General features: G+C 44.8%; 2 protein-coding genes and 1 pseudogene across 4 annotated transcripts in view; 1 reads left to right on the forward strand and 2 right to left on the reverse strand.

Moving 5' to 3' along the window:
* Positions 1 to 651: 651 nt before the first annotated feature.
* On the reverse strand, positions 652 to 73,372 carry RCSD1 (RCSD domain containing 1). Its single transcript, XM_055587177.1, has 7 exons — positions 73,167 to 73,372; positions 21,465 to 21,566; positions 20,268 to 20,357; positions 15,780 to 15,851; positions 10,993 to 11,196; positions 7,739 to 8,377; positions 652 to 2,524 (listed from the first exon to the last, which is right to left on the reverse strand). The coding sequence occupies exons 1-7, from the start codon at positions 73,170 to 73,172 to the stop codon at positions 2,492 to 2,494; spliced, it is 1,146 nt and encodes a 381-aa protein (XP_055443152.1). The 5' UTR covers positions 73,173 to 73,372; the 3' UTR covers positions 652 to 2,491.
* On the reverse strand, positions 46,086 to 62,885 carry LOC129656546 (NADH dehydrogenase [ubiquinone] flavoprotein 3, mitochondrial-like; annotated as a pseudogene).
* Positions 73,373 to 140,433: 67,061 nt separating the features above from the next.
* CREG1 (cellular repressor of E1A stimulated genes 1) overlaps positions 140,434 to 144,179 on the forward strand; it is an 11,350-nt gene continuing 7,604 nt past the window's right edge. Inside the window, exons 1-2 of one of the 3 annotated variants that reach the window (XM_055587180.1) lie at positions 140,434 to 140,869; positions 143,908 to 144,027. In XM_055587180.1, the coding sequence (XP_055443155.1) occupies positions 140,513 to 140,869; positions 143,908 to 144,027 (477 nt within the window). In that variant the 5' untranslated portion in view covers positions 140,434 to 140,512. The remainder of the gene's footprint in view (positions 140,870 to 143,907; positions 144,028 to 144,179) is intronic. The other 2 variants (XM_055587179.1, XM_055587178.1) reach the window with 2 other exon arrangements.

Raw genomic sequence — 144,179 nt, forward strand, 5'->3', positions numbered from 1 at the left:
CGGAGCCTGAATGAAAGAAAGTCTTCCTGGCCTGGTGATGACTGTTCCACCTAAAACACAAATGGATTTCTTTAATCCCCAGTGTGAAGTCCTAGTCTCAACTATAGTGATACATCGCTGAACCACAGTGTTTCGAGAAGAGAGCATTGAACACCCAGGCTGCAGCCCCAACAAGGAACAGGGTCCTGCGTTCACTTCATGAATTCCCCACCAGGAGTCGCCAATAACAATGCCTGGGAATAGGGTCTCTATGTTCTCACTGCTGCTGCTGCTGCTGCTACGTCGCTTTAGTCGTGTCCGACTCTGTGCAATCCCATAGACGGCAGCCCACCAGGCTTCCCGTCCCTGCTATGTTCTCACAAAACAGATCAAATATATGATTAACAGGGAACTGGTGAGACTTTTGATACCATCACACATGCTCCTTCAGTATCACATTCTTGTCATTTTTATTGCTCCTTCATCTGCTACTATAAGGTATGTAAGATAGAGTTTTATTTCTACATTCACATCCCACCTATTCCATTCCTTTTTCTAGTAAGGAAGAACGGCATATTTCCCCCTTTCACCACACACACCCACAGCCAAGCTCACATTCTCAAAACTCTTGCCTAGATATGTGCATGCATATATAAACAACCCAAAGACATATATAAATAAATCCATGTATTGTTTAGGGGGTATACATCTCTGTGAAGAGATTAGATAGGTAGATAGACAGAGAGTATATAGATCTCAAAATAACTGACACACATATCTCCCAAACTCTGCTAAAATACAAAACTTATTATAGTATCAGTCTTCACTAGATTACAAGATTTAGAAGCTACATTCAATTTAAAAATAGTTTTTGAAAAAATGTATATATCAAATATTAATACTATTCTGGAGTTAGAAAAACTGTAATGAGGTGATAAAAACTGAGGTACCAGTGGTGAGATAGGCCTTTTAGTCTGGAAAACTACTTTTTGAAGTCAGAGTAGATAAGAGTATGGTCTAAGAGACCTCCAGAAAAACGACTGCTCCAACTACCAAATCTGCATGTTGAGATACTGAAATAAATCTGAATAAGGAGCAACTCTAAAGATTAAAATTTATTTGGATGAGCATCTTTCAGCAGGAGTGTGTGAAGGGGGGAGAGAGTATGTTAAGAAAGGGGTAGTCAGGCCCCCTGTTCCTAGCGAAGCTTCCTGCACTCTCTCAACAGAACGTTTAAGCAAGAGCTATTCAAGGAGAACAGGCCAACGACCCACTCCATCCCTCCTGAGTAGGGGAGGAGACCCTGGGTTTCCATTCAAGTCAGGGAAGGATGTCCTTATTATGTAGGTTGTATATCATGATGCCCAGTGCACTTCCCAGGAGATATCTGATTCATGCTCGGGGCTCCCCTTCTGGAAGCACAAACTTTATCTTCCCAGGATAAACCAGAGGGCAGGCACTGCTCAGGTATCACTGCTCTGCTTTCAGGAAGAGGAAATGAAGTGCAGACCTTTGAAACCTCTTGACATTCTGCCTCCCCAAAGGACTTGCTGCCTGCCTCTGCCTCCCTGTCCCCTGACAGAAGGAGATGAGCTGAAAATTCCTAACTAGAGAATTACCAGATGGGAAAGCTCCTGGTAAATTACCAGATGGGATAGCTCCAGATGGGGAGCTTCCCTGGTGGCTCAGACAGTAAAATCATCTGCTTGCAATGCTGGAGACCTGGTTTCAATATCTGAGTCCCTGGAGAAGGAAAATCCTGGAAAATTCCATGGATGGAGGAACCTCACAGGCTACAGTCCATGGGGTCACAAAGAGTCTGACACGACTAAGTGACTTTGCTTTCACTTTCAAAGCTCCTGTTGCTGGAACAGACACATATTTTTAAATGTTTCAATAATTATCTCTTCTAGTCCAGTGTTTTCAAAATTGGTTGACCAGTCAAATTTGGACCAAGCTGAAAGGTTGTTTCAGGGTCTCCATACAATTTCAGGTCTTCTGTAACTTACAGGATGTATATTTCCAGTGATACTACTTTGATTCTAGCCACCTGAAATGAGTTTTTACTTACATTTGAGAACTGTGAAAACTTAGGAATAATAAAAAGGCTATCACTTTATATAAACACAATCTGATTAGCTAAATGCCAGTCCAGTTCTGAGGTCAGCTGTAGGGATAAGTGGGTGTGGATCTGGGCCCCACAGGTTGACCAGTATCCCTGGGGAGTTGCCAACACAGCAAATTGTTTTAAATAAGTTTTCTTAAAAAAAAAAGAAAAAAAAAGGTCCATCAAGTGACACAAACTCAAGCTGATCAAAGTCTTCTGCCCTCAGATCCACTCTCCGTCTGCAACAGTGTGGAGGTTGGGAAATGGCACCCTGTGTCTTCAGGCTGACTTCAGACTCTCAGCCCATCGTGTCCTGCAATGGCTTCCTTTGCTGCTACTATAATCCTTGCTGCTACTTTCAAAGACATGGCTCCAGCAGCTTCATCACTAGAAGCAATGTGCTCTTCACATTTTAGTGTCCTGGACAGGAGTGTTATCCTGAGAGCAAAAGAGGAAGGAATAAATTAGGAGGAGGGTAGGGAAATCTGGACACTCAGCTTGTCTTCCTGGGGATGCTAAGTCAGGTAACCACAGTAATAGTGATAAATATACTGTCAACACATTTATTCCTCACAAAAGCAATATGAGTTTGGCACTTCTATTTACTCTGTTTTATAGGTGGGTTAATTAAGGCACAGGGAGGTCAAGTGACTTCCCCTAGGTTATGCAGCTAGCAAGTGGGGGAGTCAGGATTTAAACCCCGGGATCGGAGCTTGGGCTCTCAACAAGGACACTGCCTTTTCCATGAGCCTCCCATGTCCTCGCTGCCCTAGCTTCTCCCCTCATCACTCATTCCCTTTAATTTCATCATTCTGAAACACTGCTGAAGAATCAAAGAGAAAGAAGAAAAGTTCCTCATGAGCAGGAATGTATATGGGTAAAAAGGAGTTTCAGGTTCAGTTGAAAGTAACTGAAGAAACAAAGTAAGCAGCAGTCTGGTTTGGGGAGTGTGGAATGAGGGGCTGCTGGGCCTGTGGGGTGCGGCTGGGACCATGTGAGAGCCTGGCTGGTGCTAAGCAGTCAGGAGAGGCCAGGAGGTGATGGGGAGGACCAGGTGCAGGAGTCATGACACTGCCCAGAGGCCAAGAAAGGGCCAGGGCAGCCCAGCCAGACAGAGGTCAAAGGATGGATGTGGTTTCTAGGGTGGGTTGCCAGCATCGGCTATTTCAAAGATGTGAGGATGACAAGAGCAGAGAGATGTCAGGTCTTTGGTGGATGAGAGGGCATGACTGAGCTTCAAAGTCATTGGTAAGTGTGAGGGTCAGAGAGCAGAGTTGAGAGATTTATCTTTAGGATTAGAGATAAATTTTTGTAGGCAGAAAGGGGCGAGCTAGTGAGGTGTTAGAAATACAGACGGGTAACCGAACAGGAAAATCTTGGTCTAACCCCCTCACTTAAAAGGCACACGTATGCTCTACAAATATCTTGTAGAAAAGTCCAGAAAACGATTGATACAGCAAACAAGGGGGGTAATCTTATCAAGGATAAAGGGCCTCTCCTCGGATTCACAGGGAAAAGAGACTCTTTGAGGATGTGAAGCAGGTGACAAACAGGCCGGTCTTCCTTTTGGGTAAACAGGAGATGAGGTCATTTGCGAAGCAGGAGAGGAAGAGGCAGGCAGTGAGCTGGGGGAACAGGGATGAAAATAGGATGACAGAGAAGCAGTGAAAGGGTGTCCCTGCAGAGGATGGACATGGGTCAGCCAGGTTGGTAAGAGTTTATAACAGATGCAGGCAGCATGGTTTTGTGCATCCCACCACTGACATTCAGGAGGTGGGTGTCAGAATGACTGGACTTTGGGCATTAATACAGAAAACCAGAGCAGGTCCATGGTGAAACTAAGATTACGGTGCAGAAGGACAACAAAAACATGTAGAAGGACAGCTCATAAGTGACTGTCTCCAAGGGACAGGAATCGTCCAAAGTCACAGAGCTCAAGTTGACACAAAGGATATCAGCCCTACTCATCAGAATAAACTGCTTCACAAAAGAACCTCTGTATAAATCCAGATAATTTATTTAATCTGGGAGGGGCACTGCTTCTAATTCTCTTTTGGTCTTCTCAATCCTGGCCAAGGTTAGAACCAAAATGCCTCAGGCAATGGTGCCAAAGGATTTCCTGGTGAGGACAACTATGACGTAGGCCCCTTGGGTCACAGGCTTCCCCAGGGTACCATACCTGTCCCAGGTCTTTCCTGGATCAGGCAGAAGCAGCAAGCACTAAAGAAATGCTTTTCTAGTACCTCCCACCCCACCCCCCGCCGACCTCCACATCTAACCCCCATCTTCTTTGATTGGTAGAAATATATTGATCAGATCAACTACATAAGAATATACTCAATGTCAAAGACTGTCAAGAGGAAGGGATAAGTGTATGCAGGAATTAAAAAAAATATATCTTGTCCAAAATAACTGCAACTCAGCCCATCAAACCCAAATAGGACTGAAAATATGAACACTGAGTGATTTATGGTGATTATGCCTACTAAAAGAGAAGGCACAAAGGGAAAGATGAGGGCAGAGATTCAAAATTCATTCTCACAGATCACAAAAATTTACTGTATAGCACAAGGAACTATATTTGATATCTTGTAATAACCTATAATAGAGAAGAATGAAAAAAAGAACACACATGTATACACATATATATGTATAATCAAATACTTTGCTGCACACCTGAAACTAGCACAATGTAGTAAATCCATTAAAAAAAATCCATTCTCCATACTCCCATGTTGCTAGAATCTTTACAATGAGAATTTATTCTGTGTACTATGTAATAAAAATTAGACAGCTTATCCAGTCATTTTAGATACAGGTCAGTTGGAAAATGATTCTAACATTTATTAATTTAGTTCATTAATTTATTAATTGACATTAATAAAATAGGCAAAGTAGGAGAAAGTCTTTGCTATGTCTTCCAGCTTCTATTTTAAAATTACACTAGGAATCTGTAGACCATACCTTTTGTTTACCTTACCAAATTTTGCCAATTCTTAAAGAAGAGTAGATAAACTGAAAAGTCCCAGTGAATAGCATATTATTATTGGTTTGATTCAAGGGAAAAAGGGGAAGTTTGGAGGTACAGTTTCTGGGAAAGACATTATTTTCAACTGAGTCTTTTTGCTGTTCACTTGGCACCTCACACACATACCCATATTTATCCCTGTATATTAAAGAATTTAACATACTAAATCCTCAAGAATTTTTTCAAGAAGTTATCATTCTTCAATTAAAATCTCCTTGGGAGTGGATGTGTGTGTGTTGCCAACACACACACACACACACACACACACACACACACACTATAACTAGTACAGTGTTCTGCATATAGTGAGGATATGACACATGCAATTAAATGAGAAATGAGACGCTGTTACGCTCTTGTAAAGAGGCAGCACCTCACATTTAAGTAATAAAAAAATGAAAATAGTGTCTTGAAAATCAAAATATCCAAAATTTTAAAGTATTACTATTGAAGAAAGAACATTCAAAAGTTACATTAGGACGTGAACACTAACAATTTGGAGTATAAAAACACAACCACAAAGAAGCGGGACTGGAAGGGTGTACACACGCCAGGCCTATGTAATCTGGGCACAGTCCTAAATGACAGCTCTCATATGGCATTTGAGAGCTACAGGCTCTCAGTCTGTTCAACCAATTTTGTGCTTATAAAATTACTTCACCTAGTTGCTTCAAGGATCTAGATATTAACCACTGAAAAAACCAAACCAAATCAAAAACACTGGCAGGGTTGGGGTACAGCGAGGGTGAGAGTCAGGGAAAGCTTGGCAGGGGCCCCCATGCAGAGAAGGGCCTCACAGAGGGTTTGGAATCTGTGTTTTGAGCGCCTTGGAAGCCATGGAACAAGGGGGAGCAGAGGTGAGTGAGTTGTCTTCCTCCAAAGATATGTCCAGTCCTAACCCCCAGTACGTGTGCATGTGACCTTATTTGGAAAGGGGATCTTTGTAGACGTACTTAAAGATCTCAAGATGAGATCACTTAGGGTGGGCCCACATCCAATGACCGGGGTCCTTATAAGAGAGAGGAGAGGGAGTTTTGAGGCACACAGAGACAGACCATGTGAAGACAGAGTCAGAGGTTGGGGTGATAAGTCTACAAACCTGGGAATGCCAAGAATTGCTGACAACCATCAGAAGCTGGAAAAGGCAAGACAGGATTCTCAGGGTTGCCAGCAGTCAGCAGAAGTTAGGAGAAAGGCATGGAGCAGAATCATCCTCCAAGCCTCCATAAGGAAGCAACCCAACCAATACCCTGCATTTGGAGTTCTGGCCTCCAGAACTGTGGGACACATTTGCATTGTTTTTAAGCTGCGAATTTGTGGTAATTTGTTATGACAGCCCTAAAGACATGAGTAATTTTAATTACTAAAATCTAGAGTAAACACACAAGCACACCTCTTTGGTTGCTGTACAGAGAATGGACTAGGTAGGCGGAAAAAAAGGAAGCAGGAAGTCAGATAAGAGGTTAATGCAGTCGGACGCTGATGGTGGCTTGAGTGAATGAATGAACTAATACAAAGGGAAGGGGGAAACACTGGAGGGTGACTTTGTTGATGAGATTGTCAGGGGTGGTGGTAGGGGATGCGACACAGAACTTTTCTTGTGGAAGGCTGGTCTTGCTCCTGAGGCATAGGTAGGTGAGGTCAAGGTACGCTTCCTGGGAGTGGTGGAAGGAGCCAGGTGAATAAATGCAGGCCCAGCAGGAAGGAAGGGACTGAGGCACTCCCCCTACCCATGTGCAGTAGGAATCTAACCCCTGTGCATGAATAGGTGTAACATAAAGTGTAGTAAAGCCACTCAGTCGTGTCTGACTCTTGGTGACCCCATGGCCTGTAGCCTACCAGGCTCCTCCGTCCATGGGATTTTCCAGGCAAGACTACTGGAGTGGGTTGCCATTTCCTTCTCCAGGGGATCTTCCCCACCCAGGGATTGAACCCAGGTCTCCTGCATTATAGGCAGACACTTTTACTGTCTGAGCCATCAGGGAAGTCACACAGATGGAACATAAAGCCTCCTCTATTCATTTTGTGTGCTTTCTTTTTTAAAAATTATTTCATTTTATTTTTAATTGGAGTATAGCTTATATTAAAAATTTTTATTCTATTTTTTTATTGTAGTCACAAAACCTCCTTTAAAGGCCTAAATCAAAAGCTACCCTCACCCTGAACTCCACTGGCACTCTCCACATACAAATTGTTTTCCCCAACTTGTGCTCCAGGCTTCCTTAGGAGAAGCCCTGCCTTCTTGACTGCACCCTAAGGAATTGCTGGTCTCAGGTGCTAGACTGTGAGTTTGCTATGGAAGGAGTACCTCCTTTGCTCTTGAAATCCACCACAGCAGTGAGCCCAGGCCCAGACACTACATCAGGAGGCCTTGATGTGTGGGTCTCAGTCATACCTAGAAAGATGCCAGGACTGCGAGGCAGTAAGAGACAGAGCATAAGACACACTTTCCTTTCTGTTGCTCCCCATCAGTGACAGCCTGTCTCAATCCAGCACCTGTGCTACTGCACACCTGGCTGGCTGGTGACAGATGTAAGTGGTAGGGCATGGGGAAAAGGGTGAGCTGGCCCTGCCCTGTCCTGGGGGCTGGGAGTGGGGTGGGAGGGACAAGCCGGGCTGCCCACCTCTGTCCTGGGGACCTCGCTGCTGGTGTCCGGCTGGGCGTGGGCTCCAGAGTCGGGGCTGCAGCCTGGCTTGAGGCTGGCCTCTTCATCTTGCTTTCCCTCGCTGGTCCCCTGCTCTGGGCTGTGGCCGCCCACCCCTCCTCCAGGAGGGGGTTGAGGGGGCTCCTCCTCCACGGCTCCCTCCTCCAGCTCCTTTGTGTCTTGGCTGCTTTGTCCGGGCTCCTCCTCTTCACTGGCCACCCTCTCCTTCACCTCTGTAGGCTCTTCCGCCTGCTCTCCAGCCGGTCTCTCCTCTTTGGGGCTCCCACACCCATCCTCCGCCTCTGAGCTGGAGGCTTGGGCTGGATGCTGCCCAGCCTCCTCCTCAGAGCCCCCCACAATCTTCTCCGGCTCCTGGGCTTCCCCCATGGCCCTGCTCTTCTCCTCCAGCTTCTCTGTCCTGCTGGATGTCCTCCTCAGAGGAGGGGATCCTGGGGCTTTGCTCTTGGCTGGGAACACCTCGTCCCCACTCTCCTCCTTGGCACCATTCTCCTGGGAAGGCTCCACGGCCCTGAACTCTCCCAGTTCCCCACAGTCTGACTGGGACCTTCGGAATCTCCGGGAGGGAGGGCGCCTTTTTATGGAGCCCCTTGTCCGCACCTGGAAGAAAGTGTTAAGGAGTGTACATCTGTGAAAACGGCCAAGGCGAGGACGCATGTTCTTTCAATGCCAGTTTCACAAGCCCCACCTGAGGATCATTTGATTTTCCATGAGGATGTAGCACTGTTTGCTATTTATTAGAGGTAGAGCCCTATGGGGTTATGGTATTATATGGTAACCTGCAGAATTTTTCAGAGAAGGCAATGGCACCCCACTCCAGTACTCTTGCCTGGAAAATCCCATGGATGGAGGAGCCTGGTAGGCTGTAGTCCATGGGGTCGCTAAGAGTCGGACACAACTGAGTGACTTCCCTTTCACTTTTCACTTTCATGCATTGGAGAAGGAAATGGCAACCCACTCCAGTGTTCTTGCCTGGAGAATCCCAGGGACGGTGGAGCCTGACGGGCTGCCGTCTATGGGGTCGCACAGAGTCAGACACGACTGAAGCGACTTAGCAGCAGCAGCAGCAGAATTTTTTATGTGTGGATGAAGATAAAAATGCTTTCTGTCCAATAAGAAAAGATACCCTAAGATTTTATTGGTCTGTAAAACATCAATCAGTTTGGTGTCTAACTTAGCAATTTTATTCTCACATTTGTTCTATTTAATTGCCTATAAATAACCAGTTCTTTGAATGAGCTTTACCACCTTATAGATTTCCTCATAAATTAACAAGTTGAACAAAATCTCTATTTCATATTAGTCATGTTTTAACATTTTGAGGACGCTACTTTGACAAAGGTGAGTGGAAAGTGTGTGAAACTCAGAACTAGGCCTCACCTTCGTCCACTGGACTTCATCAGAAGTTCAGTGGGCATGTTTATATCAGATGCCCTACTTTATTCACATGATCTGTCCTTTAAAAATTAATGTGCAAAGTAGGGACTTCTCTGATAACCCAGCAGTTAAGAGTGCCCCCTGCCAGTGATCCCTGGCTGGGAAACTAAGATGCCACACGCCACGTAACATTTTGCGTTTGTCAATCCTCGTTTCGTCTCAGTGGTTTAGAATGCTATGCTATGCTACGCTAAGTCACTTCAGTCGTGTCCGACTCTGTGTGACCCCATAGATGGCAGCCCACCAGCCTCCCCCGCCCCTGGGATTCTCCAGGCAAGAACACTGGAGTGGGTTGCCATTTCCTTCTCCAGTGCATGAAAGTGAAAAGTGAAAGTGAAGTTGCTCAGTCGTGTCCGACTCTTAGCGACCCCATGGACTGCAGCCCACCAGGCTCCTCCGTCCATGGGATTTTCCAGGCAAGAGTACTGGAGTGGGGTGCCATTGCCTTCTCCGGGTTTAGAATGAGTGCTTGGTTTTAAAAGAGCTTCCCAGAAACTTTGCTGAGACCACAGAGAGGCTAGCCTGCATGCCATCAAGGCCTCAGTCCTCACGGCCTGCAGGGTTCAGAAATAATCCCATCTGCTCCCTTACTGCTGTCACAAGACCCAATATTAGGGCTCTCCCCGGGGTTCCTCTCTGCCCCCAGGGGTCTCTCCATTGTTCTGGGCTGAAGGATCCCTATTCTGCCCCCAGCCAGCAGGCTCAAGCCCACCCCATCACCTCTTTGTTTCCTTGGGCTCTACCTGTTTCTGCATATTTGATCTCTTTTTCTTAGATGGATTCTCTGGAAGGGTCCAGAAGATCCTGCTCTCTCCATCCATAATTCTAAAGTCACATACATTTATTAATACCATTTCCTGGCATTGGAGCCCTTTAACTCTTAGCCTCTCCCTGGCTCTGGCCCAAATTTGCTGGGTGTATTGTTGGAGTGTATTGGATTGTATGCACCTCTGATTCCCTGATTCTTACCTCCTTCCAGTAGGGCAGGGATCTGATGAAACTACACAGAGTACCAGGTAGCATCCACAGAAACAAGCCTTGTTACACATCCTTTTGCAAAGGAAACAGTTTGGATGTGTGCTGGGGTGTGCGAGCAGGCTAAGTCGTTTCAGTTTTGTCTGACTCTTGTGACCCTATAGACAGTAGCCCTCCAGGCTCCTCTGCCTATGGATTCTCCAGGCAAGAATACTAGAGTGGGTTGCCATGTTCTCTTCCAGGGGATCTTCCTGACCTAGGGATCGATTCTGCATCTCTTACGTCTCCTGCATTGGCAAGCAGGTTCTTTACCACTAGCGCCACCTGGGAAGCCCTTTAACTAGGGCAAGATGCAGCAAAAATTATTTGAGCCTCTTCTGGGTCACTTGGGAGTATTCAAATCAAGTCAGGACAGGTCAATCTAGTGACCCTGTCCTCCTTTTTGCTGAGTCACTGCTTTTGACATATGTCTCAGCTGGGGTCAGTTGTGAATTCCCCCCTCTCTCTCCACAAAGGATGGCGAACTCACTCCCTCCCCATGCCTGCCTTTCAGGTGAGGGGAGCAAGTTGCAGGGAGAGGGGATGAGAGAGACAGGCTAGGTAGAGGGTGATCTTAGTTCAGGGATCACTTGCCAGAAAGAGGAGACATATCCTTTGTTAAAAAGCACTCTGACCACAGCTAAGGTGTGTCCTCCTTTTTCCAGGACAACAGCAGGGTAGAGATAATTCAGGATTGCCCAGCACCCACGTTTCCACAGACATTATAAAAAAAGACATTACAATACTTAGGACCCAGACAGTACCTTATTGTAACAGGGCAGATGACTGCCTTCAGGAGGCTGGTCAAAGCTGACGGGCACCTCCTCTGGTTCGCTGGGCCGAGATCGCACTCCAGGGCTGCTGGGGGTAGAAGGCGGGCTGTGAAATGGTGACACCATGGCCTTGAATCCAGGACTCTTGGGAGAGGCCCCAGGAAGCAGGGCTGCTGGATCAAAGACTAAATTGGCCTGTTGGGAAAGATGAGGAATTTCAGGTAAGGATAGAGAGAAGATGAAAGTTCTACTCTAGCATGTTGATTTCCTGGCCTTAGAACTGACTGAGACTAGGTACCATGAGGCTTTTCTTACTTCCTAACCAATTATCCATTGTCACAGCAAGTCCTGCTCCTGGAAGACCTGCTTACTCTCTCTACCTTTTGCTACCTGGCTTACTCCAGCCTGCGTTCCAGAATGCCCAGGAAGTACTGATTTGATCTAAGAAAAATGCATGGAACAGTCCCAATTTATAGACAAAGAGGCCAAAATAGCAACTGCCAGGACTTGCAGGCACCAGGATCTCACACTAAGTCAGCACCTTCACCATCCTTCTCATCAGAGTCAGGAGCAGTTACCACTTACAGGATGCCTCCTCTTTGCTGGGCATGTGCAGTTTCCCCCTCTACCCTACACATTCAGTTTTGTTCCCAAGGCACAAATTAGCAAAGTGTTTAAGGAATCTGCTCTGGGATTCAAGCCCGGTCTCTTAGTCCGGGCTCAGCCTCCAAGTAAGTACAGGGTCTTCCTCAGAAGACAACCAGAATGATGGACGGAGCAGGCCACCAAGCCCCTCCAGGGGGAGCTGGCAGTGCAGATGCAAGTGTGTGCCCCAACCTGGGCATCACAGTGCAGTTGAAACCAGACTAAAGTGAACCCTGAGGGCAAGCAAAGAGGAGGGGTTACCTAAAGGTAACCAGGGCCTAAGGGAGTCATGAGGTTGGTTCGGGGAGGAGGCAGGTGGTCCTAGATCTATCCAACTGCCTCAGAGAAAGTGCAGGAGGGATTGAATGTGAGTGCCCTGAGTCCTCTAGGATCATCTAGGGGAATGGCTCCTCCAGCTCTACCCTCTACGTTTCCAAATCATTGCCCAGCTGCATCGGCCAGAGCGGAAAAGCCTGCAGCGAGGTCTGCTGGGAAGGGACCAGGCTTGAGGGCAGACGATGCTCTCCACGCAGACACATCTGACTCCAGATATCTACTCTTTCACTTGATAGCTGTGTGACCTACAGGGAGTTCAGTAGCCTTTCCGTATCTTGGATTCTTTATTTGCTCAATTGACTGAGCCTGACCTTCAGAGTCTCTTATGCTCTGGTCCCATTACTCTCTCCTGTCATTATCTGACCCACACCTTCTTCCTCCAGACTTTCCTTGGTGTTACCCTCCTGTCAGCCAAGGCTCTGTCATCCTGAAGAGCTCCTACAAGGTACTTTAGGACTTGCAAAGTATAGAACATTATACATGTTTAAGATGACGTTAGTACTTCTATTGTGATTTTAAGGAAGAATTTATAACATAGACAAGATTGTGTCATGGTAAAATTAAAAATATAAAAGTTAAATAGCAACACTGTGAGCCCATGCCACGTCTAAGAGCAGCATATGGCAGGTACCAAGGGACAGGTTTGGACCCCACAGGCTGAGGGAGCTGATGTACTGGGATGGCTCGGAGGGCTTCCTGGCAGTGGGGAGGTTAACTGGGCGTTAAAAGAGGTCTTCTTCCCCTTTCAATGTCAAGCTGGGAAATTCTCTCTGTAAGACTGCTCACAGGCTTCGCTGGTGGCTCAGTGGTAAAGAATCCACCTGCCAATGCAGGAGACACAGGTACGACCCCTGGTCCAGGAAGATCCCCTGTGCCCGGGAGTAACTAAGTCCAGGCACCACAACTATTGAGCATGTGCTCTAGAGCTGGGCAAGTGCAACTACTGAGCACAACTAGCGGATCCCTCAAGCCCTAGAGCCTGTGCTCCACAGCAAGAGCAGCCACCTTGAAGACCCAGCACAGCCAAAAATAAATAAGTAAAATTATGTATTAAAAAATACTGTTCACAAATAAAGTGGGTCTTCTAGTCAGTGGAAAACTTCTTTTAAAAAAATATTTTATTTTTATTTATTTGGCTTCACTGGTTCTCAGTTGCAGCATGCAGAATCTTTCATTGTAGCTTGCCAGATCTAGTTCTCTGACCAGGGATGCCCTGCATTGGGAGTGCAGAGTCTTAGCCACTGGATCGCCAGGCAAGTCTCTTGAACTTTGAATTACAAACTTCTCCAATGAAGAAACATCATAGTTTCTATCTCATCCAATAGAATATTTAGAAGAAAAATTGAGCTGATGATGCATTTCTTAGTTCTTTTCCTACATAGCTCCAACAAAGTAAGGTTGCTAAGGGATTCGGCCAAATTATATACTGTTACTGACACTCTTCATAAGATTAAACCATTGGAGATCAAAACCTCATATTCAGGTTTCCATGTTTCCCTAGGACACTTGTTAATGACCAGAAAAGGGGAATAAGACCAAAATGTCAAGGTACATAGTCTTTGTGATAATTTCTAGCGGTTGACTGAGGGCTGTGGTGGGCTGCTGGGAGGCGGAAGTAGGTGTCCTGCATTACACCCTCGACATCAAGGAGGGGGTGTCTGAGTTCAGGGGTCCCTTGTGAGAGATCCCTGTGAGGTACATGGGAGCCCTGCAGCCTTCTATAGTGATGAGCAGCCCACCTCTTTCCTGCAACTGAGATGGAATCAGGGCTTTTCATGATGAGTTAAACTTCAGAAAGACTCCTTCTGATCCTTCACCAGGTAGGCTGATGACCCCAAACCAGAGGTGCTTTCCTTAACCCCAAATCAGGCTGGGGGCCAAATCTCTGGGCTCTCCCGTAGCTGGGAACTACAGAGGCTGTGACTACTTGTCCTGACACATCCCTAAGAATGGCTCCACAACAAGGTTGATGAACCAATTTCATTAGTTGGACCCAGACAGGAGAATCCAGTGCAGGAGAGCCTTGCTGAGACTGCAGTGAAAGCCTGAGCATCTTCTACAGGCCTGACCCAGACATATTATGCTTGCTCCTCCTCTGCATTTCAGTTCACACTGTTCCCACACCAGGAGAACCTCCCTCCCTCCTTTCCAGCCACCCTTCTTAAGGACCAACTCAGGGAATAGGTGTTTCATAAAGCATCCGTCAATTATTCCTGACCACTCGACTTTCTTCTTGCTCTATAATTCTAGAGCAGTGGATCTCACCTAAGGTTGGGGGCGGGGGGATGATTTTGCTCCCATGAGACTTTTGGCAATATCTGCGGGCATTGTTTCTTTGTCAGTTTATTGAGTGCTGCTGGCATCCAGTGAATAAGGACTGCTGCTAAACATCTTGCAGTGTACAAGGCAGCCCCCTGAACAAAATTATCCAGCCCAAATCATGCTGAGGTTAAAAAGTCCTGGTCTAGGGACTTCTTTGGTTGGCCAGTGGTTAAGAATCTGCCTTCCAAAGCCGGGAATGTGGGTTTGATCCCTAGTCAGGGAACTAAGATCCCACATGCCTCGGAGCAATTATGTCTATGAGCTGCAACTAGAGCAAGCCCATGCTGCAACGAAGACCCAGTGCAGCCAAGTAATAATAATAAATTTAAAAAAGAAAAATCATACCAACTGTAAAAAAAAAAAAAAAGTCCTGGTCTAAAGCAGTAGGAGTCGGATAGTTACCCACAATTTAGATCTCTGGTATTTACTCTCCCATATGTCTTTTATTGTATCATATGTGAAAATCTGGGCTCCCCTATTGGCTCAGATGGTAAAGAATCTGCCTGCAATGCAGGAGACCCAGATTTGATCCTTGGGTGGGAAAGATTCCCTGTAGAAGGAAATAGCAACCCACTCCAATATTCTCGCTTGGGAAATCCCAAGGACAGAGGAGCCTGATAGGCTAAAGTCCATGGAGCTGTAGAGAATCAGACACGACTGAGTGACTAACACTAACCCTTGAAAATCTTGTCTCCACAAGATTGTGACATCAAGTGCAGTTATATGCCTCATCCACACTCCTAGGAAAGCCAGCGGGCACGGCGGTGAGGGCATGCCAGGTAACTGGCGATGAGGAAGGACAGGACGCTTTCCAAACAATGAACTTGGCCATACTGGTGTGATATCTAGCAACTGAATTTCAGCCCTGGATAAGGTTGAAGTGGTCTGTGACTGCATTCACACCTTGGAAAGGACTTGGTTACTCCTGGAGTGTTTCTTGCACTATATTGTCCTTTTCCCATAAGATATCCCATTCTCTTCAACTTCTGCTAGGTGTTGACATGAGTTCACATTTGATAGGGTCCTCATTTTAGTGTATTGCCTTTAAGTAGAGCTTCCCATCGGAGAAGACAATGGCAACCCACTCCAGTACTCTTGCCTGGAAAATCCCATGGATGGAGGGGCCTGGTAGGCTGCAGTTGATGGGGTTGCTAGGAGTCGGACACAACTGAGCGACTTCACTTTCACTTTCACGCGTTGGAGAAGGAAATGGCAACCCACTCCAGTGTTTGTGCCTGGAGAATCCCAGGGACGGGGGAGCCTGGTGGGCTGCCGTCTTTGGGGTGGCACAGAGTCAGACACGACTGAAGCGACTTAGCAGCAGCAGCAGAGCTTCGCATCCTTCACGGCACTTTAATCACTAATTGGTTATCAAAGGTCAACTATCCAGGTGACATATGGAACTCCCTTTAGGAATCCCAAAGACATGCAAATGTTGGATAAGAGGTAGTGATAGGTAACCATTCTGGACTTACCTGAAGTTTCTCAATCAGAGGTGAGCTCTTCACTTTGACTTTAGGAGGGTGGTTTGCACTGGGCAGTGACTTCTATAAAAGCAAATGGACCAAAACAACCAAATGAGTAAGGTGAAGGGAAGTGGGGTTCTGGTTAGAGCCCAGAAGCCACAATTGGAATGAGAACAAAAAGTTGGTTTCATCACTTCACTGCTTAGCTGCAGGAACTCACTTACCTCCTCGGGTACTAGGCACAGCAGGTGCCCCCTCCCCTCTCCCTCTTCTTGCCACTAACAAGACTACCTGAATCTATGCGCTGGAGCAAGCAGGACATCCAAACACAGGAGGCCTCCTGTCCCAGGAAGGATGCCTTCATGGTCATTATGAGGGAGCAGACTATGTCTGAGGGGGATAAGATCTTCAGCCCATGACCTTAACAATGTGGGAAAACAATTGGAGGGGATTTCAAACAGAAAGGGCAAGCGACCATCCATTCTGTCTGTCACAAACATCACAAGAAACCAGAGCTGGAGTGAAACCCGACAGAGGTATTATTGAAATTGTTTCCTTGAGCCAATGATATTTTGGGAAACCTCACCAATAGTGTTGTTTATAAACTATCATTTTCCAAAACATTGAATTTTCATTTTGACTCAGCAGACGTGTATTGAGTACCCCCTACATTCTAGACATTGTGTTGGTTATATAAAAAAATGAACAGGATTTTGTGAAAGTGAAAGTGTTAGTTGCTCAGTCATGTCCAACTTTTTGTGACCCTATGTACTGTATGTGGCCCACCAGGCTTCTCTGTCCAAGGGATTCTCCAGGCAAGAATACTGGAGCGGGTTGCCGTTCCCTTCTCCAGGGGATCTTCCCATCCCAGGGATTGAACCTGGGTCTCTTGCATTGCAGGAAGATTCTTTACCGTTGGAGTGTACCTGCCCTCTAAAAGCGGTCAATGTCTGAGACATACATACACACACACACACACACACACACATATACACACATATGAATATATTTTCATGCATTGAAGAAGGAAATGGCAACCCACTCTGGTGTTCTTGCCTTGAGAATCCCAGGGACGGGGGAGCCTGGTGGGCTGCCGTCTATGGGGTCGCACAGAGTTGGACACGACTGAAGTGACTTAGCAGCAGCAGCATGCTATTAGTTAGAGATATTTTTGTGATGAATATAGGTCAGGTTTCTTGTCTGTTATTGGATTTTACATTATCTAAAAGGACTGACTCCTTGTTTTGTGTAAAGTCCTTACAGCTTGATTCTACTTCCACAGGTATATTGATCTTTAACGTGCAGGAATGATGACAGTGATGATGATGATGATGGTGATGAAGAAAAAGAAATTGATGACTTCCATATTGTTGGACAGAGACCAGAGCAGAAAAAAAAAAAACAAAAAAACAGGATTTTCCTACATTTGGGGACATTGCTTCTTGCACCTATATTCTAATTTACTTGAATTATAAGAAGAATATACTGATTTCTTATAAACCTGAGATATTTATTGAGGGAGATGATTTTAGTGATGGAAAGAGAGAGACTCACTCAACAGAACTCTCTGTGACGTTTTTAGGGCCCAGCACTGGGGGGATGGTGCTGGAGTGGATCAGTCACTTGCTGGGACTCAGGAGGCCCCCTCCCAGCCCTTTCTGATGCTGGCTTTTTTCTGGGAGGGGAGCTGCACTGCAGGCAGGACCTTAGTTCCCTAACCAGGGACTGAACCCATGACCCCTGCACTGGGAGCTTGGAGTCTTAACCACTGGACCGCCCAAAAAGTCTCCAACTGGCTTTGACAGGAGCTAGATGGATGCCCTGGCCTCAGCCTTCCCAGCCAAGACCCAAGCAGGCAAGTGGGTTGGAATAAGCGATTCTAAGGCCTCCTGCAGCTCTCAGGTGCCTCTGGCTCCATGAGTTTGCATCATCAGACATACTTCCAGAGTGGTCAGTCTTTCAAGGAGCCTTGTGGCCACTGTGAGAACAGATTTGGTTGTTCTTAATTTCTGGGCTTTACAGTGAAAATTCACATGAGCCAGTGTTTTTGAAGATGCCGTTCTAGAAACTGCAGCAACGATTGTGCTGACAAAACTCACTTTATGTAATAACTCCTCTCTTCCATAACTGATCATTATCTTCTGAAGAAGTGAAATTCAATAAACACCGCCCCTTCCCCGTAGGACAGTGCTGGGAACCCAGCTCATGCCCTACAAAATCCTTATTGATTTGAATTGACCTACTAAACAGGAAGAACCCAGAAGAGCCACCAATGCAGTTCCTAGGAACGGCAGCAAGTGGCAGCATTTCCTTTACTGTTTAACTAGCAGCTCCAGACAAGTAGCTGCCTCTCGCACAGTTGGAGGGATCAAGTCAACCTGACATCTCTCTATGTGTACGTGTGTCCATATAGGGCATTCTAACAATGACCAGAATAATGACCAGGTTTTTCAGTCCTTCTCTGGGCAGGTGAGGCAGGGGCTACATTAAAACACAGTATTGGGTGGGTCCTCCAGAGAGGGGTAACTCCAATACACCCTGGGGGCAGGGGCTGGCCTCACCATCTCAGGCTCCCGTAGGCATAGGGAGGGGGCAGGAATGAAGAAGAGATAGCAAGACCCCTTCAGCACTGTGCACTGGAAACTGGGAGGTAGCCTGACTGGGGCCTTCCCTGCAGGCCCCCAAGGCTCCCAGCATTAGGGCTTCTGCAGGCTGTACCATGGGAGTATGGAAGGATGATGGACAACAGCCTCCATCTAACCCAGCCAAACAAAGCTGGCTGCTTGTTTTATTTTTGTGTGAATTTCAAGGTGACAAAGAATCTTTGATATCTGGAAGCAATGTCCTTCACATATGCAAGCAGCCTGTCACCCCAGGACTTTCCTTCTAAGATCCAACCTCCCATTCATTCAGCCCTTGGCTGAACAGACCATAACTGCTGGTGGTGGCCCATGGAATGAAACATGCAAACTTATTTCTCCCAGAGCCACTGAACTAACCTGGCTCACTCCACTTTTATCCAGGGAATAAACATCCTCCTCCAGCCCCCATGACTGGTTAGTGCTCTTGTCCCATTTTACAAAATAGGAAGCAGGCTCAGTGCAGTGCAGTGACTTCTCCAAGGCCAAGTCCAGTCAGGGGGCAGCCTCACAGGAGGCTCCTAGTGGCCACAGCCTTGGCCTGTTGCCTAACACAGGCTCCAAGCTCAGAGGGCGGTCACAGGGGAAGATGACCCTCAGCAAAGAGAAGTTGTTGATATGTATTTGGTCAGAATGTTGGCCGAGGAACCCACAAAGTCACAGAATCATAATGTGGGCATGTGAGGAGACCCCCAAAAAACTTAGTGTTTTTCAACTGTGCCTCTTGGGGATTCTCATCCCAGAAGATCTCTGTTCATTGTGTGTATGGGGGGAGGGGGGGAGGGGTGGGGGGAGGGTAGTATTTCCAGAGCACATGGGGCTCTAGACACCACCCCCTTCTCCATTCCACTTGACAGGGAGCAGCTCTTTCTGATTTATCTGATGGGCTTCTGCTTATATGCCTTGGCTTGACAAAAAGGTTTGAACATCATTGATATACTTCAGATGTTTCACTTTATAGGTGAGAAAAATGCAGACAAGGAGAGGCTCGCCCAAGTCCATGTGGCTACCGTGTTCATCTGTCATCAAGATGCTCACCCCCAAAAAAGACAGTGGGGAAAGAGGTGTCACAGTGGATATGGGGACTGGACTATCTTTGGGTGGCTTGCTCTCTTTGGGGATTGGCCTCCCAGGCTGGAGGATAGAACATGCAAATCTGTTTCTGGTGGGGCTGCAACCACAGTGAAGGTTCATGGGCTCCTGGGAGGGTGTGGACAAGTTACTCTCACAGTTACAATGAGATAAATAAGGGTAGGTGAAAATGCAGGCTGGGAATCCACTGCTGGCTACGGTCTATGATACCAGAGCCTGTATTATGTTGGTAACATTGGCTATTTATAGCTGAGGGCAATGAGGCCTCCTGGGGGCTCTGGTTTTCTTCCAGTGATCCAGAATAATAGCCATCCTGTACAAGATACCACAGAAACACTCAATTATCTCATTGCAGTTCTACCTCATGTGAGTGCAGACTCTCTTTCCAGAAGCCTTGGGCACATGGAAGATCATATAAGTCAGACCTGAGAATCAAACATGACTTTCATGAGTCCTAAATCTGATGTGATGTGGTAATACTCTATGGCCCATTCTCTTGGCTGAAATGCTCAGGCTTGAAAAAGAGTGCTACTCTCCTTGAAAAATCATAAGGGAGGCTCAATAACAGGGAATAGGAAGGGGCTTCATTTTCACAGTAAAGGAACAGGAAACATCAAGAAAAGAAGGTTCATTCCTGAATCTGAAAGGAGAAATTCCCTGCACAGCCTTTAAAGTCTAAAAATGTGAACTGAGTGCTTCTTTCCGTAAGAAGGAGAAAGCAAATCATAACCAGCATCTTTGGAGCCCCAGGGGCAGCAGCACTTACCTCCTCACCATTCTGGCCCAGCTCTACCTTGGAGGGGAACAGAGGGAGGGAGCAGGGCGGTTTCCTTCTGGCTGGTTTACTGGCTGGTGTCTAGAGGGAAGGGCGACAGACAGACACACAGAGAAAGAGAGAGAGCTAATCAGGCAACAGGGAGGAAGAGAAAGGAGTGGACACTGGCTTTAGGAATGTTCAGGAATGTCTGGTGGAGAAGAGAATGGAGGGAGGGTTGCACGTCTTTGCCAGTTAACTATCAAGTCACTCCAGTGAACTGTCTACCCATTCTGACTTTTAGCTCTACCCAGTGATCTCCTGCTGGCATCCTCTTTCACTTGAGATTCATCAGCCTGAAGCAACATTTCAAAATAACACTGGCATCCAGCTTCTGAGTACTGCCAGAGCCTTAGATCAGTACTCTCTCCTTCACCCTTTATAACAGGCCTACAGTGTCTAGAAATTATGGACGGGTTTTTCAGATGGGAAAATAAAACCACAAAACAACGCATCTAAAAAAGCATTCTCATTCTCCCCAAGGGGCCATGATAAACCTCCCCCAACACTGGGGTGCCCTTCCCACATTCCACTTCTAAGGAGCTTCTCAGACTGTAGGACTAGAGAAAATCTGGCCCAGATTTCTTCAACACTACAAAGCCCCCCTTTGACATTGTCCTCTCCACTAGGATTCTAGAATCCTCTGCTAACCAGATCCCTTCCCTTTCTGATCACTGCTTCCTATCCGAATGCACTTCCCTGTAAGTCCTTGCTTCCCAGTTCTCTGTTGGAATCTACCCTTGCTCTGAATTCCTAGCCTCAGGGGAGGAGCCTGGTGTGAGGACTTCTTTATTCTGCGCCAGCACAGGCCTGGCACAGCTGTGCAAGATCTAAATCTCCATCAGTGGGTGATGGAGCTGGACGAGCCCTGGGCTCCAGAGCCCTATCTCGGACAGCAGGCCTTTCAACGCTCAGCCGCATGTCTGCTCCCTCCTGGCCAAAGTATAAGCCTCACTCTGGTGAGGAAAGACCCTGCCCAGGCCCAGCGGCATGGCAACATTCCTCGCATTCAGAGAGACCCCTCTCTGACTTCGCTTCCTAATTTGGTAATCACTAAACCTCCTCCCTCCCTCTGCTCTGGGCCTGACCCAGACTTCCCCTTCCTCCAGCCCCCTCCCAGGAGAGGGGCTTTGATGCTGCCTGACTCACCTCCTTTGCAGCGGCTGCCTGCTCCCTGAACCGCCCAGCCAACTGGGCCACCGAGGGGGGTGCAGAGTCGTCCACAATGGCGTTGGTCTGTGCCGGCCTTTCCTGGCAAACCAAGGGGAAGCCAAAGTTAACCACCAAATACACACCTGGCACTCTGAGCATCAGCACAGGGGCCACGCGAGGTGCCTGCTATGTGACAGTGAGGTCTTCTCCCAGCGTTTTGCAATTGGCTTCTGCATCAGAGACTTTAAAAACTCATTCATCAACTGCATTTTGTATGAATACTTACAATGTCCTCGGCCCCGGGGTGTGGCTCTATCGATCTGGAAAGGAATTAAAGTTGCCCTGGGGGGTGGGCCGTGGAGGGCCCAGGGATCTGGGAAGCAGGACAAGGCTGGGGTCCTCATTCTACAAAACCTGGCCTGCAGAGGGCTGTATCAGAGACACTGTCTCCCCTTAGTCAAAGGGAGCTTCGAAAACTGGAGGCTGGCAAAATGCACTGGAGAGAGTCCAGTGCATGATCGTATCTAGTAGGATGAGCAAATGCCCTGGATTGAACTTAAAATTTTTTTTTTTTAATTTGTGGCTGTGGGGGGGTCTTCGTTGCTCCATGAAGGATTTCTCTAGTTGCAGAGAGTGGAGGCCATTTTTAATTGTGGAGAGCAGGGGCTCCTCACTGTGGTGGCTTCTCTTGTGAAGCATGGGCTCTAGGGTGTGCAGACTCAGTAGTTGGGGTACAAGGGCTTAGTTGCCTTGAGTTATGTGAGATCTTCCTGTACCAGGGACCAAACCCATGTCCCCTGCATTGGCGGGCGGATTCTTAACCAATGGGCCACCAGGGAAGTCCTGGACTGAACTTTTGACAAGTATTTTTGCATCTTATTTCCCCTACTTGATTGAGTGCTTTGGTCATAGGCATGCTCAGAAAATATTTGTTGAACTAATAAACAACATGAGAGTCAAGTAGCATGGCAGATGAGAACCAGACTATCTGGATGTGACCACTGAGTTGCTCCATCTCCTTAGCTCAGTGACCTTGGGCAAATGACTTTCTCCTTCTGCACCTAGGTAGGGATAAGAGTAGCACAGTGTTCACTTGGTGGTTCTGCAAATCAAATGATTTACTATGTATCTAAAGTGTGGGGACAAGGCCTAGGACACAAGAGCTTCAGAAGCGTTGTTACTGCTACTTCTAAGAACCCTTGGCGATGGCCTCAGCGAACCACGGTCACTGTTCACTCTCACGTGCCATTTGCCACCAAGGCTCATTCAGTGAGTCAGCAAGCCCTGGAAACAGACACATCACTTCTGCTTTATTACATGCGGCCTACAAAATCACCTGACTTTCATAATTTTTTTAAAATGTCCACTCTTGGAGACATTCAGCTTTGATTTTTGGTGACCATGATGATGGCATTTTGCACACAGGCTGCAAACCTCTCCACTCCACCTGCTCATGTCTAGCTTGAAACTGAGAGAATCTGGGTAGCAGTTGCCCAACAAAGACATCTCTGTCTTTCCATGGAGCCCATGGCCTACAAGCATGCTCCAGCTGCAAACCTGCATCCCTCCACACACACATCCATGCATATATGCACACACACATACTCTCACATACATGTCCTACACCCTCCTTTTTGTGCTGAAAGTGTCCCTGAGCTTTCTTATTTGAGTGCTCCCTCTGAAGGAAATATCACTGGTCATACCATGACGTTGTCCCATTGGAGCAGGAGGGGCAACCACCTGCCCCACACTGACCTCAGGTGAAGTTGAGTAAGAGTGGGCAGAACTTTGAGAAGAGGGATTTGCTTAGAGAGAGGAAAGAACTGCTGGACACGGAGCTTCTGATCTGTGAACAGACTGTTCTAGAGGAAAAGGCAGGTCCCTGCTATAAGTCAAGTTTATCCCCATTTCAGCCTAAATATCAAATACTGACTTCAAAAAAAGATGTTAAAGGATTCGCCTGTCTTCAAGATGCCAGAATTCCCCACAGCGCTGGAGAAGGGGGCGGGGAGCCTCAGTGCCGGCCCTGACGTGTGCCCCACACTGGCCATGCCAGGCCTGGTCAGAGGTGAACATCATGTCCCTCTGGAACAATGGAGAGGCTCCAGGGACAGAGCAATTTATTAACTGAGCTGCTCCTGGCATACATGCTGGGCCGGCCCGTCTGTCTCAGCCTCTGTCCGGTGCTATTTAGTGCTCCGTCCTGCTGACAGCGCACTTTACCTCAGCCGCGAAGGCGCCAATCACCGGCGGAGCAGGAAGAAACATTCCAGATAAAAATAGAGCTGAAGGGGAATCAGAAACTCCGCCCTAACTTCCCTTCTTGAAACCAGGCTTGGCAAGGGGTGAGAGAACTACAAGCCTTCTGGAAGGACTTAGGACTTAAAAGCTAGGTTGAAGGAAAGATTGTGATACGTCTGAATTTGCTTTCCTGGAGCCCAGTGAATGGGTTTTCTTTAGAATGTCTATGGACTCCAGAGCTTGTTGAAGCCCGGCAAACCCACTCACCACCAGCACCTCTCCAGATGCTGCTTCTCATTCTGTGTTGTGGAAGAGTGATTGATTTTGCCTTCTCTCAGTTGGGCAGAAGTTCAGAGAGGGCAAGTAACTTAGCCAGAGTCACACAGGAGAGGCCAGACAGAATAATCTGAGAAACACTTGCCTCCAATGCCTAATAATCCAACAATGAACATCAGTTAAATAGCCTAATTTGTGAAGGTGCTTTGAAAACTGTAAAGTGATATATAAATAGTAAATCTATTATAAGCCACTGGGTTACACGGGTACGAAGGAGCAAGCATGGCTTTGGGGATGGTTGGGCACTGTGGTTTAGCCTGTTTGAGGCTTTGCCTGGATTTCTGCCTTGCACTTCTGGCAGCTACCACTACTGACCTCTTCCAGTAGTTCAACATCACACCATCTTGGCCCCAGGCAGGTGAGCAACATTTTTTCCCTCTCTCTCTCATCTCTCTCAGCCCTGAGGCTGGGGAGGTCATGCTCCTACCTTGATTGTTCTTAGATCTGAGTAGGACTTTAGTGTCTCTGCCTCGTCCCAAACTTTCCTGGGACCCCCCCCACCCCCACACCCTAAGCAGCATTCTTTCTCTGTTCCAAAGTTATCCATTAAGTATTGAACACAGAGTCAGGAACACAGAAAGTCGTCCTCAAAGGGTGCCTTCTTCCCCACCTCCCATCCAACCCAGCTTGTGGTGTTAGGGTCTGGGCCCCTGCTCCCAGAGTCACTGACACCCTCAACTCCACCTGCACCCACCTCCAGCTCTTGGTCATGGTTTGACCTCTGTGAATCCTTTCTTCTTGGGACCAATCTCCATGTCTTAAATCTATTATTCTGAGCCCACTCCCACATGTGACCTGCTTTAGTTGACACTCATGCTTACAGATTGCAGCCCCCAACCCACCTTGCTGGGCCCAGAGCCTGCTGACCAAGCCCTTACTGGCACTGTTTCAGCCTGGCTCTGCCAGCAAGCTTGGAAACCACTCCTATGGTTCCCTCAACTTTGCCGAGGCCAGAAGAAAATCACCTCTGGAGTTTACTTTCTGTTTCTATGGGACTTTCTTCAGAGAACTGAGGAGCCCGTGTGTCTGGACAGCATGGAACTTCCCTCTCACTTTTGCCGTGATGAGTAAATACAATCTGGATGCTGCCAACCATTCGCATAGTGGAAGCTTTGTGTACAGGCCCAAGTCAGACTCTGCCCTGGCTGTGTCCATTTCCCCACCCTCCTCCTCAGCCCGGGTCTAAGTTTCTACCTGTCTGTGGTCCACGGTTTAGCGTCACAAGGCACCAGGGGAGGCCTCATCTACAGCTTGGGGGAGAATCAGTGAGGGGCATCTGCTTGGGGCCTGAGGAACCCCTGCTTTTAGCTAACAGGAAGGTTGTCTTGCTCACCAGAAACAGGACAGACAAGCCACAGCCTCAAAACATAAGGTGTGCTCGCTTCTTTGCTCTTTTAGAACTGCAGTGGATCTTAAGGTCACACCGGCTTCCAACTTAGACCTTCATTTTAAAAGGATCAACAGACAGTCTCTTTGGGAATGCCGCAGTGATTCCTTCGTCTTTTTGTATGCTTACCTTACCTGAACTCTTCAATTCACCACCATGTTTAACTGTTGCCATTCGGGAATGATGGAAAGGACAATGGACTAGGAACCAGGCTGGCCAGTTTGACGCACCTACCTTAGAGCGGGTGCTATGTGGGAGGCACTGTTCTTATAGCACTTGATACATTTTTCTCTCATTCTCACAACACCTCTTCTAGAACAGAAAGTGGCCCAGAATTGCTAACTCATTCCTCAAGTTAGTAAGTGCCGCATTATCTGGATTCCAAAGATCTCCTTCCACACAGACACGCTTTGTTAACTCTAGCCCTTCTCTTCAAGAGCTGTCTCATCAGCAAACACCTCTGTCCCGAGCCCTGCGCTCAAGCAGTGAACAAGACAGAATTCCTGCCCTTAAGGAGCGGCTACGCCAGCGAGGGGCACAAACAGCAAACACAGAGCAGAGAAACAAGTAAGAGAACTTCAGTGCCATGAAGAAGAGAAGATAGGATGCTTTATCCATGGGGCTGTGAGCAGCCAGCTGTGAGGAGGAGTCATCTGAATTTCCGGCTGGGAAAAAGGTGGAAAGAAAACTGTTCTGAGCAGAAAGCACAGAGAGGAACAAAGGGTGAGGGACAGAAGAGAGAAGTGTGGCAGGGACCTATCGCATCCAAAATATGAGGAGACATAAAGGATGAGAGGCAGTCTGGGCCCCACTGCATGAGGCCTTGAGGATCATAGCAAGCAGTTTGTATCAGTATTTGATTCTGAGTGAATGGAACACCATTTGGAGGGTTTTGAGGAGAGATGTGACCTGAATTACATATCAAAAGGCTGCCTGTAGAGAATGGATGACAGTGGAAGCAGAAGAGAATGGATGACAGTGGAAGCAGAAGAGAATGGATGACAGTGGAAGCAGAGGGGCCAGGAGGAAGGTTCTGGCAGTGGTACAGCTGAGCAGTGATGGTGGAACGGACCAGGATTGTAGCAGCAGATGGTAAAAGGGGTGGATCTGAAGGTAAGACAGCTGGGAATTATTGATGCACTGGGTGTGGAAAGTAAGAGAAAAAGGGCAATCAAGGAGGACTCTCAGGTGTTTGATTTGGACAACAGAATGCACAGAATAAGATGCACAGAGAAAGATGTGGGTAAGGAAAGGTAGGGGGCAGTAGTTCTTTCTTGGTCATGAACGTTTGAAATGTCTATTAGATATCCACGTGGATATGCAGGGTGGGAATTACATATACACCCAAGTCTTAAATTCAGAGGAGGTTTCCAGGCTGGAAACAAAACTTTGAGAGTCAGTAGATAGTGATAGTATCTGAAGTCACCGAACTAAATACAATCAGAAGATATAGAGAAGAGGTCTAAATATAGAGAAGAGTCCCTGGAGAAGAGGTCCAGAGACTGAACTCCTTATTAGCACTGAGCTGCCTTTCATTCACAAAGGCGATGGGACTGCTCTTCTTATTCCAGGAGGAGCCTTGCAGACATTTTGGTGCAGACTGCAGACAGGCTGGGTTGAGGCCAGATTTCTCTGGCTTAGGTGGCTTAGGATCAGAAACCCTGAAATGCCATTGGAAGAGAAAGTCTTGTGTCCTGCATTCAATTCATGCAGCTGGGTCAAATATTCAGCACTTCTTGGGCATCTGTAGACACTGCATTGGAATAACAGTGACTGGGGAAGTGGGGGTTGGAGGGGTGGAGAGCAGGTGAAGAAGAACAACAACTAAACAAGCCAGAAGAAGAGAAACAGGTACACATGAATGCTGATCCGCTATTTCACATTAAGGCCAAAAATATTCCAAATATTCCCTACCTCCCCACTTGTCAGCTTTAAGAATTTGAAAATGGTCCTTAGCCTTTGAAGTTCTATCCCAGGGAAAACCCAGGCAGGATGCCCGGCTCACACAAAGGATCCACAGGCCATTCCCCGGGGAGTGCGTCACTCCATGGGACCTCCAGGGCTTTCCCCTGCCTCCCAGGATGCGGTGCTACAGCCTGGGGGCCTGGACAGGGTTAAGCAACTCTGAGTCAGTGGACATCAGCCTGACTGCTTCAGTAGCCTTAGAAGCAGGGTAGCTCACAGTCCCCGGGGCCTGGCCAGCCACCCGGGTAGGGTCAGTGGGCTTGGTGGTGGTGGCACAGGCAGGGTTAGCCCAGGCGCATTCCCAAGTAACAGCAAGGACAACAAACAATGGGAGGCAGCCGTTCATCCTGAATGTCATGATGGTCTAGGACCTTATCAGTGCAATCTGGGAGATAATGTATGTGGAATTTCTCTGTGAAACCTGTCAATTGTTGTGTAAGCATAAGGATAAAAATGCATTTTGAGTCTTGTGGGGTTGGGGATGTGCACAGATGATATGACAGGAGCAGAAAGAACAGCTAATTCAGAGGTAAATCAAGTCTTGTCTCTGACACATATTGGGGGTGGATCTTTCCGAGCCTCAGGATCCTTGTTGGTAAGTGAGATTATTAACATCCATTGGCCTTTCCTCCAACCCAAATTGCCATTAGTTGGCCATTGCGTGTGCATGCATGCTAAGCTGCTTCAGTCGTGTCCGATTCTTTGCAACTGTATGAACTGTAGCCTGCTGGCTCCTCTGTCTGTGGAGATTCTCCAGGTAAGAATACTGGAGTGGGTTGCCATGTTCTCCTCCAGGGGATCTTCCTGACCTAGGGATCGAACCCTCATCTCTTACATCTCCTGAATTGGCAGGCAGGTTCTTTACCACTAGCGCCACCTGGGAAGCCCAGCTGGTTTTGCTCCAAACCAAACTGCAACATGTGCCTGATGTCTGGAGCCTGCACCACCCTCCTCCCACTAACAGCAGGAGGTAGCCAATAGCCTCAGAGTCCCTGCAAGACTCGCAATCAGCCCTGTATGCAAGAGGCAGAGTGTACAGATCACAGGTTATGGTGCTGTATGTGGAGCAGTGCAGCATACAGCTCAGGCTTCCATCCAGATTGCCTGGGTTCAAATCCAGGCTCTGCATATATGGCCTTGAACAAGTTACCTAACTTCTTTGTGCCTCAGGTTCCATCTGTAAAATGGGGAGACTACACCGAGGGAAGTCCAGGGTTGTCATCTAGTCTACCCTTGCCCTTCCATTCTCTCTGGGGCACAGGTCTCCCAGAGGGAACCCCAGCCAGCTAAGATATGCTCCTTGCTGCTTTCTGCCATTCTTAGTTCATAAATGGGCAGTCATGAGTCGGTCATTGGTGGTCTACACTTAACAGATACTTAACAAGACAGACGGTTAACAGACATTCCTTTCCTGAGTTTTCAAACCATCCCTGAGAAACTGATGTGCATACTAACTAGCAATTAAGAAAAAATAAAGCTGACTGTAATTTTATGGCCTTTAGGGTCATGACCTAGGTCATGTCCCCTCTTCCTTCTCTCCGTCTTCTTCTGATTATGATTATTGCTATTATTTTATATGCTCTCCTACGACCTTAGGCAGGGAGCTCTCAGAGGCTTGCCAGTAAGGACACGCTAGGTCCTGAGTGTGGTTTTGGAGCTGCCCTTGCTCAAGACACATGAGCTAGTGAAACCTCAGCTTCCTCATCTGTACAGTGGGAAGAGCACCTGTCTTGACTTCCTCTGGGGATAGTTGTGAGGCTCCCGGGATGCCGTGAATGACAGCGCACTGGAGGAGAGATACACAGAGATGCACAGGATGGATACGGTGCACACCCAGAGTTTATGGCCTACTAAGGGACAGGGGTGATTAAGCAAGCATTTGAACTATGATCAGGTCAGGGACTTCCCTGCTGATCCAGTGGCTAAGATTGCACTTCCAATGCAGAGGGCCCGAGTTCAATCCCTGGTCAGGGAACTAGATCCCACATGCTGCAACAAAGAGTTCACATACCATGACTAAGACCTGGTGCAATTAATCAATAAATGATTTTTTTTTTTAAGTATGATGGATCAGCCAGTGCAGAAGGCAGAATAGCCCCCAAAGATGTCTACATCCTAATCGTGGAACCTGTGGTGATGTTAGGTTGCATGGCAAAGGGTGCAGGTGGAATTAAAGTTGTTAGTCAGTTGACCTTAGAGTGGGGCACTCCCCTGGATTATCTAAGTGGGTCCAGTGCAATTCAAAGTGTTCTTAAAAGTAGGAGAGGAGGGCAGAGGAGTCAGCGTCAGAGTGATGGGATATGAGAAAGACTTGACCTACTATTGCTGGCTTTGATGATGGCCGAAGAGGCCACATGCCGGAATGCAGATAGCCTCTAGAAGCCGGGAAAGGCAAGTCTCCAGAAGAAAGGCAGCCCAGCCAACATCTTGATTCTAGTCCCAATGAGATCTGTTTTGAACTTCTGACCTCCAGAACTATAAGGTAATAAATTTATATTGTTTTGGCTGCAAAGTTTGTGGTCATTCATTGCATCAGCATACGAAAGTAAATCAGGCAGAAGTACTTGCTGACCCACTGTGGGCTCTGAGGTCTGGGGACACGGTGCTGAAGAGGAGAGTCCTGAGTCCGTACTCTTGCTGGAGTTCACATTCCAGGGGAGACAGGCAGTGACCCAGTAAGCGAGTGCATGTTGGTGCCCTGAGCGGTCGGTCACAGGAGGCCTCCCCAAGGAGGAGCAGACGGAGGTGACATTGAGTTCAGGATGTTGTGACTGGAGAAGGACAGGGTGAAAAGCATAACAGGGGCACCCAGTCTGGCTAGAGGTATCCAGGAGGGCTTCTAGAAGGAAGCTCCGACCTGGACAAGCTTGAAGGGTGGGCAGAGTTAGTCACTCTTCTGCTGAGGGAGCCACATGCGAAGGATGCAAGGCTGGGGCTCCTCACTGAACTACCAGAAGTCCCTAAGCCTGGTTCACGGCATGTGGCCTGAGGGGAAGATGAGGCTGCAGAGGAGACAGAGGCCAGAGCGGACCCTGTTCTCAGGGCCATGCTAAGTCATTGGAAGGTTTTTAGAAAAAGAGTAAAACAGAGGGTCCACTAAAACAAATGGACTTATTTCGATGGTCCCTTTGGCTGCAGCGTGAGAAATGGATGGGCCATTGCCATTGTCATGAAAGGTACGTTTATTTATTTGACTGCGCTGGGTCTTAGTTGTGGCACATAGGATCGATCTTTGTTGCAGCATTCAGGATCTTAATTGCAGCATCTGGGATCTAGTTCCCTGACCAAGGAGTGAACCCAGGGCCCCTGCTTTGGGAGACTAGAGTCTTAACCACTGGACCACCAGGGAAGTCCAGCCAAAAAGGTTTTGATGAATAGGAATCTCTGGTCACTGATTTACAATTGCTAGCTGTGTTGTATCATTATGATCACTTCTTGCAAATCTGCAAATCTTCAGCAGAAGTTCTACTGAAAGCGGCAGCTTGTTGTATTTCTGGGTGCTTTTTAAAGGCAGTAGAGTGAGAATCAAGCATCTATGGCCCATAGCTGGTAAAGAAATGCCTTCAAGAGGCAGAGTTTATTGATTCAAACACTAGTAGATAATGAGCCCTACACATGCCAGGGATTCACAGAGTGTTTAGGTCTCCTAGCCTTATAGGAAAATGGAGAGCAAGGATTTAGTAGAGGCAGAAAACTGGGACCAAGATCAGATAAGTTCATCTAGGAATTAATAACTCTCTCAAGGATGACTTAGACATAGGGTTGGAGTCAACACTGTAGATCTCAAGAGTATAAGACCAGACAAAATGTGCCCTGAACTAGGGGAGGGTCCATGGAGATGGAGAACATTAACAGGAACTTAAAAGCAACTTAGGAAAAAGGACTGTCTGGAACTAGTGACTGACCAGGTAGGTGCAGAGAGGAGTCAAGATGCTGCCCAGGCTTCTGGCTCTGTCTGCTGAGTGGACAGGGGTGCCATCCACAGAGATGGTGAGCCCCAGTGAGAGCAGAGCTAGGAGGAAAGAGGCAAGAGGTGGCTAGAGAAGGAAAAGGTGCCAGAAGGGGAGAGTGATCATAGCAGAGGGTCCAGGATCGATCCTTGAAAGCTTGGAATTTTTGGAGTCAGATGAACCTGGGTTTGAAACTTGGCTCCTGTTACAAAGTGATGGCTGAGCTCGAAGACAGGCTGGGTGAGTGGAGGCTAGAAAGGAGATGGAGAGGGTCCTGGGATGAAGAGGAGGAAGCAATAACTTCGCGGTTCAGGCAGGGTGCCTGCACCACCAAAGTTGTCTTCTCCTTCCAACTGTGGGTGTGCAGAGGGGAAAATCAAATTCAACCTTGTGAGCCTGGTAGCCTCAGAGCAGTTGGCTTTTGTTTTTGTTTTTTCTTTTTAGGGGAAAGGGGAAGAGTGTGAAAGAAATGCTCACATAGCTAGCTTAGGGGATTCAGGGGATTCACAGCCTAGGCCAACAAATAAATCTACAATCCATCTGCTCTTCAAAGAGAATTCAGAGACTCCTGTCACATGGTCTCCATGCTGGTTAGTCCCCTAAGAAGCCTGATTTCGATGAGAGTCCTTCTGACTCCTGGGGTTTGCTGCAGACACCTGGAGGCCTCCTAATAATACCCTTCACGGGGGACCATTTTTGCTTCCCAAGCGGGAGTGACGTGTGAGTGAATCCTGAGGCCTGGGACATTTGTCCTTCATGTCCCAACAGAAAGCCCAAGCATTCCTTCTAAGATTAGAACAAGTTGCTCAAGGACAAGGGCCTGCCTCCCAGTTAGCTGTAGCCTCTCCTATTACAGCGGCTCCTCTTCCTTCCCGCCCCTTCTCCCTTGCAGTCTGGAGCTGGACTCTTAGCAGGATGTCTCTTGGGATGCTCTGTGGGTTGGGTCACACTGGGCAGGGTGTAGTGCTGGGTTCTAGGCTTCTTTTTGTTTGACCACATCTTGGATTCATTTATTCATTCATTTTTCCTGTACTCCAGGACCTGTGCCAGGATATACCAATGAAAAAGATGATGCAGGTCTTTTCATAATGGAAATTGCAGTCTAATGAGGGCAACCATTCAGCAACCATCATTATTTTTACTCCAGTTTATTGTTTCTTAGGGTGTACTCTTGCCTGGAAAATCCCATAGATGGAGGAGCCTGGTAGGCTGCAGTCCATGGGATGGTGAAGAGTCAGACACGACTGAGCGACTTCACTTTCACTTTTTACTTTCATGCATTAGAGAAGGAAATGGCAACCCACTCCAGTGTTCTTGCCTGGAGAATCCCAGGGACGGGGGAGCCTGGTGGGCTGCCGTCTGTGGGGTTGCACAGAGTCGGACACGACTGAAGCGACTTAGCAGCAAACACTGCAGAGGGAAAGGACTAGAAAAGCAAGTGATAAGGGGATCTGACCCAAAGATGTGATGTTTAAACAGAGGTCTAAAAGATAAGAAGTGATCCAAGCAGTGTGTGTGTGTAATAAGGAAAGGAGGGGTATAGCCAAGGGCATTCCAAGGAGAGTTTACCCAAAGGCCTGGAAATGAGAAGAGCAGGATGTGTTTGAGGAAATAAAAGAAGGCCAATGTCTAGAACTCAGTTCAGTTCAGTCGTTCAGTCGTGTCCGACTCTGTGCGACCCCATGGACTGCATGCAGCATGCCAGGCTTCCCTGTCCATCACCAACTCCTGGAGCTTAGTCCAACTCATGTTCATCGAGTTGGTGATGCCATCCAACCATTTCATCCTCTGTCGTCTGCTTCTCCTCTTGCCTTCAATTTTTCCCAGCATCAGGGTCTTTTCCAGTGAGTCAATTCTTTGCATCAGGTGGCCAAACTATTGAAGTTTCAGCTTCAGCATCAGTCCTTCCAATGAATGTTCAGGACTGATTTCCTTTAGAATGGACTGGCTGGATCTCCTTGCAGTCCAAGGGACTCTCAAGAGTCTTCTCCAATACCACAGTTCAAAAGCATCAATTCTTCGGTGCTCAGCTTTCTTTATAGTCCAACTCTCATATCCATACATGACTACTGGAAAAACCATAGCTTTGACAAAACGGACCTTTGTCAGCAAAGTAGAATGTCTCTGCTTTTTAATATGCTGTCTAGTTTGGTCATAACTTTTCTTCCAAGGAGCAAGCATCTTTTAATTTCATGGCTGCAGTAATCATCTGCAGTGATTTTGGAGCCCCCCAAATTAAAGTCTCTCACTGTTTCCACTCTTTTTCCATCTATTTGCCATGAAGTGATGGGGCCTGATGCCATGATCTTAGTTTTTGAATGTTGATTTTTAAGCCAGCTTTTTCACTCTCCTCTTTCACTTTCATCAAGAGGCTCTTTAGTTCTTCTTCACTTTCTGCCATAAGTGTGGTGTCATCTGCATATCTGAGGTTATTGGTATTTCTCCCAGCAATCTTGATTCCAGCTTATGCTTCATCCATCCTGGCATTTCACGAGGTGTACTCTGCATATAAGTTAAATAAGCAGGGTGACAATATACAGCCTTGACGTACTCTTTTCCTATCTGGAATCAGTCTGTTGTTCCATGCTGTTATAACTGTTGCTTCTTGACCTGCATACAGATTTCTCAGGAGGCAGGTGAGGTGGTCTGGTATTCCCATTTCTTTAAGAATTTTCCAGTTTATTGTGATCCACACAGTACATCAAAAGGCTTATCAAATACCCACGGTTTTGCAAGCTTGTTTCTTTCTGCCTTAAGCACAGAAACCCTGTGTTATTCATGTCCCCACCCCCTAGCCCATTACCATATTCAGTGCTCAATAAATAATGTCAAATGAATGAATGAATGATGCATCAGTAAACCAACACCAATGGGCTGACGCTGTGAGGGCTTGATAAACATAGAACAGGGCTTCAGGGTAAAAATGGAAACAATGTGTCAGCCAGGGTTGGCTCTGGGCATACCAGGCTTGAATATTTTCATTAAGGTTCACTGAACTGAGCCAAGGTCACTGGAATAGCATAACTAGAGGGCAAAGAATGAGACCTTCCCTGATGAATCCAGTACTTAAAAACCTGAGCCTCCAGTTTCTACTTGGAGCTAAGGAATGCATTATAATTTCATCCCATCCCTGGGTATATCTGTCTTCTTTCAGACACATTTCATCAAGGAGCCACTGAGGCAGGGAAGGCATGGGTCTCCTATTAGTGTAGAATGGTACCTGCCCTGGCTGAGAAATCCACATCTCTGCTCTGATGTGGATTTCACATAGCTGTGAAATTTCACATTTCTGTAGCTGTCCTCAGACACGAAGGCTGTCCTCCCCAACCTTGCTGCCCAGGGATGGTCCAGGCAGGAATCCATAATCTTTGGTATATTAAAGAGGCCCCATGCAAAGCACAAGAAAGGTTCTACCTGCCTTAGAAACTGACTCATTGGGATGAGGCCAAAGGGTCTTGAAGCAGAGAGAAGAAAAGAAAACCACCAGGCCGAGTTAAGTTGCTCTACTTGAAAAGTCTATTCGGTTTTATAGGGCAAAACAGCTGACCGGGAAAGGCCCGGGTGGGGTGTTGACATTCAGCTTGCAGATGGCCTGATCCCTCTCTTCCACCTGCTCTTCCCTCTGCCTGCTCCCTTTGGGCCTGGGACTGATTCACATTTGGGAGTGTCCCCTCCAGTCACTGACTGAGGGTCAAGGGTCAAGAGTCCCACAGGAGTCCAGACCTGCTAGGCTGCCCAGGCCCGCTCTGTCCAGCATCCTCTCCATCCCGAGTGATTCTGTTTACACCTGCTGCCACTAATCAAATGGCTCTCTTAGAAAGCCATTTCTAAAGAAGTTTGAATTAGTTTCGTTTTGAATTAGTAATAGTAGTCTTTTGTATTGTATTTTCTTAACAATAATAAAGCGGATAACTTATTGAAAGCTTATTGTGCTGAACATGAAAAGATGTTCACTAATTATTCGGAGAAGGCAATTGCATCCCACTCCAGTACTCTTGCCTGGAAATTAGAGAAATGCAAATCAAAACTATAATGAGACATCACCTCACACCAGTCAAAATGGCTCTCATCAAAACATCCATGAACAATAAATGCTGGAGAGGGTGTAGAGAGAAGGGAACCTCCTTACCTGCTGGTGGTAATGTCAATTGGTACAACCACTATGGAGAACAGTACAGAAATTCTTTGAAAAACTAAAAATAGAGCTACCATATGACCCTGCAATCCCACTCCTGGGTATATAACCAAAGGAAAACATGGTTCAAAAGGATACATACAGCCTAATATTCACTGCAGCACTGTTTCAAAAAGCCAAGACAGGAAGCAACCTAAATGTCCATCAAAAGAGGAACTAATAAAGATGTGGTGTGTGTGTACATATATATATATATATATATATATATATACACACACACACACACAATGGAATTTAACTGAGTCATCAAAAAGAATGAAATAATGTTATTTGCAGCAACATGGTTGGACCTAGAAATTAGCATACTGAAAGAAGTCAGACAGAGAAGCAGAAACATCATGTGATATCCCTTACATGAGGAATCTAAAAAGACATGATACAAATGAACTTATTTACAGAACAGAAACTGACTCACAGACTTAGAGAATGAACTTATGGTTGTTGGGGGAAGAGATAGTTAGAGAGTTTGGGATGGACAGATACATACTGCTTTATTTATTTTTAACTTTTTATTTTCTATTGGGAAATGGACAGAGGAGCCTGGCGGGCTACAGTCCATGGAGTCGCAAAGAGTCGGTCACAACTGAGTAACTAAACAACAACAACATATACGATTAACAAACAATGTTGTGATAGTTTCAGGTGGACAGTGAAGGGACCTAGCCATGCAGATATATGCATCCATTCTCCTCCAAACTCCCCTCCCAGCAAGGCTGCCACATAACATTGAGCAAAGTTCCCTGTGCTATACAGTAGGTACTGGTTGGTTATCCAGGATGACTCCATATACATAACACTCTTCAAAAGGCAAAGCTATAATGACAGAAAGCAACTCATTGATCACCTGAGACCAAAGATAGGGGCAGGCGGTTGACTATAAAGGGTACAAGGGAACTTTTGAAATGAAAGAAACAATCTATATTTTGATTGTGATCTGTAAATACTCATCAAATTGTCCTTTTAAAATAGGTGAATTTTATTGTGTGTAAATTTTATCTCATAAATGTGATAAACAGCTTTTGAAATAAAAAACACATGCTCAAAAAATAAAAGAAAATAGGTTGAGGCACACTCCCCCCTGCATGAGGTCTTCTTTCATTTGCCCTGGGGGTAGGGGAGTCGGCTTAGTTCCAGGGTGCCAGCCCCACGGACCTCAAAGCATTGGCAAGAAGGCACCAAGGCCACGGGAGGCTGGCAGCCTCTTGCAGCTGCAAGGAACACGCCACATCCAGCCATTCCTGTCCCAGGGCAGCCACCAGCACTCTGGAAGCAAGAATGGTAATGAGGGCACAGAATCTGGCACTTGACAAGTTCAGGTATGAATTTAATTTGTGGGTTGTTGGGTTGCAGGTAACTGACTTAACTACTCAGAGTCTCACCTGTAGAATGTGGCTAATAACACCCCCTACAGAGTCATGACAATACTAAGAGATAGTGTTTGATAGTTTGGAAAGATCCTCTGGAGGAGGAAATGGCAACCCACTCCAGTATTCTTACTTGAAAAATTCCATGGACAGAGGAGTCTGGTGGGCTACAGTCCGTGGGGTCTCAAAGAGTTTGCCATGATTGAGCACACATGCAGTGTGGGTCCAAATCTAAATCCTGCCTCTTACTCTGTGTGTGATCTTAGGCAAGACTTAGCTTCACTGAGCCTCAGTTTCCCCACTCATAAAATAAGGCTTATAACAGCACTTATCTCAAATGATTGTTATAAAGCCCAAATGAAATCATAAATGTGCATAAAGCCCCAGCACAGTGCCTGGTACATGGGAGCTTTCCCTCCCATCTTGGCTCTTGTTGTTACACCTAAGACACTGATTGCCACCCACTCAGTAGGTATTAGTTGGGACGTGGGCCCCCTTGCACGCCTTGTAGGGTCAGCAGGCTGCTGCCTGTTGGCCCTGAGTAACTGCAAGGGGGCAGTAGGGATCTGTTGCTAAGTCATTTTCATTCCCATTCTGTAGAACAAGTCTGCAGACCTGGTGGACTGGCATTGCATCTTAATGTCAGAGGAATTTACAAATAGAAATTTTCTGAACCATACTAAAGGGCAGGCTGGCTCATTGAAGTGAGATTTTAGGCTCCAGCCATAAGTAGCCTAACTTGCAGGGCCGTTCATGTGTGGGATTTTAGTTGGATGTTTCCGGTATGTGGAGTTGGATAAGGAGAAATAAGACCAGTCATCAAAGGGAAGCCTACTTCTGGCTTCTGCAGGTGAGGAGAGGGGCCTTTCACCCAGGCCCCTGCACCAAGAGGAGGCAGGACTCAGCCTCATGGCCAGAGTTTGAGGGTTGTGCCTGCCCTTGTAGGTCCAAGCCTAATCAGGGACCCTCAGGGGCTAGGGTGGGCGCATGAACGGCTGGAGAAGCTCTCCAAGGAACATGCTTGGATTCAAAGGATGCAGGAAGGAAGGAAGAAATATGTCTGGGCAGACATGTTTTGTCCTGCAAAGTCAGAAGAGAAGATCCAGATGAGTCATTTCAAGAGAGGAGCATCCTAGGGGCAGGGGAGGCTGCTGACCCAGCAGTCCGGAGAGCTGTGTGAACTCTCCACCCCTCTCTGCCCTTCTGTCTCTTCATCCTTAGGATGAAGAGCTTGCCCAGCATGCTTTCCAAGGCCCTTTGCAGCTGGCTAACTATTTTTTTTAACTTTAACATCACTAAGAGGAAATTGGGAACACTTAGGTTATCTTCCTCATGTGGATGAATGGAGGTGGATACCCAACTAAGTTTAGGCAGAATCAGAGCAAACTCTGAAAGGAAGATCAGGAATCCCAAGTGATACACAGTGCTATTACACCCCTTCCCCCCACCATTTTGACACACAGCTCTATAAAGAACCCCATCCCTCCTTCTCTTGTCTTTTCCAAAGAAGATTCTAAGAATGGAACACTTCCTACTCTCAAACCAGGAACCAAATGGTAATCCGATATAATCCCTTCATTCCACATTAGCAAACTAGGGTTGGTAATTCTCTTAAAGAGAAGAGTTTTAGGACAGGGAGATGACAGGGCTCAAACGGCCTCGGGGGCATTTAAAAGCCATTAAAGAGCAAAGTGGGGACTTTCCTGGTGGTCCAGTGGTTAAGAACCCCCCTTGCAATGCAGGGAACATGGGTTCGATCCCTGGTTAAGGAACTAAGATCAATCCCACATGCCACAGGGCAACTATAACAAAGACCCAGGCAGCCAAAATAGTAAATAAAACAAGAGGAAGGTGGGTGAGAAATTAGTAACAAAGAACAATACCAAGCACGATCAAAGGATAAGGGCCAAAAGCAGCATAAACTGTAAAGGGGAAATTATATTAGCAGAGTTCAGGTTTTTCTCCAGGTTCACTGAGGCCCAGCTGGGAAAACCATAACCCTCATTTTGGTTTCCTCTGGAAGTCATACAGAGAAGGAATGAGTACAGGGATTGTTTTCTTTCATTCACACCCTTTGGCCTATTGCTTTTTTGCTATCCACACACCAAGGGCTCAGCTCCTTAGTCAGCTTCAGAGCCTCACAGTTCTGAAGCAAGAACTAGGGGCTCTAAGAATAGAACAGGCCAGCAGGAACACATTCGGAGTAGACACGGATCCCCTAAGGTGAGCGACTCTCTGGGGCCCTGAGGGGGAGGGGAGGGACTGTTTTTCTGGCAGGGGCTCCCAGGCTCTGAGCAGAAGTTCCTCACAGGAGACCCTAGAAAAATCCTCCTAGTATGGAACACAGAAATATACGGGCCCCCAGCTCAAGAGACATGAGTACGAGGCCTAAGATACAAGTAAACCAACTTCCTCCTGCTCCCTTCTTATCAGTAATTGTACTGCCTGCCACCATATGCATGAAAAATTTCTTTTTGGACAATGGCCAAAGTGCTTCTCATGTAGAGATTTGAGCAGATAACTCACAAGATGGTTTGGTTTTCTTATGGACAGTCCAACAGTACTTTATCCCACCACTCCAGCACACCTATAAATTACACCTCTGAGCTACCTTTCAGCTGCCATGGCTCTTCCAGGAGAGGGGGCTCCACTCTTAGTGGCTCCCAGGCCACATCACACGAGAAAATCTGGGATTGCAGAAAGTAGAGAACACGGATGGTGCTCCTTTCCACCCCAGGATCAGCATGCGGCTGACAGACCAGATTGGCCGCTCTGGCTTGTCTGCTATTATCTTGCTGTCCAAGCACAGGCTGTTGTGATGCAATTTGAGAGGACTCATAGTTCGAGATTCATCTCCTCTGGACTTCATTTCCTCCTCTATAAAATGGAAATGAGATCTACTACATAAGTCATTATCATGATGAAGTGAAACATGCATGGGAAGTATCTTATCAGCCAATATTTATTGATCGATCATTCCTATTTAATACTTTCCACTGATTTCACCTAATGAGGCCAAGAACTATCTCACATTAGAACTTGTTTGGTAGTCAACACCTTAAGTTAAGCAGAGATTTTGGTGGGTCCATAGTTGTAGGTATTTTAAAGTCAAGTGAGATTTAGGAAGACTCAATATTCCTACAGAGTCTTAGTTAAACAATTTAGTGAAGGCTGAAGGAAGTTCAGAACTGGACATGGAATAATAGACTGGTTCCAAATTGGAAAAGGAGTACATCAAGGCTGTATATTGTCACTTTGCTTATTTAATCTATATGCAGAGTACATCTGGAGAAGGCAATGGCACCCCACTCCAGTACTCTTGCCTGGAAAATCCCATGGATGGAGGAGCCTGGAAGGCGGCAGTCCATGGGGTCGCTAAGAGTCGGGCACAACAGAGCGACTTCACTTTCACTTTTCACTTTCATGCATTGGAGAAAGAAATGGCAACCCACTTCAGCGTTCTTGCCTGGAGAATCCCAGGGACGGGGGAGCCTGGTGGGCTGCCGTCTATGCGGTCGCACAGAGTCGGACATGACTGAAGCGACTTAGCAGCAGCGGCAGCAGCAGAGTACATCATGTGAAATGCCAGGCTGGATGAAGCACAAGCTGGAATCAAGATTGCAGGGAGAAACACCAATAACCTCAGATATGCAGATGACACCACTCTTATGGCAGAAAGCGAAGAAGAACTAAAGAGCCTCATGATGAAAGTGGAAGAGGAGAGTGAAAAAATTGGCTTAAAACTCAACATTCAGAAAACTAAGATCATGGCATCAGGTCCCATCACTTCATGGCAAATAGATGGGGAAATAATGGAAACAGTGAGAGACTTTATTTTTTGGGGCTCCAAAATCACTGCAGATGATGACTGCAGCCGTGATAATTTCAAGATAATTCCAAGATGCTTGCTTCTTGGACGAAAAGCTATGACCAACCTACACAGCATATTAAAAAGCAGACATTACTCTGCCAACAAATGTCCATCTAGTCAAAGCTATGGTTTTTCCAGTAGTCATGTATGGATGTGAGAGTTGGACTATAAAGAAAGTTGAGGGCCAAAGAATTGATGCTTTTGAACTGTGGTGTTGGAGAAGACTCTTGAGAGTCCCTTGGACTGCAAGGAGATCCAACCAGTCCATCCTAAAGGAAATCAGTCCTGAACATTCATTGGAAGGACTGATGCTGAAGCTGAAGCTCCAATACTTTGGCCACCTGATGCGAAGAGCTGACTCATTGGAAAAGACCCTGATGCTGGGAAAGATTGAGGGCAGGAGGAGAAGAGGACAGCAGAAGATGAGATGGTTGGATGGCATCACCGACTCAATGGACATGAGTTTGAGTAAACTCTGGGAGTTGGTGATGGACAGGGAGGCCTGGCGTTCTGCAGTCCATGGGGTCACAAAGAGTCGGATACAACTGAGTGACTGAACTGAACTGAAGGAAGTTCCTGAAAAATGAAAAGTAATCAGCCAACAACTTTGGAGGAGGGGACAGTTACAGAGAAATTAAGTCATGGTCCCTGTTTTGTTGAAGCTGACAGTCCAGCTGGGGAAACATGAAGCAAAAGTGGATGAAACACGAAAGCAAGTTAAGCAGACAATGGCACAGAAGCTGCATGCATATAGGCAAGATTGATGACCCAGGGAGCAGCACATGCTGTAAATGTGGACGTGTCAGAAGACCCAGGAAGGAGAAGTGGTGGAGTAAGAATGGGGGCGGGGGGACTGGATCAGAAGGTGCTTACAGACAGTGCTCCAGAAACAGAATGTTTGTTCATATCCTCACTCTGGTCCTTGGGGAGGTAACCAACCTCTGCAAATTTCAGGGGCCTCATCTGTAAAGTGAGGATAGCAGTATTTGCATCATAGGCTTGGGTAAGAATCAAGTGAGGTATATAGTATTCAGCATAGTCTAGCACATAATAGTCCTCACTAAATGCAGTCTATTATTATATTTGAAGCCAAGGTATTTGAAATTTATCCTGAAAGGGTAAATCCAGCAAGGAGTTTAAAGGAAAACATTTGTCCTGAGTTCTTCGCATGCAAACCAGAACTGCAAAGGGTCAGTCAGGCAGTGATGAAGACAACCTTTTGGAGAGAGGGTTGGACATTCAAGGGAGGGTGGGGGACCCAGCTCAGATGGCAGGAAAGAGCTCTGTGATCCTAGGAGGTCCTGCGGCAGGGATATGGAGAGTTCAGGAACATGTATCCCACCAGAAAGAAGGACAAAATATAGAAGAGTGCTGGGGAAATGGATGGAAAAACTTCTATTTAAGGAGCAAATGGGGGAGGGCACTGGTGGGGAAGGGAGGAGAAGACAGAGGCTAAGAGCTGAGGACAGAAAAATTCCAGGCTGGTATCAGCTATAGAATCTGGGCAGAGAATGCACACGTGGTCTAAGAGGAGCCTGTGATAACAATTTCCAGCATGCTTTGTTAATTTCCCATGCCTGCCTCTGGGGTTCATTGTCATTTTGAAGGCAAACTGAGATTCGTTAACTGAAACATAAGGTGTAACAGCAAAGTATAGGGTAAAGAGTGTTAAAATGAAACATTTCCCTTTTTAACTAAGAAGAAATCCCGGAGGCTGATATATATATATATATATATATACATACATACATACACACACATATATGTGTATATATATATATATATATATATATATATATATGTCTCTCTACTAAAAACAAATGCTCAGGGGTAAAGAATTTTCCTGCCAATGCAGGAGATGCAAGAGACTGGGGTTCGATCCCTGGGTTGGGAGGATTCATGGACAGATCCTGGCAGGTTCACAGGATCACAAAAGAGTTGGACACGACTGAGCATGCGTGTGCACACACACACTATAAACAGAAGAAAAACTTTTGTAATGGCAAAAATACTATAAATGAAGTAAAAAGAAAACAACAGACCCCAAAAATTATTTGTAACACAGATGAAAAGGAGATAATATCTGTTATACAAAATCCTCTCACAAAATGATTGAAACAATATATAAGAAAGAATATAAATAAGCAAGGAATTCCCTGGCATCTCAGCTGATGAAGAATCTGTCTGCAATGCAGGAGACCCTGGTTCGATTCCTGGGTCGGGAAACCCTGGAGAAGGTATAGGCTACCCACTCCAGTATTTTTGGGCTTCCCTGGTGGCTCAGATGGTAAAGAATCCGCCTGCAATGTGGGAGACCTGGGTTGGATCCCTGCATTGGGAAGATCCCCTGGAGGAGGGCATGGCAACCCACTCCAGTATTCCTGGTTAGAGAATTCCATGGACAGAGGAACCTGGTGGGCTACAGTCCATGGGGTTCCAAAAAGTTGGATACGACTGAGTGACTAAGCACAGCACAGCACAAATAAGCAATTCATAGAAAAGCAGATTTAAAAAGCCAATAAACATAAAATGATGCTCAAACTTACAAGTTTTCAGACAAATGCAAACTAAATTATTAATAGCACTAAGATTTCTCTTTATGCATATCAGATAGGCAAAGAGAGGGGAGAGAGGAAAAAACAGCCATTGCTCTTTGGGAAATGGGAAAAGGAACCATAGCAGATTGCTGGAGGAAACTGAGCTGTACAGCCTTTTAGGAAAGTTATCTGGCAACATTTAGGTTACACAAACCTTTTGACTCAGCCCCATGCTCCACAGACATATAAGGCCCAGTATATAAAGACATGGAGGTTGACTGCAGCGCTGTTTATAGAAGCAAAACTCTGGAAACAAATTAAATACCCATAAAAGGGGAAATGTTTTGTGGTCCATTCACATTAACAAGCTATTATGAAACCATTAAAAAGGATGAATTAGAGCATTCCAAACTTCCATGAAAAACTGTAAAGTGAGAACAGTAAGATGCAGAGAAATGTGTATAATATGATCCTGGTTTTATAAAGCAACAACTAAACAATCTATCCCCATCTGTGTCTATGTGTACATACACCTACTCATCATATGTGTGTATAATGTATATGTAATAATTTATGTGCAGGCTTCCCTGGTGGCTCAGAGGTAAGGCATTTGCCTGCCAATGCAGGAGATGCAGGTTCGATCCCTGGGTTGGGAAGATCCCTTAAAGAAGGAAATGGCAACCCACTCCAGGATTTTTACCTGGGAAATCCCATGGACAGAGGAGCCTGGTGGGCTATAGTCCATGGGGTTGCAAAGAGCTGGACCTGACTTAGCAACTAAACAGAAACAACGACAATATATATAGTTAAAGAATATGAAATATCCTACAGAAAGGTATATATGAGGTTTCTGGAAGCTGAGGTGACGGGGAGGAGAGCTGATTTGGAGGAGGCAAACCAAAAGAAAAACACTGCCTGTAAAAACTCAGCATGCTTGCTATGATATCAGTCATGTAAAATGGTGTGTGTGTATTTGAAAGAGTAAATTAGAACTAATTCATAGGGCTGTCCATGATTATGTTTTCGAGGAAAAGAAAGCAAGTTGCCAAGACATAGTATGAAAACCATCAAATTAAAATTTTTCTTAAATTTTGAAATGAGAGTTTCAAGCTTACTCACCAAATCTTTGGGGGAAGTCTGGTGTGAACAAATACTTGGAAAAAACTTTGTAGCAAGTTGTCAGTCTTGTCAAAATATCAAAACAAGGGCTTGGGCGTTGAGGGACAGGACACATATGCCCAGAGGGGAGAAGGACAAAGTGAAGTTCCTAATTCCACAAATATATTGTGCCACTAGTTTAAAAACATGATCCTAAAGCTGTTTTTAGGTTTACTAAAATCTAGATCAATTTGCCCCATTTGTAATAGCTCCCCAAACATTTTTAAATGTTCTCTTTTTGCTATTACAAACTGCTCTCTGCTCAAGGAAATGATCAATCTGAAGCCAAAATGTCCCCTTCCATCTTAGCAGATACTCTGATTTTCTATAAAAGTCTAGGATGGCTCAGCATGGACTCATTAACTCCCTGGCGATAAGCAATGTCCCCTGGGGGCTTACATATTCATTACTTTTGGAAAGGAAAAAGGGATCAGTAATCAATATTAATTGAGTGCTTACTATGTACAGGGCGTATCACAGACATAGCTCACTGAATTCTCAACAGTCTTGAAAAGTAAATATTATTAGCCCTATTTTACAAGGAAGCATAAAGTTACTTTTCCAGAGGCACATGCTGGTATACTGGAGTTGGGTTCACAACTTGGCCACTCTGACTTTTAGTATAACACAGACATCCTCCCTTCTTTGAAAGCTACTTCTACTCTAGATGTCAATGATGTAAATTCTGAGCAGGGGCTGCCACTGCGAGAATGCAGCCTGAGAGCTGGGAGTAATGACCTCTTTCGGAGTAGATGGAAAAGGGTGTAAGACCCATTAAGGTCCTGAGTGTACTTTGCAACCTGTTTCCACAACCTCCCACATCATTTGGGATGGGCCTTGCAAACCCTAGAGCCTTCAGAGACCAGGCAGGAAATGTAAAGGAAGGGGTAGGGGTTTGGGAGAAAACCCCTGCCTTCCCAGATGCTCTTCAGGTCGAGCCCACTGCCTGCATGGGTCACATGGAGCTGTTTTTCAAAGGATAATTCAAAGTCCGGCATCACTAAATGATCTGGTTTATCAAGACATTAAAATCCAGATTTTTAAGTACCATGTATTTTGTTTTTAACATCAGTTCACATAAAAAAGAAAAGAAAACCTCAGTGGGGGTGGAAAATGTTTGCCTGCAGCATTTGGCCCAGAAGGCTACCAGTTTGCTACTTCTGATTTATGGGAAGTATGTTTTTATCGTATTCTACCTATTTTCCTGGATAATCCAAGGAAGTAATTTCTGGTTTAACATATAAATTCGTTTTTACTATTTGTACATCATTATACCATTGTTCTTAATAATAAATAGTATCAAAAGTATTATTACCTTCTCATTGAATTCTAAGGGGGCTTAGAAAACAAAACTCCAGATAGAATGAAAAGAGTTCAGGTACCGCTCCTGCCCATCAGCAGCTACTAGACTCCTTAACCATCCTGAGCCTTAACCTCCTAATCAACAAAATAGATCAGTAACAGCCCACTCACAGAACAACTGGGATGATCCTAAAAGACAATCTGTGTAAGAAAGCTCTTCAGTAAATGTCTGCTTCATTCCTTCTAAAAGACAGGTGTAAGGCTCCATAAATACTGTCAAATAGATCAACTGAGAGAGACTATGTGCCTTACTTTTTTTTTGATCATAAAATGCCATAATTTATTATAATTTCTCTGCAGTGCAGTAGTTAGTTAAAATGTAGACAACTCCTATATCTGATTCATCAAGAACTAGGTCTTATCAGAAGGCCTGCTACACTCATCAACTCCACACTGGTGAACCAGAGAACACCAAGCTGACCGGGGCTCAGCACAGCGGAACCACACAGACAGAAGGCACCTCCGATTCTGTAATTGCGTGGATCTGTCCACTGAGCCATACTCTATTGTTAGAGAGAAATCCCCGCACCAGATGTCTCTAAACACATGGAGACTGAACCATCAGAGGAGTGCTGCTAATTCACCACTTGCTAGGATTCTACATGCCGGGTCTTGTGACTGCCGAGAGGATTGCAGGCAAGAATGCAGACAGACACAGAAAGGGTAATCTTTAAACTGGGCTCTCAGTGGCAGGGGGACTCCCGTCCTGAAGAGGGCTGGGGCATCCTGAACTTGGAGAGGTCCAGGTTTATCTAAGAAGGTGTATGTGCTGTAGTTATGATGCTGAAGGTTCTTGTAGATGGTGTTGTCAAACGGCTCTGTGGCAGTGGCCGACGCAGGCTTCTTTGGTGGGCTCTGCTTCTTGGGGTTCGGTGGTAATCCCTTTTCATTCTTTCCTGATTCTGCAGAGAGAGAAACTGCAGGAGCAACTCCTCGAAACACGCCTGCTTCCAGAAGCACATCTTCAGCGCCCCGGCTCGTCCTTGCCGCAGCAGAAGCGAGGCCGCCATGGCTGTGACTCGGGCGCAGACAGGACGACCCTCCCGGCGGGCAGAGCGACTGTGTGCCTTGCTAATGGTTTCTTCACTTGATAAAGGGATTTCTCATCATGTGCTTTTGTTGTGCATGAGACACATGATGATTTTCCTAAAATTTTAGTTTAGCATAACTTTTGGGGGATAAAAGCAGACAAGCACCTGCTCTGTGTGGCTGTCATAATTGGTTTGGAGATGGGAGAATTGTCCTACACGTGAGCAGTAAAGAGAAATTCTACTGGAGTTACCTAGCACCTCTGTCAATAAGGCCACAGTTGCTAGGCACTCAACAACCAGAGTTAACAGTGAAAACCAAAGACTTGCTCTCCTCTCTCCCCAACAGTTCTGCTTATCAGTTGGTCTTCAGAGAGAGTCCTGCCTTGCACCACAGGTGAGCAGTGGAGAACGCAGGGCCAATTATGCAAGAGGCCTGTATTGACCCCACCTTGCCCATGGGGACCTGGATGTGGCGCATCCAGGCCAGAGTGGGCAGACTTTTTGGAAATCTCAGGAACAAAGCTGATTATGTCATGGCTCTACCCTTTCTGAGAGCAACACCACAGGAAACACCTGTAGACAGCAGGAAACTCGTGGAATTGAAAATATCTGACTGATCCCTAAAAAATAAATAAAAAAGGAAAGTAAAATGGTCTCTTATTTTCACAGGGAAAGCGAACAAGGTAATATCTGGTTTGAGCCATTTCTGCTCTGCAAAGCACCTCCCTCCTACGGGCCACCCTCCCCAGGCAGACATAGGCCTGGACCACATGCTCTGATAGCCCAAGACATCTGGATGCCTAAGATTGTGTCAGTAGGGTCCAAGTTACCAGACTTGAGATTTCCTTTGTAGGAGGGAAGATTTGAGGAAGCTGAGCTCATTTCCTTGGGAGAGGGGTAGCCTCCGTCTAGTTTTGGACATAAAAGGCCCTTGTGCTCTTCCTCCACAGCCTTCCCAATCCCAGAAAGTCAGTTCCTCAGAGTCCTGAAGATCAAGGATGGCAGGCCCATTTGGAAAGGATATGATTTCTGAGCCTGCAGGATCTGGCTGAGGAGCAGATTTAAAGGCGGTAGAGGAATTTCCCTGGTGGTACAGTGGATAAAAATCCATCTGCCACTGTAGGGACATGGGTTTGCTCCCTGGTCCAGGAAGATTCCACATGCCTCCGAGCAACTAAGTCCTTGCACCAATGAGCCTGCGCTCTAGAGCTCGTGAGCCGCACTACTGAGCCCACGTGCTATAACCAGTGAAGCCTGCGCGCCCTGGAGTCAGCGCTCTCCTCCTGTTTCAGAAGCCGCTGCAGTCAGAAGCCTGTGCCCCACGACGAAGAGTAGCCCCTGCTCCCTGTAACTAGAGAAAGCCCATGTGCAGCAATGAAGACCCAGCGTGACTAAAAATAAATTTTAAAAGACCAGAAAGGTGGTAAAAGTAGGAAACCTCAGATCCTGCACTCTCCCCTGCCTTATCACATCCAGTAAGTCACCAAGCCTCATCATCTTTCTTCTAGCTCTGTTCCCAGCCTGGCCTTGTCACTTCCCTGTGGTCACTGTGCTTAAGGACCCCTATCATCTCGCCCTTGATTGTGGTCTCTTTGCCTCTGCTTTTCTTTCTCTTGTCCATTCTCCCTTCTGCTGCCCAAACAATCTGTCTAAAATCTGTCTTTGCTTGGTCAACCTACTATATAGTACCTACTACACAATCAAAACATCTTAGTATGGGACTTTTCTGGTGGAGCAGTGGATAAGAATCCGCCTTCCAAGGCAGGGGACACGGGTTCGATCCCTGGTATGGGAAGATTCCACATGATGCAAAGCAACTAAGCTCATGTGCCACGATGAGCCCTTGAGCCACAGCTGCTGAGCCCACGTGCTGCACCGACTGAAGCTGGAGTGCCTAGAGCCTGTGCTCCACAGCAAGATTAGGCCCCACTCGCCGCAACTAAAGAAAACCCACAACCAGCAACGAAACCCCAGTGCAACCACAAATAATAAACAAAGGAATAATTTAAATGGAGTAGGAAATGGCAACCCACTCCAGTATTCTTGCCTGGAAAATCTCATGGACAGAGGAGCCTGGCAGACTACAGTCCATAGGGTCGCAAAGAGCTGGACACAACTGAGCAACTGAGCATAAATAATTAAAAAATAAAATAAAAATATACTATCATTAAAAAAAAAAATACCTAAGGCTCCTGTCCATCTTTCCTCCCTAAAAGAAAACTTTTTCTCAATAAGAAAAGCCAATACTTAGTGAACATTTACCATGCACCAACTACTATACTTAGTGCATAAATGATCTCATTGGATCTACCACCAACCAGCCAAGTGTTATGATTTTCACATTGTGGATGGAGGAATCCCAGCTTAAAGAGGCTAAATGACTTGCCCAAGGTGACAAAGCTGTGTTGGACCCGGGATTCCAACCCTGGCAGTCCAGCTCCACATCGCACTCTTACCCAGCATGAACTTGTCTGCAGCCCTCTAAACACACTATGCATTTCCATGCCTCTGTGTCTTTGCACATCCTGTGACTCCACCTCAGATTCCTTCATCCTTATTCTCTCTATCTGGATACCTCTTCTTCTTCATCCCAGGCCCAGAGTCTTGATCCCTCCTCCCAGAAGCTTTCATGGACTTCTCCCCAGGGTTCTGTCATCACAGCCAGCCATGCAAGCCTCTCTCATAACACTTCCCTTCCCTTGCTACTCTGAGCTGTCTGGCACCCTCACCAGAGTATGAGGCCCTTGAAGGACGTACCACAGCCTTCATCTCAACTTCCCCCTATTCCTAGCAGAGTGGCTAACATATAGGAGGTGTACAGTAAATATTTATTGGTTTAAAGACATCAGCCACTGGAAAAGATTGAGGTTTTGGTTTCTGGATCAAGTCCCTGGGCCTTGGGGTTTCCATCTGTTAGATGAGACCAGCAGTCTGCTCAGCAATTCTCCTTTATTTCCAAAGGGGGCCCAGATTCTTTATCCACTGGACCACCATGGAAGTCCCTGAAGCAGTTTATTTTTATTTGTTTTTTTGGCTATGCTGGTCTTTGTTGTAGCATGTGGGTTCAGTAGGTGCAGTGCGTGGGCTTCTTTCTAGCTGCAGCACTCTGACTTAGTTGCCCCATGGCATGTGGCATCTTGGTCTTCTGATCAGAGATCAAAGCCACATCCACTGTATTGAAAGATGGATTCTTTACCACTGGATCACCAAGGAAGTCCCCCAGGTTCTGTATTTTAGACACTCCATGTGACTCTAACATGTATCCATAGTTGAGAACCATGGCTTTGATCTAAAGAAGACTTAGTGGAGAGCCTTGCTAAGGCAAGTCACACCACATACTTATACATATGAAATCTGTGTAAAATAAACACCAGCAAACATGAAAGAAGATAAACTTCCAAAGCACGGAGAGAAAATACTGACTAAAAGTTATAATTTGGGAAGACACAAGACGTTGACAGTCAATACCAAGATGTAAATTAACTTTAAGGTAACCATGCACACTATTAAATTGGCAAAATGTTATAATAACAAAAAGCCAGAGCTGCCAGGATTGTGGGGGAAATTGTTCCCTTAATAACTGCTATTAGCACTACACATTATTAATCCTACCTTCTCTTGAGTCAATAATCTAAGACTATGTAACAAGAGGACTTCCCAAGTGGCACCAGTGGCAGAGAACCCACCTGCAAATGCAGGAGAGGTAAGAGACACGGGTTAAATCCCTGGGTTGGGAAGATCCCCTGGAGGAGGGCATGGGAACCCCACTCCATAATTCTTGCCTGGAGAATGCCATGGACAGAGGAGCCTGGTGGGCTACAGTCCAAGGCATCACAATGGAACATGACTAAAGCAATTTAGGACAGATGGACAGATGTAACAAGATCTTGAAAATTCTTTATTCTATTTTTAGAATATATGCTGAGGAAATAAGAAATATGCAGCTTCTACAAAATCATCTATAGCATTGCTTTTCACATGAGGTGAAAACTTAAAAACCATCTGAATATTACAGTTCAGAGAATAGTTGAAGAAAATGATAGACTACAAAGGCAATAAAACAATGTTCCTGTTAAAAATGACAAATACTCAACCTTTGTAATACATGGGGATGTGCATGGAACACAAAGAGAAAAAGAACTGAGAAATTCACAGTGTTTTGTACAAAAATGAGAGTCATACAAATATACTTTGACAAAAACTGGCAGTGAATTTGGAAAGATGGGGCAAAAAACATTGTTCATCAGCTCTGAATTTGTTCACAGTTTTTGTCATTAGAAAACGTGTGCTCCCAGCTGGGGTAGCAATTGGTCAGTCTCTTTTTATGGAGGGCAGGCCTGGTTCCAGTCTGACAACTGCTTGTATCTTTACCTAGGCCTCTTGGCTGAAAATACACTCCAGAATCTGGCCATGGTGAGGTTTCAACTTTAAAGAGGTTTCAACTAAAAGGAACATGGCTCCTTTTCAACTCATATTCTCTCCTGTCCAGATGATAAGGGGGGAAATCACTGCCTCCACGAGGAATGGACAATGAAGAGAGATAGGAGCAGGGCTGGGGAAAAACTCCTCCCGGGACCTGATAGCAGGGCACCAGCCTGCTGTGGGAAAAGGCGCTGGTGGCAGACTCTCCAGGGAGAGGAGAAAACTCCGGAGGCCCGCGCCTCAGGCACGGGTGCAGCTGGGGCTGACGGCAGCCCCAGGATAACAGGGAGAATGCCTGTCAGAGGCTCAGCCTCTTCTTGCTGACCCAGCGATCTCAGAATAGAGGGTTGACAGGGAGCTGGTGGGTCAGGACAGACAAGGGGCCCCGCCATGCTCCACCCCTTCGTCTTGGCTGCGCAGCCCTGGCCCCCTAAATGGACTAGTGACTGGAGAGTAAAAGCCCCCGTATGACAAAACTGGGGATTCCCTGGTGGCTTAGAGGGTAAAAGCATCCGCCTGCAATGCGGGAGACCCGGGTTCAATCCCTGAATCAGGAAGATCCCCTGGAGAAGGAAATGGCACCCCACTCCAGTACTCTTGCCTGGAAAATCCCATGGATGGAGGAGCCTGGGAGGCTGCAGTCCATGGGGTCACAAAGAGTCGGACACGACTGAGCGATTTCACTTTCACTTCATGACAAAACTACTCTCAGGAGAACGGGGAAGAGCAGGGAAGTTCGGGGCAGAGGGGCCAGCAGGAGCAAAGCCCTACAAGACTGAGGATACCAAAAGCAGCTCAGAATGGCTGGAAAACTCGTGTGGAGTCCATTGCATTGTACTGTGTTGGCAGGAGAGGTGATATGAGTTTATCTACCCAGAAGGTGAAGGAAGCTGTGCCTGGGGTCAAGGCAAGGCACAAGAGTAGGAGAGCCAGGCAGCAACACTGCCCACAGCGGGGTGCTTCTTCCTAGGACATGGCCCCAGGGCAGGAGTGAGGGAAGTAGCCAGGCAGGGAGCAAAAGGGCATGGGCTGGGTCTTCAGAGACCTTCAAGTTCCATTTCCTTCCCTGTGGCTTGGTGACTTCTACTGCAGTTTTTTCCATCCTCACCCACAGCTGGAAGTGAGGCTTCAGGTCCGGGGATGTTGTTATATATTGGAGTGTGTCCCTCAAATTTATATGTTAATGTCCTAGTCCCTAGTACCTCAGGACGAGATTGTACTCTAGAACTGTGAGAAAATAAATTTCTGGGTTTAAGCCCCCCAGTCTGTGGTACATTGTTCTGGCAGCCCTAGCAAACGAATACAGGCACGGGCTCTGGCCTGCGGAGGCCGCCTCTGGGGCTGTGCCCCCACGCCTCCCCAGCCTATCATACTGTATATACTCGTGCTCATAGCTGGCAAGGCAAAGGCACTTCGACTCCTTCCCTACTGTATCAAAACTGCTCAACTTCACATAAGCAGAGTGACTGGCTGGGGTGGATTCTGGCCCTTTTCCCTCTCTGCTCTGTTGATTGGTGCCTTTGCTTCTAAAATTCAAAATGCTTCACTGGACGGGGGAGTCCCTGTAGCTCCTGAACGTTGCCCTTACTGTGGCTGGAACAGAGCTCTTAGATGGTGGGCCACGCGGTGGTCCTCCTGGCATGGACAGCAGGTCTTTCCTTAGGACGCAGGGCCTCCAGCAGGTTCCTGGGGTGTCAGGCCAGGGACGGACCCACACACTAGAGTCAGGAAGTCCTGCCCACCCCGCTGGTTTCCTCTTTGTAGCTTGAAATGCAGCCTCTGCCTCTGAGCAGAGTGATCTGGGCAGGGCCCAGCCTGGCCTTTCTGTAACAGCTGCACTGAGCTTCAGAGAAAAACCACAGGAGAGGAGGAAGCAGAGGCCTAAGCAGAAGCACACGCCCACTGATCTCCCGCCCTTACCCTGCCTCATACACTCCAGAGAGCAGGTTTCTCTTTGAGACACCAAGTTATTAACAGATATTTCCCTGTGGTTTTCAAAACACAGAGATGACAACACCTTGCATCTGTCCCATCCTTTATACCTCTTCTAAGTCCTTGACAATGAACACATTAACTCATTTAATCCTCCCAATAAGCCAGGCACGCAATAAGCCAGAATGATCATCCTGGTGAGGGCCCCAGATCTTCTGCCAATGATTCAAGACCCCATAGCAATTTCCACAGCACCAGAATTTGGTCCAGACCCCTGACCTCCTGTACCACCATGCCTGGCTCCTTCCAGCTAGACTGTAAGACTCACTTGGTTCTCATCCAGCGCACACACACACAACGCACCTGCACAGGCCCTGGGGACCGCGCTGCCTCTTTCCTTAGTCTTCAGTTAGGACTCAGATGGAGTCCTCTCAGCCTGTGAGGAAGGGTCACCCCTCAAGCTCCTCTTCCCCCCTCTGCCTCCACGGTCCTTTCCAAAGCCTACCTTGCCTGGTTGTTAGTCCAGATAACTGAATAGCCCCCTAAAGGTCTCCACATCATGCACTCTCCAATCCATTCCCTGGGGACCGTAGCCACAGTGAACTTTTAAAAATGTAAATCTGATCACCTAACTCCCTGTCCTCCACTGCGTGGGGACTAAACCATGTGGCAACACACAGTGTGGCTTTTGAGAGCTTGAACATTCCCTGCAGTCTCAGCAGCCATGCCAAATACATGTCCAGTTTAAGTATGCCTGCCCTCCAGATACAGCTTCAAAGCTGGCCCCTTAAGCTCTCCCTCTGTAACCGCACTGTGCCCCCAGAGGCTCTGCGTGGAAATCCTGGTACTTCCCGGATCAAGCCCTGGGGAGTCTTGGGCGGCACCCACTAAACCTAACTGCACTCCACGTTCTCCCTTCCCTCTTCAACACGCCCTCCAGCTGCAGCATCCTTCTCTCCTCTCTTCAGCTCTCCAGCTCTTCCTCATCCTTCCGACCACGCTCAGGCATCACCTCCTTTGGGAAGTCTTTCCATCCCCTGAGTCACACCCAGATTTGTCTGCTGAGCACAGATTTATCAGCATACTTGACCAAACTATTGTAATCATCTGTTCTTCTGACTTCCTTACTAGACTGCAAGCTCTCTGAGGGAGGTATCCCAGTTTTATTCCCCTTTGAGTCCAGAATTCCCAGCATAGAACCTGACACAGTGGGCACGCATGAAATCTTTATTAAGCAAGGGAGTGAGTGGCGATTGCGTCTTCTTCCTAACCCAGACCATCCTTGCCCATGATGGCGAAAGATTTGCTAGGAGCAATCCAATCACTGCTTCCTAGAGGCCAGCTCAAACAGGCTATTCTGCCTCCATCCTTGATCTGTGGGTGAAGTTCTGAGTGTCCCCTGGCTCACTCTGCCCTGCCCCCCTCTTGCTGGTACGTAATTTCCCCCTATCTGCAGCTGCTCCAGTAGGAAGTCCAAATGGTTGCTTCATTTCCCACACCCCTTTCCTGCCCTCCCCTCCTCCCTGCTAGCAGGGGCGGCGGGACCTGCATGAGTGCAGTGGGAAGATGGGGCTCTGGACTGAACTGACTCCATGGGGCACTGTCACCTCACGCTTCCTTCCTGGCACAGCTCGCTTAGCCTGCAATTTATACACTAGGTACAGTGAGCCTCTGCAGAAGGAAGGCAGCCCAGGCTAATATGGTAGCATTTATCAAGAACCATAAAAACATTCATATCCTTTGGCCTAATCATTTCACTCCTGGGAATTGCTTCCAAAGAAATAATCCAAGAGAAGAAAAAAAAGATACATGAACTGTTTATAGCCATGTTATTTACAATAAGGAGAAAAGGAAAGCAAATGCCTTGTCCCAAAATAGCAAAACGATTAAACAGATGATAGCACATTTGTGTAACAGACTATCATGCAGACGTTTTAAGTGAAAATATGACTATACAGAAAAAGGAAATAACATTAGGTAAAAAGATAAGAGTACAGAGTTGCATAGACACCGATTACAATTTTTTAAGATTTACACATATGACTAGAAATAATACAGACATAAAATTGGAAGCAGTTATATTAAGTGAAATTGTCTTTTTCTCCCAGTTTTTTTTTTTTTTTTAATGATAAGGGGGGTAAAATTGAGGATGAGAAGGGAGCAAGAAGAAAATATAGTTGCGTTAGAAGGAACGTTTTAATAATTTTACCTTAAAATGTTTAATATTAGCTTAAAAATAATCGTTTTAAAACTAAAGAGAAAACCTTGAACACCAAGACCTAGGATTTTCTAAAAAAGACTTTTGTTGTTGTTGTTGACTGTGGCTTTATCATCATTTTAAAAATAATAAGAAGAACAGGCTTCTTTCAGACCTTTCCAGCATGAGGCTGTGGATGGGTCTATAAATTTTCTGATGGGAGACCTGTAACCTGATCGTCACTAAAAGCACTTAGAGGACCTTTACCTAATGGATTAATAATCCTGTTCCCTTTCCCTCCTTTCTCTGTACCTCAGGCACCACATCTGCACCTCCAGGTTACAGCCTAAAGTACTGAGGCCCATTCCCTCAAGGCCTCTGTTCCTGGACTGAGAGAGAGCTCGGGGAAAGGAGATGGGACCGCACAGAGTCCCGGGAGGACACCTGGGCAGGATAAAAAATTTCAAGTCCTATATTTGTGGGATACAGACATAAAGCCTGGGATTGAGTCTTTTCTTAAAAAAAGAAAAAATGACTAGGTTATGGGAAGCTTGTGATCAGCTAAGACTCCCAATACTTTGCACATGAACTGGCTCTTCACTGTCATTAGCCATCCTGGGCTCCTCGAGCGCGAGGGACACCCACAGCGCCATCCTTGGCCTGCTCCTCGCTTTGCCGTGGCCTCTCACTGTGCCGGCTGCAGAGACCACTCTGTACAGAAGACGGCTGAAGCTGTCTCAGCCTACCGCCTCTCCACGCTCCAGTTCTGAATTTTCAATTTGGAATGTCCTAGAAGACATCAACCTAAACACAGCCTCTCTCCTTCCCAAACCAGCACAATTCTTCTTTCTGAAAATGCAGTCACTCTGATCACTTTCTGTCTAACTCCCACCCCTATGGCAGCCTCCCAACAAATGCCAAATATGTGACTCTTTGCTTCACTTTATTCTGCAGTTTCTTTGCTTTTCCAATCTCAAGGCCCTCTCTCACGGGTGTTTTAGCCTCTCAACTGGTATTCTGGCCTCTCCAGTCTCCCATCCATTCATCCTACACCCTGGGGACAGATGAACAGACCTCCAGTGCTTCTTTGATCCCAGGAGTCCCCCACTTTTCAAAGACCTTCAATACCACTGAAGAAAGCCCATGTTATCAACACTGTCTTTCTGGTCTGTGCACAGCCTGGTTTCATCCCCTCCCCACTCCCATGGGCACAAACCCAGGCACATGTGTGTACGCATATGCCCACTTGTCACTTAGGGTACTCATAGCTCCCCACTCCCCCAACGTGTCCCATTAGCTGACCACCACCGTTACTTCCTTCTCCTTCACTATAGCTACCTGCTGAAAAAGAAACGAGAGAGAGAATTTTCCTGGTTTTCAGTGCGCACTGTGAACCTCTCCCATGAAGCCTCCTCCAGCTGAGCATGATCTGTCTCTGAGAAAGTCTCCCAGCCCCGTGGTCTTGTCACTTACATGACACTTCATATTGTGTACCTTGGGTTTATATAGATATGCATATCATTTCCCCTAAACACTACCAAACCTTTAGCATTTTGAGATATCATGTTTATATCAGACTCCCTTTGAGGGTTCAGACAGCATCTTTTACACAGTGGTCCTGATAAATATACATGGAATTGACTAAACAAACAAGTATTTCCAAACCAGGTCTGTCCTACCCTGGTGCCTGAGATTCCAAAGCTAAGCAAAGGACTTGAAGTTCATCCCTGTTTAATTTCATTATGTTGGTTTTGGCCTGGCATCCCATCCTATATAAATCATTTTGAACTTGAATATGTCATGTATCATATTAACTATCCCAGCTGTGGGTCATCTGGTTTCTTTCTATTTTTCATTCAAGTCATTCATTAACAAAAGTGTTTAACAAGCCAGGGCCAATGACAGAGCCCAGTGGCCTGACCCTGGAGATGCCCCTTGGGAAAGACCTGGGATTCAAAGTGTACTGAAGCTCCACTACAGGTAAGGTAATTCAACCTGCTCTGAGTCCATGTTACAAAAAAAAACAAAAAAACAAAAAAACACCCTTTGTAATACAAGTAATTATTTTGGCAGGATGAATTCAGAGAAGGTTGAGCAACCTTGACTATTTGAGAAATCAGAATACCCTTGTTGGTATATGTTGCTTAGGTGCTCAGTCATGTCTGACTCTTTGCTACCCCATGGACTATGGCCTGCCAGGCTCCTCTGTCCATAGGATATCCCAGGCAAGAGTACTGGAATGGGTTGCCATTTCTTTCTCCAGGGAATCTTCCCTACCCAGCGATCAAAACTGTGACTCCCACACTGGCAGGTGAATTCTGAACCACTTCCCTGGTGGCTTAGACGGTAAAGCGTCTGCCTACGATGCGGGAGACCTGGGTTCAGTCCCTGGGTTGGGAAGATCCCCTGGAGAAGGAAATGGCAACCCACTCCAGTATTCATGCCTGGAAAATCCCATGGACCAAGGAGTCTGGTGGGCTACAGTCCATGGGGTTGCAAAGAGTCAGACATGACTGAGCGACTTCACTTCACTTCACAAGCCACCAGGGAGGCCTTTGTTGGTATATGAAGGCACTCAATTCCTTCAGCCCAGCAGAAAGCTCAGGATATATGTCAGCTGAGACTGACGTTAGCTGAGAAGAGCTCTGCATAGTTACCTTCTAAGTCTCCAATCCCTGCAGGTGTCTGCAATCATGGCATCCCACCCTGTTCAGCTCCCTAGCAGGGCCTCTCATGCAGGTGTGAAAGGTGAGGACAGGTCAGGGAAGAGGTGACTAGTGAAAGAAGGAGAAAGAGGAAGGGAAATCATACTTCAGTTGGACTGTCTTTTTCCTACCTCCTCATTTCACCTGCTGTACCAGAGTGAACCATAGACTACACTTGCTGTCTCCCTTCCTTTGAAATGCATTTATTGAGGTAATGATGCTTTCTGCTGGCAGGCCTTGGGTGCCTGTGAGCCTGCAGCTTGGATTTGCTATTCCATGCCTAAGGCTCCCACAGGGCTGTTACCTTGGGTCTAGTCTGGACTTACGTGGGTACTGTTAAAGCACTGCTTCCAAACACCAACTGCATACAGGAGTCTGGAGTGCATCACCAGGAGAGGTGGCGTGTGGTGTGCACTAACACCCCTCTAGCCCCACACTCTCAGGCTGGAGAACTTCGGGGTTGTCTTGTCCATTCAGGGTGACAGTCAAAACCAAAAGAGGCCAATCTCTTTTAGAATGGCTATTTATTCAAATGAGAATCATTGCCCATAAAACATGTGCCAGGCACCGTTCTAAATGCTTTACACAAGTACAGTTGGCCCTTCAATTCCACAGTTCTACATCCTTAGATTAAACCAACTGTGGATCAAAAATATTCAGAAAAAAAACTTCAGAAAGTTCCAAAGAGAAAAATTTGAACTTTCCAAGTGTCAGCAACTATTTACACAGCTTTTACATTGTATTAACTATTATAAGTAATCTAGAGATGATTTAAAGTATACAGGAGGATGTGCATAGATACAAAGAGTTGGACACAACTGACACGGATAAATAATAACAACTGCGCCATTTTATATACAGACTTGAGCATCCACAGAATTTGAGGGGCAGGGGTGGTTCCTGGAACCAATTTCCTGTGTATACTGAGGTATGATGGCATTAATTCACTTAGGCCTCATAACAATCCAATCTAAACTAAAATGGACTGGAATGGGTGAATTTAACTCAGATGACCATCATATCTACTACCGTGAGCAAGAATCCCTTAGAAGAAATGGAGTAGCCATCATAGTCAACAGAAGAGTCCGAAATACAGTACTTGGATGCAATCTCAAAAGCGACAGAATGATCTCTGCTTCCAAGGCAAACCATTCAATATCACAGTAATCCAAGTCTATGCCCCAACCAGTAACGCTAAAGAAGCTGAAGTTGAACAGTTCTATGAAGACTTACAAGACCTTCTAGAACTAACACCCCAAAAAGATGTCCTTTCATTATAGGGGACTGGAATGCAAAAGTAGGAAGTCAAGAAACACCTGGAATAACAGGCAAATTTGACCTTGGAGTACAGAATGAAGCAGAACAAAGGCTATTAGAATTTTGCCAAGAGAACACACTTGTCATAGCAAACACCCTCTTCCAACAAGAGAAAACTCTACACATGGACATCACCAGCTGGTCAATACCAAAATCAGACTATGTTCTTTGCAGCCAAAGATGGAGAAGCTCTATACAGTGGGCAAAAACAAGACTGGGAGCTGATTATAGCTCAGATCATGAACTCTTTATTGCTAAATTCAGACTTAAATTGAAGGAAGTAGGGAAAACCACTAGACCATTCAGGTATCAGTTCAGTTCAGTCGCTCAGTCGTATCTGACTCTTTGCGACCCCATGGACTGCAGCATGCCAGGCCTCCCTGTCCATCACCAACTCCTAGAGATTACTCAAACTGATGTCCATTAAGTTGGTGATGCCATCCAACCATCTCATTCTCTGTCATCCCCTTCTCCTCCTTCCCTCAATCTTTCCCAGCATCAAGGTCTTGTCAAATGAGTCAGTTCTTTGCATCAGGTGGCCAAAGTATTGGAGTTTCAGCTTCAAATTCAGACTTAAATTGAAGAAAGTAGGGAAAACCACTAGACCATTCAGGTATGACCTAAATCAAATCCCTTATGATTATACAGTGGAAGTGAAAAATAGATTCAAGGGATTAGATCTGATAGACAGAGTGCCTGAAGAACTATGGACAGAGGTTCATGACATTGTACAGGAGACAGGGATCAAGACCATCCCCAAGAAAAAGAAATGCAAAAAAGCAAAATGGCTGTCTGAGGAGGCCCTACAAATAGCTGAGAAAAGAAGAGAAGCAAAAAGCAAAGGAGAAAAGGAAAGATACACCCATTTGAATGCAGAGATCCAAAGAATAGCAATGAGAGAAAAGAAAGCCTTCCTCAGCGATCAGTGCAAAGAAATAGAGGAAAACAATAGAATAAGAAAGACTAGAGATCTCTTCCAGAAAATCAGAGATACCAAGGGAACATTTCATGCAAAGATGGACACAATAAAGGACAGAAATGGTATGGACCTAACAGAAGCAGAAGATATTAAGAAGAGGTGGCAAGAATACACAGAAGAATTGTACAAAAAAGATCTTCATGACCCAGATAACCATGATGGTGTGATTACTCACCTAGAGCCAGACATCCTGGAATGCTAAGTCAAGCGGGCCTTAGGAAGCATCACTATGAACAAAGCTAGTGGAGGTAATAGAATTCCAGTTGAGCTATTTCAAATCCCAAAAGATGATGCTGTGAAAGTGCTACACTCAATATGCCAGCAAATTGGGAAAACTCAGCAGTGGCCACAGGACTGGAAAAGGTCACTTTTCATTTCAATCCCAAAGAAAGGCAATGCCAAAGAATGTTCAAACTACCGCACAATTGTACTCATCAAGCTAGTAAAGGAATGCTCAAAATTCTCCAAGCCAGTCTTCAACAGTACATGAACCGTGAACTTCCAGATGTTCAAGCTGGATTTAGAAAAGGCAGAGGAACCAGAGATAAAATTGCAAACATTTGTTGGGTCATCATAAAAGCAAGAGAGTTCCAGAAAAAACATCTATTTCTGCTTTGTTGACTATGTGAAAGCCTTTGACTGTGGATCACAACAAACTCTGGAAAATTCTTAAAGAGATGGGAATACCAAACCACCTGATCTGCCTCTCGAGAAATCTGTATGCAGGTCAGGAAGCAACAGTTAGAACTGGACATGGAACAACAGACTGGTTCCAAATAGGGAAAGGAGTACATCAAGGCTGCATATTGTCACCCTGCTTATTTAACTTATATGCAGAGTACATCATAAGAAATGCTGGGCTGGATGAAGCACAAGTGGGAAATCAAGATTGCTGGGAAAAATATCAATAACCTCAGATATGCAGAATATACCACTCTTATGGCAGAAAGTGAAGAGGAACTAAAGAGCCTTTTGATGAAAGTGAAAGAGGAGAATGAAAAAGTTGGCTTGAAACTCAATATTTAGAAAACTAAGATCATGGCATCCAGTCCAGTCACTTCATGGAAATAGATGGGGAAGCAGCGGAAACAGTGAGAGACTTTATTTTGGGGGATTCCACAATCACTGCAGATGGTGACTGCAGCCATGAAATTAAAAGACACTTGCTTGTTGGAAGAAAAGTTATGACCAACCTAGACAGCATATTAAAAAGCAGAGACATTACTTTGCCAACAAAGGTCTGTCTAATCAAAGCTATGCTTTTTCCAGTGGTCATGTACGGATGTGAGAGCTGGAGTATAAAGAAATATGTTTACCCATAGAAACAGGGCATATATTCACCCCCTGACTTCTCTTTCAAATCTACCTGCCCCTCTTACTCATACCTCAGAGCATGAAGAACAACTAAAATCACTAAAAACATTTTTTTATGCTTGCAAAGCAGCTTTTGTTTTAATCATGAAGAACATCTCTGACAAGAGTAGTGTAAGTCTCGAGTGAGCCCTGAGTGAGCACAGATTAACGCTTTCTTCCTCAGCCTTCACATCTTGGTCAACCTGAAAGACACAACAGTCTAACTTCCAGACTAGCTCAAAGGTCATCTGCTCTGTGAAGTCTTCTAAGATTTCACCAGGACCTGAATGATGTTCACGAAACATGTCAAGCTCTCTCATCACTTGAGGCATGCGGAAGGACTGCACTTCCTCCTCCCTGGGCTTGAGTTGAATGTGGTTAGTTCCAATGCTTTCAGGCCAGAGTCATGGCAAGGACAAGTCCTCCCGAACCCTTCCCCCGTCTGCTGTGACAACTGACAACGTGCTTTACGGTAGCTGCTCTGTCAACCAGGGTTCCCGGAGGAGAACAATAACATTAAGCAGAGCCCCCAGGCATCGCTTCCCAGAGTGAGAAACAGCACTCACACTTTTCAGCCACTAAGACCATGGAATTGTCTTACAGAGACACTAGCTGCCTGGACTGCTACAGTCATGTGTCCTCACCAGTCCCATCAGACTGCCTTTACACACTGCCTTAACAGGGCCAATCACACTGCCTTTTCAGGGCCAATCACACTGTTCTGTAATCATTGCTTTTCTTTCACCCCAGACTCTGCAGATCTTGAGAGCAGGTACTGTGTCTTATAAACTCTCCTCTGGTAACTGCTTAGTTGTGTTGTTTAGTTGCTAAGTCGTGTCCAGCTTCTTTTGTAACTCCACGGACTGTGGCCCTCCAGGCTCCTCCATTCATGGGATTTCCCAGGCAAGAATACTGGAGTGGATTGCCACTTCCTTTTCCAGAGGATCTTCCTGACCCAGCAACCAAACTTGCATCTCCTTCATTGGCAAGTGGATTCTTTTTTTTTTTTTAACACTTTAATTAATTTTAGCTCATTTTATTTTTAATTTTATTTATTTATTTTTGGCTATGCTGGGTCTTTTAAAAATTCTGTTTATTTTTAATTGAAGGATAATTGTTTTACAATATTGTTGGTTTCTGCCATATATTAAGATGAATCAGCCATAGGTATACATACGTCCCCTCCCTCCCACCTCCCACCCCATCCCTTTCTAGGTTGTCACAGAGCCCCAGTTTGAGTCCTACAGCAAACTGGCTATCTATTTTACATAAGGTAATGTACATGCTTCTATATTATTCTCTCCATTCATTCCATCCTCTCCTACCCCGCCCCCTGCCCACCCCCAGTGTCCACAAATCTATTCTCTGTGTTTCCAAAACTGGCAGGCAGATTTTTTACCACTGAGCCACCAGCAAGCTTAAATGAATCAATGGAAGAATGCATGAATAAGGTATTTGATAACCAAATATCAAATGAGAGCATATAAAATGTAATTCTATAATCTTGCTAGACACAATCCTCTCTGAAGGTAGAGATGATCCCAGATTATCTTAAGTAGCTCTTCTCAACCTGCTGATACCATAGTTATCCCATGGGAAAGGGACCAGAGCAGAGAGAGATGGCCCTCACGGCCCCATGGAGAGGAGCCCCGGCCCTGCAGACCCTCACGGCCCCGTGGAGAGGAGCCCCGGCCCTGCAGACCCTCACGGCCCCGTGGAGAGGAGCCCCAGCCCTGCAGACCCTCACGGCCCCGTGGAGAGGAGCCCCGGCCCTGCAGACCTTCACGGCCCCGTGGAGAGGAGCCCCGGCCCTGCAGACCTTCACGGCCCCGTGGAGAGGAGCCCCGGCCCTGCATACCTCCTCTCCTGACTTTGGCTCTGAGCAGAGAAGGCTCTGGCTGTCCCTCATGCCAGTACAGTATATATATATGTGTGTGTGGGGGGGCTACCCTAGAGGCAGGAAATTAGTCTCATGACAAGAATCAATGAATTGGCTGTTCATGGCAACCCAGTCCAGTAAGCTTGCCTGGGAAATGCCCTGGACAGAGGAGACTGGTGGGCTACAGTCCATGGGGTCGTAAGAGTCGGACATGACTTGGGGACTCCACCACCACTATTCACCCCTAGGACAGTAGGGGGAGGAGTGTCACAAGAGAGCCGAGCAATAAGCAAGGATTGATCTGCCAAGCCCGAAGTCTCCTTCCCTTATAATGAAGAGCGGGCTGACTGCTGTCATGAGCTAAATGGTGCCGCCCCAAATATGATCACTTCCCAATCTCTGGAACCTGTAATTGTTACCTTATTTCGTAAAAGGATCTTTGCAGATGTAGTTAAGGATTCTGAGATGAGGAAATCATCCTGGTTTATCAGTGTAGGTCCTTAACCCAATGACACATGTCCTTAAGAAGAGACTCCCAGAGTAGAAGGTAAAGGGAACATGAGGCAAAGATTACAGTGACTATAGCCCAGAAAGCTGGCAACCACCAGAAGTTCTAGAAGGTGTGGAATGGATTCTCCCCTAGGGTCTCCTGTGACACCTTGGTTTCAGGTATCTGGCCTCCAGAACTGTGAGAGAATAGATTTCTGAGACCGCATTTGTGGTCATATATTATGGCAGTCCTAGCAAACTCATGCATCTGCCAACTCCACTGGCTTTAGATAGTAACCCAGAGTACCAGCATCCCTCTGAGTCTTTCATTCATTCCACATGGGCTTGGAATCATCCTTGTTCTTATCCTCCCAAGTACTTCAATTTAGGCTTTTGTGAGGAGATTCAGGAATGACTAGGCAGCAGGGGCCAAAGACTCCTCCAGAAAGACCCTTTGAAGGCATCATAGAAAGGAGGGTTGGAGGACAGGTGGAGTACTCTCCCTAGTGGGGTGGCACCCTCACGGACTTAGTTTAAGATCTCTTGGCACTTGTTGCTTAAGACAGTGATAATAATATAGCTGTCCCTCTCTCTGCTCATCTCCCCCCACCCTTACCATCCCCCTATAACGGTGCTTGCCAGATAAAACCTAGAAACCAAGCACCACCGGTATGGACTTGGAAAGCCTCAAGAAGACTATACACAGACATGCAGAGGCAATAAAGTAATTATGAACTTATTTAGACACATGGATCACACATGCCCTGTAGAAGGGAGGTTCCTGTGCTGGGAGCCAGAAGATCTTCATCTTAGTTCTGACTTTGCCACTAACTGACTTTAAGTGTGACCATCAGTATATCACTTATGTCAGTTTCCTCATTTATTTGGTCATGCCATACATTTTGTGGGATCTTAGCTCCCCAAACAGAACCAGGAATTGAACCTAGCCCCTCAGCAGTGAAAGCAAGGAGTCCTAATCGCTGGACCACCAGGGAAATCCCTCTTCATCTTTAGAATGAAGGGAATGAAAGAAACTGCTAATATTCCTTCTTGCTCTCAAAACTCTAAGCCATAAAAATGAATGTTTATTTAAACTTCCTTTGTGCCATAGATGTTGGCACTAGTTTCATTCAGAAACACAAGTGGAGCCTTTCAGAAGCCTATCAGATGTGTAGATAAGGACTCGAAGTAAATCTGTACCAGATCTTAGAGACCCCAAGCCTTGAGCTGCTGGCCTCCCCAGTGGCCTTGAGCTGGAGGAGAACTGGCCAGGTCAAGGGGCGTGTGGTCTCCTTGTCACACATGCTGTGGGCACTGTGTGGGCAGCCAGAGCTTCTCTACTACAGGAGGAAGAGAACGGGCCACAGGATCCCACCGAGTAGGGTGGGTTCTGGTAATCACCTTCCAAACCTTGGGCATATAATTTAATCATATTGAATCCTCAGCATCCTCATCTAGAAAACAGATGGAATAGGACTTTATGAAGAGTAAAAAGATAAACTTATGTAAAACATCTGTATATAGAAGGTGTTCAACAAGTGGATTACCATGACAGCAAGCTTCAGGTTTCTCCTACACTGACATCAGTATCAGTTCAGTTCAGTCACCAAGTTGTATCCGACTCTTTGTGACCCCAAGGACCACAGCACATCAGGCTTCCCTGTGTATTACCAACTCCTGGAGCTTGCTAAAACTCATGTCCATCGAGTCGGTGATGCCATCCAACCATCTCATCCTCTGTCATCCCCTTCTCCTCTTGCCTTCAATCTTTCCCAGCATCAAGGTCTTTTCCAATGAGTCAGCTCTTTGCATCAGGGGCCAAAGTACTGGAGTTTCAGCTTCAGCATCAGTCCTTCCAATGAATATTCATGACTGAATTATCAGTATGGATGCTGAGAAATGGATTTCGCACTATCCATCAAAACATATCTCGAAAGTAAGACAAGCGACGAATCTGAAGCTTGGCAATGTATTTCAGACATGGTGGGGTGGGGGGGGTGGCCCCATCAAGGTAGGAGAACTGTCCATTTGACTCATGTGCTTGGAATAAATTATCACAGGTGAGGGTCCAGGGGTGAGGCCCCAAGGAAGCCAGAAGCCCTCTATGGCACGTTGTGAGATGTAAATTCTCTGTGACCTCTGGTGTGCGTGCTTGGGTTGTGTAACAGCGGTCACAAGTCTTGGCGTCTTGTTTCTGTTGCACTGTTCTGCTGGACCCAGCCTGAGCTGAGGCACGTGGCTGGCTGCTGCTCCTGGGCCCCTCTCGGCTTGTGCCTGTGCTGCCGTTGGACAACGAGGAGAAACGTTGGCTTTTTGGAGCAGGCACAGGACGTGTGAACACGGTGAGAGGAATATAGGAACGGGGCTTCAGGTGGAGGCGTGAACTGAAGGAGGGCTGTAGGGGTGGCTTTGGTTGAGTTGACCACAGGCATTCCCTTGGGGCCTGGGGTCTATTTCAAATTGGATTTCTGCCTCAGAGCTTTTAGGCGCAGGCCCTGGGCTGAGTATGCTAATCGTTGGGCTGAAATCCCCTGTTAGCTGTGCACCCCTGGGGCTGCCAGGGAGCCTGGGAAGAGCCCCACTTGTAGGGGAAATCCCCAGTAGAGGAAGAAAGTTTTCTCTAGCTCCCATTAGAGACACTGACTCTGAATTCCCACACACCTGAGAACTTATCTTCAATCTTGTACTTTTTTTCCGTTGTGTCATATGTGTATATTTTGTTTCCCCAAATAGAACAGAGGTCCTTTTATGGCAGGAACTGTAACTTTTACTTCTCTCTATCCCCCCTCTAGCTCTCCAACTTCAAATACCTTTACCTTGACTGACTCTCCAGAAACGGACTGCTTGTACCTCACACGACGCTTCTAGCATCAGTGCTTTGCTTGTCACCCCCTCTAGAAGGCACCTCCCCATTCTCTGCACTTGGTCAACTCCTCCCCACCCCTCCAGACTCCACGTAAAAACCGTCTCTCACAGGAAGCCCGTCTGAACCCTAGGCTGGGTATGATGCCTCTCCTCTGTCCACGTGAATTCAAACCCCTTGCACATGCCTATAGGTGCTGGCCCGGCTCTTGGACGGGAGCTGTTCGGAGACCAGCAGGTGAGACATTCATCTTCCTCTCCCCACTGCCTGGCAGCAGCGGGGCCTCAGTGTATGTCTGTTGGACCTAATTAAAGAACTATCGTGTGTTGTATGCTATGAATTATTATCGATTATTGAAGATCTAGCTTAGGAAAGAGTTGTGATTGCTATCCCAAGGCCAGGAAGGCGGCTCTGATACAGCGCAAGCACGTTAAAAATGAAGGGCTAGGGACACCTTGGCTGAAGAGAATGTCCAGCTCCAATGTCTAGAACTTCTCAGTGCTTCCAGCCTGGGGGCCCCAGCACTCCCCATTGAGTTTTCGCTCTGATGGCATCTCAGGAGGCTCATTATAGATGTAAAGGCCCTGAAAGCCCATCTCACCTCTCCTAGGGAGGTCCTGGGCCCCAACTGCAGAGGCCCATTCCCTCAAGATAAGATTTGACTCATGTAAGATGAATCTCATAAGCTCAGCAGTCATTTCCCACAATTCCCAGGAGATAGATATTCAGGAAACCTAAAAGGAAAAAGATGGAGAGCTCAATCCACAAAAGACCAGGGTATAAGGGCAGTGTGTGCCTCAGGTAGATCCACGGGGTAGGTGAGCTCCTCTACGTCCCTAGAGCGATAATACTGATGCTGGTGACTAAACCTTAGTACCGTGTTAGCAGTTCCATTGTATCTTCTGCACAGAGTGATTAAAAACATCTACCCGACTCTGAAGGCCAAAATGAGGTGGATATTTATTTTGTGATGAAACCAACCATTCTACCTCTTAAGGTTTAGGCTGAGAGAAAAACTGCAGCTTTCCAAAGGTTCAGTGGTGCCTAATTCCCTAGGCAGCCTCAATCTCTGTGTCTTGTTTCCTCCTTCACTATATGGCAGTTGGAGACCGTTTCATTCCACCCAGAGCTCTGAGATGTTTAGATTCTAATGAATTGAGTCAAGCTGGTCAAGCTGATTCTGCAAACCTAAAACTATTACTGTAGGATGGCAGATTTGCCTTCAGATTTCTCTGGAACCAAAATGTTCTCTTGAGGCCTTGATAAGATTACCAGGCTGCTGAGCTTCCAGTGTTCAGATTTCCCACGGAACCGCGCTCGCCAGCTTCTGACTCCCCTGGCTGTCAGCAGATACGCTGTGGACTGAAACCTGACTCTGCTCCGGGAATGTGTGCTCACCCCCTCCTGTGACAGCGCCTGGGCCCTTCCAGTCTGCCTGCTGGAACTTTCCCTGTCATTGTGGTCCTGGGAATGGAAGTGTCTATTAAGTGGAAGCCAGTGGTACTTTGAGGGTCCCACAGAGTGGGAGCCAGACAGGAATGTGGGGGGTACTTGGGCAGGCCTGCAAGTCCACTGAGCCAAAATCCAGCTTCCAGAGGCCAAGCAATCCCTTATTATGGCCCATCAGTCAGCAGCCAACATATGGCTCAGTGAGAGGGTGGGTCCAAAACCAGCGAAGGCAAAACTGTGGGAGAAAATATTTAATGAAGTATGGGAACTCCCTGGTGGTCCAATGGTCAGGACTCCAAGCTTCCTGGCACAACATCCCCACCCCACCCCCAATATTAATGAAGTAAAAAGATATCATTGGAAAAAGTAGGTTACAAAATGAATACATTATATGTATCAGTATATACACATACACACATACCTTTCACCTGTGAGGATGACAAGATAGTCTGAGAGTATTTAATTAACATTCATCACTCAAGATCCAGTACCTAATAAATGCTCAATAAATACTGAATAAATGGATGGATGACACTCTCTGGAAAGGACTGTGGAGTTACCTCAGAGAAAAGGGCTCATTAACTCTGTCCATCTAAATTAGAAATTCATTACATCTTCAGTGGCAAAATTAAAACCGGTAGTACCTACAACTTATATTTAAGCAACTAAGAGTACTGGTGTTGGAGAAGACTCTTGAGAGTCCCTTGGACTGCAAGGAGATCCAACCAGTCCATCCTAAAGGAAACCAGTCCTGGGTGTTTATTGGAAGGACTGATGCTGAAGCTGAAACTCCAATACTTTGGCCACCTGATGCAAAGAGCTGACTCATTTGAAAAGACCCTGATGCTGGGAAAGATTGAGGGCAGGAGAAGGGGACGACAGAAGATGAGATGGTTGGATGGCATCACCGACTCAATGGACATGGGTTTGGGTGGACTCCAGGAGTTGGTGATGGACAGGGAGGCCTGGTGTGCTGCAGTTCACAGGGTCGCAAAGAGTCGGATACGACTGAGCAAGTGAACTGAACTGAACTGAACTGAACTGAAGAGTACTGGTTTGATTTTGATGTACAAAGTCTCCAGCTCTTTCTTTACTATACACTTCTCCATTCTGAGTTCCTACCCAGAGTAACTTCACCTACCATCTCTTCTAGAGAAGAATCATATTTTCATCATAAGAGGCCTGTACTTCTCATGGGAGGCTGGACATTCCTGGTTAGAACAACCTAAACCAACATATCTAAACCTTGTTGTTGTTGTTTTAAATTGATTTTCTCCCATCTTCAACCATTTATTTACTCATTCAACAAGCATTTGAGTGCCATCAAGCACTAGATATATATGGCCCTGTCCTTGAGGAATTTTCCAGGGAGAGAACCAGGTAAGCAGACAGTTACAGGTCTGTCTAGTACTCTAATTCAGTTTGAAAAAAGTGCCCTGAGTGTGCTGTAGAGTCTGAGGGCATCTGTACAGGCTTCCTGAGGTGGAGATATTTGAGCTGCAGACTAAGAGGGGAAGAGTTCTGTGTTTCTCTTAATTCATTTATCAAGCAAGCTCATCTCAAGGAATTATATGATGATCTAGGCACTGTGCAAACTTCTGGAGACCTAAAGACCAGTAAGAGAGTCGCTGCCTACAAAAGGCTTATTACAAACGTGTAAAAGCAGTACTGCCTCTCTCCTTGGCATCTCAGAGAACCCTACTCACCTGTGCACCCTGACGAGCTCAAACACAGAAGTCATTTCCGGTTTCTTATATAACACATGGTCTTTATTCTTCCATTTCTTTCATTCTTGCTCTCTCAAAGTCACAATATGCCTGGACTCTCAGAGTAGCTCTTGAGTCTGGTTTTCTTGTTCACTCTATACACTGGCATTTCTGCCATATCATCCCTGCTACAAGGTGGATGCCATCTTACTCAAGACCACTTAGAGTTTCTTACTGTCCAAGGAGCAGAATCCAGGGCCATCCACTATCTGGCTTTGAGGGCTGCAGCTAGCCTCTGTCTGAATCCGAAAAAGGCATCCCTTTGGGGTACAGCTAGGCAAGGAGACTTTTTACAAAGCAAAGTAACCCTTTCTTCCAGTTGGCTTGAATTCCAGCTCCCACTCACCCACTTGGGCAGGATCCACTATATACTCGGAGGCCCTGTGGTTTTTATCTTATTACTTTCTTTTTTTTTTCTCTCTCTGCTTCTTCATCTTCCTTTCTAGCCAACTGGCTTACTTTCCTGCACAAAGCTGGCATGTTCTCCGTGCATCCATTTCTTATGACTTCTCCTCCTCACCACCCACCTTTCTTTTAAGACTTCTTTTGAGTCTTACACAGAAATGCAAGAAATACTGAAATACTATAGAATTTAGGGTCTGCAAATGCCATACTTTAAGGCATTTTTGCATTTGAAAATTATGCACATGACAAGATTAGTGTTATTTTCCCTATTGGATTGTGAGCTTTTAAAAGGCATCTTTTCTTGTTTATTCCAGAGGGCTTAAAGAGGGTTGAAGTAATGATCGATATTGTTGATAACAGTAAAGTAACTTAAAAAAAAAAAGATTCCCCAAAGACTTCCAAAAGTTAAATGGGTTCTAGAGAATGAATGTTGAGTAAGTCTTATTGCTGCTGCTGCTGCTAAGTCGCTTCAGTTGTGTCCGACTCTGTGCAACCCCATAGACTTACTGGCCTGGTATAAATTACTAGTACTGGGAAGTAATGTAGCTCCATTTCTCATCAAATATAGTGGCATGTCTCAAAAGTGGGTTTCACCTCTCAAAAGAGTTTTACTCCGAGATTTTTCAGAAATTCCCAAATCCCACTCCTGCATATCATGTCCCACCATGAAAAAGTTTACTTCCTGGCTAAAGAAATGTCACTTCTCCAGCCTCTTGGTTTCCTCTTCACTTCCTTTACCAGTGTTAGCTGTTGGAGTGCTTTTTTCAGGCATTTTGACAAAAGAACTTCAAAAGCAGTCACTGCCAACCCGCAAATCCATGCCCTGTACAGACTCAGTGTGAACTGACACGCTTCCTGACTGCCCAGCAGTGCTCCTGTCTTGGCAGAATCCCCTATCAATGACTACACATCTGTTTATAGACTAGAGGATCTTCTCTTTTCACCACTCACTTCTCTTTTCACCCCCTCCCCCCCCACCCCACTTTTCACTTCCACACAGGAAGTTGCTCAGGCAAGTTTCAGGGCCTCTGCCACACACCGTTCCTTCCTCAACTGAAGAAGAAAGTACCTTTGGAAGGATTCCCTTGTGTCTTCTGAGAACAAATTTGGCCCTCTAACAGTAAGCAATTTGCTTCAAAGCCTAAGACTTGCTTTGCTCTTATCTCCCACCCATTTCTGCAAGAGATTAAAGAGGTCCTAAATTACACTGCACCTCTAGCTAAGGCCTGAGGCACCCTGCACTGTCAGAAGAGGAAACCAACTCTTAAAGCAACTTCGGGAACCTTCTTGTTCGTATGGGCATTCCCAGAGCCATCTGCCTTCTTGGTTCTGAAGCTGCAGCCAGGAAAGATCTTGTTGCTCTAGGCTATCTTTGAGAGACTGGTGAACACCCACTGCTGGGTTTCCCTCTCACCTTTTCCCAACCCTAATCTGCCTGGAGTTTCCCCAGTTTACAGATGTTTCCAGAGGGCCCATCTTAGCCTCTGGAGGATCCTAGGGGCCCCTGCACTTTATAAAGACTCCCTGAAGCTGATCCCTGAAGACAACGATAGAGCTGGACACTTGACTGCAACTGCCCAGGACAGACCTATTGCCCACACAGAGAAGTCCCAGCGCTTTGCAGGCAGTGAGGATTGCTTAGAAGAGCCAACTTGAGTTCTGGTGTAGAGCAGTGACCGGGAAGAGTTAGCAGAACTGTGAATCTGGAGACTGCTGACCACAGCACTGGGAGCAGCAGTTCAGCTTTTGAAAACAGGAATCACCTTTGCTTTTCTTCTTTTTAAAAGCAAGCCTAAATCTAGCTAAAATAGGCTTAGGGCTAAATGTCACGTCTATTTCAAGGGGAAAATCCATGGGAGCCTCAAAATATGGAAAAGGCAAGGAGGAGGGGAATACACCAGCCACTCCTCCAGTGGAGGGTGGTTCCTGGATCCCACTGGCTGGAATTGTCCCAGGAAAACCCCAGGCGGAGCAGTGGTGGGCCTCACCCTGGAGCCCCCCACAGATATGTAGCCAGCACACCCCAGTGCATGCAGGGACATACAGGAAAGTCTCAAGTTTGATCAGAAATAGTGCCATTTGCTCATGAGGGGAGCTTTCCAGAAAGTTCTGAAAGATGTGACAGACAAAAGTGGGACCTGAGAAGCAAGAGGGCGACCGGACTTTTAAAAGCTCAATTTTCATCGAAAAGGGAAGCCCATAGACGCTGTGCCTCAGGGTAACAGTTCTGTTTCTCTTTCAATATTCATCTCTGCAGATCCAGCGGCTTCTGATTTCTAAATCAGAAATTTTGCTCACACATTTGTCCATTTACAAAGTTTACAGCACCTAACTTTTTTTTTTCTGAAGCATTTGAGTCCCTAAGCAAAACAGCTGAACCTCTAGAAAGGTCCCTCCCCTCTCCCTGAGGTCCTCCCGGCCGACCCCCTGCCTGCCGGGAGGGGTCCCCTAGGAAAGGCCGGGGGCTAGCCTCCGGAGTGCCGCAGCGCTGAGCCTCGCTCGTGCTCCCTGCTCGGACCCTGCTTGCGCGCCGCGGGATTCTTTACCTCCATGTCCTCCAGGTGCCGACTCAGCGCCGCCAGCGCGCGTTCGCTCTGTCCCGGGCTCTCGATCCCCGCTCAGCGCTTTGCTCCCGCCTGGACCGGGTTCGGCTCCGGCGGGCACAGCGCAAGTGAGCGGCTGCGCACCCGGCTCGCCGGCTGCAGGGCTGACTGCGGGCCGCCCCAGCCCCGCGCTAGAGAACGAGGAAGGAGGAGGAGGAGGAGGAGGAGGAGGGATGGGAGGGGAGAGACAGGAGGCGGGGAGGGTGGGGAGCTGGGGAAGGAGGCCGGCGATCAGGGTTTAAATTTAGACACAAATCTAAACAGATACTGTCCCCTCCCGGGGCAGGACTCAAGCGAGGGAGCCACGACTCCATTAATCTGCCCAAACATGGGGATGGGACAGTCGTGTGGCCCCTCTTTCTCGTGAAGTTCCTCCAGGACCCGGGTCTTTGCTCGGTGTCAGTCCTCAACCTCTCTCTCCTTTAACATCTCTTCTTTCTTTTCGCTTGCCCTAAAGGTCACAGTGGTTCTTTCATTCTTTTTATCTCCCCTCTTTTCTATTTACTTCTTTTGTGTACCTCTCTACCCCCGTCTCTCCTCATTTAAAAAGAAATTGCATTCGCAGCATACCTGGTTTTCCCGGCGTTCCTGGGCGGAGAATGAGGACCCTCCCTGACGGATAAATGGTTCTCCCACTCCCCTCCTCCCCGTCCCTCAGAGACTGTTTAGGCAGTGCCTTCAACGCTTAGTGTTGCAAACTCAAGTACCTCCCCGTCTGTCATCTCTCTTCCTCTCCACCTCTCAGTCGCACGTTTTCTGGAGACCTTTATCAGTCGATCCATCTCTCACCTGTATATCAGGTAGAGGAGGAGGACAAAAGGAATCCAAGCAAAGTTTTCCAGGCTCCCTGTAGCAATCTGTCTTTGTCTCTCCCCAATTGGGTTGATGCATTTGGATTTGTGGAATTTCATCTCCCACAAACTGCTTGTTGATAAAGGGCCTTTTTGGTGTTCCTAAGTGGACTCTAAGAAATAGAGCAAAGGGCAAGATCCCGAACATCCGATTCCCATAGGCCCAACATAGCAATCCTCCCTCAGGGCCATCCCAGCTCCCTGAGCAGCACAGAGGCTGAAGAAAACAAAGCTGCAAGGAAGGGACAGGGGAACTGAAATCTGGAGCAGCTTCTCTCTCTGCTACCAGTTTACACACTGGTCACCAGCGCTAGGTGCCCTTTCTGGATCTGGACCCCTCCCAGAGAAGAAAAGGGGGAAGCCCTCAGAGACCTGTGAGTGTGAAGAGGATTGGCCCACAGGGAGGCCTCTGTGTCTTTCTGCAGTGCCCTTGTGCCCCACCCCACCCCAAACCCTCACCCAGCTCACCCTGGGAAAGAGACAGTGGGCCAGGTAATCATGAGCACTGTGAAGAGAGATACGTGGAAAAATGGGTAAAAGAATCCAGCTGAGAGTTTGCTCACACTACAAAGAACTGCCCTAATTCTGCTCTTTATCCCAGCACTCCCTGCAGACTTTCAGGCACTTAAGATTGTTGCTTTGGGTACCAGCCTTAGAAACATGGCCTCTTCCCTGCAGAATCTTCTAAGACTTGCCTTTCTGAAACACTGATAGCCCTAATGCCAGAGTGTTTTCTAGTTCATTTAACTTAGCCTAACCTTTATTTGTGGAGAAGGCAACGGCACTCCACTCCAGTACTCTTGCCTGGAAAATCCTGTGGATGGAGAAGCCTGGAAGGCTGCAGTCCATGGGGTCACTGATGGTTGGACACGAATGAATGACTTCACTTTCACTTTTCACTTTCCTGCATTGGCGAAGGAAATGGCAACCCACTCCAGTGTTCTTGCCTGGAGAATCCCAGGGACGGGGGAGCCTGGTGGGCTGCCGTCTATGGGGTCACACAGAGTTGGACACGACTGAAGTGACTTAGCAGCAGCAGCAGCAGCAACCTTTATTTTAGAAGCAGATTGAAGGTTGAATTCCTGCTCTGCTAATTTCTAGCTGTGTTTTCCGAGACAAGTCACTTACCCAGTCTGATCCTCATTTGCCTCACCTGTATAGTTTAGTAGGCACTCTGAAAAAAGTATCTCCATCTTTTTTTTTTGAGTAGCTACTTTTATAATGCTTAGCCTCATGTACAAGCTCAAATAAATAGGGACCCAATATTTCTTTTATTCCCAGGCATTCTAAGGCCCAGTGAACGGGATTCTACTCCCAGGAATTAATGGGCAGTCTCTTTCCATTCCAGCCACACAGCTGCAGAAGTGAGAGTTCGAGAGCAGCGTTGGCAGCAAGAAAGGAAGTTTCTTGGTACCTTGCATACTTGTGCATATAATTTTTTTTCCCTTTTTTTTCAAATGTGCAAGACTGAGTTGGTGATGGGAGCAGAGTCTCTTCTCATATTTTCTAACTCTGATTCATAGGGCCTTTTCCTTTCTGCCTCCATCTAGTCCTCCTTTCTGCTCAGAATGGGGCTGCCCCAGCACAGGTTTCTGGTCACAAACAGAAGGGCGGAAGTGCCTACCAAAGGAAACCGTTAGGCTTAGATAGCATCACAGTCACTCAAGGTGACTTGCTGCTGCAGCCCACGCCCTGCTTGGGCCTTCCCTCAGTCACGTGAGAACCCATGAACACAATGCAGATAAACTTGGCCACCACCTTGCTCCCGGGTCTCAGAATGTGCAGGGGAGGATTGCTCCTCCATAGTTCTTTGGGCTAGGAAGAGGCATTTATGAGAGGGAGCGGTGGAAATGGGGAGAGAGGGCTGAGGCCCGGAGCTGTTTCAGCAGTCCTGGGTAGGTAGGGGCTTGTGCTCACCTTTTCTTCCCCTGTCACCCTTCCTGAAGATCCCCAGAAGCTAGAATGGAAATAACTCAGGTGGTGAACTCCCTGTTTTTGATGGGTCCTCTGGGATTCTGACTTGGTGCTTGGTGTGCTGTGAGGAGCTGACAACCCAAGGGGAAGGGAAAGTGGCTCTGATGGGGTCGTTCCTCCCTGTCTCGAGGGGACTGGTCATCTCACAAGGACTCACTTCCTTTACTCTCCCTGCTTTATACACCCTGGTAGCCTAAATCAGCCAAGCAGCAAATAGAGGCCAGCGCAGAATGAAAACCAAGAAACACCAGAGCAGCTTGAGTAGGGAAGCCCATATTACTATCAAATAAATACTACCAAATGCATGTTACTGTTTGGTGAATGAATGAGTGGATAAATGAATGACTGAAGCAAATTAATAGGATTCTTGCCTTTAAATCAAAGACAGAGCCTTTTTTCTATAGATGGGTCTTCAATGGGAGAAAAGACTCAGTGAGAGAAAAGATCAAGAGAGATCGTGGAAGGGGACAAGTTATTTAGTAAACTCACTATTTTAAGCAGAACTGCACAGAGCTGCAGTCAGGCCGTTCTCAGTGAGTGGCCGCACGGTGCTGCCGATCGTTAACTTTAAACACGAGAGCGGGAAGCAAACGTCCTCTCAGAACTGTGAATACTCACTTCCGAATGTATATACTTCAGCACTAAGTCCCGGGAATGTGGCAAAAATAAAACAAAACAACTCATTCTGCTGTGACTGTCAGTGAGGAACAGAACTGAATAAACTGAAATGAAAGCACCACGGTTTGAGTGCTTTTATGAGTTCAAGGACTGGTAATGGAGAGTCTCCCAGAGGAAGATGGTGGTGTGTGAAAGGTAAATTGAAGTGGAAGGTAGCAGGGTAACAGCGGCGCCACAGGGAGGCTGTTGATGTGTGGAGAGGACAGCCAGCCGGGGTTGGTGATTTCATGAGGAAGTGTTTTGACTGGCCCTCTGGGAATTGGAAAATTGATTACATAGGGCAATTGAGCAAAGAAATTGATGTGTAGAAGCCAATGGGAGACAAGATTCTCGGTGATAGTGAAGGGAGACAAATATGCAAGGGGAGTGGGAACTGAAATGAACCCTATGGTACTGGATTGGAATGGGAGGTATTGGTGTGAACTCATGGTTTTCAATCTGTAGATACATATATGTGGATATAAATGTGTATACATACACACACACATATTTCTTAGTTTGATCCACTGAGAGGGCCAAGGAGAACTGATACCCCAGTAGCAATAAGTAAATAGAGCCCAGATCTTGGTTTCTAAATACCATTCTTCACTAAAGGAACCAAGGGTCCTTGGCTTACAAGGCTGGGGCAGGTAAAGAACAAGACAAGCCTGAAACATTTTGTGCTAGAAAATATGGAAGTGCTCAATAAATGAAAAGAAGATGTTAAGAATATACAGAAACCAGATTGCAGGGGTGCCTAGGACAATATTGGGATGATATAAGGATCAAAATAAACAATGATAGCAATGCATTGTTGTTGTTGTGTAGTCACTAAAGCATGTCCAACTCTTTTGCGACCCCATGGACTTCTGCGAGGCTTCTCTGTCCATGGGATTTCAAAGGCAAGAATACTGGAATGGGTTGCCATTTCCTTCTCCAGGGGATCTTCCTGATCCAGGGATTGAACCCATGTCTCCTACACTGGAAGACACATTCATTACCACTGAGCCACTTGCTTTAAATAAAATAAGAGTTCATAAGTCCACACTGATATAAACAAATACGTGGATAGATAAGTGGAAGGTTCTTACAGCACAATGCTGACTAACAAAGGTAAAAAAGTTGTCATATGACAACAATTATAGTTATAATAGTTTTAGGTAGAAACATCCTTTGATGCTAAATCTAATGGGGTAAAAATGGGATGAGAAATAGGATTTTAATAATTTCAAATTATCTCCCTATAAATTATTCATTAATTACAAAGGGGAAAATGTAACTTTTTAGAGATAAGTCTGTATGTGTGCTCAGTCGCTTCAGCTGTGTCCAACTCTTTGCGACCCTATGGACTGTAGCCTGCCAGGCTCCTCTGTCAATGGGATTCTCCAGGCAAGAATACTGGAGTGGGTTCCTATGCCCTCCTCCTGGGGATCTTCCTGGCCCAGGAATTGAACCCATGTCTCCTGCATCACAGGCAGATTCTTTACCACTGAGCCACCCAGAGATAAGCCTAACCGATACCATATTAAGAAAGTGATCAAAGCAAACACCTTCGGTGATGGGACAAATTGACATCACATGTTACCTGATGGGATGCAATAAGAAGAGCACACCAGGACTCCCCTGTGCTCCAGTGGCTGAGACTCTTTCCGGCAGTGCAGGGCGCCTGGGTTCAATTACTGGTCAGGGAACTAGATCCCACATGCTGCAACTAAGACCTGGCACAGTTAAATTCAATTAATTAAATTAAAAAAAAAAAAGAATAAGACACCATCACTTCTGTGATACTCTGGCCCAAGGTGCCTGAGTACTAATCATGATAACCTGAGTCTAATCATGAAGAAACACTGGACAAGTCAAATAGGAAGAACATTCCTCAAAGTGACTGGTCTGTGATCTCCAAAAGTGCCAGGATCAAGAAGGTCAAGGGGAGGCTGGGGAAGGATTCTAGTCTACAGAAGACTAGAGCCACATGACAACTGGGTTGACCATGTGCTTCTAGATTGGCTCCTTTGACTATAAAGTATTTTGAAGGAATTATACTTTATATATATTAATACATATATCAAATATACACATATCAAATCATCAAATGTATACTTTAGGCATCTTATAGTTTTGTCAGTCATATCTCGATAAAGCTGAAAAAAAGAGAAATCATTAGAATTGGCAAAACTCTAAGGGTCCTGGGTGAAGGATATATGGGAGTTTTGGGTCCTAATCTTACAATTTTTTCAAAGTTTGAGATTATTTCAAACAAAAAAGTTAAGAAACAAGGTGGTGGGGGTAAGAATTGAGCTCTCCTGTTTCTTTTTTCCAGACTGATTTGCTACCCAGTCCCTTCATCATCTGTTCGTCCCCAACCTCCCCCCCCCCCCCCCCCCCCCCCCCCCCAGAGATCACAGGATGGGCCAGGGGCCGGTTAACACTGGTGATAGAGAGAGAGCAGGCGGAGAGAGACTAGCCTTTGGAAAGACAGAGGATGGAGACATGATGTGGAAGATTGTTCAGGTTTTTTTTGTACAGATCTCTTTGTGATGTTTCAGTGGTTGCAGCAGACACATGGACTTTTAAAGTTTTGGAGGAGAGTTTTATTTTTGCCTGTGTCCTGGGGCTTGCCCACAGGATCTCAGTTCTCCGACAAGACCAGAGATTGAACCTGGGTCAAGTCAGTGAAAGCGGGAACTCTAACCACTTGGATGCTAGAGAAGTCCCTGGAGGAAAGATTTAACTTTAAAAAAAAAAAAGAAAGAAAGGACTTCTTTGTTGATCTTTGGTGATCCAGTGGTTAGGCCTCTGAGTTTCCACTGCAGAAAGATGGGTTCAAGCCCTGGTCAGGAAACTAAGATCCTACATTCCTTGTGGCAAGCCAATAAAAAGATAAGAAAAACAACTGATTTTTTCTAGGAAGAAAGTGGGGTGATATTTATAGAAATAAAGGTAGTTTTCATTAAGTATTCATATCATAATTTCTTTGGGATATTTTTAGTAACATTAAGTGATGCAGTTTTGCCACAGGAACATTTACTAAAATGAATCAGTAGCTTGAATTGGACGGGAGCCTGTCCAAAGCTGGAGGTTACCCACATGGCCTTAAAATGAATATCTCTGATGGTTCTACACTAACAAAATGTGCTATATACTTTTAGCTCTGAAATATCCTGACATTACTCCCTGCAACCTCCCACCAATCACAGTCATTGCCAGCTTGCATTTGGATTAGAAAACTATTAGATATAGTTCATCTCCATAGCTCCTAATTATTGTCCTTGCCTCCAAACTTGACTCACCATCTCCCTGCATCTGTTTTCCACTCTACAGGGAGTAATCTTTCTGAAGATTACTTTGGAGGGTGCAACTCACACTCCTAACATGACCAAGTTTTCCTCTCCAGCTTCTTCTCAACAGAGAACACCCAGGACCCCACACTTGAAGTATCCTGGTGTGCTTTCTGGTCCCTGAGTGAGCTCTTTTCTCTGTCTGGGACACATTCCTTGCTTTGCACAAAGCCCAGAGTTAACTCTTAATCATCTTCTGTTTCTCAGATAAGGCTTCCTCCAGGAAGATGGTCCTGACCATCACCACATATCCCCAGTCTCCTGCCACCCAGAATAGAGGTGCTTCCTGTGTATACCTCATGCCTTCACTATTCTTGTCCTTGCAAGGATTACTTTATACTTGCCTGCTTACTTTCTTTATCTTCCCACAAAACATTGATCTTAAAGAAAGCACATTTCATTCTGTCTTGGTTAAAGTTCTAAGGTTGGTGCTGGGTTCCAATTTGGTGAGTTCACATGTTGGGCTCACATGTTGAATGAGTGAATGGACACTGGCTTCATGCAAAAAATATAGATAATCCATTTTGTAATCCAGTTCTTGAAAGTCCACCTAAAAATACAGTATAAACATGAAAAGTTGTAACACAAAGGATAGCACAGAGATTTAAAGATTAGTGTGGAAACCAGACTTCTGGGCCTACCTGTGACCTTGATCAAGTTACTTAATTTTGTTCCTGCTTCTCCATCTATAAAATGGGGCTAATGATAGAATTTACCAAATAGAGTTATAAGAATTAATTGGATCAATACACGTGAAATGCTTAAAATAATGCTAGCAAAATAGTGTGATGAAAGCTGGGTCATTATTGTCATGAAGTAATAGTAGCAGCAGCTTTTTATCATGAAGAAATGGTTGTAATCGGAGGGAAGTCCCAAACCCAGCTGCCTTCACAACATAATTCTATGTTCATCTCTCAACTCAAAGTTATCTACTTGTGATTTTCACCTACTGTTTTTTTGGCCACACTACTCGACTTGTGGAACCTTCATTTTCCAGCCAAGGATTGAACCCCTTGGCCCTCAGCAGTAAAACTGAAAAGTCCTAAGCACTGGACCACCAGGGAATTCCCAATTTTCACCTACTTTTAATAAATTTGTCTGCTGGATGTAGCCTCACTTGGAGGAAAGATTCATCTCTGTCTTATTTCTTCTCAGCTGTACTTTTTCTGACTAATCTAGGATATTTTAAGTTTAGATTCAGTTCTGCCTTTTTTGCTTGTACATGCCAAAAATTGAAAAAAAAAATGGTGGAAAGGGAATTCCTCACATCTCAATTCTGAATAAATTTCACTATCTTGAATGTGTTTCATTTTGGAAATCAGTTTTAAGTTCAGTTCAGTTCAGTCGCTGAGTCGTGTCCAACTCGTTGCGACCCCATGAATCACAGCATACCAGGCCTCCCTGTCCATCACCAACTCCTGGAGTTCACTCAGACTCACGTCCATCAAGTCGGTGATGTCATCCAGCCATCTCATCCTCTGTCGTCCCCTTCTCCTCCTGCCCTCAATGCCACCCAGCATCAGGGTCTTTTCCAATGAGTCAACTCTTTACATGAGGTGGCCAAAGTACTGGAGTTTCAGCTTTAGCATCAGTCCTTCCAATGAAAACCCAGGACTGATCGCCTTTAAAACGGACTGGTTGGATCTCCTTGCAGTTCAAGAGACTCAAGAGTCTTCTCCAACACCCACAGTTCAAAAGCATCAATTTTTCGGTGCTCAGCTTTCTTCACAGTCCAACTCTCACATCCATACATGACCACTGGAAAAACCATAGCCTTGACTAGACGGACCTTTGTTGGCAAAGTAATGTCTCTGCTTTTGAATATGATATCTAGGTTGGTGGTAACTTTCCTTCCAAGGAGTAAGCGTCTTTTAAATTCATGGCTGCAATCACCATCTGCAGTGATTTTGGAGCCCAAAAAATAAAGTCTGACACTGTTTCCTCTGTTTCCCCATCTATTTCCCATGAAGTGATGGGACCAGATGCCATGATCTTAGTTTTCTGAAGGTTGAGCTTTAAACCAACTTTTCCACTCTCCTCTTTCAACTAATGAGGCTCTTTAGTTCCTCTTCACTTTCTACCATAAGGGTAGTGTCATCTGCATATCTGAGGTTATTGATATTTCTCCTGGCAATCTTGATTCCAGCTTGTGTTTCTTCCAGCCCAGCGTTTCTCATGATGTACTCTGCATAGAAGTTAAATAAGCAGGGTGACAATATACAGCCTTGACATACTCCTTTTCCTATTTGGAAGCAGTCTGTTGTTCCATGTCCAGTTCTAACTGTTGCTTCCTGACCTGCATATAGGTTTCCCAGGAGGCAGGTCAGGTGGTTTTCCCATCTCTTTCAGAATTGTCCACAGTTTATTGCGATCCACACCGTCAAAGGCTTTGGCATGGTCAATAAAGCAGAAATGGATGTTTTTCTGGAACTCTCTTGCTTTTTCCATGATCCAGCGGATGTTGGCAATTTGTTCTCTGGTTCCTCTGCCTTTTCTAAAACCAGCTTGAATATCTGGAAGTTCACGGTTCACATGTTGTTGAAGCCTGCCTTGGAGAATTTTGAGCATTACTTTACTAGCATGTGAGATGAGTGCAATTGTGCAGTAATTTGAGCATTCTTTGGCATTGCCTTTCTTTGGGATTGGAATGAAAACTGACCTTTTGCAGTCCTGTGGCCACTGCTGAGTTTTCCAAATTTCCTGGCATAATGAGTGCAGCACTTTCACAGCATCATCTTTCAGGATTTGAAATAGCTCAACTTGAATTCCATCACCTCCACTAGCTTTGTTCGTGTGATGCTTTCCAAGGCCCACTGGACTTCACATTCCAGGATGTCTGGCTCTAGGTGAGTGATCACATCATCGTGATTATCTGGGTCATGAAGATCTTTTTTGTAGAGTTCTTCTGTGTATTCTTGCCACCTCTTAATATCTTCTGCTTCTGAATAGAGATCGTTCTGTCGTTTTTGAGATTGCATCCAAGTACTGTATTTCGGACTCTTGTTGACCGTGATGGCTACTCCATTTCTTCTAAGGAGAAGAAATGGTATCTCTAATTTTCTTGAAGAGATTTCTAGTCTTTCCCATTCTGTTGTTTTCCTCTATTTCTTTGCATTGCTCGCTGAGGAAGGCTTTCTTATCTCTCCTTGCTATTCTTTGGAACTCTGCATTCAGATGCTTATATCTTTCCTTTTGTCCTTTGCTTTTCGTTTCTCTTCTTTTCACAGCTATTTGTAAGGCCTCCCCAGACAGCCATTTTGGTTTTTTGGATTTTTTTCCATGGGGATGGTCTTGATCCCTGTCTCCTGGACAATGTCATGAAGCTCTGTCCATAGTTCATCAGGCACTCTATCAGATCTAGGCCCTTAAATCTATTTCTCACTTCCACTGTATAATCATAAGGGATTTGATTTAGGTCATACTTGAATGGTCTAGTGGTTTTCCCCACTTTCTTCAATTTAAGTCTGAATTTGGCAATAAGGAGTTCATGATCTGAGCCACAGTCAGCTCCTGGTCTTGTTTTTGCTGACTGTATAGAGCTTCTCCATCTTTGGCTGCAAAGAATATAATCAATCTGATTTCGGTGTTGACCATCTGGTGATGTCCATGTGCAGAGTCTTCTCTTGTGTTGTTGGAAGGAGTGTTTGCTATGACCAGTGCGTTCTCTTGGCAAAACTCTATTGGCCTTTGCCCTGCTTCATTCCGTATTCCAAGGCCAAATTTGCCTGTTACTCCAGGTGTTTCTTGACTTCCTACTTTTGCATTCCAGTCCCCTATAATGAAAAGGACATCTTTTCTGGGTGTTAGTTCTAAAAGGTCTTGTAGGTCTTCATAGAACTGTTCAACTTCAGCTTCTTCAGCATTACTGGTTGGGGCATAGGCTTGGATTACTGTGATATTGAAAGGTTTGCCTTGGAAATGAATAGAGATCATTCTGTCATTTTTTGAGATTGCATCCAAGTACTGTATTTCAGACTCTTTTGTTGACCATGATGGCTACTCCATTTCTTCTAAGGGATTTCTGCCTACAGTAGTAGATATAATGGTAATCTGAGTTTTGTGACATTGTCCAGGAGACAGGGATCAAGACCATCCTCATGGAAAAGAAATGCAATAAAGCAAAATGGATGTCTGGGGAGGCCTTACAAATAGCTGTGAAAAGAAGAGAAGCGAAAAGCAAAAGAGAATAGGAAAGATATAAGCATCTGAATGCAGAGTTCCAAAGAATAGCAAGGAGAGATAAGAAAGCCTTCCTCAGCGATCAATGCAAAGAAATAGAGGAAAACAACAGAATGGGAAAGACTAGAGATCTCTTCAAGAAAATTAGAGATACCAAGGGAATATTTCATGCAAAGATGGGTTCGATAAAGGACAGAAACGGTATGGACCTAACAGAAGCAGAAGATATTAAGAAGAGGTGGCAAGAATACACAGAAGAACTGTACAAAAAAGATCTTCACGACCCAGATAACCACAATGATGTGATCACTGACCTAGAGCCAGACATCCTGGAATGTGAAGTCAAGTGGGCCTTAGAAAGCATCACACGAACAAAGCTAGTGGAGGTGATGGAATTCAAGTTGAGCTATTTCAAATCCTGAAAGATGATGCTGTGAAAGTGCTGCACTCAATATGCCAGCAAATTTGGAAAACTCAGCAGTGGCCACAGGACTGCAAAAGGTCAGTTTTCATTCCAATCCCAAAGAAAGGCAATGCCAAAGAATGCTCAAACTACTGCACAATTGCACTCATCTCACATGCTAGTAAAGTAATGCTCAAAATTCTCCAAGCCAGGCTTCAGCAATATGTGAACCATGAACTTCCAGATGTTCAAGCTGGTTTTAGAAAAGGCAGAGGAACCAGAGATCAAATTGCCAACATCTGCTGGATCATGGAAAAAGCAAGAGAGTTCCAGAAAAACATCTATTTCTGCTTTATTCACAATGCCAAAGCCTTTGACTGTGTGGATCACAATAAACTGTGGACAATTCTGAAAGAGATGGGAATACCAGACCACCTGACCTGCCTCATGAGAAATCTGTATGCAGGTCAGGAAGCAACAGTTAGAACTGGACATGGAACAACAGACTGCTTCCAAATAGGAAAAGGAGTACACCAAGGCTGTATATTGTCACCCTGCTTATTTAACTTCTATGCAGAGTACATCATGAGAAACGCTGGGCTGGAAGAAACACAAGCTGGAATCAAGATTGCCAGGAGAAATATCAATAACCTCAGATATGCAAATGACACCACCCTTATGGCAGAAAGTGAAGAGGAACTAAAAAGCCTCTTGATTAAAGTGAAAGTGGAGAGTGAAAAAGTTGGTTTAAAGCTCAACATTCAGAAAACTAAGATCATGGCATCTGGTCCCATCACTTCATGGGAAATAGATGGGGAAACAGTGGAAACAGTGTCAGACGTTATTTTTTTGGGCTCCAAAATCACTGCAGATGGTGACTGCAGCCATGAAATTAAAAGACGCTTACTCCTTGGAAGGAAAGTTATGACCAACCTAGATAGCATATTCAAAAGCAGAGACATTACTTTGCCAACAAAGGTCCGTCTGGTCAAGGCTATGGTTTTTCCTGTGGTCAAGTATGGACGTGAGAGTTGGACTGTGAAGAAGGCTGAGTGCTGAAGAATTGATGCTTTTGAACTGTGGTGTTGGAGAAGACTCTTGAGTCCCTTGGACTGCAAGGAGATCCAACCAGTCCATTCTGAAGGAGATCAGCCCTGGGATTTCTTTGGAGGGAATGATGCTGAAGCTGAAACTCCAGTACTTTGGCCACCTCATGCGAAGAGTTGACTCATTGGAAAAGACTCTGATGCTGGGAGGGATTGGGGGCAGGAGGAGAAGGGGAAGACAGAGGATGAGATGGCTGGATGGCATCACTGACTCGATGGATGTGAGTCTGAGTGAACTCCGGGAGTTGGTGATGGACAGGGAGGCCTGGTGTGCTCTGATTCATGGGGTCACAAAGAGTCAGACATGACTGAGCTACTGAACTGAACTGAGTAAAATTCACCCATTCCAGTCCATTTTAGTTCGCTGATTCCTAGAATGTCGACGTTCACTCTTGCCATCTCCTGTTTGACCATTTCCAATTTGCCTTGATTCTTGGACCTGATATTCCAGGTTCCTATGCAATATTGCTCTTTACAGCATCGGACCTTGCTTCTGTCACCAGTCACATCCACAGCTGGGTATTCTTTTTGCTTTGGCTCAATCCCTTCATTCTTTCTGGAGTTATTCTCCACTGATCTCCAGTAGCATATTGGGCACCTACTAACCTGGGGAGTTCCTCTTTCAGTATCCTATCATTTTGGCTTTTCATACTGTTCATGGGGTTCTCAAAGCAAGAGTACTGAAGTGGTTTGCCATTCCCTTCTCCATGGACCACATTCTGTCAGACCTCTCCACCATGACCAGCCCATCTTGGGTGGCCCCACACGGCATGGGTTAGTTTCATTGAGTTAGACAAGGCTGTGGTCCATGTGATCAGATTGACTAGTTTTCTGTGATTATGGTTTCAGTGTGTCTGCCTTCTGATGTCCTCTCGCAACACCTACCATCTTACTTGGATTTCTCTTACCTTTACGTAGGGTATCTCTTCACGGCCGCTCAAGCAAAGCGCAGCCACTGCTCATTACGTTGGACTAGGGGTATCTCCTCATGGCCGCCCCTCCTGACCTTGAACGTGGAGTAGCTTCTCTTGGCCCCACTACGCCTGCGCAGCCTCTGCTCCTTGGATGTAGGGTAGCTCCTCCTGGCAGCCGCCCCTGACCTCAGGCGGGTGGTAGCTGCTCTGGGCCGCTCCTGTGCCTACGTACCCTGGCACTCTCAGTCACCGCCCCTGAGCTTGGGCGAGGGGTAGCTCCTCTCAGCCACGCTTCTGCGTGGTCCGTTGCAGCCAGTGCGCTTCTGTGTAAATTTTAAGTTCAGTTCAGTTCAGTCTCAGTCGTGTCTGACTCTTTGCGACCCCATGAATCGCAGCATGCCAGGCCTCCCTGTCCATCACCAACTCCCGGAGTTCACCCAGACTCATGTCCATCGAGTCAGTGATGCCATCCAGCCATCTCATCCTCTGTCGTCCCCTTCTCCTCTTGCCCCCAATCCCTCCCAGCATCAGAGGCTTTTCCAATGAGTCAACTCTTCGCATGAGGTGGCCAAAGTACTGGAGTTTCAGCTTTAGCATCATTCCTTCCAAAGAAATCCTAGGGCTGATCTCCTTCAGAATGGACTGGTTGGATCTCCTTGCAGTCCAAGGGACTCTCAAGAGTTTTCTCCAACACCACAGTTCAAAAGCATCAATTCTTCTGCGCTCAGCCTTCTTCACAGTCCAACTCTCACATCCATACATGACCACAGCCTTGACTAGACGAACCTTTGTTGGCAAAGTAATGTCTCTGCTTTTGAATATGCTATCTAGGTTGGTCATAACTTTCCTTCCAAGGAGTAAGCGTCTTTTAATTTCATGGCTGCAGTCACCATCTGCAGTGATTTTGGAGCCCAAAAAAATAAATTCTGACACTGTTTCCACTGTTTCCCCATCTATTTCCCATGAAGTGATGGGACCAGATGCCAAGTTACACAGATGTAAATAATGCATACATTTAATGCACAGAAACTATGGTCTTTTTTCTGGTGTAGTCAAGGATTTGATCTTTTTTCCTAACTCTTACCACTTACTGACTAGTCTACTTGCTCTCATCCTGTTGTACTACCTCGTAACTTCTGGTGCCGAAGCCTTTTTCACGATTTTACAGTTTTGGAGTACGTCGTTATTACATTTCCTATGCTCATACATCTACATTCAACTTTTCTGCTTTGTATAGTATTCGAGACTTTTTCATATTTTTCTCATCTTGGTGTCCCCAAAATTATTCAGTCTGTGAAGCCCACACAGTGTCCTGTCGTATAACCTTGTCATTTATCTGAGAAGGCAATAATTAATAGACCCTTGAAGGCAATAATCAAATAGACCTTTGAATCAGCAGTGCTTGCTAAGTCACTTCAGTTGTATCTGACTCTTTGCAGCCCTTTGCGACCATATGGACTATAGCCAGCCAGGCTCCTCTGTCCATGAGATTCTCCAGGCAAGAATACTGGAGTGGGTGGTCATGCCTTTCTCCAGGGGATCTTCCCGACCCAGGGATCAAACCAGAGTCTCTTGTGTCTCCTGCGTTGGTAGGCAGGTTCTTTACCACTAGCACCACTTTGATGCAAACTAAATGCCAAATGTCCTGAAGCAGTGTAAAACTGGATTCTGTGAGGTCCTGAGGAAGGCCAAGAGGTCAAGGATGGAAGGTTCAAGGAGTGCCTTGGGGTATAGGAAGGTGCACTGACCTAAGTGTGCTTGGTGAGATAGAGTTGCTGGAGCTCTGGGTGCCTGGAAGGATCGCGTGAGCAGAGGGCTCTTCGAGACTGAGGAGTGGCTGGAGAAGGACAAGAGGGTTTGTCAGAGGCCCACTTTGACTGCTCTTCTCAGGTTTGCAGTGTCTGCTCTGACATGGTACAATTATCCCTTTAAGTGGGTATTAAATTTAGAATCCATCCTGGCCTCCTCACAGGGAGACTGCTGCCCTTGGAATCTTATTCTGGGAATGTTTTGTGCTTGGTATTTGCCTCAGCAAAAATAGGTGATATTTGCATCTTGAAGATGACTGACCTGAGCACAGTTGCTTCTGGTTTATATTTTCTGTTTCTGTTTCCTTTATTGTACATGGTGGGGATTTTAGGCAGCAAGAAAAAGAAATGGGCTTAGAATGAGTAGGGGAAGAGACTTGACAACCACTTACCTATAAAGACTCTGTAGGTAGAGGGGCCAAGCTGAGGACTGGGGACTCCAGAACCCTACCACCTGTGTGTTTTCTAAAGGGCAAAGTCATTTAACAATTCTCATTTCCTAACTTGGTGAAAATTCTCATTAGTTACCCAAGGATGCAGAAAGGAACTCCTAATCAAAACAACCATAAATCTAAAGCCATAATGAAGTGGGTTTAGCACTCAATCTGGCCTTGCACAGATGAGTTGGCAATAAGGCAAAGGACGCAGGCAGCCCCTGCTGGAAGTCACACAGGGAGATGAATGTGTCTCTGCTGTGAAAGGGAGAATGGCGTGGGTGGCAGTGGTTGAGGAGTGGGGTGGGGGTGGAGTGGGGAAGGAATTTGCATCTCATGGCTTAATCAGATCTGAAAGCTAACATCCTGTTTTTCTGTAGGTTGGGCACATCAGTAGCTGAAAGCCTCTCTGACCACGACCAGGCTCAGGAAGTGAGTGTCAACAGCCTTGCAGATGGGAACCCAGCTCTGAATAACGGTTCCTGCAAAGGCGTTCTGGCCAGGCCCCTTCACTCCCTCTACCCCAATTCTAGAACTCCAGACCTCACCCCTTCTCCCCAGAGGCTTATCAACAGGAAGTTAAGTCAGCTGGAACACTCTGTTCCCTTGATAATTTTGTTTTAATTCTGCAGCTGTGTTTAAGTCTTCTAGAATTCTCTCTCTGGTTCTGTGTCTTGGTTCTGTTTGTTTGCCTGATGCTTTTTCTCTCACATCCATGTAACCATATCATGGTTACCATTAGGCAGGTAGACCAGAAAGAAAAGTAGGGTTGGTGAGAAGGAAATGGGGAGAGAGTGGAAGAAAGCACTTTAGGGACTGTAATACTAGCTGTTGATGAGTTGAGGAAGGTAACCAATTGCTCAGGAATCATTACTGAGGGGAAGCTGTAAATTCTGAGGAGGAATTCCTAAATCATGAATAATATGCACTGCCGGAGCCATTCCTTCTCATTGCTTCAGGGTGCTTATCTCTACTTCATATCAGAGTGAAGTGTGGGCATGTCTTCTCAATATTCCACAGTGCCTACTCAGCAGATGGCTTACCCACACTTATTTTCTCTTAGGAAGTGGTTGGTAAATAAACAAATGAAACTTCTCTCCTTCCTTTTATCCCAAGTTAGCTTAACACTTAAAAAACCAAGACACAGAGTTCTCTGGTGGTCCAGTGGTTGGGAATCCTCCAGCACACGCAGGCTACATGGGTTTGATCCCTGGTCTGGGAAGATTCCACATGCCACCGGGCACCCAAGTCTGTCTGCCATAACTACTGTAGCCTTCGCCTCTAGAACCTGTGTTCTACAACAGAAGTAGCCCCTACTCACCACAACCAGAGAGAGCCCGTGCACAGCAGTGACGTCCTCAGTTCAGTTCAGTTCAGTTCAGTCGCTCAGTCGTGTCCGACTCTTTGCCACCCCATGAACTGCAGCACACCAGGTCTCCCTGTCCATCACCAACTCCCAGAGTTCACTCAGACTCACGTCCATCCAGTCAGTGATGCCATCCAGCCATCTCATCCTCTGTCGTCCCTCTCTCCTCCTGCCCCCAATCTCTCCCAGCATCAGAGTCTTTTCCAATGAGTCAACTCTTCTCATGAGGTGGCCAAAGTACTGGAGTTTCAGCTGATCTCCTTCAGAATGGACTGGTTGGATCTCCTTGCTGTCCAGGGGACTCTCAAGAGTCTTCTCCAACACCACAGTTCAAAAGCATCAATTCTTTGGCACTCAGCTTTCTTCACAGTCCAACTCTCACATCCATACATGACCACTGGAAAAACCATAGCCTTGACTAGACGGACCTTTGTTGGCAAAGTAATGTCTCTGCTTTTGAATATGCTATCTAGGTTGGTGGTAACTTTCCTTCCAAGGAGTAAGAGTCTTTTAATTTCATGGCTGCAGTCACCATCTGCAGTGATTTTGGAGCCCCAAAAAATAACATCTGACACTGTTTCCACTGTTTCCCCATCTATTTCCCATGAAGTGATGGGACCAGATGCCATGATCTTCGTTTCCTGAATGTTGAGCTTTAAGCCAACATTTTCACTCTCCTCTTTCACTGTCATCAAGAGGCTCTTTAGTTCCTCTTCACTTTCTGCCATAAGGGTGGTGTCATCTGCATATCTGAGGTTATTGATATTTCTCCCGGGAGTCTTGATTCCAGCTTGTGTTTCTTCCAGCCCAGCATTTCTCATGATGTACTCTGCATAGAAGTTAAATAAGCAGGGTGACAATATACAGCCTTGGTGTACTCCTTTTCCTATTTGGAACCAATCTGTTGTTCCATGTCCAGTTCTAACTGTTGCTTCCTGACCTGCATACAGATTTCTCATGAGGCAGGTCAGGTGGTCTGGTATTCCCATCTCTTTCAGAATTGTCCACAGTTTATTGTGATCCACACAGTCAAAGGCTTTGGCATGGTCAATAAAGCAGAAATAGATGTTTTTCTGGAACTCTCTTGCTTTTTCCATGATCCAGCGGATGTTGGCAATTTGATCTCTGGTTCCTCTGCCTTTTCTAAAACCAGCTTGAACATCTGGAAGTTCATGGTTCACATATTGCTGAAGCCTGGCTTGGAGAATTTTGAGCATTACTTTACTAGCGTGTGTCTAGAAAATCCATATATAGATCTTCTTTTGCTAGTTGGTAATTATTTACAGTGAGCTATTATTTCAAATGCCTGCTAGTGTCTGCCCAAATTTCATATTTCAGAATTAGTCCAGGAATTCTGTATTTTAAGAAATGAACTATATGAAGCCTGCAGTGAACATGATACTTAGTCCAGGAATTCTGTATTTTAAGAAATGAACTATATGAAGCCTGCAGTGAACATGATACTCAATAATAAAAAACATGAAACTTTCTAAGATCGGAAACTAGGCAATTTTGCCCACTTTTGCCATTTGTATCCTACATAGAGTACTAGAAGTTCTTGCCAGAACAATTAGGCAAGAAAAAGAAATAAAAGGAATCCAAATTGGAAAGGAAGAAGTAAAACTATCTTTGTTTGCACATAATATGATCTTATATGTAGAAAACCCTAAAAATCCCCCCAGAACCTATTAGAACTAATAAACAAATTCAGCAAAGTTTCAAGATACAAAATCAACACACAAAAATCAGTTGCATTTCTGTAACTAACAATGAACAATCCAAGAAGGATATTAAGACAAGAATTCAGTTTAGCAAAGTATAAAAAGAATGAAAATTTAGGAGTAAGCTTGGCCAAGGAGGTGAAAGACCTCTAAACCTATAAAAGTCCTGAAAAAGACCTGAAAACTATAAAACATTGCTAAAATAAACTAAAGAAGACACAAATAAATGGAAAGACATTATGTGTTCATGCATTGAAAGACAATATAATATTGCTAAAATGTTTATACTAACAAAGCTATCTACAGATTCAACATAATCCCTTTCAGAAACGCAATGATTTTTGTCAGGAACAGAAAAAGAATCTTAAAATCCATACAGAATTTCAAGGGGCCCTGAATTGCCAAAAAATCTTGAAAAAGGATGAAGTTGAAGGCCTCATACTTCATCGATTCAAAACATATTACAAAGCTACAGTGAGGCGCAGACATAAAGACAGACACATAGACCAATGGACCAGAACAGAAAACTCAGAAATAAACCTTTGTGTTTATGGTCAAATGGTCTTAAACAGGATGCCAAGACTATACAATGAGGAAAGAAGAGTCTCTTCAACAAATGGTGCTTGAATACTCACATGCAAAAGACTGATGTTAGACTCTTACCTTATACCATATACAAAAATTAACTCAAAATGGAATAAACAGCTGAATTTAAATCTATAAAACTCCTAGAAGAAAACAGGAGAAAAGCATCATGGCATTGAATTTGGCAATGATTTCTTGGATATGACACGGAAAGCACATGTAACAAAAGCAAAAATAGACTAATGGGGCTACATCAAACTTTAAAACACTTTGGCACATTAAAGGAAACAATCAGCAGAGTGAAAAGGCAGTCTATGGAATGGCAGGGAAGAAAAGAAAATCATATATCTGATAAAGAGGTAACGTACAGAATATATAAAGAACTCCTATAACTCAACAACAAAAAATCAAGTAACCCAATTTAAAAATAGGCAGAGGACAAGAATAGACATTTCTCAAAAAAGATATACAAATGGCCAACAAGCGTTTGAAAAGATGCTTAACATCATTAATCATTAGAGAAGTGCAAGTTGAAACCGTAGTGAGACATCACCTCATACCTATTAGGGTGGCCACTATGAAAAAACAAACAAACAGAAAATAACTAGTCTTGGCAAGGATATGGAAAAATCGGAACCCTTTTGCACCACTGGTAGGAAAGTAAAATGGTGAAGTCATTATGCAAAACAGTGTGGAGTTTCCTCAGAAAACTAAAAATAGAATTGTCATCTGATCCAGCAATCCCAGAAGTGTACACTTAAAAATAGTTCAGAGAAAAATTACAAAAAATAGAAAAAAAGACACAAGAAAGCAAAAATGGTTAAACAGGAGGAATTTTATTGTGTGTGTGTGTGTGTGTGTATGTGTGTGTGCTTTACCAGAATTAAAACTTAAAAAGAGAAAACAAAAAGTAAAAGAATGAATGCTTGAATAGTCCTAACCATAAATTATCTCCACCGATGCCACTCCTCTAGGTTTACCTAAAAGGCAGTCCTATGACTGAGTAAAAATTTCTTAAAAGTCAGATTTGGCATTAACAAAGAGGCATCAACGTCTATAACAACTAACCTTCCAGCTGTGGTCTCCAGTAGCAAAGATCACGAGCCAATCTCAGGCAATCACTCATGGGGATGTTATAAGGCATTCAAGTTCAGATAGGTTCAAACTGCTTGACTTTCTTAGTTTCCAGTGTGGAGATTTTTGGATTATAAACCGCAAAATTGGTCTGAGAAGTGGCAATGGGAGAGACAGAAGGCCCTATGGCTTAAGCATTATCTCTCTGATTAGACCATGAGATTAACTGCTGAAGCCACAGACTGAAGCCCTGTTTGAGTGGATAAGGTATAAAATAGCTATAAGGTATCTAGCTATAAGGTGTAAGTTGTGTCTGGTGGACTGGGGAGAGGGCAGATTCATGCATTGAGGGAAGGGCAAGGAACAGATCTGGAAGCCACTAAAGCCTTGGGAGGAGTGAGAGGGGAAGGGATGCTTAAGAGTTGGCAGCACTACCAATCTTGGCACTTTTCAAAGCGGGGAACAAGATACGATGCGCCTCCTGATATGATGCAATAAAGAGGACACAGGGCTTTTCTTTTTTGCAAATTGCATCAGTCCCTATTTAGCCAGCTGTTTTCCCCAGTAGCAATTAAAGAATCTGTTCTTCCTATTTTTTTCTTCTGAAAACATTCATGGCAAAATCCTTATCATTGCCAATTCAATATACTAAGCTGAATGAAGCTGTCATGTACAGAAAATGAACATATAGCTTGCAAAGAAGAAATGGTTTGTTTTCCAAGAACTCATTCTGAGATAGAGGAGGAGGGCATGCAACTTCCGTTATCATCAATCCCCCATTTGGAAATTGGGCACGATTCTGCAGGGCTGACATGAGGATTAATGAGGTCGTTTGCACAGAGCAGCTAGTGAGCTCTTGTTGCTCAATAAATGGTGACTAAAATAGAAGAGAAGGAGGAAGCACCCACATGTTCAAGTTTCTTCTTTATATCTTTCTGCTTCTTTCTACTTCCATCCCTTTTCTTCTTCACCTAACCTCCTAGTGCCTCAAGGGTCTCCAGAACGCTTCTGCTGTGGTCAGGACCCTGCTCAGGCACTCCATCTTGGACACTTCACTGCAGTCCCGAGGTGGGGAGTCATGGATGTGAGAAGTGCCTTCCAATGGGTGCAGGGAGAGCTGGGGTGCCGGGGAGACTTCACTGAGGAGTCAACACTGGCATTAAGGATGAAGATCCAAAGCAGACCTTTCCAGGCTGTGTGGTCAGCAGAAAAAAGTCAGAGGATACACAAAAGAGTACATAGTACGGAAGGAAAAGCAGAGTCCAGTGTGGTGGGATGGTGGAGAAAAACATGGGCTGGATTGAGACATGCTAAATACTTTGGACTTTAGTAGGGAAGGGAGCGACATGGCACAGATGAACTATACAAAAAAGATCTTCATGACCCAGATAACCAGGATGAAGTGATCACTCACCTAGAGCCAGACATCCTGGAGTATGAAGTCAAGTGGGCCTTAGGAAGCATCACTGCTAACAAAGCTAGTGGAGGTGATGGAATTCTAGCCGAGCAGATCCTAAAAGATGATGCTGTGTAAGTGCTGCACTCAATATGCCAGCAAATTTGGAAAACTCAGCAGTGGCCACAGGACTGAAAAAGGTTAGTTTTTATTTCAATCCCAAAGAAAGGCAATGCCAAAGAAGGTTCAAACTACTGCACAATTGCACTCATCTTGCATGCTAGCGAAATAATGCTCAAACTTCTCCAAGACAGGCTTCAAAAATGCATGAACTGTGAACTTCAACCATGAAGTAAGACACTTATTCCTTGGAAAAAAAGTTATGACCAACCTAGACAGGAGACATACTTTGTCAACAGAGGTCTGTCTAGTCAAGGCTATGGTTTTTCCAGTAGTCTTGTATGGATGTGAGAGTTGGACTATAAAGAAAGCTGAGTGCTGAAGAATCGATGATTTTGAACTGTGGTGTTGGAGAAGACTCTTGAGAGTCCCTTGGACTGCAAGGAGATCCAACCAGTCCATCCTAAAGGAAATCAGTCCGAATGTTCATTGGAAGGACTGATGTTGAAGCTGAAGCTCCAATACTTTGGCCAATATTTTGGCCACCTGATGAGAAGAGCTGACTCATTGGAAAAGACCCTGATGCTGGGAAAGATTGAAGGCAGGAGGAGAAGGGGACGACAGAGGATGAGATGGTTGGTTGGCATCACTGACTCTATGGACATGAGTTTGAGTGAACTCCGGGAGTTGGTGATGGACAGGGAGGCCTGGCATGCTGCAGTCCATGGGGTTGCAAAGAGTCGGACATGACTGAGTGACTGAAGTGAACTGTGAACTTCCAGATGTTCAAGTTGGATTTAGAAAAGGCAGAGGAACCAAGATCAAATTGTCAACATCCGTTGGATCATAGAAAAGGCAAGAGAATTCCAGAAAAACATCTACTTCTGCTTTATTGACTTTGGTATGACTGTGTGGATCACCACAAACTGTGGAAAATTCTTAAAGAGATGGTAATACCAGATCACTTTACCTGCCTGCTGAGAAACCTATATCCAGGTCAAGAAGAAGTTAGAAATGGACATGGAACAACAGACTGATTCCAGATTGGGAAAGGAGTATGTCAAAGCTGTATATTGTCACCCTGCTTATTTAACTTATATGCAGACTATATCATGTGAAATGCCAGACTGGATGAAGCACAAGCTGGAATCAAGATTGTGGGGAGAAATATCAATAACCTCAGATATGCAGATGACACCACCCTTATGGCAGAAAGTGAAGAGGAACTAAAAAGCCTCTTGATGACAGTGAAAGAGGAGAGTGAAAATGTTGGCTTAAAGCTCAACATTCAGAAAACGAAGATCATGGCATCCAGTCCCATCACTTCATGGCAAATAGATGGGGAAACAATGGAAATAGTGAGAGACTTTATTTTTGGGGGCTCCAAAATCACTGCAGTTGGTGACTGGTGACTGTAGCCATGAAATTAAAAGACACTTGCTTGTTGGAAGAAAAGCTATGACCAATCTAGACAGCATATCAAAAAGCAGAGACATTACTTTGTGACAAAGTTCCATCTAGTCAAAGCTATGTTTTTTCCAGTAGTCATGTATAGATGTGAGAGTTGGACTATAAAGAAAGCTGAGCACTGAAGAATTGTTGCTTTTGAACTGTGTGTTGGTGAAGACTCTTGAGAGTCCCTTGGACTGCAAGGAGATCAAGCCAGTCAATCCTAAAGGAAATCAGTCCTGAATATTCATTGGAAGGACTAATGCTGAAGCTGAAACTCCAATACTTTGGCCAACTGATGTGAAGAGCCAACTCATTAGAAAAGATCCTGATGCTGGGCAAGATTGAAGGCAGGAGGAGAAGGGGACGACAGAGGATGAGATAGTTGGATGGCATCATTGACTTGATGGACATGAGTTTGAGCAAGCTCCAGGAGCTGGTGATAGGGAAGCCTGACGTGCTGCAGTGCATGGGGTCGCAAAAAGTCAGATACGACTGAGCGACTCAACTGAACTGAACTGAGGGAAAGGAGCGACATAGCACAGGCTATTTTGTAGGGGTCAGAATTATATTTTATGAAGGTAACTCTGGCAGCAGAAGGAATCAACGGCAACACGTTTGCAGAACAGCAAAGCAAGTCAGGAGATCCTGACCACGTCAGCTAAGACACAGCAAAGACCTAAACTGGGGAGGAGGAAAGGGGTTGAAAAATATTACAAGGTTGATTTGCCAGGCCTAGCAGGCAGGATAAATAGGAGGAGCTGAGAATAACAAACTTTCAGAGTAGGTTTGCCAGATTTATCAAACAAAGATACAGGAAAGATGTTCAGTGACATTTGAATTTCAGACCCATCAATGAATAATTTTTAGTATAAGTATGTCGCAAGCAATAATTAATCTAACATTTAAATTGAATTTCATCTGGCAACTCTGCACTTGTTAACAATTGAGCAATCATATTTCTCATTTTCAACTGGACAATCAGCCTAGTGAAGAGCACCGTGTTTATTTCAGTGTCATGCCTCACCTGTAGCACAGTTTATTCAATACGTTTTTTAGATCGGTACTAAATTGACTCTTTAAATTCAGCATTATCCTATCTAGGAAGTTGCCAGTTTAGTGGGTTTATTATTTTTTTCCATACCAACTAAAATAAATGTATGACTCTAAATAATTTTTTATTCCCATACTACCTGAAATGTGCATACGTACTTTGGGAAATTCCAGTAAAGTAGAGAGAGCTAACGCTTGGCTGGTCTGACTCATAGCTGACCAGCCTTGAGCTACAGTCTCTGTCTAGAAGGGAGGAGGATGGGCTGGCATGCTCACAAGCCTGCACTTGACTGTATTCGATTAGAAGCAGATGGACAGACTCCTGATAAGGAATGGGCAAGTGGAGACCAGAGCTCAGTCTATAGGAGTCCAGCAGGCCCCAGAGGCACATTTGTGGTTGAGGCCCCATTGCCTAAGAGTTGCATGGGGACAAGTGAGGGCTGAGAACTAAGCTGGAGGTTGTGTTGAGGACTTACACACCCAGAGGAATAATATGTCTCTCCAGAGGCTGTAAGCTGATATCCAAGAATGCTTGCTCTGGGATTTGGATAGAGACTGTTGATCCACCTGCTTGCGCAATGTCTAATTGTTCCAGATTTGTTAAGAAAGCTTCTCCTGATACTTGGTAGTGGTTCAGGTTGATGTCAGTTCCTGCGCCATCCAACACAGAGGTTTTCCCAGGTTTCTTGGTGGAGACTGGAGCCACCAGAATTAGGGCATCCTGAACTCAAACCAAGCAGCCACTCTTGACCAAGCACCTCTGGCCCCAAATGTCGTGCTGAGAGCCCAGTGGCTACCATCATGATTTTAGCCTTCAGCCACATAATGGCCCCCACTGTTATGCTTCCCAAACACCACAAGGCTCTCTTCCCTTCAGCTTTCACTAATCCACTCTACTTGTAAAACGACTCCAGGACTAAGCCAGTGTTGCTCTGGACTTGCTCTGTGCTCGTCAATGTTCAGGCCCCTTGGGTAGGGCTGTTGTTTCTCTGTGTGCTTCCCACAGTGGGTTGGTGAGACACGAGATGGTACCCCGTCTAATGCTCATGTATCACAAGGCTGTTCTGTGGGGGGCAAGGCCCAGGGGCTGGGTGGGAGACTGTAGGGAATATCTGTTATGTGCCAAGTATTGTGCTAAGCCAACCTTTACAGTGTTCCATGAGGCAGTACCATCATCTTCATTTTACAGACAAGGAAACTCAGAGAGATTAACTTGTATAAGGCAGAAGAAGTAGAGGTAGAATTAGATCTCAGGCATGCTGACCTTAAGTTAGGTACTCTTTGAATTATGCCACTTGAAATCATTTTGAGAAGAAGGGTAATCACTGCTTCAGTTTCAATACAATAAGAATTTGGAGGCACCTTCTGTATACCTTGAAGAAGGCAATGGCACCCCACTTGCTACAACCTACTGGTAACAAATCCTTCAGAATGCTCTGCTTTAACTCCCAACGCTGTTTTTTTGTTTTTTTAAATCATCCACAGACTTCTTTCTTCATGACTACTGCTATTATTATTATTTTAAATATTTATTTATTTGACTGTGTCTGGTCTTAGTTGCGGCTCGTGGAATCTTTTGATATAGCGCACGAACACTCTAGCTGCATTGTCCCACAGCAGGTGGGATCTTAGTTTCCCCACTAGGGACTGAACCCACATCCCCTGCATTGCAAGGCGGGTTCTTAACCACTGGGCCACCAGGAAGTCTTCTCAAGTCTACTGTTATTAGATATACGTACCCACATTAGTTAAGAATTAGTTAGGCTGCATAACAAAGAAACCCAAAATATAATACTTACATTTAGGTTTATTTCTCTCTTATATAAAATTCCAGATGAATAGTTTAGAGGTGATAAACTCCAAAACGGTTTCCTCAACTCTCACCATCCTATTCTGCATCCTTGCCGTCAGGAAGCAGGAGAGCACGTGCCTTTGTTTTAAGGGACTGGCCTGGAAGAGTGCACATATTGCTTCTACTAAGTCTCATGTTGGCCCAAACATAATTACATGGACGATCATGGCTACACGGGAAGTTGAGAAATGTAGTTTTCAGCTGAGTTGTCACCCATGCAATAAGAATTTCTATTTCTGCAGGAAAAGAGAACAGATACTCGAGAGAAGAGATAGCTACCGTCACAGTAAGTTTAGGAAACTCTTGCGTGAATTGATAGGTCATTATGTTTTCTTTAAGGAGTTTGGATTTAGAGTCAGATTACTTAGCTTAGAGCCACAACTCTGCCATTTAGGTGTGGTCTTGGTTAGTTGTGTAACTTTTCTGAGTCTGTTTTTCCCTCTGTACAATTAGGAAATGATAGTTGGCTTAGCTCACTGGTGTGCTGGGAGGTACAAAGAAACACATCTTCAAGAGCTCAGGCTTCAAGGTCACGTGAAAAGTGAACTGTTACTACATTAGGACACCCAGATGTGGGTTTCTGTGGGTTTTTTTTTAAATTGTGAACACTTGGTGCTAGCTCCCAATCTTGGTTTAGGGTGAAAACCACATATCTGAAATGTCTGTTTTGTATTTCCACTCACAGGGGACTACTTGGCGTGTTCTGTTTGCTTCCCCTGGTTAGCCTGGCCCGCCTTGACCTTGACCTCTCCTCAGGCACCTGGACTTTCACCCATCTCTGGGGAGAGAGTCATTGCCTGCCTGCCCCACTGGCTCTTTCTGTGCTCTCATCACACGAGGTTGATGAAGGCCCCTGAAACTGACTCCTCACAAAGTGGATTTGGGTAGAGACCCTGGAACAGAACTGGGAGGAAGGAAACTAGCCAACAGCCCCAGTGATGCCAGTCTGAACGCTTTCTCCCTGCCCTGTGCACAAGCCACAGAAGGCAGCCTTGGCGTTATCGGTATCCCGAGTTGAGGTCGTATGTCAGTTTACAGTGTGTATCAGTTATAGCAGAACCGGTTCTTACCTATTAGCCTCTAGACTCCAGGGTTCTGTCAAGAGCACACAATGGTCATAGCAAACACCCTCTTCCAAGAACACAAGCTACAACTCTACACATGGACATCACCCAGTGGTCAATACCAAAATCAGATTGATTATGTTCTTCACATCCAAAGATGGAGAAGCTCTGTAAGACAGCAAAAACAAGACCTGGAGTTGACTGTGGCTCATATTATAAGCTCCTTATTGCAAAATTCAGGCTTAAACTGAAGAAAGTAGGGAAAACCACTTAGTCATTGAAGTAGACCTAACTCAAATTCCTTATCATTATACAGTGAAGGAGACAAATAGATTCAAGGGATTAAATCTGGTAGACAGAGTGCCTGAAGAACTATGGACGGAGATTCATAATACTGTACAGGAGGTGGTGATCAAACCATCCCCAAGAAAAAGAAATGCAAAAAGGCAAAATGGTTGTCTGAGGAGGCCTTACAAATAGCTGAGAAAAGAAGAGAAACAAAGGCAAGGGAGAAAGGGAAAGATGTACCCAACTGAATGCAGAGAACCAGAGAATAGCAAGGAGAGTTAAGAAGACCTTAAATGAACAATGCAAAGAAATAAAGGAAAACAATAGAGTGGGAAAGACTAGAGATTTCTTCAAGGAAATTTGAACTATCAAGGGACCATGTCATGCAAGGATAGGCACGATAAAGGACAGAAATGGTAATGACTTAACAGAAGCAGAAGAGACTAAGAAGAAGTGGCAAGAATACACAGAACTATACAGAAAAGGTCTTAATGACCCAAATAATCACGATGATGTGGTCACTCTTCTAGAGCTTGACATCCTGGAGTATGAAGTCAAGTGGGCCCTGGGAAGCAGAACTATGAACAAAGCTAGTGGAGGTGATAGAATTCCAGCTGCACTGTTTAAAAATCCTAAAAGATGATGCTGTTAAGGTGCTGCACTTAATGTGTTAGCAAATTTGGAAAACTCAGCAGTGGCCACAGGACTGGAAAAGGTCAGTTTTCATTCCAATCCCAAAGAAAGGCAATGTCAAGGGATGTTTGAACCACCATACAATTGTGCTCATTTCACAAGCTAGTAAGGGTTTGCTCAAAATCCTTCAAGCTAGGCTTCAGCAGTACATGAACCAAGAACTTCCAGATATATAAACTAGATTTTAAAAAGGCAAAGGAACCAAAGATCAAATTGCCAACATCCTTTGAGTCATAGAAAAAGCAAGGAAATTCCAGAAAAACATCTACTTCTGCTTCACTGCCTGTGCTAAAAACTTTGACTGTTTTAACAAACTGTGGAAGATTCTTAAAGAAATGGGAATACCAGACCACCTTACTTGTCTCTTGAGAAATCTGTATGCAGGTCAAGAAGCAACAGTTAGAACTGGACATGGAACAACTGACTGGTTCAAAATTGGGAAAGGAGTATGTCAAGGCTGTATATTGTTACCTGCTTATTTAACTTAAATGCAGACTATATCAAGCAAAATACTGGGCTAGATGAGTCATAGACTGGAATCAAGATTGCCAGGAGAAATATCAAGAACCTCAGGTAGGCAGATGATGCCACTCCAATAGCAGAAAGAACAGGAACTAAAGAGCCTCTTGATGAGGGTGAAAGAGGAGAGTGAAAAAGCTGGCTTAAAACTCAACATTCAAAAAATGAAGATCATGGCATCTGGTCCCATCACTTCATGTCTAATAGATGGAGAAATAGTGGAAGTAGTGATAGACTTTATTTCCTGGGCTCCAAAATCGCTGTGGATAATGACTGCAGTCATAAAATTAAAAGACGCTTGCTCCTTGGAAGGAAAGTTATGACAAACCTAGACGGTGTATTAAAAAGCAGAGGCATCACTTTGTCAACAAGGGTCCGTATTCAAAGTTATGATTTTTCCAGCAGTCATGTATGGATGTGAGAACTGGACCATAAAGAAGGCTGAGCGCTGAAGAACTGATGTTTCTGAATTATGCTGCTGGAGAAGACTCTTGAGAGACCCTTGGACCGCAAGGAGATCAAAGCAGCCCGTCCTAAAGGAAATCAACCCTGAATATTCATTGGAAGGACTGATGCTGAAGCTGAAGCTTTAATACTTTGGCCACCTGATGCAAAGGGCTGACTCATTGGAAAAGATCCTGATGCTGGGAAAGATTGAAGGCAAAAAGAAGGGGTGGCAGAGGACGAGATGGCTAGAAAGCATCAACAACTCAATGGACATGAATCTGAGTAAATTCCAGGAGTCAGTGAAGAACAGGGGAGCCAGTCCGTGGGGTCACAAGAGATGGACCTGGAGACGGCTTAACAACTAAACAACAATTTCCTTATGCTCTTTAAGGAAGGAAAGAAGGAAGGAAATCTTTCTTCAACGTCTATTATGTTACAGGTACATAGACAACTTGCCAGCATTTATTTCCCACCCAACCCCACTGCCTGCAGATATTATGACTTCCTTACTGTCGGAGGTTGAAAATCTACCTTGCCTAGTAATAACACAGCTATCAAGTGGAAGAGGCAGAATTTGAAGATCCAAGACCTCTGATGCCAAGTCAGGCTCTCATTCTACCACACTGTGATTATTTTTATTATAGGTGAATGTGGAAGGGTAGAAGCCACTTCAGCAGTCACTGGGTCCTCCCCAGAGTATAAGCATGACTTTGAAACCATTTAACTCAGATTGGGACTTGAACCCATGTCCTGGGACTCGAACCCAGCCAAAACTCACAGTCTTCCAACTGAGATCACAGGTTTCAGGACCTAATGAAGCTCAGGTTCTTGATATCTCATCGCAGAAAGAATTCAGTGAGAGACAAAGTGAGAGGTAAAAAGTGGATTTATTCAGTGAAAAACACACTCCACAGACAGAATGTGGGCTACCACAGAGGGTGAGTGCAGCCTCAAAATGTGGTGTCATTAGCTTTTATGGGCTTGGATATTTCATAGGCTAATGAGTGGCAGGATTATTCCAACTATTTTGGGGGAAAGGGCGGGATTTCCAGGTGTTTGGCCACTGTCCACTTTTCTTTGATGGTTGACCTTGGAACTGTCATGGCAGCTCTTACTGTGTCATTTAGCTTGCTGATATGTTACAATGAGCTTATGCTGAGTGTCAAGGGTTAGTCAAGTTGACTTGTCTGCCATCTTGGACCCGTTTGGTTCTAATCAGTTTATGCTGTGCCCTTGGGCTATGTCATTCTTTCAAGGATTTTGTCCTGTCACTTTTCCTCCTATTTCAATTTCATGCCCATAGTAGAGAACCAACCAGTTGGAATGAATGGCATTTTCACCATTGTATCTTCAGCAGTACACCACCTAGTACCTGACATGTGTTTATTGCATATACTTAAGTCATTGGATTGATTTTTTAAAGTTTTAATAGGTTACCTGAGATATAGTTCACATACATTTTACACATTTAAAATGTACAATTCAATGGTTTTTAATATGTTCAGAGTGCAAGCACCACCACAATCTAGAATATTCTCATTACCCCAGAAAGAAACCTAGTGCCCATTAGTAATTACTCCCCATTCCCTCCTCCCCTCCTTGGATTGATATATTTAAAAGGATCATAACTGAGTTGAAGGTAAAAAACACCTTGCAAAGCCCCCACGGGAATAGGGTCTCTACAGAGATCAAACAAGCAAGCGAAGTGAAGGAAAGAGGTTTCCTGTACACAAGTGCTCAGCCCTGGTTTCCTGGTAGAATCTGAGCAGCAGTTAACCAAAGTTCTGCTGTGGCCAGTATGTGAGTTACAGTCACAGCCTTGAATCTGTGGCAAAAGCAGATGGCACTTCCAGCAGGCATTCCCCAGAGGAGCAATTTTCCATGAGGTATGTGCATGGCAACTAGCCATCCTGGGATTTCTGGCATGGTTCAGTTTCACGTCTTTTGTTCCAAAGTCCTTAGAATGGCACTTGTCCTGGTTGGGTAATGAGCCTTGTTTTTGTATATGGAAATTGCAGTTATTACAGGCACGTGGAAAGTGCCTTTTATTGCTTCCTGCTGGCAGATCAAAAGCAGAGGGGTTGGACCACCCCAGGGAAGCCTGTTTTATTCAGGGGAAGGGAGGGGCCTCGGGGCTCAGGAGTCTTTTGTTATTCTGTGCAGGTCAGGAAACCCAGGGAGGTGCTGATAGAGCCAACTGAGGCTACAGCAGGGCTGTGTCCTGAGAATCGGGTCCCAGAAAAGGCAAAGAAAATTGCAACAGGAAAGAAAAAAAGCAGAGACAGAAATTGCTCTTTTGTTGCACAAAGGAAGGAGGTGACCCAAGGCCCCTTGTGACACAGGAAGAAGCGTATTTGGAGAAGTGAGAGCCTCTTCTTACAGATCCCTTCAGATTAGAAGCCAATTATGGATTGCCTCGAGGAGCGCACAGCAACCCACTCCAGTATTCTCGCCTGGAGAATGGCAAGGACAGAGGAGCCTGGCAGGCTACATACAGTTCATAGGGTCGCAAAGAGCCAGACAGGACTGAGCCACTAAGCACAGCACAGCATGGGTTTCCCCAGGACAAACAAGAAGCTCTTTTGTGGTTCTGGTTCTTTCCACACCTGGGTGAGGTCACTTGTGTAAAGGTGGCCTTCATAAGCATGTCGAAACCAAACCCAAAGCCTATTTGTTTTCTAGGATCAGTCTATTAAGACCTGCCTCCCCATCCCCTGGGCCTTCCACCCTCCCAGCTGGTCAGGCGGGTCCCTAATGGTTAATTAAATCTTGAGTTAGGACTCAAGAGTCAGTCTAATCCTGCTTTCCTCATCAGCTCTGAAGCCGAGGGCACATCACTTCCCCCTCTGATCTCTGCTTTCTCAAAAGAGGAGTAGAGAAGACTGACAGAAATATCTTATCCAGACAGACTGATTGCTCTGCCTGGAGGTGATTCAACTATCTGATTCCACATTTAAAAATCTTGAAAATATTTGGATTCCTCAGTGCAGTAAAATCTTCATGATTCTGTACATTGCATTCGTTAATTCACTCACTCAAACACGTATTAAGCACCACTATATGTCAGCCATGCTAAGCAACAAAGCGATAACTTCTGCTTATTGAATCCCTACTATGTGTCACAAGTTGTCAGATACTTTAGATTGATCATCCCGTTTAATCTTCCCCACAACTCTATGAGTTAAACTTTCATCATTAGGCTAAAAGGAGGAGCCTGTAGTAGTTCAGATGGTAAAGAATCTGCCTGCATTGCAGAAGACATGGGTTTGAGCCCTTGGTCAGGAAGATCCCCTGGAGAAGGGAATGGCTACCCACTTCAGTATTTTTGCCTGGAAAATTCCATGGACAGGGGAGCCTGCTGGGCTATGATCCATGGGGTCGCAAAGAGTTGGACACGACTGAGCGACTAACACACTTATTAGTCTACCAAGAGTTTAGGCAACTTTTTCCGGTTCACACGTCTTGATTCTAGACGCTAATCCTGCCATTGCATAGATAAATGAGATGTAGTGGGTTCTGATTTCAAGGATATTCCAACCAGAAGCCCTGTGGCCAGCTAGCAGGCTCTGAAACCCTTGACACTGTTCACTTGGTACATGGGATTCTCTAGGCAAGAATACTGCAGTGGGTTGCCATGCCTTTCTCAGGGGATCTTCCGGACCCAGGGATCCGATCAAGCCTCTTACCTCTCCTGCATTGGCAGGCGAGTTCTTTACCACTAGCGCCACCTGGGAAGCCCTATGAGTTCCGCAGACCTAGTTTTCTTCCATAGGAATGGCCATACCATGAATATTATAAACTGAAGAAATAGCGCCCTCTTGTGTCAGGAGAATAACACATTCGCACGCAGGAGAAAGACATTTTGAACAATCTTAAACTGAAAGAAGGCACCCTCTCCAGTACTCTTGCCTGGAAAATCTCATGGATGGAGGAGCCTGGTGGGCTGCAGTCCATGGGGTCGCTGGGAGTCGAATACGACTGAGCGACTTCACTTTCACTTTTCACTTGCATGCATTGGAGAAGGAAATGGCAACCCACTCCAGTGTTCTTGCCTGCAGAATCCCAGGGACGGGGGAGCCTGGTGGGCTGCCGTCTATGGGGTCGCACAGAGTCAGACACGACTGAAGTGACTTAGCAGCAGCAGCAAACTATGAAAGAGTGAAAAAGTTGGCTTAAAGCTCAACATTCAGAAAACGAAGATCATGGCATCTGGTCCCATCACTTCATGGGAAATAGATGGGGAAACAGTGGAAACAGTGTCAGACTTTATTTTGGGGGGCTCCAAAATCACTGCAGATGGCGACTGAAATTAAAAGACGTTTACTCCTTAGAAGAAAAGTTATGACCAACCGCGATAGCATATTCAAAAGCGGAGACATTACTTTGCCAAGTAATAGTCTAGTCAAGGCTATGGTTTTTCCTGTGGTCAAGTATGGATGTGAGAGTTGGACCGTGAAGAAAGCTGAGTGCCGAAGAACTGATGCCTTTGAACTGTGGTGTTGGAGAAGACTCTTGAGAGTCCCTTGGACTGCAAGGAGATCCAACCAGTCCATTCTGAAGGAGATCAGCCCAGGGTGTTCTTTGGAAGGAATGATGCTAAAGCTGAAACTCCAGTACTTTGGCCACCTCATGCGAAGAGTTGACTCATTGGAAAAGACTCTGATGCTGGGAGGGATTGGGGGCAGGAGGAGAAGGGCACGACAGAGGATGAGATGGCTGGAGGGCATCACTGACTCAATGGACGTGAGTCTGAGTGAACTCCGGGAGTTGGTGATGGACAGGGAGGCCTGGTGTGCTGCAATTCATGGGGTTGCAAAGAGTCGGACAGGACTGAGCTACTGAACTGAACTGAACTGAAACTATGAAACACTTGGGGTTTTGTTGTTTTTATTTTTGCCTCTTTGACTTTGAAACATGCTACAGAACTCTTTGTAAATTACTAAGTACAAGGATCAGCTGGACAGAATGAAGGGACATGATGTTGGAATACTCCTTTGCTGGGGGATCTGATTGTCCTACACTAGCCTGGAAAATCCAGAACTTCTGTTTCAATATGAATATGATCTTTCTTGACATGTTTACATTCTTCCTTTATGTTTTCCCCACCCCTCCCATTTCTTTTCTCTTTTTTCTATTTTTAACCTGCATTTGCTTTCCCCTGCTCCTTTCAACTCTCCCTACCTGTTCTTAAAAATAGTTATATTTGCTTATAAACAATACCACCTTTATTCCCCTTTTTATGGGATTTAAAAATTTTATCTGTTCTGTTTTTGAGTGTGTGTTGGGGGTGCCAGAGGGTATACAAAGAAGGAAGCACTGATATTATATCAGTGCTTTAAGATTTAGAAGATCTGGATTTGTCTCCATCCAGTCATCCCTTCCAGCTCTTTACATAAAGGATTAGCAATCACTTATTAAACATATATAATAGAAATGACGCAGTATATAGTTTGGCGAATATGATGAAGGAAAATTTTTGTAATCATACAAGGTCAGGAGGAAGATCTGCACAAAGTAACATACACCATAGAATCCTGTTGCTGCTGCTAAGTCGCTTCAGTCGTGTCCGACTCTGCGCGACCCCATAGACGGCAGCCCACCAGGCTCCCCCGTCCCTGGGATTCTCCAGGCAAGAACACTGGAGTGGGTTGCCATTTCCTTCTCCAATGCATGCAAGTGAAAAGTGAAAGTGAAGTCGCTCAGTCGTGTCCGACTCTTAGCAACCCCAAGAACTGCAGCCCACCAGGCTTCTCTGTCCATGGGATTTTCCAGCAAGAGTACTGGAGTGGGGTGCCATTGCCTTCTCCGATAGAATCCTGTATGTTTGCTCAAAGTAGGTCACAAGGTATCTTATCATGGAATCTCTCAGAAGCCAAGGAAAAGAGGAAAAAATAATCAGTGATTGTATTCATCATATTCATTAGATAAAACAGATGAATTGCTCTTTGGAAGTATTGTGTTGTCTGGTATTGAGGCCTGACAAATTCTCCCATGGGTCCTCATGAGGAAAGGACCAAGTTACAGTGGGAAACACCCCTACAGCAGCCCTGCAAGAGCTACAGGAACACGTTTCCTATCTTTGTTTCTCATAACAATGTTCAGCGGGAAGCTGGTAGCCTAACTCTAGAGCACAGTTCAGTACAAAGAAATCCAAACAAGGGAGGAAAATGATATAATCCAAGTAGGCAATTCTCTGCTACTCTGGTACATTTTAAGGGTAAAATTTAAAACAGCTAAAAAAAAAAAAGTGTGAACTGCATGTTCTTTTAGGAAATTCATCGCAGATATGATTTCTCTTGACTGGGGTTTTGGTAAAACTGAACAGAATGTCAGGTTGTAATCTCCAGGAAGAACCTGTGTTGTTGATAAAAGGAAGATATTGTGATTTTAATAACTGAAAAGGAATAAAATCGAGTCATTTAAAGGGCATTTAGGAGTAGATCCAGACAAGTGACTGACAGATATCCACTCCATCTCAGCAGAGAATGAATTTAAGAAGTATCTAGAAGCTGAAGCCAAAATCTCTATTTAAAACAGTTTGGGGTCTACTCCAGCTTATTAAAGAAACAGAGAAGCATAAAAATATTATATTATGGTGTGCCTAGCACATACTAAGAATTTGTTTAGAATTCTAAACTAAGATATTTGTTTAGAATCTTTAGAATCCAAAGGTTTTGATTCCATTGTTCTAGTCTGGGCTAATGAATCTACATTTTAAACTCAAGAAACAACTGAGACAGAGACATCATCTTAAAGAGGCGTTATGATAATTCTAGTTGGGGGAACAACAACTCAAAGCAGATGCTATGGACTACTTGCTTGGACAAAAATCTTTCAGTAAAACACCTTGACTTACAACTATTTCAAAGCCATTACTTCCTAGTAAAATCTGTAGGACAAATTAGTTCATAATTGTGTCCCCTGCCCTCCTTTCCCGGTAACTAAATGTTCTAACTTGCTGTTTAGAATGGCTCTGCTGCGCTGTGCTTAGTCTCTCAGTCGTGTCTGAGTCTTTTCAACCCCATGGACTGTAGCCCACCAGGCTCCTCTGTCCATGGGGATTCTCCAGGCAAGAATATTGGAATGGGTTGCCATGCCCTCTTCCAGGGGATCTTCCCGGCCCTGGTCAGTTATTACAGCAGGTCAGTAATTAGATAAGTTAGGATAAGGTTTGGCTGCGTGTAATGGAAAAATCACAGTGTCTTAAACAACCTGAAAGCTTTCTTCTGTCTCTCAGAAATGAGTTTCAGAGGTTGACAGTGCTGAACATGCACCATCCTCTAGAATGTTGGGGACTGAGGCTCCATACATTGCTCTGATCTTTGGCACATGGCCTTTACTTCATGCCCAGGATGGTTGCTGCTGCTCCCACATGGTTCTACATGACAGATGGCAGGAAAGAAGGGCAGAGATGGATGTAGTCCCTCCCTTTAGGAATTTTCTAGGTTGATACTCAATACATTTGCTTACATTTCAGTGATCAGAACTTGGCCTCATGGCCGTATCTAGCTGCAAGGAGATGGGGATTTGGGAAAAGTAATCTTCATTTTGCATGGCCACATGTCCAGCTAAATTTAGGGGTTGATTACAAAAGGAAGAAAAATAAATGGGTATTGTCTTTGCTATAGCCATTTGTTAATACAAATTAATACAAAGTTAATGTTATGAGCAATTCACATATGCATGGCCATTAGAAATATACAATAAAAGGAACAGAAGGGCCAAAGGGCCAAATTAAGAGAAAGTCATTTCTCAATTTTGTCTGAAGCCAGGTCTACTGTCAGTCACAAAATTACTGGATACCACCCTTGTTTCTAAGAGGCATACTTTCTCCTTGGTGAATAGTCTGAGAGAGCAAGATCAGTCTCTGGGAGGAAGAGGACAGGAAAATTAACACTTATTGGGCTCTTCCTTTGTGCTATGGTATTTATTTATCTCCTTTAATTCTTAAGCCTCAGAAGAACCTTTGCCTGCCACTGTAAGAACCATTAAGAGAATTATTTCCCCACTAAACAAGAAACTGCTTTAAAGATTCCTGGATGATTATGGAGATTTTAACAGCTCAGACTCCTTATTTCTTCAGCATGGATCATCAGAGCATGGACTCCTCTGACCAGATGAGAAAAGATAGAAAATCCTGGAGTCCAGGAAGGTATCCTCGCTTGAGGAGCTATATAGTAACTTATCTTCTACTATGAAGGCAATCTCTCTCTCCCAGCCTTAGCAGAATAAAGGATAAAAATAAAGTCTCTCTAACAGGTAAGGGAGAAGAACAAAATACACTGGCTAGAGCAAGTTAACTGGTGATAAATTCAACTAATTATACATAAATATGAATTAACATGCAAAGATGGCTATTAAACATGCAAAACTTCATTAAACTTCATGGGAAATAGATGGGGAAACAGTGTCAGACTTTATTTTTCTGGGCTCCAAAATCACTGCAGATGGTGATTGCAGCCATGAAATTAAAAGACACTTACTCCTTGGAAGGAAAGTTATGACCAACCTAGATAGCATATTCAAAAGCAGAGACATTACTTTGCCAACAAAGGTCCGTCTAGTCAAGGCTATGGTTTTTCCTGTGGTCATATAAGGATGTGAGAGTTGGGCTGTGAAGAAAGCTGAGTGCCGAAGAATTGATGCTTTTGAACTGTGGTGTTGGAGAAGACTCTTAAGAGTCCCTTGGACTGCAAGGAGATCCAACCAGTCCATTCTAAAGGAGATCAGTCTGGGTGTTCTTTGGAAGGACTGATGCTAAAGCTGAAACTCCAGTACTTTGACCACCTCATGCGAAGAGTTGACTCATTGGAAAAGACTCTAATGCTGGGAGGGATTAGGGGCAGGAGGAGAAGGGGACGACAGAGGATGAGATGGCTGGATGCATCACCGACTCGATGGACATGAGTTTGAGTGAACTCCGGGAGTTGGTGATGGACAGGGAGGCCTGGTGTGCTGCAATTCATGGGGTCGCAAAGAGTTAGACATGACTGAGTGACTGAACTGAACTGAACTGATAGCCATTTGTGGACATCATTAGGTGAAAAGTTCAATTGTCAGTTGAAAGAAAGTGAAAGTGAAATTTGCTCAGTTGTGTCTGACTCTTTGTCTATGGAATTCTCCAGGCCAGAATACTGGAGAGGGTAGCCTTTCCTTTCCCCAGGGGATCTTCCCAACCCAGGAATTGAACCAGGGTCTCCTGCATCGCAGACAGATTCTTTACCAACTGAGTTAGTAGGGAAGCCCATTGTCAGTTGAAGCAGTTCCTAAGTGTCAACATCAAAGCCATGTCGTCAGCCTCAGAAAAGAACCTTTCCGATCTCAACACAGAGACTCATCCTTCCTCCTCATCTGAAAGAGAAAGCAATTCACACGATATACACTGTAAGAGGATGGATCAAAATCTCTGCTTACTTCCATCTTTCCTGTTTTGAAAATTGTACATATATAATATTAATATGTGCTTGTGCTAAACCCAAGCAGCATGGAAGAGTAAAAAGCTCAAGCTTCCTCCTGTTGGAACCTCCAGCCCCAATCCTACTAAGAGGTAGTCTTGGGTGTCATTTTGCAAATTTCTTTCTGAACAAGATTTATATCTCCATATCTCCTCCTCAAAATTGTTACCTGATTTATCAGGACACCATGTTTATCCTGACTTTTATCTTGCTTTGTTTGGTATCATTGTAGAGTTTACTGCTATTCATTGCACTAATGCAGTGGGGGTCAGAGATGACAAATGTTAGAAGTTACAGGGGCTGGAGAAATCACAACGTAATCCTTACAATTTACTTTTTGTTTTATGTTGAAATGTAAATAGGGCCCGGCTTGCTAATTTTTTCCCCACTGGACTTAAGGAATTGTCTTTAATTTTTAAAAATACTAAATTCATGTAAAAGTAAATATGTAACTTCTCTTGGGATCTTCAGTAATATAAACCAGGACATTCTCTTTTCTTGTGCTCTAGACAGGTTGACGGAGAAGGCAATGGCACCCCACTCCAGTACTCTTGCCTGGAAAATCCCGTGGACGGAGGAGCCTGGTAGCCTGCAGTCCATGGGGTCACTAAGAGTCGGACACGACTGAGAGACTTCACTTTCACTTTTCACTTTCATGCATTGGATAAGGAAATGGCAACCCACTCCAGTGTTCTTGCCTGGAGAATCCCAGGGACGGGGGAGCCTGGTAGGCTGCCGTCTATGGGGTCACACAGAGTCGGACACGACTGAAGCATAGCATAGCATAGCATAGCATATACAGTTTGAACTGTGATGTTGGAGAAGACTCTTGAGAGTCCCTTGGACTGCAAGGAGATCCAACCAGTCCATTCTGAAGGAGATCAGCCCTGGATGTTCTTTGGAGGGAATGATGCTAAAGCTGAAGCTCCAGTACTTTGGCCACCTCATGCGATCAGTTGACTCATTGGAAAAGACTCTGATGCCGGGAGGGATTGGGGGCAGGAGGAGAAGGGGATGACAGAGGATGAGATGGCTGGATGCATCACCGACTCAATGGACGTGAGTTTGAGTGAACTCCGGGAGTTGGTGATGGACAGGGAGGCCTGGCATGCTGCAATTCATGGGGTTGCAAAGAGTAGGACACGACTGAGCAACTGAACTGAACTGAGACAGTTTGTGATTTTGCTGACAGTTATCCAGACAGTGTTTTCATAGGTAACATCTAAGAGAATATGAAACAGAGGGAAAGTGAATCATCTTCATTTTCTTCCTTATTATTTATTTATTTATTGGCTGTGCCTTGGAACTTGCCGGATCTTAGTTCCCCAACCAGGGATTGAACATGGGCTCCCAACAATGAAAGCCCAGAATTTAAAAAAAAATTTTTTTTTAATTTATAATTTTTAAAATTTTAATCAGAGGCTAATTACTTTACAATATTGTGGTGGTTTTTGCCATGCATTCACATGAATCAGCCATGGGTGTACATGTGTTCACCCATGAACCCCTCACTCACCTCCCTCCCCATCCCATCCCTCAGGGTCATCCCAGTGCACCAGCCCTGAGCACCCTGTCTCATGCATCGAACCTGGACTGGCAATCTATTCCACGTATGATAATATACATGTTTCAATGCTATTCTCTGAAATCATCCCACCCTCGCCTTCTCCCACAGAGTCCAACAGTCTGTTCTTTATCTCTGTGTCTCTTTTGCTGTCTCACATATAGGGTCATTGTTACCATCTTTCTAAATTCCATATATATGTGTTAGTATATGGTATTGGTGCTTTTCTTTCTGACTTTCTTCACTCTATATATAGGCTCCAGTTTCATCCACCTCATTAGAACTGATTCAAATGTGTTATTTTTAATAGCTGAGTAATATTCCATTGTGTATATGTACCACAGCTTTGTTATCCATTCATCTGCTGATGGACATCTAGGTTGCTTCCATGTCCTGGCTGTTATAAACAGTGCTGCGATGAAACGTGTGTCTCTTTCAATTCTGGTTTCCTTGGTGTGTATGCCCAGCAGTGGGATTGCTGAGTCGTATGGCAGTTCTATTTCCAGTTTTTTAAGGAATCTCCACACTGTTCTCCATAGTGGCTGTACTAGTTTGCATTTCCACCAACAGTGTAAGAAGGTTCCCTTTCCTCCATACCCTTTCCAGCATTTATTGCTTGTAGACTTTTGGATAGCAGCCATTCTGACCGGCATGAAATGGTACCTCATTGTGGTTTTGATTTGCATTTCTCTGATAATGAGTGATGTTGAGCATCTTTTCATGTGTTTGTTAGCCATTTGTATGTCTTCTTTGGAGAAATGTCTATTTCATTCTTTGGCCCACTTTTTGATTGGGTCTTTTATTTTTCTGGAATTGAGCTGCAGGAGTTGCTTGTATATTTTTTGAGATTAATTCTTTGTCTATTGCTTCATTTGCTATTATTTTCTCCCATTCTGAAGGCTGTCTTTTCACCTTGCTTATAGTTTCCTTTGTTGTGCAAAAGCTTTTAAGTTTAATTATGTTCCATTTGTTTAGTTTTGCTTTTATTTCCATTACTCTGGGAGGTGGGTCATAGAGAATCCTGCTATTATGTCAGAGAGTGTTTTGCCTATGTTTTCCTCTAGGAGCTCTATAGTTTCTGGTCTTATATTTAGATCTTTAATCCATTTTGAGTTTATTTTTGTGTATGGTGTTAGAAAGTGTTCTAGTTTCATTCTTTTACAAGTGGTTGGCCAGTTTTCCCATCACCACTTGTTAAAGAGATTGTCTTTTCTCCACTGTATATTCTTGCCTCCTTTGTCAAAGATAAGGTGTCCATAGGTGCATGGATTTATCTCTGAAAGCCTAGAATCTTAACCACTGGACCATGAGGGAATTTCCCATCCTCCTTTTCTATCACAGTTTGGAGGGGCTCCAGTGGCATAGAAGATGGCAGAAGTCTTCAGCTGGGAATTGTGGAGTCTCCCACCATGGTCCCTGCAGACACATCTGAAGAGGTCACTCTTTGAAAAGACTGTGGTTTCTTGGGGGAGATTCCTAGCATGAAGGGCTCTAGCAGGAAGCAGGGTGGACTATGGCCAATGCAGTACAGTAATTATGTCAGGTTTAGTTCATGTGCCCTGACACTTACCTGCCCTGTTCCACCTGCTTCTCCCCATCACCCCAACATTCTAGCCCCCTTCTCACCCAGGACCTTGGCTACCTGCTCAGTGGAGATCCTCCATGCTGCGACCGTCATCATCTCATGTCCGAACAGTGTCAGCCTCCTCAGCCTCCCCCAGGAGAGGGCTTGGCTTCGGCATGGCTTCTATCATATCCATCAGAGTAGTAACAGAGTCTTACTCTGTTACTGTTGGGAACAGATTCTTCCCAAATGCACCCTAGTTCTGTAGATCCTTGCACACTTCTGCATCCAGGAGAAGATCACACTGGAGGGTAGAGGATCTGACTTTCCCAGCAACTTCCCAGAAGGTCTGTGTAACTCAGCCCAGAAGCGCAGGGGAATTAATGCCCCATGCAGTGAACTTCAGGGGCTTCCCTGGTAGCTCAGCTGGTAGAGAATCCGCCTACAATGCAGGAGACCCCAGTTTGATTTCTGGGTTGAGAAGATCCCCGGGATGAGGGCATGGCAACCACTCCTGTACTCTTGCCTGGAGAATCCCCATGGACAGAGGAGCCTGGTGGGCTACAACCCATGTGGTTGAAATGAATCAGACACGACTGAGCAACTGAGCACAGCGCACAGCACAGCTGTGAACGTCCACAGTGGCAGCAGGAATGAAAGACCTGGCTGACATGTCCCTCTCCTCTCTTCCCCAGAGGCACGGTTCCGAGGTGCTGTGTTTCCACCTGGCTTGTCAGAGTGACAGTCTGCATAATCAAGCAGCCAGTAGTCTTCCCTCGTGCAGCCCAGGGCAGCTAATCAGTGGCCACCTTGCATTTGCTTTCACTCCTTTCCTGCCCTTGTCTCCTGCCCAGGGATTTGCAATAAAGCTGCAGCATTGTTAGGTTTGTCTCCGGATTTTCTTCAAGGGAACATGGGCTAGGAGAATAACTGATGATGTTTGTAATGAGCATATGTGAGCAGTTCCCTGGGGAGACGGTTTAGAGATTTGGCAAAGAGATACAGTGTTGAATTCTGAAATACTAAATTCCAGGTAAAGAGTGACTTTTTTTTTAGTATAAATGTCTTCCAAATATTGAATGGGACATACTTGTGCTAAAAGAATTATTCGCAGTTTCTCTGAAATTCACCTTTAAATCTGCATCTTGTATTTGTTAACCCTGTGTGAAGACTCTGAGAAATTCCTGGGAAAGAGGCATTGCTGGGTTTGAGGTAAGGGAACAGTGTAGGTAAAACTCTATGAAGCTGTACAGAGAGTGAAACCATATAGCGAGAGTGTAAAATGTGAAGAGGGGGTGCAATGGGAGTCAGAATTGTGCCACAGTGAAGAATCTTGTTCTTTGTTGCTCAGTCTCAATCTCGTGTCCAACTCTTTGCAACCCCATGGACAGCAGTACGGCAGGCTTCCCTGCTCTTCACTATCTTCTGAAGTTTGTTCAAACTCATGTCCATTGAGTCAGTGATGCCATCCAACCGTCTCATCCTCTGTCACCTCCTTCTCTTGCCCCCAATCTTTTCCAACATCAGTGTCTTTTCCAATGAGCCAGCTCTTGGCCTCAGGTACCCCAAATTTTGAAGCTTCAGCTCCAGCATCAGTCCTTCCAATGAATATTCAGGCTTGATCTCCTTGCAGTCGAAGGGACTCTCAAGAGTATTCTCCAGCACCACAGTTCAAAAGCATAAGTTCTTTGGGGCTCAATATTCTTTATGGCCCAACTCTCACATCTTACATGACTGCTGGAAAACCATAGCTTTGACTATACAGACCTTTGTTGGCAAAGTGATGTCTCTGCTTTTTAATACACTGTCTAGGTTTGTTGTAACTTTCCTTCCAAGGAGCAAGCTGGCTGCAGTCACCATCTGCAGTGATTTTGGAGCCCAAGAAAATAAAATTTGTCACTGTTTCCACTTTTCCCCCTTCTATTTGTCATGAAATGATGGGACCAGATGCTATGATCTTCGTTTTTGAATGTTGAGTTGTAAGCCAGCTTTTTCACTCTCCTCTTTCACCCTCATCAAGAGGCTCTTTAGTTCCTGTTCTTTCTGCTATTGGAGTGGCACCATCTGCATATCTGAGGTTCTTGATATTTCTCCTGGCAATCTTGATTCCAGCTTGTAACTCCTCCAGCCCAGCATTTTGCATAACGTAGTTTGCATATAAGTTAAATAAGCAGGGTGACAATATATAGACTTGACATACTCCTTTTTCAATTTTGAACCAATCATTTGGTCCATGTCTAATTGTAACTGTTGTTTCTTGACCTGAATACAGATTTCTCAGGAAATAGGTAAGGTGGTCTGGTAATCTCATCTCTTTAAGAATCTTCCAGTTTGTGGGGATCCACACAGGCAAAAGTTTTAGCATAGGCAATGAAGCAAAAGTAGATGTTTTTCTGGAATTCCCTTGCTTTCTCTATGATCCGACAGATGTTTGTAATTTGATCTTTGGTTCCTCTGCCCTTTCTAAATCCAGTGTGTACATCTGGAAGTTCTTGGTTCATATACCACTGAAGCTTAGCTTGAAGGATTTTTAACATTACCTTGCAGGCATGTGAAATGAGTGCAATTGTGAGGTAGTTTGAGCATTCTTTGGCATTGCCCTTTTTAGGGATTAGAATGAATACGGACTTTTTCAGTCCTGTGGCCACTGCTATGTTGTCCACATTTACTGACACATTGAATGCAGCACTTTTACAGCATCATCTTTTAGGATTTGAAAGAGTTCAGCTGGCATTGCATCATCTCCTCTAGCTTTGTTCATAGTAATTTTTCTTAAGGCCCACTTGACTTCACATTCCAGGATGTCTGGCTCTAGGTGAGTGACCATACCATTGTGGTTATCCAGGTCATTAAGATCTTTTTGGTATAGTTCTTCTGTGTATTCTTACCACCTCTTCTTAAACTCTTCTGCTTTTTTTAGGTTATTACTTTCGTCCGACCTTTATTGTGCCTATCCTTGCATGAAATGTTGTCTTGATATTTCCAATTTTCTTGAAGAGATTGCTAGTGTTTCCCACTCTATTGTTTTCCTCTTTTTCTAGGCATTGTTCATTTAAGAAGGCCTTCTTATCTCTCCTTGCTATTCTCTGGAACTCTGCATTCAGTTGGTATACCTTTCCCTTTCTTCCTTGCCTTTTGCTTCTCTTCTTTCCTCAGCTATTTGTAAAGCCTCCTCAGACAATCACTTTGCCTTCTTGCATTTGTTTTTCTTTGGTATAGTTTTGGTCACTGTCTCCTGTACAGTGTTATGAATCTCCATCCATAGTTCTTCAGACACTCAGTCTACTGATCTAATCCCTTGAATCTATTTGTCACCTCCCCTGTATAATCAAAAGGGATTTGATTTAGGTCATACTTGAATGGTTTGGGCTTCCCTTGTGGCTCAACTGGTAAAGAATCCACCTGCAATGCAGGAGACCTGAGTTTGATCCCGGGGTTGGGAAGATCCTCTGGAGAAGGGAACAGCTACCCACTCCAGTATTCTGGCCTGGAGAATTCCATGGACTGTATAGTCCATGGGGTCACAAAGAACCTCTATTTGAGCTTCCCTGGTGGCTCAGATGGTAAAATAGTCTGCTTGCAATGCTGGAGACCCAGGTTCAATCCCTGGGTTGGGAAGATCCTCTGGAGAAGGAAACAGCAACCCACTCCAGGACTTTTGCCGGGGAAAATTCCATGGATGGAGGAACTTCATAGGCTACAGTCCACAGGGTCACAAAGAGTTGGATACAACTGAGTGACTTCACTTTCAATTTTGCTTTGAATGGTTTAGGAGGAGAAGGGGATGACAGAGGATGAGATGGTAGGATGACATCACCAACTCAATGGACTTGAGTTTGAGCAAGCTCCGAGAGTTGGTGATGGACAGGGAAGCCTGGTGTGCTGCAGTTCATGGGGTCGTGAAGAGTTGGACACAACTGAGCGACTGAACTGAACATTTTAGCGGTTTCCCCTACTTTCTTCAATGTAAGCCTGAATTTTGCAATAAGGAGCTTATGATCTGAGCCACAGTCAGCTCCAGGTCTTGTTTTTGCTGACTATATAGAGTGTCTCCATCTTCAGCCTCAAAGAATATAATCAATCTGATTTCAGTATTGACCATCTGGTGATGTCCATGGGTAGAGCCACCTCTCGTGTTGCTGGAAGACGGTATTTGCTATGATGCATGTGTTCTCTTGACAAAACTCTGTTAGCCTTTGACCTGTTTCATTTTGTACTCCAAGGCCAAACTTGCCAGTTACTCCAGGTATCTCTTGAATTTCTACTTTGGCATTCCAATCCCTATAATGAAAAGGACATCTTTTTTTGGTGTTAGTTCTATAAGGTATTATAGGTCTTCATAGAACTGTTCAACTTCAGCTTCTTCAGCATCAGTGCGCAGGGCATAGACTTGGATACTGTGATTTGTGGTTTGCCTCAGAAATGAACCGAGACCTTTCTGTCATTTTTGAGATTGCACCCAAGTAATGCATTTTTGACTCTTGTTGACTCTGAGGGCTACTCCATATCTTCTAAGGGATTCTTGCCCACAGCAATAGATATAATGGGCATCTGAATTAAATTTGCCCTCTCCTGTCCATTTTAGTTCACTGATTCCTAAGATGTCAATGTTCACTCTTGCCATCTGCTGCTTAACCATGTCCAATTTAGCTTGACTCATGGACCTAACATTCCAGATTCTTATGCATTCTTGTTCTTTACAGCACTAGACTTTACTTTCACCACCAGACCATTGTTTCTGCTTTGACCCAGCCACTTCATTCTTTCTGTAGCATTAGTAATGGCCCTCCGGTCTTCCCTAGTAGCATACTGGACACCTTTGGATCTGAAGGGCTTATCTTCTAGTGTCATATCTTTCTGCCTTTTCATACTATTCATGGGATGCTTGCAGCAAGAATAGTGGGGTGGTTTACCATTCCTTCTTCCAGGGGACCACATTTTGTCAGACTCTTCACCATTACCCCTCCATCTCGGGTAGCCCTACATGGCATGGCTCATAGCTTCAGTGAGTTATGCAAGTCCCTTGCCATGATAAATCTGTGATCCATTAAGGCGGATAAGGGTCAAGTATCCAGAATATATAAAGAACTCTTACATGCTAACTTTCAAAAATGTTCAAAGGACTTGGTCAGAAATTTCTCCAAAAAAGATATGCAAAAGACCAGAAATCACATGAAGAGTTGCTCAACATAATTAGCCATCAGAGAAATGCAGATGAAAACTTCAGTGAGATAGTATTTCATGCCCATCAGGATGACAATAATCCAAAATACGGAAAACAACAAGTGTTAGTAAGGATGCAGAGAAGTTGAAACTCACCTGCATCGTGGGGAACGTAAAAGGTGAAGCTGTTATAAGGTGGTGACACTGTCCGGGATCCTCAGAAAGTTAAACATGGAATTTCCAGGCCTGTGTTCACGTGCTCAGTGTGTCCAGCTCTTTGTGACCCCATGGGCTTTAGCCCACCATGCTCCTCTGTCCATGGAATTTTCCAGACAAGAATGCTGGAGTGGGTTTGCCATTTTGTACTCCTGGGGATCTTCCTGACCCAGGGATTGAACCTATGTCTCTTGCATCTTCTGCACTGGCAGGCAGATTGTTTATCACTGGGCCACCTTCATATGACCCAGAAATTCCACTCCTAGGTATACACCCAAAAGAACTGAAAACAGGTACTCAAGTCCTTGTACAAGAATCTTCATAGCAGCATTATTCACAATAGTTTAAAGATGGAATCAACTCAAATGTTCATTAACAGATGAATGGATAAATGAATTGTAGTCATATACACATATACACAGGCTTCCCTTGTGGCTCAGCTGGTAAAGAATCCACCTGCAATGTGGGAAACCTGGGTTTGATCCCTGGGTTGGGAAGATCCCCTGGAGAAGGGAAAGACTACCCACTCCAATATTCTGGCCCAGAGAACTCCATGGACCATTAGTCCATGGGGTTGCAAAGAGTCGGACATGACTGACAGACTTTCACTCCACTTCACACATATAGACACACAGAGGAATATTATTCAGCCCTAAAAAAGAATGAAGCACTGATGCATGCTACCATATGGACGGACCTTGGAAACACTTCTGCTAAGTGAAACAAGCAGTCACAAAAGGTCCTAGCTCATTGCATTTATATACAATATTCAGAATATGGAAATTCACTGAAACACAACACAGATTGAGAGTTGCCAGGGAGAAGAGGGAATGGGGAGCCAAAGTTTAACAAGTACAGGATTCTGTTTGGGGGCAATTAAATCGTCTAAGAATCAGATAGATGCAGTGCCTGACAACATGGTGAATTTACTAAATGCCACTGAAATGTTCGGTTTAAATGGTTAATTTTATGTTACAAATTTCACCTCAATTAAGAAAAAAATTATTCCATAGGCAATGGTAAATAACAAAAGGGTTTTAAAGCAGGCAAATACCCCAATTCCTTGTACTTATATAGATTGCTGCTTTTTATAGGAAATAGACTGTTGGCAATGGAGGCTGGTAAGAGTAGAGAGAGATATTTAGCGGTGACTACAATCATCCAAACGATGGTTGGCACCACCTTAACTCTTGTGCAAAGAATGGGGTAGAGAGACAACTTGAGAGGAAGAACCAACATGGCAAAGCGATAGATGAAGGAGCAGTCAGAGACGACTCGGGTTTTCAGGGTGACACGCTAACAGTGTACCATCTTACTGACTTACCGAATAGGAGCAAAGACAGATTGGGTGGTGAGTTTATTTTTAGACTTAAAGTTGAGAGGTCTGTGAGACATCCAAGCGCAGTTACTAATTAGGAAGCTGGAAATACAGGGTTGAGAGTTTTTGCCCTCCTAATGAAGCTGTAGGAGAGGATGAGATTGCATAGGGCAAGAGTCTAGAATGAGAAGGACAGAAAGCTTACAACAGAGCCTGAAGGAACTTCAAATGTAAGGTTAAATAGAAAAGGAGGCGTGGGCAGAAGAGACCAAGCTGTGTCAAAAAATTGTGAAAAGCCAAGGAGAGCAAAAACAAGGGGTCAAATGGAAACACTGCTTTGAGAAGAATGAAGTGGTCAGTTGTCTTGAATGCTTCTAAGAAGTGAAGTGTCCATTGGATTTAGTGGCATGGTAGTAATTGTCAACCTTTCCATGGAAGGGTGGGGATAAAATCAGAATCATTAATTTGGGGAGTGAGAATTTGACATCTTTACTCTCTTGACTTCCAGTTCACTGCAGGGTTGTTCTGGATTCTATTCTCCTGAATTATCTTGGTACGGACTCCCGCCAATGCTGCCTAAAGAATCTATGTGATGCAGTCTCTGTGTAACACCGCTGCTGAAGATTTTGCCTGTGATAACAAAATGTGTACTTCCTTTATGCTACCTCAGCTACTGATGTTGCTTCTTGATACTGACTTTCCCCTCAGGTTCCAGTTTTCATGTCTGGAGAAAGCAGATTTAATTACAGTAGGATTGAGTTGCTAGGAAGATTTTCCACTCATCATTCCTCATTTCTTCCTGGATGACTTTCCTTATGACCCTCCCTCTTCTTAAAAGATAACAGACACTTCCTAGATTGGACATGGAAACTATGGGCATTTTTGTCTGTGGTCCAAGGGTGCGATTGACCAGGAAATACATTAGCCTTATTTTCCATGTGGCGTACGGTGTGATTATGGTTTCATTGCTAAGTCATGTCCGACTCTTGCGACACCCCCATGGACTGTAGCCTTCTAGGCTCCTCTGTCCATGGGATTCTCTAGGCAAGAATACTGGAGTGGGTTTCCATTTCCTTCTCCAAGGAATCTTCCTGATCCAGGGATCAAACTCACGTCTCCTGCATTATTTCCCATTCCCAACTGCTAGGGAAAAGGCCACTATTCATTAAAAATCCCCGTTAATGGAGAGATGATTTATAATAAGTTTTCTCTGGGGGGAAACAAACAAACAAACCATGATTTATAGCATGTGCCAATTTCCATGGTGTAAATACTTCCACCACATCCAATTTCAAGCTGCTGCAAGGTCACTGAATTCAGAGATAAGAGATGCACAGAGTCAGCTCTAAGTGGTTGGTACAAACTGGCTCAAACACCAACATCCCTCCTTCTAACTTTAAATGTCTTCCTGGAAACTGGTCACCTTTTCTCTTAATTTACTTTCAGAATTTATCATCAGATTTGATTTAAGAAGTGCTTAGGTAGGAGCTCCTCAATAAGGATGTGTGGAATGAATGAAAGAATAAATGGAATCATCGTTGCTTGCTTCACTGACCTCATTCTACAGCGAAGGCAAAGTAGTTGGTTTGAAAGATCCCCTGAATTAGAAAGGGCACTGCACCTGACGTCAGAAAATTTAGGTTCAAGACCTGGCTCTGTCTCGTAATATCTACCTTCCTTAAGACAAGTCCCTTAATGGCTCTGGGCTTCATTTGGATCATCCACAAATGAGGCTAAGAAGAATCTGCTACAGAGTTGTTGCAAGGATCAAATGCAATCGTACACGGTAAAAATTCTATGGTGCTATTTTATTGGTATCACTGTACAGAAGAATTTGAAATTTATAAAAGCTATGAATCAGTTTGTAAGGATATGCAGCAGAAAGTAAAGTTTAATAAATGGATCTATAAATACAGGGTAGAGAGCATAGATATGGGTTTGAAAACAGATTCTACTAATTTGTTCTGTGACCTGAAAAATCACATCAATAAAATGGAAACAATAATACCTACTCCAAAAGGTTTTCGCAAGAATTAAAATTAGACAATATATCAGTCAAAATAGGCTCAGTTAATGCTGCGGCTTCAAACAATAAAGGTTCATTGTTATTTTCCAATCATAATACGTACTCATTGTGTTCACTGCAGATGACCGTGCGATAGCAGGGATCTGCCCTACAATGTCCAGGTGGATTGAGCGGCCACAATCTGGAATGCTATCAGCTGCCTAGGTAGAAGGAAAGAGAGTCTTATAGCAGTATGAAAATGATACACATCGTTTCCGCTTTGAGCCCCTTGGCCAGAACGAGTCAGATAACCCCACTAACCCCAAATTGGTCAGAAACTGTAGTTCTCCCTGAGATACTGCAGACAGACTGAGACCATGAGTGGACAGCATAATGTATACTACAGAAGCGTACATGATACGCCTTGGCCCACTTAAATGATCCTCCCTGTCTTTTAGATATGAAGGAATAAGATGACTTCAGTCAAAAAGCTTAAATTTATTGGCCTTGCATACATTGTGTGAGAGAGTTTCCCTTTGCAGTTTTATGAATGTGGAGGGAGGGGGCGAAAAACCTACTAGTTTAAAAATGGGCCCCAGAATTTCTTTAGAAAAAAAAGTGTATTTTATTTAACATAATGATTAAAAAGCCAATTTGGTTATGGCAAAATAGCCCCACAGCAGGGTGGCTGGACCTCAAACTAAAGTACTGTTCATATTAAAGAGAAAAAAAATTAAAGTTTCTTGAAGCAGCCTGGGAAACTTTCTAGAAAAGAGATTCAAATATTTAATTTAATATAATCTGCTGTGGTACATTGGAGAAGGCAATGGCAACCCACTCCAGTACTCTTGCCTGGAAAATCCCATGAACAGAGGAGCCTGGAAGGCTGAAGTCCATGGCGTTGCTGAGGGTCAGACACGACTGAGCGACTTCGCTTTTACTTTTCACTTTCATGCATTGGAGAAGGAAATGGCAACCCACTCCAGTGTTCTTGCCTGGAGAATCCCAGGGATGGGGGAGCCTGGTGGGCTGCCGTCTATGGGGTCGCACAGAGGCGGACACGACTGAAGCGACTTAGCAGCAGCAGCTGTGGTATATAGCAATGTAACTTCACCCCCAAATCTTCAACAAAAACCTGCTACACTTTGGGTTAAGTAGAGTTTGTAATGGAGTGGAGGATTAAGAGAAAGTGTTTTTTGGGTAAATTTAGGACAAAAGGAAGAAAAAGTTTCAAGCTACATCAAAAACTTAGCACAAAACTGTTATGAGTAACACAATCTCCTGAGAATACTCGGTTATTTTGTGAGGAAATGCTGAGTTTCCCAGCCCAGCAAATGAATTATTTTAATTTAAATATTAAAGGGAAAAGTAGTCCCACTAAGTTGACAGAGATGCTGACATTAAAAAAATAGTATAGACCTCCATTACGGGTGACTTTCTTTGAGGATGCCATTGGTTAACATTTAAAAAATCATAATTGAAGTTGATTTCTTCAAGAGATGTCAACATCTTATTAAGACAGATCCAGCACATGAAGCACTGAAATGAGTCCCTGCAGTTCTGTTATGTTGCAGGAAGTCAGGAATGTTTCTCCTGGGCTGCGGCTGGGCGCCAGCTCTGCATGTGTCCTTTGTCCCCAGGCATCCCTCTGCCTTCCTAGCAGTTACTCCACAACTCACAGCCCCTCCTGGGCATTGGAGCCAGCCCCATGGAAGGGGGTTAATTTACCTCCACATGTCATATATTTGCCTTCTGTCAAACAAAATTACATTTCCTGAAATACAAGTGGAATTTTGAGTCATAAATAAGCTTAGGTACGATGAACATGAGAAGACCAGATTGTTTTTAGTATGAAAGGAAAATCAAAACGGAGCTGGTGTTGCTAAGAGAGCTCTCTAAAATGAGGCCATTAAGGAAGTGTGACTTATGCATGTCTCAGCTTGGATGGAATCTGACATTTTGACCTGATGATGTCATCCACAGCACCTGCCAGAAACTCAAGAAACTGAACTCTTAAATTTTTTGTGACATTTCAGCTTTTAAAAATATTTACCCATGCTTACCCGATGAAGTCCTAAGAGGATTTACTGAGAGTTAGAGCAGGCTTGTTAGTGGGAGCTGCTCCCCACAGATGCGTGGCCAGAGGAGCCCTGGCAGGGGAAAAGGCTGCCTTGGCCTCCCCATCAGACCTTGAGAACACGGCCAGAGACTTTAGTGTCCTTCAGCACTTTTGTTTTTACTTTCAATAAAAAATCATTCTGACTTTTTATTTATTGTAAATAATCCTCAGAAAAAAATTCCTTAAATTATTGTCAGTGGCTAAAGAAAAAGTTTCTTCTACTCACCACACTTCTGATATCAAAAGTGTGTGTATGGGTTTCCCATATCAACCGCTTCAACTCTCTGGCACCAAATGAGCATCCTACAATTCAATTCTGTCCTTCAATTCTGACTAATTACTCAGAGCTTGCTCAGACCCGAGAGGTTAGGGGCTCAGTCCCATAAGACTACCCACCTCTTTAGATGCCAAATGCAATAGTGGATCCCCAGGCAACCCACACTTCTGTCCAACTTGGCTACAAAGGGCAGGTTTCCGTGACTCCCTCAAGTGTGATACCTTGCTAGAGCAGCTCACAGAACTCAGGAGAACGCTTACTTCTGTTTACCAGTTCATTGTTAGTGGTATAATAGAGGACAGAGATAAACACCCAGGTGAGGAGGTATGTAGGTCAAGGATGAGATCTGGAGCACAGGAGCTTCTGTGCTTGTGGAATGTGAGAACCTCAAACCAACTTCATTGTTTAGGGTTTTATGGAGACTTCATTCTATAGGCATGATTGATTAAATCATTGGTCATTGGTGATTAGTTAGTTCAGTCTCCAGCCTCTTTCCCATTCCAGAGGTCAAGGTAGAAGAGTCAGGGATTAAATCAAATAGTATAACAAAAGATGCTCCTTTCACCTAGTAAGTCACAAAGGTTTTGGAAGCTCTGTGCCAGCAACCAGGTGTGTACATGCTAAAAGTCATTTCAGTTATGTCCAACTCTGTGGAACACCATGGACTGTAGCCCACCAGGCTCCTCTGTCCTTGGGATTCTCCAGGCAAGAATATTGGAGTGGGTTGCCATTTCCTCCTGCAGGGGCGGATCTTCCTGACCCAGGATCGAACCCGTGTCTCTTATGTCTCCTCCATTGGCAGGTGGGTTCTTTACCACTAGCGCCACCTGGGAATGGAATCAGGGGTAGAGACCAAATAAATGTTTCTTATTATATCACAATGGCCAAGAAATCACAAAGGAAATAAAGCAGAGAGGAAAATAACTGCAGGCGTTCTCCTCAACTCTTGAGGAGGCAAGAGACATAAAAATGCCAAGGAGGGCATTCTCCCTGCTCACCCTTGACCTCTGGATGGAGAGAGGCAGCGCCCCTGCCTCCAGCCCGGGGCCTGAGGGAGAGCACCGCACCTAACTGGGTGCTGACCTGGTACTTGGGAATGACTTTCATAAAATCGGTCATCTGTTAGTCCTCTCACTAGCCGCCACACCTTGGGCAAACTCCTTGACCCCATGCCCTCAGTTTCCTCAGTCGTAAGATGGGGCTGATAAAAAGAGCTCATAATCCCTTAACCAAGAAATCTGGGGCTAGATAACTCATGGAATTCAGTTTGTTCAGACCTGAGAAAGGAAATAAGGCGTATCTTATATAAGATAGCAGTGCAGCAGTGTCTGGAGCAGGGCCCTGGAAGAACCCTGGAAGCAAGCACACTGTGAAAGACATCGGAGGACTGAGGAGTTTCCCCCGGAGCCCTCACAGTCCTGGGCCTCCGCAACACACGGCCTTAGTCCTCTACTGCTGGGCACACGGTGCGTAACTAATATTTGCTGTATTGATTACACTGAGATGGCTCTATAACCAAGGAACTGTCATTTAGGGACCTCTGTTTCACAGGTGCGCAGAGTGATCACAGCTTAGGCTACACCGTGAGAGAGGGCATCCTCTCATTCCTGCCACTGAGAAGTGGCAGGGAGTGAGCTTACAGCCACCCTGCACTCCAGCACCAGGCTCTCTGTTTGCAACAGAGTTACTATGTGTCTTTAACACTCAAAGTCTCTTGAGAGCAGTCTGTTTGTAGAGGGCTCTGGTTTCTCACTTTCAAGTTATTTGTTTTTGAATAGGGCAATAGGAAGAGAATCAGCTCTATAGTTTGAAGAGTGGCCCAGAATTTTTAGGGGTGTGAGGGCACAAAGAAGGAAAGAATAAGTTCTTCTGATCGAGGCATGGAAATGTACAGTGGCATGATCTTAAACTGTCCTCCCAGTTAAATACACTATAGAAGTAAACTCAGTTAAAAATATTTAAAATATTTCACATGATTTAATCCTATATTTACTAATTCATTTAACAGTCAGCACTTGAGCGCCTACTGTGGACCAGGCACTGTTCCGTGCTCTGGGGATTCAAGGTGGAACAAAACAGACAAGGTCCTTGCTGTGTTCTGAATGGTTACGTCCTCCCCAAATTCACATGTTGGAATCCTAACAGCCAATGTGACGACGTTAGAAGGTGAGGAGGGCTTACTTGGAGAGGTGATTGGATCATGAGAGTGGAGCCTTTATGACTAGGATTAGTGCTCTTATAAAAGAGATTGCACAGAGCTCCCTTGCCCCTTCCACCATGTGAGGACACAGACGTCTTTGATCTAGAAGAGGTCTCTTTTCTGATCATGCTGGTACCCTGATCTTGGACTTTCAGCCTCCAGAACTGTCAGCAATAAATTTCTATTGTTTTTAAGCCACCCAGTCTGGTATTTTATATTAATAACCAAATGGACCAAGATAGTTCTCCTCTCTTAGAGTTTCCATTCTAGCAGAGAGAATGAACTCATGTAATTATTCATTGCTGTAAGTAAGTGGTAGGAAGGCAATAAAGCACACCGATGGTGCTAGAACTGACTGGAAATGACTGTGCTAGGTGGGGTGGTGAGGGAGAGTCTCTGTGAAGTTATCTTTAACATTAGAGAAGAGTAAGAAGAAGCTGGCTCACAAACTGCTCACTTAGAAGTAAGTTCTTGGAGGAAGGAAGAGCAAGTATAAAGCCTTCAAGCTGAAAAAGGCTTGAGATGTTTGGGGACCAACAAGGAGACATGTAGCTGGAGCAGGGTGAATGAGGGGAGGAGCTGTGGTTTGAGAGGAAGGCAAGGAATAGCTCAGGCAGGACCTGCAGGCTGTGCAAAGCAATGTGGATATTAAATGCAATGAGTGGCCATGGAGGGTGTGAGGAAAGAAATAACCTGCTGTAATTTATAACAGACTGGTTCCAAATTGGGAAAGCAGTACATCAAGGCTGTATATTGCCACGCTGCTTATTTAACTTATATGCAGAGTACATCATGAGAAACACTGGGCTGGAGGAAGCACAAGCTGGAATCAAGATTGCCGGGAGAAATATCAATAACCTCAGATATACAGATGACACCACCTTTATAGCAGAAAGTGAAGAAGAACTAAAGAGCCTCTTGATGAAAGTGAAAGTGGAGAGTGAAAAAGTTGACTTAAAGCTCAATATTCAGAAAACTAAGATCATAGCATCTGTTACCATTACTTCATGGCAAATAGATGGGGAAACAGTGGAAACAGTGTCAGACTTTATTTTGGGGGGCTCAAAAATCACTGCAGATGGTGATTGAAGCCATGAAATTAAAAGACGCTTACTCCTTGGAAGGAAAGTTATGACTAACCTAGACAGCATATTAAAAAGCAGAGATGTTACTTTGTTAACAAAGGTCCATCTAGTCAAGGCTATGGTTTTTCCTGTGGTCATGTATGGATGTGAGAGTTGGACTGTGAAGAAAGCTGAGCACCGAAGAATTGATGCTTTTGAACTGTGGTGTTGGAGAAGATTCTTGAGAGTCCCTTGGACTGCAAGGAGATCCAAACAGTCCATCCTAAAGGAAATCAGTCCTGAGTGTTCATTGGAAGGACTGATGTTGAAGCTGAAACTCCAGTACTTTGGCCATCTGATGCAAAGAGCTAACTCATTGGAAAAGACCCTGATGCTGGGAAAAATTGAGGGCAGGAGGAGAAGAGGATGACAGAAGATGAGATGGTTGGATGGCATCACCGACTCAATGGAATGAGTTTGAGTGAACTCCAGGAGTTGGTGATGGACAGGGAGGCCTGGCGTGTTGCGGTTTGTGGGGTCTCAAAGAGTCAGACACGACTGAGTGACTGAACTGAACTGAACTGAATTTATAACTACTTAAGGAGCGTCAGAATTTTTTTTATAGTGTGCTCTGGTCTATGATTTTTCTTACATCCTTAATGGAATTTATAAGGAAAAACTTTTAAAAAATGTATTAAGGAGAAAATGGGATAAATGGCGGAAGTAGCATCAACATGTATAAACTACCATGTATACCTGGTGAGAAGTTGCTATATAACACAGGGAGCCCAGCCTGGCACTCTGTGATGACCTAGAAGGGTAGGATGGGGGGAGAGGAGGGAGGCTCAAGAGGAAAGTGATATATGTATAATTATGTCTGATTTGCATTGTTGTATGGCAGAAACCAACACATTGTAAAGCAATTTTCCTCCACTTAAACTAAAATTAAAAAAAATTTATTTTCTATATTTTTGGCTGTGCTGGGTCTTCTTTGCTCCACTTGGGCTTTCTCTCTAGTTGCAGTGTCTTCTCTGGGGTGCACTGGTTTCAGTAGCTGGGGCATGTGGGCTTAGTTGCTCTGAGGCATGTAGAATCTTCCTGGACCAGAAATCAAACCTGTGTCTCCTGCAATGTCAGGCAGATTCTTATCCACAGTACCAACAGGGAAATCCAGGAAAAACTTTTAAGGGACTTTTAATTCATTCCAGTTACTGAATCCATTATGCTAGTAGTCACCCAGGTTACTAACACTGCCTTCAGTCACAATTTAACTTCTAAAATCAAATCATCCTCCACATTATGAAACCTGTGATTGTTGGAAATAAGGCACTTGATCTAGTAAACTTGGATTTTGTACTGTGCAAAAATATCCTCACATTACATGAATAAGTATTTATCAAATATTGGTTTAAGTAACTGTGTATGGAGCAAAATTTAAATAAGATAAGCCCTATATGCAAGCCACATAATATTATATATGTCACAGCTTAACTTGCATTTCCAATATTGTTTTTAGGAAAAACTACTGACCGACAGCCAGGTCACTTCCATCACCCCACACCACCCCACAGCTCCCTGCATCACTCCTGCACTTTTTTTTTTTTTTTTTTTGGCCAAATGGCATGCAGAATCTTAGTTCTTCTACCCAGGATTGGACCTGCGTTCCCTGGAATGGAAGTTCAGAGTCTTAATCACTGGACCACCAGGGAAGTCCCAACTCTATACTTTTTTGATAAGTGAAGATTTTGATTCCGATCCTAAGCCTGTCAGTGACTCATAGAAGCAACAAGAGGAACATAAGAATGGCTGTTCTGAATTCAGTGTAGCGCCTGCCCCTTTAAGACCTCTGACCAAAGCCTACTCACTCACCACAAGCGAGCAAGCCAGTGATTTTCCTTTGTTCCTAATGAAACTCTCACCTACATAGGTAGCTTATGTTTGCCTAGGAGACAAACCAGGTCATGTTAACAGTAAACTCTAATTCTATGGCCCTCATCTCCACCCATGACAGTGGGACCTTTATTTCTCTCCAAGCTTCTCCCATCACCAAGATGTCTCTTGCAGGCTCACAAACAAATGAACGCAAACTCCACTGCCTGCTGAGGCCACCGCTGCCTGCCCTGCTTCATGAGGGCCCTTCCTCTGTTGTCAGCACCATTAGCTGAGCCACTTGAAAACGGCCACCGTTGTGTCCGCTGCTCCACTGTTGCCAAATGTTGTTGCCACCATGTGTACTTCCAGTTTACGTGGCCGAGTTTCTCTTTTAGTCACTTTTCCCCTTTTCATTGTGTTCCGTTTCTAGACTAAGGCATGAGACCAGAGGAGAGTACAGAGCTGGACTGGAGGATAAATATAACTTGTAGATGTTTTTCTAAATCCATAACTGAACACTAAGGTTATATAACTTCACCAACCCCAAACACCCATCTTTCCCACCTCTTGGTATTCATGCTCTGTGTTAATTCCCCTTCTTTGTGTGATGCGATGACATGCCAAGATTATAAAAAAAGTTATAAAAAAAGATTCTCGTTTCTATCTTGCTGGCCTTCTCTTTTTCTCCTTCATTTAGCTGCTTCAAGCGAAACCAGCTGCCCTGGTGTGAGCTGCCTATGGAGGGGCCCACGTGGCAAGGACAGAGGGAGGCCTTCAGCCAGCTGCTGGGACTGTTGCTAAGTCGCTTCAGTCGTGTCTGACTCTGTGCGACCCCATAGACAGCAAGCCCACCAGGCTCCCCCGTCCCTGGGATTCTCCAGGCAAGAACACTGGAGTGGGTTGCCATTTCCTTCTCCAATGCATGAAAATGAAAAGTGAAAGTGAAGTCACTCAGTCGTGTCCGACTTGTAGCGACCACATGGACTGCAGCCCACCAGGCTCCTCCGTCCATGGGGTTTTCCAGGCAAGAGTACTGGACTGGGTGCCATTGCCTTCTCCACTTCAGCCAGGAGCCAGCAAGAAACTGAGGCCTGCCATCCAACAACAAAGGACTGAATCCTACCAACAACTGTGTGAGTGACCTTAGAAGGGGATCCGTTCACAGTAGATCCCTGAGATGACTGCAGCCTGTGGAATAATCCATTTCCCCTACACAGCTGAACATGCCTGTCTCCCACCATGGGTTCTTCATGCTTCCTTCAACAACAGCTGTCTTCCCAACACATCCTGTCTCTGTGCCCATGTACATTCTAGGTCCTCTGGATAAAACCCTCCCCTTCCTTCTCCCTCTCCCGCCTTCTCATTGTCTGCAAGCTTCCATTCATCCTTCAAGTTTCAACTCTGATATAAAGCCTTCCCTTGATGTAGGCCCGAGTTCCTTCTTCTAGTTTCCTTTGCCCCTTGCATAGTTCTCTACATAGCACTAATGACACTGAATTATAATTTTTTTTGTATTTGCTTATCTGTTAATTAACCAGGCAGAAATTTTCCTAAAAGGTAGGGAAATGTCTATCAATATTTGGTATCTTAGCACTTACTACAGTGCCCCCAGGGCTTGACTGACTCACTCAATGCATACTTATGTAATGAATAAATCTAATACACAAATGCATAAAGAGAGGGAATTTTAGCATCTGGCAGGCAAAGTGGATGTATATCTTATCTTGTTATAGATACTCTCATTTGTACTCAAATTACTATGATAATGCTGTGAAAGGCTAACTTTTAGTACAAATTTTAATTTAATAATTTTCTTCTGACTCACAGATAACTTTTTTTTCCTATTTAATATTACTAAATCATTGAACTACTAGGAAGATTACTCTTCTAAAGCTTAGTTGATGTGCTTTTGATTAAAAACACTTAATTTAAAAGATGTTTGTTAATATGTCTTTTTATTTACCGAGCACTATCTAGGCAGGTGGAAAACATGTCCTATAGATTGAGAGGCATCAATAATTATTTCCAAAATATCTGGGAAACCATTGTTGGTCAAATATAAGTGTGCATGAAAGAGTAAAATGTAAAACTTAAGGTAGTCAGCAAAAGGTTTGTATTACTGCTTTTTAAAGTCTGGGAATATTTGATTAAAGTGAGCATAGATGATAAGTGTGGTAGAAAGGACATCTTCAGTTCAGTTCAGTCGCTCCATCGTGTCCAACTCTTTGCGACCCCATGAATCACAGCACACCAGGCCTCCCTGTCCATCACCAACTCCCGGAGTTCACTCAAACTCACGTCCATAGAGTCGGTGATGCCATCCAGCCATCTCAACCTCTGTCGTCCCCTTCTCCTCCTGCCCCCAATCCCTCCCAGCATCAGAGTCTTTTCCAATGAGTCAACTCTTCGCATGAGGTGGCCAAAGTACTGGAGTTTCAGCTTTAGCATCATTCCTTCCAAAGAACACCCTGGGCTGATCTCCTTTAGAATGGACTGGTTGGATCTCCTTGCAGTCCAAGGGACTCTCAAGAGTCTTCTTCTCCAGCACCACAGTTCAAAAGCATCAATTCTTCAGCGCTCAGCTTTCTTCACAGTCCAACTCTTACATCCATACATGACCACTGGAAAAACCATAGCCTTGACTAGACGGACCTTTGTTGGCAAAGTAATGTCTCTGCTTTTCAATATGCTATCTAGGTTGGTGGTAACTTTTCTTCCAAGGAGTAAGCGTCTTTTAATTTCATGGCTGCAATCACCATCTGCAGTGATTTTGGAGCCCCCAAAAATAAAGTCTGACACTGTTTCCCCATCTATTTGCCATGAAGTGAGGGGACCAGATGCCATGATCTTTGTTTTCTGAATGTTGAGCTTTAAGCCAACTTTTTCACTCTCCTCTTTCACTTTCATCAAGAGGCTCTTTAGTTCTTCTTCACTTTCTGCCATAAGGGTGGTGTCATCTGCATATCTGAGGTTATTGATATTTCTCCCGGCAATCTTGATTCCAGCTTGTGCTTCTTCCAGCCCAGCGTTTCTCATGTTGCATATAAGTTAAATAAGCAGGGTGACAATATACAGCCTTGACGTACTCCTTTTCCTATTTGGAACCAGTCTGTTGTTCCATGTCCAGTTCTAACTGTTGCTTCCTGACCTGCATACAGGTTTCTCAAGAGGCTGGTCAGGTGGTCTGGTAGTCCCATCTCTTTCAGAATTGTCCACAGTTTATTGTGATCCACACAGTCAAAGGCTTTGGCATAGTCAATAAAGCAGAAATAGATGTTTTTCTGGAACTCTCTTGCTTTTTCCATGATCCAGCGGATGTTGGCAATTTGATCTCTGGTTCCTCTACCTTTTCTAAAACCAGCTTGAACATCAAGAAGTTCACGGTTCACGTATTGCTGAAGCCTGGCTTGGAGAATTTTGAGCATTACTTTACTATCGTGTGAGATGAGTGCAATTGTGCAGTAGTTTGAGCATTCTTTGGCATTGCCTTTCTTTGGGATTGGAATGAAAACTGACCTTTTCCAGTTCTGTGGCTTACTAATGAAAAATCACATGCATGGACATTTTCCTGCTGAAAGTAGGGGTGGGCAATGAAATTTCTCAGTAGGTGTTTGAGGAATTCCCATTTAGTAAAATTATTATTTTTTTTAGAAGGCATTAAAAGAAAATACCCAAAAACAGAAGCCACAGTGGAAAGCATTAAATCTCAAAAAATAAATTAAATGAAGCAAACTACAGATTTGCAGAAGAGAAAGTAGGAACAGAAAGAATGGAACAAAAGTAACAATCACTAAGATGACAATTAGAAATTACTGAGCATTTGTGATGTCTCAAGTACTATGCTGGGTATTTTCAATGTATTATCTCATTTAATTTCCACAAAAACCCAGTGAGTTAGGAGCTATTATTCCCCCCTTTTAATGAGGAAGAACTAATCCTATCAAGGTCATGCATAGGTGGCTTACTCCAAAGCTACCTCTTTTCACCACTTCACTAAGCAACCTAACATTTGAAATATGCATTCTGCAAAGAAGAAAGTTCCTAAGCAATTGCAGATAGCCTGAGAACCTTCTACAGTTGGTATAACTGTCCTGACACAATTCATTTTGTCAACAGCATGTCATGTGTGCCTGCTGGATGCCTGGCATTGTTCTCAGTGCTGGGATTCTGCTCTTGAACTAGATGAAACTGGGACTGATAGTGACCCAGACAAATAGAGAAGGGTGACATCATGTAAAAGATGTTACACCTTTCACCAGGATGGAACCCAGATGAAAGGAGATTACTATTTCCCATTGGACCTATGGGAGGTGGGGATCAGTTCAGGCTGTTCAGAGATGGACAGAAAGTCCAGAGGAGAAGTACTGGGATCCAGACACTCCTAACTAAGGGCTTTTCCTAATACTCCAATGTGGAGAGTTTGATAATTAAGAGCTGAAGTACCTGTTGCTATTCAGTTGTCCTCATTTGCTAATTGTTGATTTATAAGGCTTTATCTGCAAAGCATTCCATCAAATATTGCTCATTAACTCGGTCATTCAGGAAATATTTATTGAGTGCCTACACTGCATTGAGGATATGGAAATGGACAACATAGACAACATTCCTGCAACTTGCATTCTAACGAGGGAGACAATGAACAAATAACCAGCTATTATTAGATAAACATGCTAGTTGCAGAGGGTTACAAATGCCTAGCTAAATAAATATGTTGTTGCAGAGTGTTATGATTGCTATTGTTGGGAGGGGACAATTTCCCCCTTCCTCTCTTGGTTCTTTTAACTAGTTGAATAATTAAAATGATATAAGCCAGGAGACATAAGGAGCTTCCCAAATGGCTCAGTGGTAAAGAATCCATCTATTAATGCAGGAGACACAGAAGATGCAGGTACAATACCTGGTGGGGAAGATCCCTTGGAAGAGGGAATGGCAACCCACTCCAGTATTCTTGCCTGGGAGATCCCATGCACAGTAGAGCCTGGCGGGCTATAGTCCATGGGGCTGCAAAGAGTTGGAGGGACTGAGTACACAAACACACACACACACAAACACACACACACACACGACAGGAGAAAACTTTAAGTATTACTGGGAATCCACATAGCATGAAAGATTCCAAAAGCTGTCAGGCTAACTGAGATCTATGTCATCTTGGGCTCCAAAATCACTGCAGATGGTGACTGCAGCCATGAAATTAAAAGACACTTGCTCCTTGGAAGAAAAGCTATGGTTAACCTAGACAGCATATTAAAAAGCAGAGACATTACTTTGCTGACAAAGGTCCATTTAGTCAAAGCTATTGTTTTTCCAATAGTCATGTATGGATGTGAGAGTTGGACTGTAAAGAAAGCTGAGCGCTGTAGAATCAATGCTTTTGAACTGTGGTGTTGGAGAAGACTCTTGAGAGTCCCTTGGACTGCAAGGAGGTCAAACCAGTCCATCCTAAAGGAGATCAGTCCTGAATATTCATTGGAAGGACTGATGCTGAAGCTGAAGCTCCAAAACTTTGGGCACCTGATACAAAGAGCTGACTCATTGGAAAAGACCCTGATGCTGGGAAAGATTGAAGGCAGGAGGCGAAGGGGATGACAGAGGATGAGATGGCTGGATGGTATCACCGACTCGATGGACATAAGTTTGAGCAAGCTCCAGGAGTTGGTGATGAACAGGGAAGCCTGGTGTTTTGCAGTCCATGGGGTCGCAAAGAGTCAGACACGACTAAGCGACTGAACTGCACTGGTGTTATCCCAAACTAAAAAGAAAGGGGTAGGAGTCTGGGACTTCAAAGGAAAATAAGACAATTCACAGGAAAAGGAAAAAAAAATCAAACGTTTGGTAAACAAATGTTTTCTGGGCCATAAACAACAGGACACAGAGAGGAATTTAACAAACAGACTTTGTTGGGTTCTGTGAAAGGAAAGTAAAAATGGAGTCGGTATTGCTAAGAGAGCACTCTAAAATGCAACCAGGAAGGTATTAAGGAATTGTGACTTATGCACACTTATGCAACTTATGTCTCAGCCTGTTTCAGCCAGGAAGGAGTCTGACCTTTTGACCTGATGAAGTCATCCAAACACCTGCCAGAAACTCAAGATACTAATTGGACCCTTCCCCTAAAATAACTTGTGACAGTATCTGTTTGTTGCACATTTACCCTAAAATGACTGATTCCTTATGGACAAATATTTTCTGACTCTAAAGTCATAATTCTCACTAGGCCACTATGAGGTTGTTACCTCATAGCCTTTTTTTGGCTTTAACAATCCCTGACTCTTTTCTTTGGAATGCTCTTTCAGGGTAACCTAAATGTGTGTCTCCTGAATTGCAATTCTTAAAACTCCAAATAAAGTCTTTCCTTATTTGCAGCTTCCTGTATTACTTTCTGGCTGACAGCATTTCTCTGTCTACAACAACTAGTTCACCTTACACTACAATTATCTGTGTTGATAGCTCCTTCCTGGAACAAGTCTTCTAATTCTTGTAGGCAGTGAGGGGGAAGCTCAAAGTTTCTTCCTGAGTCTTTTGGGCCTTGACTGTTTCCAGCTCAAAATAATTCATAAGATTAGTCCACATGCTTATGGATTCTTATGGATATGCTTATTCTCTGCAGCTGTGACCACTGCAGAGAACAGAATAATAGGATAGAAATGACATCCTCCAGAATATTCAGAGAGCTCTTAACCAGTTTTCTCTCAAAAAAGGATAACAGCTTCATCTTCTCAACAAAGGCTCTAATTATGAATTATGTTTATCACTGCAAATCAGTCTTGGCATTGTAATTCCTTTGAATTATCTCATGTTGTTCTATAGATATGAAGTTGAAAGGCATTTAAAAAAATCTTACATGGAATGATGTAATCATATCAGAGCTTCTTGAATGGACCAAAGAAGTACCAACATTGTTTATCAGGAAAAAAAAAATGCCTCATGAATAAAATGAAATTCGCCAAAAAAAGAAAAAAACTTCACATGCCAAAGTGGCACATTTTGGGGTGACTTGTTCTGAACTACTACACTATAGAAATAAACAGGGTTGTCCAGTAGAGAGTAACCCAGGGAAGCATCTTAGGAAGAGGGGTCAAGGAGACACATTTAAGAAGTGACATTTGAATGGAGATCTAGATGTGAGTAGGTAGCAATTCTGGTGACCAAGGGAGGAGAATTTTGAGCAGAGCAGCCAGTGCAGAGACAGACACTGAGGGGAGGTGCCTCAAACTAGAGGGTTTCTTGACCGTATTATGCTCAGGTGCATGAAAGCAAGTTCTAGGTATCTGTTTTGTAATGGGGCAGTAATAGGGCTTACTGTTATTCCATATACAACAATAGTGGTATAGCAATAAACAAAAAAAAACTTGTGACCTTCTTGCAAAAAAATTATTCATATTCTGAAAGTTACAAAAGGCCTCTGTTTCACATGTTAGCAGAAAAACAGAATTTAGAGCCATAAGATGTATCAGATATCATCTAATCCAACTCTTCCTTTTAGAAACGAAAACAGAGGTCCAAAAAGATAAATGTTTCAGGGTCACATGACTTGACAGCAGCAGAGCTGAGATTAGAACTCCAAATTTGAAACCCACGTGTTTTCCTTAAGAGTAACATGAAATATTTGTAATTGGAAGGCACTCAATCGACTTGCATTAAGTATTTGTCTTGAAAACGATAAACCTGATCTTCTTCCTTCTTTTAAATTTCTCCCATTTCGTTTTCTATTTAGCTTGAAGTTCTCCCAAATTCGGCTATTAAAAAAACTTGACTAAACTGTTCACCCCTTTATTTGAACGTGCAAGCAGACTGTGTAACACCTTTGGCCACCAGAGGGAACTGAAGGCTGCTGCTCGGAGTAAATCTCGTTTCCGCACCCAAGTTCTGACTGAGGAGCCTAAAATCTCTGCGGCTGAATATGGGGAAGAGTTGGAAGCAGGAAGCGGACGCAGGGCTTTGGCTCACATACCTGTAGCTCCCACCTGCTCACTTGACCAGCCCAGGGCAGCTGAGGGAAGTTACCTTACCTTTGTTGAACATCTCAGCCTCAGAGACCAGATTCACACGGCTTACGGAGTTGACAGGGCCAGGCTTACTAGTGACAAACGCCTGCAGCAGCACCACGCGGCATATGTAACCATGATGAAAATTTGGGTTTGAGGCCACGCCAAGGAGATGTGGACTCACTCCGGGGATATGTGACTTTAGTTTACAATTATAAAGAAGGCAGATCAGGTGTTATGAGGTTACTTGTTAATTTCCAAGAGTATCAGAAAGAGGAATCACTCTAGAATAGACTGTAGGAGGAGAAAAAGGAAATGCCACTTCCATGGGGGGAGGGTCAGCAAGGGGAAGACATTTATGAAACCACTGCCCCCGAGCCTGATGGGTTAGGTCCACAACTGGCTCCTATGCTAAGCTGCTTCAGTTGTGTCCGACTTTTTGCGACCCTGTGGGCGGTAGCTCACCAGGCTCCTCTGTCCATGGGATTCACCAGGCGCGAATACTGGAGTAGTTGGCCATTTCCTTCTCCAGGGTATCCTTCCAGCCAGGGAGGAACCAGCGTCTCTTATGTTTCATGCATTGGCAGGTGCGTTCTTTACCACTAGCGCCATCTGGGAAGCCACAACTGGCTTCGATGAATTCAAATTCGTGCATGGAACCCTGACAATACCAAAGTGTCTCTATCTGAGAGTCTCCAACGTCAGGAGTAGTTTACAAAAACAGTCTAAATCGGGGGCTTCTGTCCTCTCTGGGACCTTTTGCTGCTCTTCAGAGCTTACAGAGAAGTAAACGGAAAGGAGGAGCATAAGTAGGAAGCGCAGCAATCCCTCTCAGGTATCAGGTAGTCATAATCAAAGGTATTAAAGGAAGGCGTACATATGAAAAGGCTGGTCCTTTCCTAGTAGTATGACTTAGGCAAGCTGCTTAATTTCTCTCAGTCTCCGTTTTATCAGGCATCGAAGAAACAAACACCCTATTCAGGACCATTTCCCAATCCTCACGGCGGCGGGGGCGGAGCAGGTGGGTAACCGGTCAGTCCCAGCAAGCGGAGGAGCCGGCCGAGGGACACGCCCCCTCCGCCCTCCACCCGCGGGCTCCGATTGGTCCCCTTCGGAGGGGGCGGGGCCCGACTCTGGGCTCTGCTTGGGTCGGGTAGGCCGTCGCGCTCCCAACTCTCGCTGGGGTCAGCGTCATGGCGGGTTGTGCCTGCGGGTTCGTGCGCGCAGTGCTCGCCTTTCTGCTGGCGCCCGCGCTGGTGACTCTACTGGTGGCACCGGCGCGAGGCCGGGGCGGCCGGGGCCACGGGGAGTGGGACGCCGCCGAGCTGCTGCTGCCGCCGCTGCCGCCCCGGGAGAATGCGGCGCTCGTGGCTCGCTTCGTGACGAACGTCTGTGACTGGGGCGCACTGGCCACCATCTCAACGCAGGAGGGGGTGCGCGGCCGGCCCTTTGCCGACGTCTTATCGCTCAGCGATGGGCCCCCGGGCAAGGGCAGCGGCGTGCCCTACTTCTACTTGAGCCCGCTGCAGCAGTCGGTGGGCAACCTGCAGGTGAGCCGGAGGGGCAGTGTGGCTTCGCGGGGCTGGAGCGCGAGCCTTTCGACTACCGCTTAAATTCTGCCTGGAAAGGAGAGCCGGCCTCATAGAGATGAGTTTGAACTTAGCCCAAACCTCTGGATCGTCTCTCCTGCGCTGGCTAGGCGTGCATTGCAGCTTTCCAGTTATTGGGCAACTAAATACCAAGAATTGCCCCCACGTCCTTGTCACCGTGCCACGCACTTGGGGTGTATTCTTTACGAGCACCTGGAGGACTTCTCACCTGAGTCGTCTTGGGGCACGGTGTCTCATTAACTGGGTTTTTATTATTAAAAGTTCTAGGCCTCAGGTGCACATCAGCCTCCCACGTAGGGAGCAGACCGGACTGGAGAACTAGGTCCTCACCCTTTGTCCACCTTTTGGGGCAGAGCCAAGTTGATACCTCTCCGGTGGATTTCTGATGCGTCAAGTGGTATCACAACCTGGAAGGCTAGAGCTATGCTGAGTCTAGGGATGGAGCAAGATTTGGGGAAGGTTCCTTTTGACAAAAGATATCTAGATTTGAGGTTAACATTGTTTATGGATGATATTGAAAGAAACCTGTATTTGATGAGGCACTTGTTGTGTGCCAGGATGACCTTTCCCTTCATCTTCCACTCATTCTGTCTTTTAATCACTCTTTGAGGTGGCTGTTACCACCCTGGTTCTGCAGATAAAGAACTTGCCCTAAGCCCGGTGGCCACACTGGAATTTCATGCCAGATCTGTTGCCTTCAAAACGCAAGTCATTAACTGGTGGTCCTTGAGCTGAGTATGTCTCACAGATGGGTTTTCTTTGGCTCATGCAGAGTTCTGTTTTGTTTTTAATAAATTTGTATTAGTTATCAACATTCGAAAATGGAACTTGCAATTAGAAGCCTAAATTTCTAACTTGTTGAAAAATGGGAAGATCTATGACACTGGGAGCCTGCATACTCTGAGCTAACCCTCCTTTAGTTAAGGTATATACATCCCTGTTCCTCCATTTTCTTATTCCCAGTCACCCACTCCGCTCCCTTAGACATTTGCTCAGAGCAAGTTCATTTCAATTTCATCAGTGATGGTCCATCTTGGCTTCAAATACAGTCACCTGGGAAGACTTTAAAAGTGCAATTCCAAAGCATTGTACTAAAAACATTTTATTATAAAACACCCCCCCAAATCCCTCCTGATGCTTCTAATGTTGGGGGGGGGGTGAGAACCACTGCTATACACTATTATATTTAAACTTTTGCTGATATTATCTTCCTCATTTCAGGAAATGAGTAAACTCACAGTCAGATGCAGAGACTCAATTGTGACTAGTCAGCTAATGGCTGTCAGGTGGAACTCAAGTCTAGTCTTTGACATCTCTAGAAAATGACAGTTCGAAGAGGCCCTTACCCAGGATTTCAGATCCGTGATGGCAGTGAAAAAGCATGGCCACTTCAGCATCAGTCTGACTCTGATTCTGTCAATTAACCAAAGTTGGTTTCTGCTTTCCATTTTTTCTCCTCCTTCTAACCCATCTTCTTCCTGACTATTTCTATCCACCCTACCCACCCGAATAACATGAACAAAATACCACTCAGCATTGCCCTCCTCCCAGAAACCTTTAACAACATCTGGCAACTTAGACCTGCATAAGATTCACCTGGGTGTTTGTTAAAAATGCAAATACCTGGGATGGGAATGGAACCAAGAAATCCGCATTTTAACATCTCTCCAGAAAGGTGGTTCTTGGAAAGCCCTGACAGATGCCAGCCTATAAAATATAGTTTTGACTCCTTGACTTGGAATTGAGGCACCCTCACTACCCACAACCCTCTACCTCTCACTACTGTGTCCCTAACCCCTTCCCCTCAGAAAGCTTGCTTTCATGCAAATTGGGTTTTCACTACTCACAGTCTTATTGTATACTTTCCCCATTCTGTGTTTTTGCAGTTACAATGCCCTTTGCCTTTAATACATCTTTTCACGGTTTGTGCTGATTTTGACTATCTTACAAGGCTCCCTGGAGTTTCCATATCACTCCAGGTTGCTGATATCTCCTTACACTGAACTTCAAATATGCTTACCTGTATCATTTGCTTGGCAGTTAGTTATGTGGTGCCTTTTGACCTCTTCTGTGTCTTTGTTTTGCATTTTTAAACTTTGTTTATGTTTGACTTTTCAACCAGATTATAAACTCACAGAGAAGGGAAGGACCTTGTCTGAGTCTCCCCGTTCCCTATTTTTGGTCTCCCTAGAGCCTTGCCTAATAGGTTTTCTTGACAGCAAATTTTTGGCCTAATAATTCCAAAGAGATCTCTTTATGACTCACTGTTTTGATGGGTCACTGTGAGATGGCAAAATCCCACACACAAGACATTTGAGGTTTAAAACACTAAATGTAGCAGGTGAATTTTGCTGTAATCTGTCAACAAGACTTTTATTAAGCTGATTTCTGAATAAGAAAGAATTAGGAATTTTGCTTATATCACATTTTTAATTTAAGAATTCTCTTACTGGTAGAACAGAAGTGAGCAACTTCTCCAATTTTGAAATCACATGACAGTTTCTGCTAGCATAAGATAACCAAGAAGCATGATTCAGCTACTTTCTTGCTTAAATTGTTCAGTTAGCTAGTTGAACCACTGTGGTATTCTTATGCATTAGTTTCACATTAGTCTAATCCTTTACCTCTTTCAGTGAAAGTTGGAGATCAGCCTTGTATTTGGGTGGTAATGTAGTTATAATCCTCTGATAAGTATGGGACAAATTAGGAGTCTAAGAAAAAGAAAAGTGTTTAACATAATTCTTACCAAGTTAATTACTTAAAATATGAAACAACCTCCAACACACTTTTTTTGGAGAGAGGATAAAGATCAATCTCTATCCAAGTAGTAATTTTCCCAAGTGGAAGGTGGTATTTTCCAATTCATTGTTTCATGAAAGAATGGTCAAGTTCTGGGGACAATGTGTATGCAACTTGTGAAATTTATTACCTCTCAGAGACAATATTTCACATGAGAGGTCTTCATTTTCTCTCTACAGGAGAATCCATATGCTACATTGACCATGTCTTTGGCAGAGACTAATTTCTGCAGGAAATATGGATTTGATCCCCAGAGTCCCCTCTGTGCTCACATAATACTATCAGGAACTGTTATCAAGGTAAATATCATGTAAGAACAGATACTGGTTTTAGAAGATCAGTATGTTATTAACAGTGAAGGAAGACATATTTTGAGAATAAAATAAAATTTGTGATTGAGGTACAGAGTTAGAATATATTCTAATATGTAAGGTAATTTCATAAAAACTAA

This window comes from Bubalus kerabau, chromosome 6, assembly GCF_029407905.1.
Source record: "Bubalus kerabau isolate K-KA32 ecotype Philippines breed swamp buffalo chromosome 6, PCC_UOA_SB_1v2, whole genome shotgun sequence".
Taxonomy (NCBI): domain Eukaryota; kingdom Metazoa; phylum Chordata; class Mammalia; order Artiodactyla; family Bovidae; genus Bubalus; species Bubalus kerabau.

Excerpts from the sequence above, each read along its gene's own strand:
- RCSD1 (XM_055587177.1), bottom strand. Across the intron at positions 20,358-21,464 it reads AGGCAGCCGCTGCAAAGGAG|ACACCAGCCAGTAAACCAGC; the intron begins GTGAGTCAGGCA and ends CCTTCCCTCTAG. Across the intron at positions 11,197-15,779 it reads CTCTGATTGAGAAACTTCAG|GCCAATTTAGTCTTTGATCC; the intron begins GTAAGTCCAGAA and ends CTTTCCCAACAG.